At 42.6% G+C, this 143,776-nt stretch overlaps 3 protein-coding genes across 7 annotated transcripts; 1 reads left to right on the top strand and 2 right to left on the bottom strand.

Annotated features, from left to right (window-relative positions):
* Positions 1 to 34,589: 34,589 nt before the first annotated feature.
* On the bottom strand, positions 34,590 to 39,777 carry LOC150058419 (neudesin). Its single transcript, XM_090339920.1, has 4 exons — positions 39,477 to 39,777; positions 37,830 to 37,890; positions 36,735 to 36,838; positions 34,590 to 34,895 (listed from the first exon to the last, which is right to left on the bottom strand). Exons 1-4 carry the CDS (start codon positions 39,651 to 39,653, stop codon positions 34,719 to 34,721), a joined length of 519 nt encoding a protein of 172 aa, XP_090196046.1. The 5' UTR covers positions 39,654 to 39,777; the 3' UTR covers positions 34,590 to 34,718.
* A 4,304-nt stretch (positions 39,778 to 44,081) lies between these two features.
* Positions 44,082 to 65,838, top strand: LOC150058420 (proton-activated chloride channel). Of its 4 annotated transcripts, none has more exons than XM_090341230.1 (8): positions 44,082 to 44,182; positions 47,238 to 47,325; positions 56,128 to 56,337; positions 57,526 to 57,677; positions 58,397 to 58,539; positions 59,543 to 59,687; positions 62,773 to 62,880; positions 64,658 to 65,565. In XM_090341230.1, the coding sequence occupies exons 3-8, from the start codon at positions 56,226 to 56,228 to the stop codon at positions 64,817 to 64,819; spliced, it is 822 nt and encodes a 273-aa protein (XP_090197356.1). In that variant the 5' UTR covers positions 44,082 to 44,182; positions 47,238 to 47,325; positions 56,128 to 56,225; the 3' UTR covers positions 64,820 to 65,565. The 4 variants fall into 4 exon arrangements, with proteins under 4 accessions (XP_090197356.1, XP_090197354.1, XP_090197355.1 ...); XM_090341228.1 differs by having other exon boundaries at positions 44,097 to 44,227; positions 64,658 to 65,838; XM_090341229.1 differs by lacking the exon at positions 56,128 to 56,337 and having other exon boundaries at positions 44,097 to 44,227.
* A 1,934-nt stretch (positions 65,839 to 67,772) lies between these two features.
* LOC150058421 (serine/threonine-protein phosphatase 2A 56 kDa regulatory subunit alpha isoform) lies at positions 67,773 to 119,059 on the bottom strand. 2 transcript variants are annotated; one of them, XM_090341226.1, is made up of 13 exons: positions 118,783 to 119,059; positions 93,362 to 93,558; positions 91,002 to 91,103; positions 87,986 to 88,078; positions 83,003 to 83,133; positions 81,642 to 81,701; positions 80,335 to 80,443; positions 79,196 to 79,249; positions 72,998 to 73,048; positions 72,409 to 72,528; positions 72,200 to 72,327; positions 71,206 to 71,307; positions 67,773 to 68,957 (listed from the first exon to the last, which is right to left on the bottom strand). In XM_090341226.1, exons 1-13 carry the CDS (start codon positions 118,979 to 118,981, stop codon positions 68,825 to 68,827), a joined length of 1,479 nt encoding a protein of 492 aa, XP_090197352.1. In that variant the 5' UTR covers positions 118,982 to 119,059; the 3' UTR covers positions 67,773 to 68,824. The 2 variants fall into 2 exon arrangements, with proteins under 2 accessions (XP_090197352.1, XP_090197353.1); XM_090341227.1 differs by lacking the exon at positions 118,783 to 119,059 and adding an exon at positions 106,193 to 106,284.
* Between the last annotated feature and the right edge of the window lie 24,717 nt (positions 119,060 to 143,776).

Below are 143,776 nucleotides of genomic sequence, written 5' to 3' on the forward strand. Positions count from 1 at the left end.
AAGAGCTAGAGCTCTGCCATTTCAAGCCACAGCTCCGCTTCTGCTTTTCTGGTAGTTAATTGTAGTTATGAGTCACATGGACTTTGCTGCCCTACCTGGCTTTGCATCGCAATCCTCAGATCTCAGCCTCCTGATTAGCTAGGATTATAGGTGTGAACCACCAGTACCCTGTTGTACCCTCACTTTTTAGACCACAATTTACCCACTTGCTACAGGGCAGGAAGTTAGTCCCATTCCCCCAGTCATAGAATGTTGCTTGGGGCTAGCTGGACTTGTGAAAGGGCACATTTCTTCACTGGTTAGAGAGTATGAGACTGTGTTTTCACAAGCAACTGAAGTGCTTGTGAAAGCACAGATCACTGCTCCCTGCTGAATCCCCAAGGTGTCCAATTCAGTGAGTGGGAGGTGGAACCAGAAGAGTTACCTGTCTATCAAGTTCTGAGGTGATATGCATAGATCCCACTGAAGACTGCTGCTCGAATCAAACAGCTCCTGAACACAGACCTTAAGTCACCCAAGTGAGGTGAAAAGTAGTATCGATGGAGCCTTCTTGCTTGTGATCCTGGGGGTTAGTAGGTTAAGTGTCCCGCTGCAGGGATATTTACCCATCAGAAATGAGCAGGTGTTACAAACTAGGGCTCCCAAATCTAAAGGCTGAAATGTTAAACAAACCAACAACAACACACACACACACACACACATATATACACACAAAACTTGTGAAACCAGCATATAACAATAAGAGAATTGTGTTTTCTCTGTTCTCTGCCTCTGTTTTAAGATGGATGTTACATCCAGAAAAGATCAATCGGAATTCTCTGTGCCTTCATTGCTGTTATTAAAAGCATTTTTAGGGCTGGGAGCATGGCCTATTGGTACAGTTCTTGCCTAGCATGCATGAAGCCCTGAGTTGGATGCCTCAGTACCACACACACAGAAAAATCCAGAAGTGATGCTGTGGCTCAGGTGGTAGATGCCAGCCTTAAGAAAGCCCAAGGACAGGCCCCATGCCTTGAGTTCAGTCCCCAGGACTGGCAAAAGAAAAAAAAAAGTAGGCACCAGGGGCTCATGACTATAATCCTAGCTACTCAAGAAACTGAGATCTGAGGCTCCTGGTTCAAAGCCAGACCAGGCAGGATAGTCTGGAGATTCTTATCTCCAATTAACCAGCAAAATGCTGGAAGTGGAGCTGTGGCTCAAGTGGTAGCACACCAACCAGACTTGAGTAAAAAAAACTCAGGGACAGTACCTAGGGCCTGGAGTTCGAGTCCCAGTACTGGCACAAACAAACAAACATCCTCTCTCTCTCTCTCTCTCTCTCTCTCTCTCTCTCTCTCTCTCTCTCTCTCTCTCTCTCTCTCTCTCTCTCTCTCTCTCTCTCTCTCTCTCTCCCTCTCTGTGGGTCATGGAGCTTGAACTTAGCTGGAGTGCTGTCCCTGAGCCCTTTAGCTCAAGGCTACCACACTACCCTGGAACCAAGCCCCACTTCCCATTTTCTAAGAGTTAATTGGAGATAAGAGTCTCAGGTTCAAAGCCTCGCCTGGCTTTGAACTTTGATCCTCAGATCTCAGCCTTCTGAGTAGCTAGGATTCTCTTTTTAAAATTTGGAGGCCATTAAATTTAGATGGCTCCATGTTTTGGGTTCCTACTTAATCAAATGAAAGCCCAATATGGACAATAAAACAGTAAAACTAGAGGCTTAATCAATCAAAACCCATCACTAACCTCTAACTGGTGACTTACTACCAGATTATACTCAATAAGGCGAATGCTTATCTGTGGCCAATCAAGGAATCTCTTTACTTGGCTTCTCTATTCAGCAACTAAAACTGAGCTTTCTGAACTTCTAGTTCTGAGTGCTGCCTAATTTATGAGGTGTTCTTTGCTCAAATAAATGTGGGTACAGGGCCGGGAGTTTGGCCTAGTGGTTAAAGTGCTTGCCTAGCATGCATGAAGACCCGGGTTCGATTCCTCGGTACCACATATAGAAAAAAAAGCTGGAAGTGGTGCTGAGGCTCCAGTGGTAGAGCTCTAGCCTTGAGAAAAGTCCAAGGACAGTGCTCAGGCCCTGAGCTCAAGCCCAGGACTGGCAAAAAAATAAATAAATAAATAAATAAATAAATAAATAAATAAATGTGGGTAAATGTCTTTCGCTAAGCATGTTTTTATTTTGTTAACATTTTATCTGTAAATTGAAAACAATTTCATCTATTTGCACAGGATACAAGAATCAAATGAAAAACTGCATGTGAATCATCTGGACACAAAGTACTCAAAATCATTAGCCATTGTTATTAAAATTGTTTGAGTTGTAGACCTCTGTTTGTTTGTTCCCTCCTTCAAGGTACTACAGTTCTATGTAATGGTAAGGGGGGGGTCAGGGAGTGGAGACCATAAATGTCTAAGAAACTTTAGAAGTGCCTGTCTATCATATAGTTCTTATTTGATGACTACAGCCCTTTGTGTATAAGAAAACCCTGGCCTTAGTATCTTGTACTAAGTACTCTGGGGCCCCGAGTCTGTCTCTCCTGGAACTTAAAACTGGAGACATGGGGACCGGGAGTGTGGCCTAGTGGTAGAGTGCTGGTCTTGCATGCCCGAAAGCCTCGGTTCGATTCCTAGCTACCACATAAACAGAAAAGGCTGGAAGTGGTGCTGTGGCTCCATTGGCCGTATGCTGATCTTGAGCGCAATGTGCCTAAGGACAGTGTAGAGTCCCTGAGTTCAAGCCCCAGGACTGGCAAAAAAACAAAACCACAAAAACTGGAGATATTCCGGAGCCACGTTATAACTTACCAGCAGGCAGAGTAAACAGGGTAAGCAGGTTCTGTCAGCAGTCAGAAAGAGACCAAAGAAGACTGACATACCAAGAAAGGGGGGAGAGGGGGAGTAGAGGAAGGCAGAAGAGGGGAGACATTTTGAGGTTGCCCCTGACATCTGATCAGAGTCCTAAAGATTCTCTCCGTGCTGTCTCCTTGGCCTGTGTTCCTCACAACCAATGTCCCCTTAGGCTTAAGTAATATCAAGTTGCTGTCAGTTGAAACCTTTGAGGCCCAACTCGTCCACTCCTTTCTTTGATCATGACGCACAGTGCCCTAGCACAGGCCCCCACTGCAGGTGGGGGATGACACGCTCCACCCTTGCTTCCTGGGGGACTTGAGCAGGGCTCTAGAACTTGCTTCTTCGGGCTAATTGTTGGATGTGAATTTGGTCAGGTGACAAGTATCCTTCAGAAGTTTTCCCATCACACCAGTAGAAAAGAGCAGCTCCAACATTAGCCACTCCAGGTCTGAACATCATTTTCTGGTGAAAACCCTTTAAAAGTCCCCTCTGGGTGTTAGGATTAAGCCCAGCTCCTTCTTGGCCTGGCGGACTACAGGAAACCCTTTCCCTCTCCTGCCTCATCCATCATCCCTCATCACCACGCCACTAATCTGTGTGCTTCCCCAAAGCCTTCTGTTCTTTCTGGCTTCTCTCTACATAGAATAGTATTTCTCAAGCCTCTAGCCCAGTACTGACTTCTTCCAGCCTCCCCTGGAACGTTGGGGTCCCTGGGATGCCTTCACAGACATCTAGCCCAGGATATCCTCTTTTGTGCCTACAACACTGTACTTTTCCCTGTTGTTGTACCATTTGTCATCATTATTGTTGTGTTTTGCCAGTATTGGGGCTTGAAGTCTGAGACTCTAGCTCACTTTTTCTCTGTCTGACACTCTGTTGGCACTTGAGTCACACCTCTACTTCTGGTTTTTCATGGTTAATTGGAGAAAAGATTCTCACCGACTTTCCTACCCAGCCTGGCTGCCAGTCATGCTTCTCATATCTCAGCCTCCTGAGTAGCTAGAATTACAGATGTATCAAAGCCCAGAATGCCCATGTGTGTGCACGCACGAGTGTGTGTGTGTGTGTGTGTGTGTGTGTGTGTGTGTGTAGCATACTTACATGCCCACATCCTCTGCTGCACCACAAGTTCCCTAATGTCAGGCACATGTGCTGTCCCTCCCGTGTTTCCAGAGGAAGTTGTAAGCTAAGGGATGGTTAGATAAATTGATGGCCTGAGGAACATGGACTCGAGGGCACCCAACATTCATCAGCTCCATTATTATTATCCAGAGTGACCTCTGGGAAATCTAATTTTCCAGCCAGATTAAGGGAAGAAAGCAGCCTGAGATGATGCAGATAGAGGATTCTAGTGAGCTTGCACCTTGTAATTAAGAAGTTTGATGAAGGAGAAGGTACAGATCAGAGGAATGGGGTGGGGGGATAGGGAGTGTGGCAGGAAGGAGATAGCAGGAGCTGTAGGGCATAAAGAGCAGAACCCAGAAAGGAAGTGAGGAGATAAAAGAGGAAAAGGAGCCCTAGGCATTGAGAAAGACTAACAGGAACCGCTTTCCTACACCCTGAACTCATAGTGTACTGCCCGCCCCCAGCCCCAGAGGCACGGGGCCCAGCCTGCTCATGCATATGCCTGTGGATTGTCCAAATGATGGGCACCAGTTTCTGACCCGAAGCTTGACCTAAGGAAATGGCTTTGCCACTTAGATCCTCCAGACGCCCCTGCCCTAACCAGTTTACTGAAACCCTCATTCCAAAGCTGTCACGTGTTCAGGTACCAGGGCTTTCCAGACCCTACAGGAATGGACTCAGAACCCAGTGTCCAGTGAATATTATCCCCTGCTATAGACAGCTGCTGTGTAGCCAGAGGAAGATGTGTTCCTCCTTTCAAGGGAATGATGACCGCCTTGCTCAGGTCATGGAAACTGACACTCACCTACCCTTAAGATGTTTATAACTCAGGAGGGGAAAGAAAATACATCGATACTTTTTTTTTTTTGGTGCCAGTCCTGGAGCTTGAATTCAGGACCTGGGAACTACCGCTGAGCTTCTTTTGCTCAAAGGGAGCTCTCTACCACTTGAGCTATAGTTCCACTTCTGACTGAAGATAAGAGTCCACAGATTTTCCTGCCCGGGTTGGGTTTGAACTGCAATCCCTGGATCTCAGCCTCCTGAGCAGTTGGAATTACAGGCATGATCCATCAGCACCCAGCTATACAAATTTTTTCATATATATATTTTTATTGTAATTAATAGAGGGGTTACATTAGCCAGATAGAAGGTGCATTACTTCACACACATTGATACACCTTCTCATGTTTTTGTCCCCTACATACACATTTTTTTCATATATTTTTATTGTAATTAATAGAAGGGTTACATGACATTTGCCAGATAGAAGGTGCATTAATTCACATACATTGATACCCTTTCACATGTCTTGGTCCCCATTTCCCTTCCCCCCCCACCCCTCATCTTGTTTTCCCCGTTCCCTATCCAACTTCAAATAACCAAATACAAATATAACCGATATATCAGGTAACAAAGTGAGATAGTGTAACAATATGAGATAACCAAGGGACAGCAAAAGTGATGAGAGATAACATAGTACCTTAAGAACAACAATCATTCATTATATGGCTTTTGTTTACATCATATTTTACATACACATTTTTTAAGGCATAGAATCAGTAAATCCTGAATGATGCAGTGCTTTCCGATTGCAACAGAACTGTGATGTGGCTCAGAGTTGTGTCTGTGTCATAGAATCCATAGAGCTGAGGCACAGAACCATCCCTGCGGGGTGGAAGGATTTGGCTCAGTGGAAAAAAGAAGGGGAAGGATTCCAGGACATGGGAATTGCATGAGTAAAGTCATAAAGCCTGCAGTGTGCCTGGAGAAGGTGTTGGACCAGAGGGATGGCTAGCCAGAGGCTATGTGGTAAATGCTGAGAGACTGCAATGAGAAGGACTGGTGAGGAGGCCTGGGGGATTGTGTGTGCGTGTGGGTAGTTGGGGTGGGAGGGATGGTGTTAGGAAAGGATAAGGGGCAGAATGAGGCTCTTCACCCTCATCTCCAGGAAGGTGGATGATAAAATGATAACGTGAGTTGGAGAAACGAGAGGACCAAAGATATTTCCAGCCATGTCTGGGTCCCAGAGCCAAGGGAATACCACTAATCAGAGAACCAAGCCGAGACAACCCTCCACTCAAAAAGTTCCCAAGATGCCTGGTGGCTCCTGTCACAGGAGTTACTTGTAGAGAAAAGCACCATTTAGTTCACAGTACATACTTTCAGAGATAGCTAAAACATCAAATGATGGAAATAAATGTGTCAGACTCCCCTAGCCCCAGGAAACAGCATAGGTTAACAGCACTGACTGATGGCGATGCATCATTGGTGTTCACAGGAGAAGGCTACAGAAAGGTACAGCAGACCCACTGTGACTCAGTGCATCTGGGAAGTACCTAGAGGCCACCATGGGAGGTACTTACTACCTCAGAGAATGGAGATGAATCTGCAAGTCGAACAGATGGGCAAGAGACTGCATCTGGGAGGGAGAAAAGCCTGGTGATCTCGGTATGAGCACAGGCCTACAGAGCTTGCAGTCTGTCCCCAGAAAGGACTGGAGACTCTTGTGAGAGGCACTGGGTGGTTCTTTTACATGAGAGGGGTTGGGGGAAGCTGAGGCAGATGCTGAATGCCAGTTAAGAAGAGGTGTGATGTAAGAAGGGCTTGGAGGGTGGATCCAGGGTTCAAAGAGTACTGGCAGAGCCCTTCCTTAGGGCTAGACATTAGACACAAAGAGGAATGAGTCAAGTCAGCACTTGCAGGCCAACGGCGATGTGGGAAACAGGAAACTGTGCTTGAGTAGAAAATGCTAGAATCATGTAGGAATGTAGAAGGGGGGAGTGATGGGCTCTATATGACCTGGAAAGGGGAAGACATCCTTTGTGTGTTGGAGCCCCTGTGAGAAAGGGAAAAATGCCAGAATAAGGTAGGGCCTGGTCAGAAAATAGCAAACTGATATACCCTGAGCCATATGGTGTGTGTGTGTGTGTGTGTGTGTGTGTGTGTGTGTGTGTGTGTGTGTGTGTGTGTGTGTGAGAGAGAGAGAGAGAGAGAGAGACAGACAGACAGACAGACAGACAGACAGACAGAGATCACACAAGAGTAAGCACTAGAAAAGACTACTGGGATCCAGAATTAGAAGCTTTGTTCTGCTCTCAAGTGAAGAAGTTCAGCAGGAAGGAGGGTGAGTTTCTGAGGAGCACGGTAACCAGATCTGTGTCTTAGGAAGTGAATTCTAACCAGGAGTAGAGGAGGCTGGGAGGAAGCAGAGCCAAAAACAGACCAGTGGGGAGATTGAAATTGGTTTCCCACAGCCCTGGGGCAGTGACAGGGAAGAGTAGATAGATGCCTGTAGAAGACATTCTTGGGTCACAGTAACTCACTGCAGTCATAACATTGAGAATGAGGGAAACAATTTCCTCAGGTCACCAAAGCTTGGAAAGTAGGTTAAAATACTTGGGGAAAAATTGTGAAAGAAACTAAAAGAATATTCGGGAGGCAGCCACACTTGTCTACTACAAGCTGGCCAGGGAAGGGAAATGAGGCTGGCCTCGTGTCAAAAATTGTTACCTGAGCTTCCTCAGACATCAGCAACAGTCTGGCCACTGAGAATGCTTTAAGACTGGAATAATGTCATCTTTTAGAGAAGAGGGGATATTTGTGGCAGGGAGAGGGAGGAGATAAGTTTGAATGTGGATCTGTCTAATCTTAGGAGAGGTTGGACACTGATGCCAACCTTGTCTGTTGTTGACCATTCCACTATGTTTCTTGCACTGGATTATTACATTGCATCCTGAAAATATACAATTATTGTTTGTTAATCAATAACAAAAGCCAACTGCCTTACCAAGAGGTATGAGAAAGTATCAACAAAGACGAGAATCAAGCTGGCCACTGGTGACTCGGGCCTATTAATCCTAGCTACTCTATCTGAGGATCACTATTCAAAGCCAGCCCCAGCAGAAAAGTTTGTGAGACTCTTAAATCTAGTGAATGTCTAAAAAGTCAGAAGTGGAGCAGTAACTCAAACAATAGAGTGCTAAGCTTGGGAAAAACATAGCTCAGAGCTAGTGTCCAGGCCCTGAGTTCAAGCCCCAGGATTGGCACACACACACACACACACACACACACACACACACACACACGCACAACTATAACTTAAAGGCATCAGACAGAAAAGACCAAGGTTTCTGCACCCATGAAAAGAACCTTGCCTATGGTCTAGCTGTCACCCAACTAGTCTGCAACTTGTCCACATGCACAAATAAGCAAGGTACCACACTGCGGGATGGTTGAGAACAGAGAATTCTGATTTGTTACATACAGCTCACATCCCTTCCTAAGTTCTCTCATGTACACAAAGATCAGGACTTGACAGGAGTTTTCTTATGTGACCTTCCCCCAGCAGACCAGAAGCTCTCTAAACCTGGAAGTGTTGCTCTCTTCCTTCTTATTCTCCATAGTGCTTAGGACAAACCCTAATGGGTTACAAATGAGAACAACATGAGATAGATAGGTTTGTTAAACTCCTGTATCTTGCAAGAAATACCATTCCTTCTCAGCAGCACTTTAGGCTAGATGCCACTAGAATAGGCCTGTGATTGACCCAGACTTCCTGGCTTGGAAAAGATCATTCAATTCTGATGGTAGCATGGTTCCCGGTGACTATTTACCTAACCTTCTCCAAACAGCTGAGATGCCCAGGATTCTGGGTGAAGAAGCAGAAAAGGGTTGTTTTGATCCAGATCTGCTCAAGCCCACCTGTCTAGAGGCTCCAAGTTATCAAATGTTTTCTAGTCCCCATGGCAACAGAATTACAGAGCCAGGATTTGTTATTGTTCTAGGGAAAAAGGGAAGGGCCACATTGTGAGTGCTGACGTCTATCTGACAGTGGGCAGCTGAGTCATCCTGCCACAGTCTGCTGCCTCTATGGAATCACTTCCCTGTGGCCTGAAACTCCCACTGGTTACCCCTCTTTGTGGGTCCTCTACATCTGTCAGTGAGTGAATGTATTGGGGCACCTGTGGTGTGTGTGGCTATTGGGCTGGAGAAGTAACTGATGAGCGCAGATGGGCAGGCGAAGTTCTAGTCCTTGAGGAGTACATGTATGTATTCACAACTAGTTTCTGGAACCACCTAATATGATCTTGGCTAAGCCTCTCAAGCCTGTCTCCTTATGCACATTAAAGGGGCAAAAATAGTACTTATCTCATCAGATCATTCCAGGAATTAAATGAGATAGTGCCAATGACATGCTTAGCACCATACCTAGCACTGTGCACAGATTGGCTATGGTCCTGACCATACATCACTGGGCCACCTGGAAGGTGAAAGGAAGTTCTTGTTACTGTCTAAACATGAGTAAGTACCCTATCTACGAAACACTAATGAGAGGCTATGATAACCCAGCCCTTATCTTGGTCTGTTTTTAGTAACAAAATATCCAAGACAGAGTGCTTTATGAAGAAGAAAAAAATGTCTTTGGCTCACAGATCTGGAAGCTGAAAAGAGCATGCACCAGCGTCTTCAGGGTATCTGATGAGGGCCCTATTGCTGCATCATAACAAGGTGAAGTCATGCAGTGAGGCAGAGCAACCTTGTTAATTCAATTTCTTCTTTTTCTTCCAGTCCTCCTGACAGCATCTCCTCCTTATTACCTCCCCAGGCCTCACCTCTAGATACTGTTAACATGGGAATTTAAGAATTAGGTCTCCAGCATGTGAACTTTTAGGGAACACATTCAAACCACAGTAACCATTATTCTACAAGAACTGGAACCAAGAGGCTTCAACCACTCAGACATAGAAAGAAACAGAGCAAGCCGTTTTCCGGGTCAGCCCACAGGTTCAACGTAGTGGGGACAAGGAGACACAGCAGGTCTTGGTGATGTGCTTGGGCCACCCAGACATGTAGCAGATCCATCCCAGCTCTCATTATTCTCTTCCAGGGGTGCACTGGCCAAGCACCCTCTGACAACAGCCAGGCTTTCTGGGTAAAATCCTATACCAGGGAAAGGGTGCTGAAGAGTGAGTATAATAACTCCCTCCATTAGCTAAGGAGGTTAGATCAGCTTCCTGGTATTTGCATTACATGAGGCATGATACCTCAGAAGTGTCTATCCAGTACAGGTTTTTAAATCCATAAAGTAGAAAACCATCCTCCAAAATGTGATGACCGTAGAAGGAAAAGCCTTGACATGAGTCCAGGCTTCACCAAGGGAAACCATATCATGCACCCAGGCTATAGAGCCATCAGATCAGGGCCCATTTTCTATACTGACCTTTGTTCCATGGATGGAATGAGCATTCTATTTTTCTTTCTTTTTTCTTTTTTTTTCTTTTTTATGGGTTCTGGAGCTTGATCTTGGGGCATGAGCACTGTCCCTGAGCTTCTTTTGCTTAAGGCTACCACTTGAGCCACTGCACCACTTCTGGCTCTTTCTGAGTGGTTTATTAGAAGTAAGACTCTCATGGGCCTTCCCTCCCAGGATGACCTCTAACTACAATCCTCAGATCTCAGACTCTTGTGTAGCTTGGATTGCAAGCATGAGCCACCAGCACCTAGCAGAATGAGCATTTTTTTTTTTGCCAGTCCTGGGCTTGAGCTCAGGACCTGAGCATTGTCCTTGGACTTTCTCAAGGCTAGAGCTCTACCACTTGAGCCTCAGCACCATTTCCAGCTTTTTTCTATGTATGTGGTACCGAGGAATCGAACCCAGGACTATGTGCATGCTGGGCAAGCACTCTACCACTAGGCTAAACTCCCAGCCCAGAATGAGCATTCTTTAAACACTAGATGGAATGAAGACAGGTTTGAGAGTACCTCACAGGAAATGAAGATCAGTACTGTTCACCAGTCTTTGGAAGTACTGGGGGGCTCAAGCCCTTCATCAAATGCCACTGCCCTCAGTCTGCATGGGATTTGGGCTGAGGGTCAGAGGCACAAGGAAGGAGGGGGAAGAGTATGTGGGAGAGAGGAACAAAGGGGCCTGTGGTCACTGACACCAACATGGAGCAATTGCCTCAGCTCCTCAAGGACAAAGGGCAGACTTCTATTTCTGGCTCCCAGTAGGAGCAGGAGAAAATAATGTTCTTGTTTTCTGCACGCCTGTGGTTGGCTCACTAATCCATGGGCTACAGACATTTGTTGGGCTACCTCATGTCCACAGCCCCCATGGCTGCTGAGTCCCTAAAGGTCTGGTCACATGATAGAGACTTCCTAAGTCAGTGTGACCAAGCTCAAAGGCTGAACTGATGTCAATGGCTGGGCCCCACCATGCATCTGAAGAGCCTTTGATTCTCATCTGTAGCTCCCTCTCCACCTGCAGGTGACCCAGTCCACAGTGGGTGTGGCAGGACCACAGTTCTCCCTCAAAACCACGCCCAGTTCTCAGAAGAGAGACTCTTCTGGAAAGGAAATCATTTCCTTTAATGATGTTTTAAACAGTGGGAAAGGGAGAGTCCGAGAAATCTCATTTTGCACTCGTTGTTTCCTTGGGCATTAGAACATGACCTGCCCTTCCTAACCTGGGCTTCCTCCTAGTTATTCATCTCTCCTTGGAGCTAAGTTGTTTATTTGGCAGTTAATAAAGTTGAGAACGTCTTGCCCTTTGAACATTCCTCCTCCTTCAGATTCTCTTGACTTCTCTCTGCCATGCTCCTGTCACCAGTCCCAGAAGGAGCCTGGAGCACACTATCAAATCTGCTACACAGTGCCCACTCCTCTAACCCAAGCCAGGTATCTGGGGCTGGATCCTTAAGTAACATCTTGAAGAAGCCATACAGACATAGATCATCTAGATCATATTTTCAAGTCAACCCAACAGGGAGCAGTTACTCTAGTACTTACTTTTATTATTGAACTTCTACGGAAAGGAAGTAGGAGAGAACCAGTGTCTTTCAGTTGCCTTGCTCTGCTCAGCATTGGCCCAAGGGTCTGGTCAGTGTCGATTGCTGATTAGGCTCACTTGCTCTAACCATTCTTCACTGTGCTGCCATTATCTATGTAGTGTCAACTCCATCCTTACCCTTCATGCTGCCCCACGCGTGTGGACGTGGTGATGGCCCATCTTCCTCAGCAAACAGAAGGACCTCCTCAGAGAGTAGAAGAGTCAACTTTTTCACGTCCTTTTGTTCCCATTGTCTGCAGCAGTGCCTACTGAGGTCACCACAGGGACTCTCTAAAATATAAGAAGAATTAAATAAACATGCATTGCACCTTAGATTTTTTTAATGTGAAGAGAAAAAAAATCAAGAGTGAACCATAACTTTCAAAACCCGAATCCAGGGCCTGGATCATGGCCTAGTGGTAGAGTGCTTGCCTAGTATGCACAAAGCCCTGGGTTTGATTCCTCAGTACCACATACACAGGAAAAAGCCAAAACTGGCGCTGTGGCTAAAGTGGTAGAGTGTTAGCCTTGAGAAAGCCCAAGGGCAGTGCCCAGGCCCTGAGTTTAAGCCCTAGGACTGGCCAAAAAGAAAAGAAAAGAAAAAAAACCCTGATTTTTTTTTTTTTTCAGCTCCAGCTACCGCCCTACCCTTAAGCCAAGCCCCACTTCCCATTTTCTAGAGGTTAATTGGAGATAAGAGTCTCAGGTTCTTTTGTGCCCAGGCTGGCTTTGAACCTTGATCCTCAAATCTCAGCCTCCTGAGTAGCCAGGATTATAGGCATGAGCCACCATGCCCTGAATCTATTTGACAGTGAAAACTTTCATTGGAGGTAAATTTCATCTAAGCCCCATAATAAATAAAAGTAGCATTGTAGCATTGTCAAGTCAGGTTGCCAGGTTTTACAAATAAATACACAGGATAGAGAAGGGGGAAATGCCTCCTCAACTTACAGAACACTAATACCAATTGGTGGGAGGAATACTAATACCATTTTTATGCCACACAATTCTCCAGTTTTCTGGGTACACCAATAGTGTTATACAATTTAGCCAATTTTGACACTAGCTAGAGTTAGTATAGTCCCTCCCAGGTTAAAGGGCCAAACATACAACTTACAACTACAGATTCCTTCACCCATCTTCCATGAGATCCTCGTTTCTCCTGACAGACTGTACAGATAGACTACCAGGCTGCAGTTGCTTATCTTCTCCTTTCTGCTCCCCAGCCCATTACTTTCTGGAGTTGTGCACTCATCTATTCTTTTCCACTGTTTGAATTGAGAGGATGCACAGCTAGAACATGATGCCAAGATTCACATGAATGTCCTAATCCTGAGGGAGTGGCTCTGAGTCCTCAGCTGTCTAGACTACCTTTGCTTGCCAGGAATTCAATTCTGTGGACCATACCAATACCCTTTCCCATTAGATTGTTCTGAGTGTGAGTAAATCAGCGTGAGCAGATGCTGTAAGAGCACTCACATACAAAATCTGCAGGTTGTCAAAGCTCATCCCTCAAACTCACTGCAACAATCTGTGTTGCTGTTAGGAGGTCACTGTTTTGAACTGATCTACACTAGGCCCCAAAAGACCAAACCAAAAGGGACTCACATTGTTAAGTGCTACATAGTTAAAAGGAAACTTTCTGCAAACAGACCAGTTTTTCATAACAACTGGAGATTCACAGTTGCCAACCAGAAAGAGCCTAGCTGGCCAGATGCCCAGTGGCTCATGCCTGGAATTCTAGCTACTCCAGAGGATCTGAGGATCTCAGTTCAAAAACAGCAAGGCAGACAAATCTAAGAGATTCTTTTCTTCTTCTTCTTTTTTTTAATGTTTTTATTTCATTTTATTTATTTATTTTTTTGGCCGATTCATTTTTTTTATTGTAATTAGTAAAAGGGTTACATGATATTTGCCAGATAGAAGGTGCATTAATTCACATACATTGATACCCTTTCACATGTCTTGGTACCCATTTCCCTCCCCCCCCACACCCCCCATCTAAGAGATTCTTACCTCCAATTAACTACCAGAAAGCTGGAAGTACAGCTATGCCTCAAAGTGTTAGGCAAAAAAAAAGAAAAGAAAAGAAAAACTAAGCAAGAGCATGAGGTCCAAACTTTAGTAGTGATATGAAAACAAAAAGAAACAGAAAGGATCCAGCTGAACTGGTATAAGAAGTCCCTTCTGCTTTGACACTTACAAGAAAGTTAACTGGATATTTAGCAATTTCTTTGTTTTTATTTGATTTCTTTGTTCCTGTTCATGTGTCTTGAAAAGAAAACCCTGATCTGCCATACCTTTCTGTTTGGAGAAGTTTTCTGCCCCGTTCACAAATCACTAATAAAAGTCAATTCAACTTTTAAACTACATTTGTTGAAATTTTATTTCTTTCCTTTTTTTTTTTGGCCAGTTGTGGGGCTTGAGCTCAGGGCCTGAGCACTTCCCTTGGACTTTCTCAAGGCTAGAGCTCTACCTCTTGAGCCACAGCACCACTTCCGGCTTTTTTGTATGTATGTGGTACTGAGGAATCAAACCTGGATCTGTGCATGGTAGGCAAGCACTCTACGACTAGGCCAAACTCCTGGCCCTCCTTTGTGTGTGTGTGTGTGTGTGTGTGTGTGTGTGTGTGTGTGTGTGTGATGGGGCTTGAACTCTGGGCCTTGAGCTCTGCAGCTCAAGGCTACTGCCCTACCCCTGAGCCAAAGCCCCACTTCCCGTTTTTTAGTGATTAATCGGAGATAAGAGTATCACGTTCTTTAGTGCCTGAGCTGGCTTTGAACATTGATCCTCAGATCTCAGCCTCCTGAGTAGCTAGGATTACAGGTGTAAGCCACTGTGCCCAGCTAAAATTTTATTTCTTAACAGTTCTTGATTAGTGAGGAGACTCAAGCCAAAGATGAGATGACTCTGCAAAATGACACCATTAGAATCTTCCTCCAGAGCTGTCTGCTTATATGTACCCCAAACGTGTCACTTTCTGAAAAAAAAAAAATGGAGCTACAAGCACACAGCATTGGATTGTATTTCCCTTCATGCAATGTGTCATAGAAGTTAGCAGATGTGATGTGTGTCACTGAACTGGAATCAAAGGCTAGCTGGGAACTCAACTCGTTGTTTTCCTCTTTGCCATAGAGGCCAGAAGGGGGATGCTTGATCACCCAGGTCCTGGAATGAGGACAACTCAGAGTAAATTCCCAAGCCAAGGTGACCATAACTTGTGCTCTGTCAACACTTGAGGCCACTGAGCTGTTTGTTCCCAAAGTAGAACCCTTCACTCCTCATTAACAGCCAGCCCTGACTCAGACCTCCTCACCTACATTGCCACTGGGGCCCAAGCTAAGATATTTTCCAGGTCCTATTCTCACAGTTGTGATTTTGATGATCTGGGAGACTTAAGAAGCCCTACTTGATTCTGTAAAGGTCCTGGGGTTGCCGAGGATGGATCCGAGGGTCTTAGAAGCCTCATGAGGGAAACTAGTGGGTTGAATGGAAGCTCACATGAGTCCATGTCACCAACACTCAGAATCTGTGACTGTTCCATTATTTCACAGGGGAAAATCTTTATAGATGTAATTGAGTTACGAATCCTAATATAAGGAACTTAACCTTGATTAGCTAACTGGGCCCCAAGCCCAATAATAAATATACTTACAAGAGTGACGCAAACGGCCAGGAGTTTGGCCTAGTGGTAGAGTGCTTGCCTAGCATGCACGAGGACCCGGGTTCGATTCCTCGGTACCACATACATAGAAAAAAGCCAGAAATGGTGGTGCTGAGGGACAAGTGGTAGAGTTCTAACCTTGAGAAAGTCCAAGGACAGTGCTCAGACCCTGAGCTCAAGCCCATGACTGGCAAAAAAAAAAAGAAATCTACAAAAAAGAGTGACGCAAAGGCGTTGGGATTTAGCTCAGTGGCCAAGGACCTGACCAGAAAGCATGGAACTCCAAGTTTCCAAGCACAAAAGAAAAGAAAAGAAATGTGAATGAGAAAGAGATTTAATTACACAGACACTTTGAAGGTCCTGTGAAGCCAGAATGACATGGAGAGAGTGCATAGAATACTAACAGCCATGAGAAAGAGAAAGAGAGCAGGAGCCAGGCTTCCCTTTCTGTAGCTTTAAGCCATTCCATTTGTAATTACTTGTTACAAGCAGGAAATTTCATGTCTTCTGAAAGAGCTTCTGGCCTCTGAGGGCAATGAGAGCCACATCAGAGAGAGCGAGGTAGGCAATGGGGAAGGCCTCTTGGAGCAGGATCAAAGGTGGAAGTAGGCCAGGGATGTGGTAGAGTGCTAGTCTAGCATGCACGAAGCCTGGGTTCAATTCCTTGGTACCACATACACAGAAAAAGCCGGAAGTGTGCTGTGGCTCAAGTGGTAGAGTGCTAGCCTTGAATACAAAGAGGCTCAGGGATAGTAACCAAACTTTGAGTCCAAGCCTGAGGACTGGCAAAAAAAAAAAAAAAAAAAAAAAGAAGTGGTGGTGGTGGGATGAGTGAGGAAAGGCAAAGTGAAATCTCTTCATAGTACTGTCAGAATGGAGACTGGAAAAAATAAATGCTCCTCATCTCAAAACAGGCCAAACCAGAACAATTTCAATTTTATATCTATGTCCTGATCACAATCACAAAACATATGCATGCATGTGTGCTTGCTAATATGCATACACATGCATACAGAGACCAAAGCAAAAATTACAGCATGGTGTACAACAATGCTATTTTATGAAGAAAGACGGATATGGAACCTTCTCTCATACATGGAAGCTACAACAGTTGTTGTGAATATAGAGGAGGCAAGTGATAGAGTTTGAGAAGGGCTGTGAGACATGAAAAAGAAAAGAAAGCTGAATTGGGTTTGTTCATATGTGTGTGAAACTATCACTCTGAGCCCCTCTAATATGCATAACTAAGCCAAGTTAATAACGATAATGAAACACAAGCAAAAAATTCCTATTGAAGTAGCAACACTGGTGAAGGAAGAGACTCAAAATGGGAAATGTGGGGTTAATATGCAAATAATAAGAAGCCATGGAATGGTTTTTTTTGGTGGGGGGGAAAGTAGAGTAGGCTGGAGAAGAAGAAAGGTGATTGATTAATGGTTAAGAAAGATAGTTGGAGCCAGGAGCCAGTGGCGCATGCTTATAAATCTAGATGCTTAGGAGGCTGAGATATGAGGATAGAGGTTCAAAGCCAACCCAGGCAGGAAAGTACATGGAGACTCTTATCTCCAATTAATCACCAAAAATCTGGAAGTGGAGCTGTGAGCAAAAGAAAAAGGAAACCCTCAGGGACAGCACGCAGATCCTGAGTTCAAGGCCCAGGAACCACTCAGAAACAAGATAGTTGGACTGTCTCTGTGAGTAGAGAATGAAGAAAAAGTGGCAGAGGCCAAAAGGCTCACAAGGGGCTATGCAACATTCCAGGACAAAGGGGTGAAGGTGTCTGTAAAGAAGGCTGTCCACACACCACCTAAATCAAACCCTTTGCTACACTCTAGTGTCCTCTAGTGGCCAAACTCAGGATAGCCATCAAATCTTTCACTCAGAGCTCTGCACAAAGGGGCAGAGTCTCCATGAAGCTCGCAGCTCCTCACAACGGGCCAGGCTGGGCAAAGGGAGCAGCACTAACAAAAAGCAGAGAGGTTTAAGGACTTCAGCTTTCCTGGAAAGGAATGTGAAATGCATTTTACACAGGGGTGACAAACAGGAGGTATGTAGCTTGTATGTTAGAGAAATCATTGTACGAACATTTTTCAGAGCACTATGGAAAAGATTAACCTGACAGTAGAGAACCAATTAGGCTAGGCCGGAGAAACCCAGTCTTTGCTTAGGCAATAGGAGCCAGGAAGGAGAGGAGAACGTAGCTGCTCCCTTCTTCACTCATCCATTCACACGTGCCTTGCCTGAGGACGGGAATGCTACTGCGGCTGGGCTTCCCTCTGTGGACAGCCTTTGGAAGGAAGCTTCTGACTTGCCTAAATATGACAGACCCAGAATCTTGACTGTCATTCAGAGAGATCTACGACACTGGGCCTTGCAGCTCTTGGGGAAGAGCTGAATGCAGACTCTGGATGGGCAGCTCGGCCTCAGACCTAGTCATCCATTGACCCAATCATGGTGCTGTCACCTCAGCTACCTGTGAGGACTCAGACAGCAGTCAATGGTCTTCACCAGTGGAAAACATGGTGAAAAGTAGTGAGCTGGGGCCGGGAGTGTGGCCTAGTGGTAGAGTGCTTACTTAGCATTCACAAAGCCCTGAGTTCTATTCCTCAGTAGCCACATAAACAGAAATAGCTGAAAGTAGTACTAAGGTTCAAGGGTAGAGTGTTGGCTTAAGAAAGCTCCAAGACAGGGGCCAGGAGTTTGGTCTAGTGGTTCCTTGGTACCACATACATAGAAAAAAGCCGGAAGTGGTGCTGAGGCTCAAGTGGTAGAGCTCTGGCCTTGAGAAAGTCCAAGGACAGTGCTCAGGCCCTGAGCTCAAACCCAGGACTGGCAAAAATAAAGGAAGGAAGGAAGGAAGGAAGGAAGGAAGGAAGGAAGGAAGGAAGAAAGGAAGGAAGGAAGAAAGGAAGAAAGAAAGAAAGAAAGAAAGAAAGAAAGAAAGAAAGAAAGAAGGAAAGAAAGAAACTCCAAGACATTGCCCAGGCCCTGAGTTCAAGCCCCAGGACTGGCAAAAAAAATTGTTAGCTCATTGCATGAAGATGGGCTGCAAAAGCCTGTGCCTTGGGAAAGCATGATGTGGATGAAGATGGTTTTTAATATTAAACTTCCAGAGCCAGGCACTGGTAGTTCACATTTGTAATCCTAGACACTCAAGAGGCTGAGATCTGAGGATTGAGATTTGAAGCCAGCCCAGGAAGGAAAGTCTGTGAGACTCTAACCAGAAGTGGTGAAGTTGTGGCTCAGGTGGTAGAGTGCTAGCCTTGAGCACCAAGAGACTCAGAGCGTCCGGTTGAGTTCAAGCCCCAGGACCCAACAGAAACAAAAAACAAACAAAACAACTTACTGAATGCTCTTTATCCTGAGGGCTCCTTTCCACTTTGATTCCTTTGGCTTGAATTCCAGCTTTGATGTCTGTGTGATGCTTTGGTGCGTGTGTGAGCGCCCATGCATGCATGTGTGTGAAAGTGTGTATATGTTGGGGGGGGCAGGGAGGTATCTTTGTTGCCATGTGACCAACAGCTCTGGAGTTTTAAAACTCATCACCCCAAAATACTGCTTAAAAGAAGTTGCTCTGTGCTTTATATCCATTATCACTCATCAGTTGGGGCAGGTAAGTTGATAACATTTTTGTGTCTGTCTCCCTGTCTCTCCCTCTCTGTTTCCCTTTCCCTCTCCCTCTCTCTCTCTCTCTCTCTCTCTCTCTCTCTCTCTCTCTCTCTCTCTCTCTCTCTCTCTCTCTCTCTCTCTCTCCATCTCTTATCTCTGATTCTCTCTGTCTCTAGGCTTAAGTTTGAACCCAGGGCCTGGTGCATATTCTGACAAACTTCTTGAGCACAACAGCTGGCATGCTGATAAGCTAAATTGAGACCTAGAAAGCAGATCCCACCTGAAGCTATTTCACCTATTTGTGCTGCTCAGACAGAATATTTGTTATTTAACTGGCACTCCTCCAATCTGAAACTTCCATTTTAGTTTAGTTGTATGTGACTGTCATATACATTAGCATACATTTCTCACTGTGGGTCCAGTTCAAAAGAGAGAAAGAGCCATCTAGCCAAACACTTTATCTCTCTGGTTTCACAATCCTTATTTTATGGTAGCTTCACAGATGATATGTTGCTCAAGGAAATGTGCATGAGACTTCCTACTGACCAGGCCACACTGCCTGTGATGGGGCAGAGGAGGAAGGCTGCACACTGAGGAAGCTGCTGGCTGTACGCCTTGTTATGGGGCCACAGTTGGCCACCTGGACCTGGAGGCCCAGGAATGACCCATCTTCCCATGGCCTGGAGCCCATGTTTTAGGCCTAGGGGAGCAGTAGGACCAGACCAAGACAGTGACCACATCGTGGAAGATACCAGGAAAATGTCTCCAGGATTAAAATGATGTTTGGTGGTGGCACATAAGAGCTATATCCTTTTTAGTATGATGTCTTACATTGACCAGAAGTTTTGTATAAAAATGCTTTACATTTGTAACTAGATAACATAATCACCCAATTTTTCTAAGGGGTGGAAATTCCTTTCCACTCCCCTCTAGCCATGCTCCACCCAGCTTCTTTCACAGGTCAGTCTTGAGACTAGAGCCCCAGATGTTTTTCCCCTGGTGTTTTCAGGAGTCCTCTCAGCTCAGCCTTTCTGGCAATCACAGCTGCTGCCCTCCCCATCCTTCGAGGGTTTTCAAGCAAAATCCTTCGCAAAGTCCTTTGGCAGAAGATGTGGGGAATCACATGACTGACTAACTGCTGTTTTCTGACTCATGGAATGGAAAGAAACACTATTCACAAAAGCAGCACACAAGGTCTTCTGTTGCCAGCTAGAAAACCACAGGGTATGGGAGGTGATTCATCTAAGCTGGCCTGGCTCGTGCAAGTGCTCCCAGAGTGAGGGCAGCCCAGAGCTCATCTTCCTAGAGTGACTAATGGGGCTTCTTAGACAAGAGGGCAAACCCAGTCCTCTCCCAGGATGACCACAGAGCCACCAACCCTGTCCCAAGGGGCTGCCTTGAGCTGAAAAAGAGGTAGTGGGCACAATTTAATTCCTGCTATGTCCTCTTTTACTTTTTCTTCCTCCAGCGGCCCCATGGAAATGTCAGGAAAAAAAAAGTTGTGGATGAGAAAATTCTACCTGGAAATAACAAGCATGACTTGCCCAAGGTCCCACAGCCACTAAAGAGCTTGTTTGGTTCCAGTGTCTGTGCTTGAACTGCTAGAAAACCCTTAATGCTCACGATCTGACACACTCAGAGCAATCATTCAAAGAAGGTACTAGTTTCCTCGCTAGAAATGAAGTTGTGGCCCTGAGAGGCCTGTTACTTACATATGTTGTCCAAAGTCACACAGCTAGGAAGTGGTGACGGGACCCCAATCTGTCCAGTCCCCAAGTCCTCTTTTCTGGCACCAGCCCCCACCCCACCTCAGCTAGAGCTTGGCTTAGGAGTTATGACCTCCTGATTGGCTTCCAGGACCTGACGGTCTATATCTGTAGGAGAGGGCCGCCCACAGGGTCAGGGAGAGACCAGCCCCTGCCACACCTCAGCCCACACTGCCAGGCTACAGCCTGGGATACACTGTTCACCAACCCTGGGGTCCTCAATAAGAGGCTGACAGATCCTCTTAGGTAGACAGGTGAAGGCTTGGTGTGACAGGCAGAGGAATAGCCTAGGAAGGAACTCTGTGTCTGAGGTTCCATTCTGGGATCTGCAAACATGTTCTTTTGCATTCCTCCAGTACCTAAATGCCACCTTTAGTTCCTGACCTGCCACCTGCTTCTTTTCCATCTCTTGGGTTATTCTCCAGCCCACTAGGAATGTGAGCTTCTGTGGTTTGGAAGGTTGTCCTTCCTCAAGCTCAGCTCACTGTCCTGGGCCTGAGCCATACTTGTTCAGTTTCCTCTTCCACTCTACCAAGGAAGAGGGCTAGATCATATACCTGTCCTAGGCCAGAGCAGATAGATTAGCCTGCATTAACAGGGTAGAAATAAAAGAACTCATGGGCCAGGAGTTTGGCCTTGTGGTAGAATGCTTGTCTAGCATGTACAAAGACCAGGATTTGATTGCTTGGTACTACATACATAGAAAAGCTGGAAGTAGGGTTATGACTCCAGTGGTGTGTGCTAGCCTTGAGGAAAGTCCAAGGACAGTGCTCAGGCCCTGAGTTCAAGCCCCAGGACTAGAAGAAAGAAAGAAAGAAAGAAAGAAAGAAAGAAAGAAAGAAAGAAAGAAAGAAAGAAAGAAAGAAAAAAAGAAAGGAAGGAAGAAAAAAAGAAATAAAAGGACTTACGTAGCAGGCTGAATAGTTCAACGTTATGTTCACCCAAAAGCCCAGCTTTTTCCCATGAGCCATCCAGGTTTCCAGGGCACACATTCCATTACTGAAAAGTCTCTAGAAGCTCTGAGCACTAGAGAGAGAAGAGAAGGGAGGAGGGGAGGAGGGAAGAGGGGAAGGAAGAGGAGGAGGAGGAGGAGGAGGAGGAGGAAGAAGAAGAAGAAGAAGAAGAAGAAGAAGAAGAAGAAGAAGAAGAAGAAGAAGAAGAAGAAGAAGAAGAAGTGGTGGTGGTGGAGGAGGAGGAGGAGCAGCCAGTCCAAAAGATAAATCTCATATAGCAATTGCAGATTCTCCACTCTGCCCAGCAGCAGTCTGATGAATGGCCTACTGGCCTGAAGGTAGAATCAAGCTAGGTGAAGCCAATTAACAAGCAAAATGCTGGACTGAAGGCAAGGTTCATGTCACAGAGCACCAGCTGTAAGCAAGCAAGCCGAATGACAGTGCAAGGCCCTGAGTTCAAGCTCTAACAGCAGCAATAAATAAATACCCACCCTAAACCAAGAAGGACGGAGATGTGGCTCAAATGGTAGAGAACTTCCTTAACAGTTTTAAGGCCCTGAGTTCAAACTCTAGTGCTACAGAAAAGAAAAGAAAGGAAGGTGGGAGAAAGAGACACAAAACATTCAAATCATAATACCTCACTTCCTACTTCCTGTTCTGTTCTCCTGTCCTGATTCTGCCTTGGAGATTCCTGAGTATCCACAGTCTCAGTACCTCACAGCCTGGTGCCCTGAGGCCTAAGGAAAGTCTTGTTAGTGTGGGGGTGCTTGGCAGAGTGGTTTAACTCTGGGTCCCCCATTCCTCACTGCCCCCCTTGAATATGTGGGTAAGGCATGGAGCTTGTGACACAGGATGAGGACAAACTTTCCCTTCACAATACAGTCAGAAGTGATTTGAGTGATGAGGAAAAAGAAAATGTTCCAGCCCCAAACCCACAGCAATGCCTCAGCTCTCCTGACCCTATGGGCTGCTCCCCTTTGCATGCTCAGGACCTCTTCTGCACTGTCCCCTGAGCCCTCTAACCAATACGGACAGTTGTCCTGATACCAAGCACATCCTCGGGGAAACAGAACTCCTATAATGTCCAGTATTTGTGGAATGTCCAGCCATGCCCAGTATTTGTGGAATCCATACTTACAAGTTCATCTACTTGTTTAGCCTCCAAATCAATACTTGCTGCTCTTTCGGGTTGTGTCCAGAGGCTGGCAGGAGCCTAACCTCTATTTCCTTTTAGGAGCAATGCTTTAGTAGTTAGCAATTCTGTAATCACAGCGTGTCACACTCTGGGGGAGGGGAGATGTAGCCTGTGAAGTAGCTTTTTCACATCCTTCACAGCCCCCAAGGACAATGGCTCAAATGTCCTCTGGCACAATGCTCAGCTGTTAGGATGCTGTTAGGATGCTTTCCCAAAGGAAAGACTGCAGAACTTCTTCATGTGGCTATAATGTACTGTACCTAGGATCTACAATGTACTGTACCTAGGATCTACCTGGCTGGGTGACATACAGGCTCCCAATTCTTGAGAATCAGCTGAGTGGATGGAAGAGTTTTGAAACGGTACCGAAATAGTCAGACAAACACAGAGAGAGTTTATAGTGGTCCTTTCAGACTGTCACTCGTGGAACAGCATCAGCTATGGAGGACACTGGTGGGGTCTGCGGGGCAGATCTCTGAGCTGATATATACCCCTTTTGCAAGGAGAGGTATGCAGAGTGTGCTTCCCTCAGAAGCCTGGTGTGTATACAACTCCTGCCAGTGTTGATTCTCTCCCCTCCCTTTTCTGTCAACAGATATTTTACACAATGTTTCCTTGTTTGCTTTGGATTGAGAAACTGTATTTTTTTTCCTTATTCACAGCAGTCAAGATATGGAAACAACCCAAATGTTCATCAACTGATGAATGGATAAAGAAAATGTAGTATATGCATACAATGGAATATTATTCAATCTTTTTTTCTAAAAAAAAGAAGGAAATCTTGCCAATAGAAACAACATGCTGAGGATTTTATGTTAAAGTGGAATAAGCCAGACACACAAAGATAAACATTACACGATGCTACTTGTGTGAATATGAAGCAATTGAACATGTAGAAGCTAAGAACAGAATGTTGGCTGCCAGGGACTGGGGAGAGGGAGAAATGGAGAAATTGGCTCAGTGGGTAGAAAGGTTTTGTAATGCAAAATAAATAAGTTGTAGTGATCTGCTGTTCTGCACAGTGCCTATGGTCAGCAGTAGAGTGACTCACCCTTTAAAACAACAGCTAACTCTCACTATATAAAAAAGCACAAAACAGGGCTGGGAGTTTGGCCTAGTGGTAGAGTGTTTGCCTAGCATGCACGAAGACCCGGGTTTGATTTCTCAGTACCACATACATAGAAAAAAAAAAAGCCAGAAGTGGTGCTGTAGCTCAAGTGGTAGAGCTCTAGCTTTAAGAAAGTCCAAGGACAGTGCTCAGGCCCCGAGCCCAAGCCCAGGCAAGACTGGCAAAAAAAAAAAAAAAAAAAAAAAAAAAAAAAAAAAGCACAGAACAATACAGGGAAATTTTTAGTTCCTTGATGGTGAAGTGTATGACAGATATATGCATATGCCCAAATTCATCAAACGACAGTTGTATAAATGTATACACGTTTCCATAGCAACTATTCTTCTCTAAAGCTTTGTTTATTTTTGTATTATTTTTAGTGCCAGTGCTTGGCCTTGAACTCTGGACTTTGTGCCCTTGTTTAGCTCTTTCACTTATGGCTAATGCTTTGCCACTTGAACCACGGATCCACTTCCTTTTTAAAATGTAAAGATGATCAAAACAAGCAAATAAAACCCAGAATGAAGCTGGATGCCAGTGGCTCACATCTGAAAGGCTAGCTACTCAGGAAGCTGAGATCAGAGGATCAGAGTTCAAAGCTAGCCACAGAAGGGAAGACAAATGTCTCCAATGAACTGCCAGAAAACCAGAAGTGGATCTGTAGCTCAAAGTGGTAGAGTACTAGCTCAAAGTGGTAGAGTACTAACTTTGAGCAAAAAGATCTCAGGGATAATGCCCAGGCTCTGAGTTTAAGTTCCACAACTGACAAAACAAAAAAGAAATGGAATTTTCACCTAGAATAAAACCAGAAAAGCTAGACAAAAAGAGAATACAGAAGTGGGGTGAGTGGTTAGGATCCTGCACAATGGCCCACCTGCTTCTTCTGTCTCTCCCCTTGTCATTTCAAGAAAGATGAGAAACTAGTGAATGTGAGGAGAAAGGAATATGGCAGAGAAAGATTTTGTGGCCTGATGCTAAGGAAATACAGCACTTTAGATCATCTACAGCCATCTTCCAGGTACAGACATGAGGACAAACCCTTCAATTCCATCCCATCCCTAGACAGACACTGGCTGTAAACTTCTTTTGAAAAGGAAGCTCAGGATCCTCTGTCTCCAGAGAGACATCGAACATTAAGAAAGAAAATGCCATTCCCTAGCTAATTGAAAGGACCTCCAGGATAGTGAAACAAAAGCCATATAATGAATGATTGTTGTCCTTAATGTACTATGTTGTCTCTCATCTCCTTTGCTGTCCCTTGGTTATCTCATATTGGTATAGTATCTCACTTTGTTATCTGATATATTGAACTTATTTGTATTTGGATATTTGAAATTTGATAGGGAAGGGGGGAAAACCAAGACGGGTGGGGGGTGTGGGGGGAGAGGGAAACGGGTACCAAGACATGTGAAAGGGTATCAATGTATGTGAATTAATGCACCTTCTATCTGGCAAATATCATGTAACCCTTTTACTAATTACAATAAAAAAATTATCAAAAAAAAAGAAATTGCCTAAAACTGCTAAAAAAAAAAAAAAAAGAAAAGAAAAAAAAGAAAATGCCATTCCCTGACCTGCAGGGGACACCAGCAGAGACTCGGAACACGGAACACACTTGGGAGCCATTTACTAATAGGAGGTACAAGTGAAAATATCCTCTGATTAACTCCAGCCCACTGTATGAGCAGGCCCCTACTGTTCTCCATTACTGTTGTCTTTTAGAGAATGTGCTACAGTTGGGTCTTGTGGTTTGTGGATTGCCTGTCTCCTCTTTAGAGACAGCAGGCTCAGGTCCAGCACACAGGAGGTCTCTGGTATCTGTCATATTAATCTTTAAAAACATAGACTAGAAGCAGAAAGGGGCCCCTAGCTCAGTGGTAGAATGTGTTGATCCCTAGCATTATGGGAAAAATGCATAAAATGGTTTTAGAGAAGTTGGGAAAAATCAGCAGATGCTAGAGCTATGAAGTTGGGGTGTATGCGGCATAAGAAACTCGGGAGCATAGAATGGACGGCAATTGCTCTCCTTTCCTACAAACCATGTCAACACTGAGGCAGGAGAGTGGTCTGAGTTCAGTTCTTTCTGGTGTGTAGCCCTTGTACCTATGGGGACCAGGATCCTAATCCAGGCTTCTCCCCTCCTTGTAGTTGGTGGGGAGCAAGTGGAACCCCATATTCCCAAGGTGATTTCACAATATCACAATCACTCAAAGAATAGCACACACACACACACACACATACATACACACACACACACACACACACACACACACACACACACACACACACACACACTTCTGGACACATTGGCTCCTACAGTTCAGTATACTCTAGTGCAATCCCCCAGAACATGAGCTCAAGTTCTGCCTCTGCCACACATTTAACTTAGTAAAGATAATTCTCTGTGCTTTGATTTCTCCGTCCATAAAATGGGAGTGGGGGAAGAGGGGATTATGGTAAGGATCAAAATCAACAATGATATGTAAAGCTCTTGAGCAAATGTCCAGCATGGAGTAAATACTGAATCAATGTAGCTATTATTGTAAGTATTATCTCATTGCTACTTAGCTGCTGATGTAGGGGAACATCCAAGATCCCATGTTCTTTCCAACACGTCACTCTGTGTGAACATAACCTTCCCTCTGAGGCCACAGTCTACTCAGCAAAGCCAGTATCCAGTCGCTGGCCCTGGAATCCTTTAGTAAAACTGTATGGAAGGATGGTAGCCTTGAGCTGAGCTCAGGGACAGCACCCAGGCTGAATTCAAGGCTCATGACACCTCCCCCCCCAAAAAAACACCCTGTATGGAGCAGAAGCCTATGTTAGAGAACAATTAGCAGGTCTGACCCTGTGGGAACAGAGAGATGGAGAACAAGGGGCTCAGCAGTTCTGCTTTTATGTTCTTTAGGGAACCACCTGGCCACTCCTATTAGCATTTCACTGTGGAAATAACTGAGAACCAAAAATAGAAGTTCTTGAGAGGAGCATAATCCTCTGGGCTTTACGAAACAGCTGCAGCCACCCAACATCAGCCACCAGAGGGTGCAGTTGTCCCAGGTAACCAGTGTGGGGGTGCGAGGTGAGGGGAAGGCATGGGGCACTCAGGAAATCATAACAGTATTCAGCAGCCTCCCTCCCCAGCTTGCCCAGCTGCGTACACCTTGACAAGGGTCCCCACATGTCACCAGCTCCTGATCTCCCTGCTCTCCTTTCTGGGGGCCTTTTTTTTCCCTGGGGGCCTTTAAGAGCAAGACTGGTCTCTACTTTTACTGCCCTTGTTTTTAACCCAGCCCCAGTGCTGGATGAGTATATAAGCTGGGGTGTCATTAGTGCATTATGAAAAGCAAAGAATACAATGTCAACAAACTTGACATCATCCATCTTGTAAACTGCACAATTTTGTGAATACAGCACAATAAATATTGGTTGCATATCAATTAAACTATGTAGTTTTTTAAATAGCAGAAGAAAAAAAGCCTTTCTTCAAAAGATCTAAAGAAGCCAGGCCCTAGAAGCTTACTCCTGTAATCCTTAGCTACTCAGGAGACTGAGATCTGAGGATTACTCTTCTCTCCAGTTAACCAGCTAAAAGTTGGAAGTAGGGATGTGGCTCAAGTGGTACAGTGTTAGACCTGAACAAAAAAAGCTAAGGAACAGTCCCCAAACCCTAAGTTCAAGCCTCAATTCCAGCACACACACATGCACGCACACACACGCACGCACACACACACACACACACGCATGCATGCACGCACACATACACGCACATGCACACACACAAAGAGGAAGAAGAGACGGAGGAAGAGGAGGAGGAAGAGGAGGAAAATGAGGAGGAGGAAGATGAGGAGGAAGATGTGGAAGAGGAAGAGGAGGAAGTAGAAGAGGAAGAGGATGTCATTTTTTTCCCAAAGGACCTAAAGAATCTTTGCTTAAGAACTTAGAATTCATTATTGGTCAATAGCTACATCTTTTTTCCAAGGGTCTTAGAATGTGGCTCCCCACAACTTTATAATCTTAAGAAATAATGAGACTAAATGGAAAAGGCACAGGATGAAGGAAGACTTTCACTGGAATCCCTGCTCGAGTACCTTCCAATTACCAGAAGTGTGTCTCCCCTGGCAAGTCATTTATTCTCCATGAGACACACATGGTCCTCCACAAACTGTTGGTGCTGCCTTGAAATTGCCAAAAACCAGCCCGTGACCCATGCCACTCTTGTGCTCATCATCACCAAAGCAGCTGTGGGAACTGGGTGAGTGGGAAGCTGAGGCTAGGGGCAGGGTCCAGATGGCACAAGAGTGAGCTCCTAGGTGGAGGCAACCACAGCTGAGAAGATGCTGCTCAGCATGCTAGGAGATGTGGGTGAGAGGGGGCAGAATAGAAAGAGAAAGACAGATCAGCTCCAAAAGAACCACACCCACCATGTATCCATCTGGGGCTGAGCTTCCTGATACCTCAGGGGCCCAATCTGTCTCCAAATCCTTGGATTTCTGCTGCCTTTTCTCTTCCTCCATTGGTACTTGAGCCTGGCTTCCTTCCCATAGTCTTTAATCCACTCTGCTTCACCCTTGAGTTACACCTCTTGCCCCCAACTTACAGCTCATTATCCATGGACTTTCACACCCCTAAATCATCCTAGAGGGAGCTGCACTGGTGATGGCATAAGCAGCGCGTAGGGAAACTGAGGGAGGCTGTCAAGACCTAGGTCTTGTGTTCTGCTGAGGAGCAAGGAGGGCCCAGAACCAGGGAACTGCAGACCTGCACAGAGACCCAAACTATCATGGGATGTGGGCAAGCTCAGCACAGTGGCACATGGGGCATCCCCGATATTAGACCCTTGGCTGCAAGGATTCATGTCCTGTTGGCATCTCTTGGAGTCCTTCCGATCACTCAGGGAAGACACTGGACAGATTGAGGCAGTCAGAAAGGACTCAGTGACCCCAAAGGAAGGAGATAAGAGTGACAACCCAGGCTAGCAGGGTTAAGTGGTTTAGACTGACAAGATAGATATTTCATCCTGGTCCCCTGCCACCTTTGGGATTTAGGGAAGGTTGTCTCCAGGGAGCAGTGAGGCCAAGGAGACGCAGCTCAGATGGTGCCTGAGCAGCCAAGATCAGGGAGTGACCAGTGAGGGTGATGTTTGTTTGCTCCCTGCTCAAGGCACCCCCAGGCCGCTCATGCTGGTTTCCATTTGCTGTGGTGGTTGCCAGGGGAACCACTTGCTATTTTTATACACTCTCCAGATGATGAGGCTATGGAAACGCTGAGGTGAAAGTTGGTCCAGGAAAGATCCTGGAAGCAATGTCCACACAGGCGCTGCCAGAGAACAGGGGCAGGAGAGAAAAGGGAGGGGGTGTCCAAGGCGAGGGAGCAGTGAATGACCTATTCAGAATTCACTCATTCATTCACTCATGGAGGGTTCATGTTTCCTTTCATTCATGTGGTCAAACATCAAAGATGCTGGGCATTGTGCTAGGTGGTTGGCATACAGCTGAGAACAGGTGTCACATCCCAGCCCAGTGAAGAGGTAGGCAAAGTAAAACACAGCTGCAGCAAGCAGGGTCTGTGCTTCCACAGGGGTGGACCACATATTGTGTGCCCCTTTGGACAGGAAGGGGGTTTGAGAGCCTCCTTGGTGAGGTACTGTATAATCCCAGAGAAGAATTGCAGGCAATGTGAGTAAGACATTCTAAGCATAGGCAACAATGTGCATGGACCAAAGGAAGATGCTAAGGATGGTACCTTCTAGAACAGTCACTTTACCTATGGAGCATAGGCCCAACTCTGGGAGAAATGAGAACAGGAGAGAACTAAGGATTAGCAAGCTATGGCACCAGACCCAGCTGCTATTAGGCTATTGGGCTGCAAGATTTCAGCCCACACCATTTCTGGGAGAGAAGAGGGACAGGTTTTTCCACTGTCCTCTGGGGGAATCCAAAGAGCAACAGGGAAGCCTAAGACCCTGAGGCTGCCAGAGGATACCTCCCTTCCATCAGGAGAGCTGAGCTAGGGCCCTCAGGTCCAAGTCTGCCTCAGGTGTCCAGGCAAGAGGGTGGATGGGAAACAAACAGCTGGATTGCTCTATAGCCCAGCTTATTCATTTGTAGTCACAACTACTCTGCTTTACCCTTGAGTTACTCCCTCTGCCCTCCTCCCAGCCTATGCCTTCTTCTTTCCATATTCCCAGAACTCACTGCACCTCAGCTTGCAGAAATCCTGTATCCCCAATCAACCTAGAGGTGAACTGTACTGGTAGAAGCATAAGCAGGGCCTAGGGGGGCCGAGGAAAGCTGGCAAAAACTAGGTCTTGTACCCTGTTAGGGGGTAGGGAGGACCCAGAAGGAAGCCTGAGATGCCCATCAGCCAAGAATGTAGGGCTAGAACGGAGGCAGAATGGGAAGGAATTAAGCACCCACCAGGAAACAGGAATCTTTTCAGCACAGGTTGTGCCTAACCCTGGCACCAGCCCAGTGGAATGGGTAAATTTGCTCTCACAGGTCAGTCTGAGTCTAAAAACCTGTCTCTGTGCCCAAGGCAATTTGATTGCCACATATATACCTACTACAAGCCAGCAATCAGCCTGAACACCGCAGATTTGAAAATAACAAGGTACAGTCTCTTGTGAGATAATAGAGGAGAGGATCAGGCATTTTTACCAAGTAGTTCCATGTCCCTTACCCCTGACTACTTTTGGTTCCTGTGCTGCTTGGCTTCAGAGTCTGGATTATAAGAAGAGGAACAGCTCAGATACCATGATGCAAGAAGTTGCTCCTGGAGGGAAATAACACTTCCAGCCAGCAGCCAGATCACCTGTCAGCAATGTGAATAAGCAAGTGAGAGAGCCTTCATCATTCCAGCTGAGACCCCAGACATCAGGGACAAACACATCATCCCTTGCATCCTCTAAGTTACTGGGACATAGAATCTCTGAGCTCAATGAATGACTGATGTACACTGTTAACTCCTGGAGGCAATTGGATGCATAGTCAGTGTACATGGAATTAGAAATTTGTGAAGTGCTCTAAACAGATCAAATGCTATCACTGATTTGAGTTTGACATAGTAAGATCATGTGGGTATCAGGGGAAATAAACTTTGTGTCTTCACCTGGGTTCTCCTTCAAAGTAGAAAGTAGGATGGGGGCTTCTGTGCAGGTACCTTCATTGTGATCTGATTCAGGACACCAGGACTGAGAAACATGAGACCCGGCAGGATAACCAGCCAATCCCAGGCCATGTAATCTGGTTGATGCCATGTGAGCAATTGAGCTTGCTGTAGTTTGAATGTCCCCTGAAAGCCCATGTGTTAAAGTCTTGGTCTCCAGGATGAGAAGTGGTGGAGCCTTTGAGGGGTGGGGCAAAGCGGAAGGAAGTTAGGTCATTGGGAGCATGCGCTGTAGACCCCACATCCTTCTTGTGTCTCTTTGCTTTCTGGAGGCCTTGAAGTAAACAGCTTTACTCTCCACACATTTTCTACCATGATGCTCTGCTTTACCACAAGCTCAAAGGTAATAGAACCAACCAGTCAGGATTGGAGATCTCTGAAACCAGGAACAAAACAAATCTTTCATCCTTTCAAGTTGGTCATTACAGGTATTTTATCATAGTGACAGAAAGCTGATGAACACAAGGCTCAAGATCACCTAAGCCTCGCTAAGAATAACCCCTGAAATATAAGAAGGATTTGTCTTTCCAGGTCCCATTAGCCAAAGGTTTGCCTCCAAGGAGGCTAATTCACTTCACCTGTCAGTTTGTAAATATTTCAGAATGGTTTGAGCAGTTCTGCTTGGCTGAAGAGACCAGGAAGAAAGCAGAATCAGGTACTGAGAAATTGACTGGGTTCTTAGGCTGTGAAATGGATCATAAAAGATGACTGATACAACATGGTATTAAATAATGCTGCAGGGAAGAATTGTATTTGATGTTCTGGACAGAGCTCACAGGGCCAACCTCTACCAGTCAGCACTTTCTCCACCAGCATTGGGCCAGCCTGCACTCGTCTTTGCAGTAAAGCAGTGTGCTTCCAGGCCTGAGTGAGCCTGTACATTTAAAGCCACCATCCTTCAGAGAGCCCTGCACGGGCTCTAGTCCTCACAGTCTGCAGCCAGGACACACACTGCCTCTCAGGGCATATGGACTCTGAGCATAGGTATCTAGTTTTGATCCCTTATGAGACTATCCAGCAGGATAGGCTTTTTATGACCGAGCTTTAAAAGCCATCACAGGAGGTCACTGTAAACCCTTGAGTTTGCCTCCTGAAAGCAGTGGAAGGGTTCAGAAAACCCAAGGAAAGGGTTTATGAAGGAGATGTAAGATACGGTTAGTCTAGGCCCAATGAGTTCTGCATAATTCTTGCCTTTAGAGACCTAGATTGGTGAGCAGATCCACTACTTTGCTCTTTTACAGGCCAATCAGTTGCATTGCTCACCTCCACCAGACATTCAATAGTTGCTGGCCCTGTTTAAAAGGGTTTTCAAGGGTGTCAGGTCCCAGGGCCTTGTTTTCTCCCTTTCCCTGTCAGGACAGGGGGTCTAGGTCCAGATCATCTGCTCAGGATGAGAATCTGTGCTGCAGCAGATCTCCAGAGCACAAAGAGGAGTAGGAAATGACTGGCATTGTGGGGTGCAGAGAAACATGCTTTCCCTAAGGAAGGGCGTGTTAAAGGGGGGCTGTAACTCAGGAGAGAGTTGGAGGGTTTAGATCTGGGGCAGAAGTTAACCATTATCAACACCACCACAACACACGGAGCACCTGTTGTAAACCAGCCACTAAGCTTCTGGTCAGATTCTGAAGCTGAACTTGTATAGAGACTGATAAAAGAACCAATTCCCTCTGCTCGCCTATAGGCTTCCAGTCAGCCTTTTCTCCTGCATAAGTAATCACAGCACCTTCTTTCATCCCAGGCCAGCCTAGGTGCCCACAGCCATTCAGCTGGGAGGGTGCTTGGATTCAGCTGCTTTTGTTGTTTAATTCTTTGGGTGGTTCAGGGACAATGTGCTCCCTGGGATGGAGGACTTTAGCACCAACACTAGCAAGTCCTAAGCCACCTGGGAAGTTTGGTAGCCTTTAGTAAGACTGTTAGTTATATTCACCCACTTCGGGTCCTCAGCCTCCCCCCACTGCATTTCCCAGAACTCCACCCTGCCCTGGAGCAGGTGGGCCTACCAGGTCTCCTTCCACCTGGCTTCCCGCCACTACCTCCTACATACCTAGGTGCATACAGATGCCATTCCCCCCCCTCTCTCTCGGGCAAGATGGCTCCCTTCCTAATAAATGTTATAATTCTCTGGCCTGCAATGGTTTGCTTACAAAGGCATTCGTGTCTGGAAGGAAGAAGTGACATGGTCCAAATAGAAATGTATTCTTTGCCTGACTGTGACCCCTCCATATACCACTTTTATAAAAACATTTAAGAACAACTACAACAATACGTAGGTACATAAAGGCTATAGGGAATCACAGAAGGGAGGAAGTTGTCCTGGCAGAGGTATGCCTAGGTTGGGTATTAAAAAAACAGGGGCCAGGAGGTTGGCCTTATGCTAGGGTGCTTGCCTGGCATGCACAAAGACCTGGGGTCGATTTTTTTGGTACCACAAACATAGAAAAAGACAGAAGTGAAACTGTGGCTCAAAGTGGTAGAGTCCTAGTCTTGAGTAAAAGAGCTTAGGGATAGTGCCCAGACCCTGAGTTCAAGCCCCATGACTGACATAAAAAAAAAGGGGTATGAGACTTGATAGCAACAGAAACATAAACAAATGTGGTAGTCAGGGTACCTAAGCAGCAGGCTTTGGCTCTTTAGGAGACTGTACCAGTGGTACCAGTCCCAGATCAGCCTGGGAACCACTTGTATGATGAGATACTTAGCAACGTCTCTGGCCTCTGAGTGTAGTAGCACCACCAAAACTTTTTACTGCCTAGAAGAAAATGCCCCCCTTTCCTGCCAAAAGGACTTTCCTTTTAGAATTGGACCTCAGTCTGGCAGAAGCTTGTGTTGCCATCCTTGGAATGCCTGGGCCAGGCTCTGTCATGCTGGACTCCAGCCTCCTTATTGCTTCCTGCTGCCCACAGGCTGCAGCCACTTCCTGGCTGTCACTCAGCGACTTTTCCATCATCTACCCTTACAGCTGGTCCCACGCCATTCCTGCAAGGTTGGTTGCCTGGCCCCTACTGCTCTGCTTCTTCACAGGCAAGGGGACAAGGAAACACAAGTGGTGTGACCAGTCCCCAAGGAGTGGCATATAGGGACAAATTCTCCCTTGGTAACAATAGGAAGTTTGTTTTTGTCTTTTATTATAAAGTACATGTGGACAGGGCAGAAAATCTGGCAAGTAGAGAAGAATATAAATAAATGAAGGTCACTCCCTATTCTATTGCCTAGCTCGCAATGGTGACACGCAGGAGGCTTTCCACAGGAGCTTCTGTGATTGCCTTTGTTGTTGGGTGGGTAGAGACACACTGGCAGTCAGCACCCTGGGCCCAGGAAAATAAAAAGCAGTCACTCTTCCAGATTTAATGTCTGCTTTATTCAGATCTGGGTGACTGAGAGGCTTCTAAAAGCCTATTTGGCAGGAGAATTAGTGTCTGTGCCCCTACCTCACCCTTTCAAGAGTCTCTCATTGTAGATAGACCATCAGAACTCGTCCTTTATATCAAAATGGGGCTGGTCTTCAGGCTTGAAGTCCAGGTTGGGACTGCCATCCTCATTGAGAATTCTCCGGGCCGTGTAGCCAACGATGGGGTATTTGGCTTTGTATACATTGGTAAAGATGTCATCCAGGGATTCCAGCTCCTTGGCTGAGAGCCCTGTCTGGAGAAGAAAGGCCCCAGAAACAAGAGGTAAAGATGAATGAACATATTTGGCACTGATCTTTCCCCATCCCGCCTTACCCTCTCCACATTGAATGCAGGAGAAGAAAAAAAAATATCGTCACCAGCCAAGTCATGGACCATACACTTTAAAGAGAGTACTGGTGGAGGGGATGACATGGCAGAGCAGTGGTTTCATTTGTTGCTGATGCAGGAATTGAAGACCCCATCCTGGGATGGAGTTGGGGTACCCTCTGCTGCAGTCTGTACCTCCTGCTTGATTCCTGCCACTCTCTGACTCCTATTATAGATGTATGTACACTTCCTGATATTGAGGGCTTGAATTTAAGGCCTAGGTGCTATCCCTGAGCTTTTGTGTTCAAGGCTGGAGCTCTACCACTTGAGCCCACAGCTCTTTTTTTGGCTTTTTGGTAGTTCATTGGAGGTAAGCGTCTCAGGAACTTTCCTGCCTGGGCTGGCCTTGAACCTTGATCCTCGATTCTGAGCTCTCAGACTCCTGGGTAGTTAGGATTACAGGTGTGAGTCCCCTGAACCCAGATGAGAATGTCCCTTTTCTAAAGGCTTGTACGTTAAAACGTAGCTGGAGATCTTTAGTGTAGCACTATTGGGAGTTGGTGGAACGTTTAAGAGGCAGAGCTGAGAGGAAGGTCCTTAGATCCTGGCTGTTAGGGTCACACACTCAAAAACAGCTGGGGGACACTAGACCCCTTTTTCCTTTTACTTCCTGCACATGACAGTCTTTCTCAGCCAAATACTCCCATCATTGTCTCTCCCCTCTCCCCACAAAAAAATCATGGGGTCAATCATGAAACCTCCAAAATAATTATCTCAGGGACATTATTATTTTCTTACTTCTATAATTTTGTGCCTTAAGGTTTATTTATCTTGTTGCCAATGTGATGAGGAGCACAAACTGCAAATGCTAGCCCTTACTGTGGAGATTACTTTTTTTTTTTTTGTGGGTCATGAGGCTTGAACTCATCCTGGGTGCTGTCCCTGAGCTCTTCAGCTCAAGGCTACCACCCTACTCTCAAGCCAAGCCCCACTTCCCATTTTCTAGAGGTAAATTGGAGATATAAAGAATCTCAGGTTCTTTGGTGCGTGGGCTGGCTTTGAACTTTGATCCTCAGATCTCAGCCTCCTGTGTAGCTAGGATTACAGGCATGAGCCACCGTGCCCAGCGGGATTACTTTTTAAGTAATATTTCCTTCATAGGAGGATAAGCCAGGCGCGGTGGCTTGCTCACACCTGTAATTCTAGTTACACAAGAGGCTGAGATCTGAGGATTACGTTTCAAAGCCAGACCAGGCACCAAAATCCATGAGACTCTAATCTCAAACCGGAAGTGGTGCTGTGGCTCAAGGGGTAAGGCAGTAGCCTTGAGCTGAAGAACTCAGGGTCAACGCCCAGGACCAGAGTTCAGGCCAACAACAACAACAAAAAAACCCAACCAACCAACCAAATAAATAAATAAATAAATAAACAAGAGGATAGAGGGAGAGGAAGGTGTTATACTGATCTGTTTGTCTGAGCTACCAATAGTGGCCTGGGTAGTGGTAAGGGTAGACCATAAAATGCTTAGGACCAAACTGAAGAACAGAGTTGGATCCTAAGTCCACAGGAATTTGAATGTGACCCTGAGGCACTGAGGAAGGTTTCTGAGTAGGCATGATACAGATGGACCATCTATTGGACTCGAGGGCACATAAGTCAACTAAGAAGCTTTGTTATTGTCTAGAAGTTAAAAAACAAGCCAAGAAACAAGAAGCCACAGCTGAGGGCATGGAGCATTTTGACCAAAGGTCATCATTTGGCTCACAGTATCATGGGTTAGGTCTGCAGGATCCAGGGACATTTTGGCCACTCCTCTGGTGGAGTCCTTCCCGGTCAACGCATTGTAGGGGGCTCCTCGCCCATAAAACTCTGCAGTGAAGGTGAAGGAAGAGTGTGAGTGTACACACAGAGAATACACACAGGCCCCCTAGGTCCGACTCAATTCTGAGAAAGACCCCAAGCCCCTGTAGATGAGTGCATGCATATGCGAGCACGCGTGCGCACGCACACACACGCACACACACACACACACACACACACACACACACACACACACGAAATGACAACATTGCCAGCCTGAGGTCCTCCAATTCAAATATAGAATAAGTCACAGGGTAGCTGAGATATATTTTTTAGAGAATACAAAATAAAAACAGTCCCTTTAAAAATTAAATGCAAACAAGAAAAACATCTATTTTCACTCACTAATGTTTTTGAATCAAACAAAAGGTGAACCATTAAAAACTGCCAGCACAAGGCTAGAAGTTGGTGACTCATGTCTGTAATCCTAGCTAAGATCTGAGATCTGAAGATCACAGTTCAAAACCAGTCCAGGCATGAAAGTCTCTGAGACTCTTACCTCCAATTAACCAGCAGAAAATTGCAAGTAGCACTATGGCTCAAAGTGGTAGAGTACTATCTTTGAGAAAAGACCTTAGGAACAGTGCCCAGGCCCTGAGTCCAAGCCCTACTACTGGAAAAAAACAAAACCAAAACCAAAAAACCTACCTGTACATATTACGTGTACTTAAATCAGAGAAATTATTTAATTTAAAATATTCTATAATGCTCTATGATGCCAGCTCATTGCTAAGGAACACTGTTTGATTGCTCAATGAGAGGAATCATCGGGTTCAAGTTTAATTCTAAAGCCATGGAAGGCCTTTGAGTAGAAGGGAAGCAGTAATAGAAAAAAATAATCTGTTGAAATAGAATATTAACAAAAATGAAGTTAATTTGGTCATTTAAAATGGAAAAAAGGCATTTCTTTAACATTCCCTCCCTTTCCTCACACTTCCAGGGACCTTCTCTGGCTCCAGAGTTTGGCCGAAATGATGATTCAAAATGTCAAGCTACTTACCTCTTCCGGAAGTGACATCAAACACCACTCCCTTTACTGCCAAGTAGATGGGCTGATCTTCCTAGAAAGCAGGAGAAAAGCTGTGAAGAAGAGGTGAAAGGCACATTCCCCCCAGTTTGAGTTAGTGATACTTTCCCATTATGGGCTATGCAACAGCGGAGGATAAAGGCCTGGTCTCAGCTTGTCATGCCCACTGGTAAAGCTTAAAAAAATCATGAAATGTCAGAACATGAATACAGCAATCCTTTACATTTATTTATTTGCTTATTTATTTAGTGCTGAAATCACTTTATGCAGATAAAGATTCAAGTTAATCCAGATTTCCTCGTTGTCAGTGGAGATATATACTATGTAGGCAGGGTAAGTGATCTCTGGCTTATTTCTCAAATAGTCATATAGGACCCATCTTATGAGTAATACTGTACATCTTCTGTGTACTATGTTGAATAGTTGGGTGCTTCCCATCTTTGGAACTATAAATGGCAGCATTACATCTCCTGAAAATTGTTTTTTTAATTGGATGAAGTATTTCCCTGCGGCCTATTTCAATACATGGAATTTCTGGGCTGAAGTATATAAACAACTTAATCACATTTAACGGTTTCTCAGTTTGACCTTCAAAAAAAAAAACTATTAAACTCTGTCCGGTACCAGAAAAATGCAAGCAATACTGTGCCCAGTTTGACTAGCAGTTATGATCCACTTTGGCTACATTAGTGGGTGTACAATGTTACTTTAGAAACACCACCACACCACAAAACAGATGATAGGGATTCTACTAACGTCCATCCAGACGGGTTTAGGCTAGGACAACCTGGCACAGTTCTGGGACATCTGAGATGGGCATCTCATGGAGGGGAGGTTCATGAGCAGTATGTGTGTGGTGTGTGTGTGTGTGTGTGATCAGCCAGGAGGCTTGCAGACCAGGTGGAGTTGGGAGTCAGCCAGTGCTCAACCTTCTTCCTGTGCTGCTCTTGTGAGTCTTCCTTTTGGAGAACTTAAGGCCAAATGTTTTCATGATGAGAGACTCCCCTAAGAAAATACGTCACCGCCGCATGACTTCTCAGGCCTCAGTTTCTCTGAGATGTCACCTCTCTTTCCAGAGGCATGATGCGGGTGGCGGTGGGGGTGGAAGTTTGTGAACAGCCCGGGCCACCCAGACCAGGAGCTTGAAAGTGGTTCGCGAGTTTGGATCCAAAAGATGCTTCCTGGAACCTGTGCTAACTTGGCGGGCCCTCATCCGCACTCCCCTGACAAGGTCACGTCTAGTTTCCCGACCGTGCGCACTGCACGGATTTGAGGAGGGGGCTGCGGAAGAGGCCTGGGGTGCGGGGGAAACAAAGGAAAGGCAGAGAGCGCGGATCCTCCGGCCCGGCCCGCCGTCCCCCGCCCAGGCCGTGGGGAGGGGGGGTTCCCAGGCGGGCGCCCCGTCTCGAGAACTCCCCTGCGCGCCCGGACACCGGCCTCGGCCTGCGGAGAAGGCCCAGTCCGGACGGCCCGGGCGGGCGCTGAGCCAGGGCTCCGGAAGGGCGGCCGGCGGCGAGGCGCGCGGGCCCCGGCCCCAGGCCCGGCTCGCCCGGGCACTCCCGGAGGCCCCCCCTCCGCGGGCCGGATCCCCCGGCCCAGGCCCGCGCCGCGCCCGCCTACCTCCTCCCCGCCGTAGCGAGCCAGCTCCTCCTCCGTGAAGAGCCGCACTGGGGGTCCCCGCTCGGCGGGACGCGGCGCCTGCCCGGCCCCGGCTGCGAGCAGCCCCGGAACCAGAGCCGCAACCAGGCCCAGCGCGGCCAGCGGCCACAGCGGCCACCCCGGCGCGGGGCCCGCCATGGAGAGCGCTCGGGGCCCGCGACGCAGAGCCACCCGGGCCGCCCCGAGGGCGGGACGCCGTCCCCGCCTCCTCCCCACCCCAGCGGTGCCCCCACACGCCCGGCCTCCGGCGCCCACTGGCTGGAATGTCGGAAGCAGGACACTAAGCCTGGCTCACTCCTTCAACCCACCAACCGAAAGTTGGCAAAGAATGACAGGCGTCATGGTAGGTAAGGCAAAGGACAGAGTGCCTTGAAAGAATAATAATAGTTAACATTTGTGCAAAAGCTAAGGTCACTGACTTATTCAGAAAAAAACATTTTGGAGAAATTCCATGTACCAAGGTCTCTCTGGAGACAAAGCTGAGCAAGATAGGCCCAGGTCCATGCTCGAGTCTACATTCTATGGGGTTCTATGGGGAGACAGATTCAAAGAAAGATATGTAAATAGTATGTTAGATAGGGATGAAGACTAAGGTGAAAAGTAAAGGCAGGGTGAAAAATAAAGGGAGTATGGAGATTGCCATTTTAATCGGGTGCACTGGGAAAGACTTTATTGAAAAGGTAATATTTGTATACAAGTCTGTATACAAATGTGAGGGAGGGAGGTTGGAGGGAAGAGCCGTAAGAGATGAGGTCAGGCAGATCAGGAGGTAAGAGGGTAAGGGGACAGGGAGAGGGTAGTTCTTCTGTTGCCCCACAGTTTATTTTATTCTCTTGAGACTTTGACTTTGACTGGAAGCGAATGAAACGGAATTGAAATGTTAAACCAAGTATCTCTGGAAGCAGGAAAGGTATTGTAATAATCCACACAGGAGAGGATGGGGGCTGGGACCGGGCTCGTAGACACAGTAGTGAGAAGTAGGTAGATTGTAGATATGTGTTGAAGATGTAACCAACTGGATCTATTGACCAAGGAGACAAATGGATATGAAGGACAGAGAGGAGTCATGGATGACCCCAAGATTTTTAGCCTGAGCAATTAGAAGGTGTTGCCATTTGTTGAGCCAAGAGAGAGAGAGTTAGGCGGCACAGGTTTTGGAGGGAGAGATCAAGGACAGTTGGGGGCTGGCTTAGCTTTATATACATACTAGACATCTAACTGAAGTTGAAGGAAGGTTCCAATCCGTATGTATAAATTTTAGACTCACGGATGCATATGTTGTACTTAAAATCACAGGCGCGGCAAGTTGTGAGGGAAAGGCATGCAGGCAGGGAGGAGGTAAGGACCAAGGACAGAGTTCTTTGAGCCCTCTGACATGGAGTGGTTGGGAGAACTAGCAAAGGAGACCCCACAAGAACTTGCAATGCCTGGCTCTGTTTTCAGCTCCTTTATGTGAATTAAATAACAGTCCTTGTGTCTCTGTGATATTAAAAAACCAAACCAAAACTGGAAATGGAGATATGGCTCAAGAGGTAGAGTGCAAGCCTTGAGCAAAAAAGGCCATTCAAGAGTGTAAATCACCATGAGAAGGGGTATCAATGTGTGAGAAGTAATGCACCTACTATCAGGCTATAACCCCTCTATACATTACCCTGATAAAAACAGAAACAAAGAGTGCAAGCTACTGAGGCCCTGAGCTCAAGTCCAGGTGCTTTCACACACACACACACACACACACACACACACACACACACACACACACTCTATTTCATTCTCTCCATTCTCTCTCTCTCTCTCTCTCTCTCTCTCTCTCTCTCTCTCTCTCTCTCTCTCTCTCTCTCTCTGCAGTAGTCTTCCCTTGATGTTCGTCAGATGACTAAGTACTGTCAGAGGCACTGGGCTACTGCAGAAAATAAATAATGCAGCTCCATTTCAGTGGAGGGACTGAAAATCAATGACTTGATCAGAAAGTGGTATGTGCTAGGGAGGAAATAAGGTAGAAAAGGGAGAAAAGCAATGGAAGTCTCTGCTTTAACAGGGTATGGGGAGGACCTGAAGGAGGTGAGAAAGGAGTGAGTCACATGGATGTCTAGAGGGAGAGCATTCAAGGCACAGGGAGCTGCCTGGAAAGCGTTCAACATCTTGGAGCTAAACGAGTGAGTGGTATGAGTGCTAGGAGCCCAGCATGGTGGCTCACACCTGTAATCCTAGCTACTCAGGAGGCTGAGCTCTGAGGATCTCGGTTCAAAGCCAGCCTGGGCGCTAAAAGTCCATGAGACTCTTAACTCCAATTAATCACCAGAAAACTGGAAGTGGCACTATGGCTCAAGGGGTAGGGCAGTAGCCTTGAGTTGAAGAGCTCAGGGACAGCACCCAGGCCCAGAGTTCAAATCCCACAACTGACCAAAAAAAAAAAAAAGTAAAGGTGCTAGAAGTGGGGACTGGGGGAGAGGCCCTATAAAATCTTGGGAATTTGGGCTTTAGAAGAGTTTGAGGAGTGATGTGATCTGACTTTCACAAGTTTCAGGTTTCCTGTGAAAGAGGAAAGTGACTAGGACACTAAGGTTAGAGTAGAGTGCAGCTGAGAAAATAATGAATGAGAAATGCCAGTGGTTTGGGCAGGGAGTTTGGCCTAGTGGTAGAGAGCTTGCCTAGCATGCGCGAAGACCCAGGTTTCATTCTTCAGTACCACATACATAGAAAAAAGCCAGGAGTGGTCCGGTGGCTAAAGCAGTAAAGCCCTAGCCTTGAGAAAACCCAAGTGCTCAGGCCCTGAGCCCAAGCCCAGGACTGGCAAAAAAAAAAAAAAAAAAAGAAAGAAAGAAATGCTAGTGTTTTATCACAAAGGTGGTGAGAGAGATGGTAAAACCATCTCTGAATTACATTTTGAATGCAATTTTAAAAGTACAGTCAACAGGATTTGCTGATTTGAATGTGTGAAAGGCAGGGGGGATTTAAGAGGATTCTGAGTATGATCCAGAGCAAAAGGGAGACTGGAGTTCCATTTAATGAAAGGAACTTCAGTGGAGCAGACTTGAGTAAGAAGATGGCCTCATTGATCTTTGAATCTAACAACAACAACAGCTACTAACACTAGCTCACTACTCTCATATATCAGATGGAGCCTGTGTGTGTGTGTGTGTGTGTGTGTGTGTGTGTGTGTGTGTGTGTTTGTGTGTGCTGGTCATGGGGCTTGAATTCAGGGTCTGGGCTTTTTGGTGGTTAACTGAGGATGAAAATCTCATGGACTTTCTGTGCAGGCTGTCTTTGAACCTCAATCCTCAGATGTCAGTCTCCTGACATCCTAGCTAGGATTACAAGTGTGAGCCACTGGTGCCCAGCAATACTTCACATGTAATAACTCAATCCTCCAGAGCTCTACCAGTAACTGATAATGTTCCTGTGATACAAATGAGGTAACTAAGACCCAGGAAGACTGAATAAATCTCCCAAGATAACAAAGTGGCGGAGTCAAGACTGGGAACGAGCCACTTGGCCTCAGGTTTCACGTTTTCAGTACCTGTGCTTTGCTGATGTCAGATGAACTAACATCCAGCAGAGAACTAACAGGCAAGTAGACATGGGTACCTGGGTCTCCAGGGAGAGCTAGAGGCTGGTCACATACACTTGGGAGATTGTATTGATCTCCCAGGGCCACTGTGTAGAAGGAATGGGAGGCTTGAAACCGAAGAAATGGATTCTGTCCAGATTCTGTAGGCTAGAAGTTCGAAATGAAGAAGTCCTAGGGCTACTTTGAAACTATCTGCCCTATCTCCAAGCGGCCAATAGTGGCCACCTGGAACAGTGCGAGGAGGAGGATACCATCCTAAGGTCCACCACTCTGCCACATGCAGGGACAGAGGTCTCTTCTGTGGATGCACAGGCCAGGTGTATTCTCTTGTCCAATACCTTTTGGCTCTTATAGGCTCCATGAGGCAAGGCAGGGTTTAACAGTTGGTCCCAGGCAAAGAGAAGAAGGCTCCGAGTGCTGTAAGGTGTACAGATGAGAGGCAGAGCCGGGTTAAGAATTTAGGCTTCCTGATTCCAAGTGTCTGTCTTAGAAATAAAGGAAAGAATATAGACCCTAGAAGTCTATTACTGGATGAAATCATCTTCCCTTGATCACCGCTGTTCTCCTATCCCTCTGGAAACAAGGCATCTCAGTTTCTTGTAAAATAGGGGAAAAGATGTTCCTGTTGCATGATTGAGGACATCACGTGCATGTCAGTACTTTTTTTTATATATAAATAAAGTGCTTTCTAGACATTTATCTCTGTATTTCTATTATTCACAGTAAGGCTAAACTTCCTCTTGTAGTTATGGATTAAAGCTCTGCTATCCAGCTGACTCGGCCCCCTTTTTCCACTTTGCGTTCGTTTTGTCCGTTCTTTTCGCTTCAACAGAGGGAGGAAGTGAGAGACTTAGAGACATGCAAGAAGAAATAAGAGCAGCAGTGGCTCGGCCCCGGAAGGCCAGAACTACATTTCCCAACGTGCCTTTGGCGGCCCCGGCGGTGGCGGCAGACGCGGTGCATGCGCAGAGCGCCGCCACGCCTGGTCTCCCCGACGCCGCTCGAAGCCAGTCTCGCTCAGTGGAGCCGGCAAATCCCCGCGGGGCGCCTGAGGCGCTTCCGGGGCCGTAGAGGGCTCAGGTGCGGCTTAGCTCTGGTCAGTACCATGATCCGGCAGGAACTCTCCACATCCTACCAGGAGGTAGGAGGGAGTGGGAAAGTCTGGGGACAGACCTGTGAGGTGCAGGGCCGGGGTCCCGGGCGGGGTGGGCGGGTGATGGTGAGTGCGTCCGTGGAGGGTCTCGGGTGCGGATGGAAGTCAGCGGGGGCTGGGGCGGGGGGCGTCGGCGAGGGTTGATTGAGGGATGGAGCCCGGGAGGCGTGGCCGGCAGGTGAATGATTGACGGCGCCCGGCCGGGTGGGCGGCGCGGGGCGGGCGCGGCGCTTAGCAACGGGTGGCAGCGCGGGCCGCACCCCCGCCAGCCCGGGCCGCGCGGCTTCCGCGGGCCGCTTCCAGACAGGGACCCCCCCCCCCCGTGTTTCTCTTTCCCTCCTTCCCTCCTTCCTCCCTTTATTGCCTCTTGCCTTGGTGGCCTGTTAACTTTGAAAAAAAAAAAAAGTGCTCTGACCGGCGTAGTGGCGCCTCGTGCTTCTCGGTCCCTTTCCCTGCGAGTCTGTAACCATCGCTTTCCAGTTGGTTCTTTGTCTTGTCTGTGGGCCTCCCGCCGTTCACTTCAGAGTAGTCTCCCCCTGGCTCCTCTGGTTAGTAAAACTGCACCTCCCTTCCCCCCCACTTCCCCTCCCTCTGCTACACCTCCCCCTCCCTAAGCACGGGTAATTTTCCTCTTCAGTCCTCCTCCACCGCCGCCCCCTTCCATTTGTCTTCATCAGGCAGTTCCCCATCCTCACACTTGCGGTCTGTGTCCCTGAGTCAGCTCCAAGCCACCCGAGGGTGATACTATGTTTCCACATCTCCCTGGGATGCTTGGGATCCTGAGTTCTCCTGCTTTGCAGACTTGTTGTCCTGTCTGTCCAGAGTGGCCCAAACTTCCCAACAGGCCTTCCGAGTTCTGCACTGCTCTGCATCTTGCCTTTCATTATCATGGTTAGCTCCCCACTCACGTAGGCTCTTGTCACCCTGGAAATTCACCCGTAAGTAACTGGTAGGGTCTGATAAAGAGTGAGTGCTTGCCTAGCAAGTGTGAGATCCTGAGTTCGGCATCCACAGAAAGTGCCTAGCTCAGAACTGGGGTGAGCTTGTGACTGTTTAGGGTATAACAGGATAGTGGCAATCCTGCATCTTAGGGAGCTTTGAGGGCCCTAGCTTAATAGGGCTATGTCTTTCTCACACATAGCTTGCAGCATCTCCTTATCTAGTAGAGATCATGAAATATTTATTAAAATATTGCAGGGTTAAAGTGACAGGCAGTATCAGTTGCTCCTAGGAGTCATTCTCATAGTAGAAGGCACTGGAAGGACCCCTCTTTTGCTTTCTTCAGAAACTTGTTCTGCAGTGCCAGGAATACTGCTTAGGGATCGCCTTGTATCTTTCTGGCCTGGATCATTTCTAGAGTGGAGGTTGCTCTGTGTTTGGTGTCTGCTGAGGGGAGATTTGAGCATATTGATAATCTGGCCAGGGCAGGTAAGGAGATGGCCTCGACGCTGCTAGTAGGAAAAGAACTGGCTGTGACAGTGTTACCACCTGGGTCAGGGGGTTGACTCAAAGAACTTTGGTCTCTTCAGGATAACATCCTTTTCTCTCCTTGGCCAGGAAGACCTTGGAGGCCCTCTTTGTGTGTTTCCCACCAGTGGCCTGTCTCTTATGATGCCTTCTCCAGCCTCCCAGCCCTCTTCCATTTGAATGTCTTCTCTTTTGTACTAAAGAGTCAGGTTTTGTCTGGCTATAGTATTAGTATTACTATTTGTTTAAAAGACAATACTGGGATTTGAACTGAAGGCTTTGCACTTGCCAGGTGGCTTGATAGCACTGAGCCATACCCACAGCTCTACAAGAGATGTTTGTACACTCTACCAGTTGAGCCACAGCTCTACCTCTGGCTTTTTGGTGGTTAATTGGAGGTAAGATTCTTATGGATTTTCCTGCCAGGGCTGGCTTTGAACTGATTTTCAGAACTCAGCCTCCTGTGTAGCTAGGATTACAGGTGTGAGCCACCAGGCCTAGCTTCTCCCCCTGCCCCCCAACTGTCTTTAGCTCAAGTTTTCTGGGAGTGAGCTTTAGTTCAAATGCTTTGAAACTGTAAGCAATGACACTTGAGCCTAAATAAACACTTGAGAATCTTCCCTCTCTTCCTTCCCTTTCAGTTCATGGACAGCTCATCCTTCAAACTGTGACCTCCTCTGCCCTCCTTCCTAGTCCTGTGGAGATTATTGATTATCATTCTGTTCTCTCTGCATTTTTCAGTGGCACGACTTCCCCAGTAGACAGTTGAGAGTATGGATGTAGTGATGTTGAGGTTGCCTGGATACCCTTCCCGCTTCATTTGGCCATTCCTAGAACAAGTGGGAACAAGTAAATAGACTTTGGCCAGAGTCCCTAGCAGTGCCGATGTGGGCTTCGCTCTTCCCTTTTCTCTCTCAGCAGATTAAGCCATTTTCTCTTCCTTTAGGAAGTGGTTAAGACCATAGGCTTTGAAACTAGACCAACTTGGAGTTGACTCAGCTTTGTCTTTTGTTGGCTCTGGTCGTGGGAGGTATAATGGGTTGGATTGTGTGTCCTAAAATGACACATTGAAGTGTAATTCTCATACTAAGAAATAGGATTACTTCAAGTGTACTAAGTTTGACAACGTTGTCCTGAGTATGATAGCCCCCTCTCCAGCACAACTCATACCCCTAAAAAGATGACTGTGCAATGAACATAGACACAGGAAGAATGCCTTGTGAAGATAAAGGCAGAGATCTGAAATCAGATGCATCCACAAGACAAGGAACTGCAAGGACTGCTGTCTACCAGAAGCTAGCTGAGAGACACTTTGTTATAAGCAGGCCTATCTAAGGAAGGAAGTTCTTTGAATTTCAAGGCTCTGTTGTCTTGATCTATATACTACATCATATACTACATCATATATATATGTGTGTATATAATATGTAATTTTTTAATGACAGTTGAGTATCAGCTTCTGCTTTTTTTATTTTAGCCTAGAAAAGCAAACTTGGTGTAGCTGATCTACCTGCTTTGCTTCTCCTTTTAGCTGAGTGAGGAGTTGGAACAAGTGATTGAGAATTCAGAGCAGGCAGACAAGGAGACAGACAAAGTCCAAGGTCCAAGTGCCTTACCAGGTAAGTGGATTTGGAGCTGGGGAGTTGGGAGCGCTATCATCCATGCCCAATGCTAGCTGTGGGAGTAGAAGGGCCTCTTTCACTTTGCATCCTGTATAGGATCTCGGGTACTGACCCAGTTCTAAAGCCATACATATTTAATCAGTCATGGGACAGAGGTCTTAGGGCTGAGGTTTGCCCCTACTTTTGACTGTCTTGGAGGTTGAACTCTGGGCCTGGGCACTGTCCCTGAACTTTTGTACTCAAGGCTAGTACTTTACCACTGGAGCTGTAGCTCTGCTTTTTGTGATTAATTAGAAATAAGAGACTATGGGCTTTTCTACCCAGGTTGGCTTTGAATTATGATCCTCAGCTCTCCATCTCCTGAGTAGTCAGGATTTCAGGTGTGAGCCACGGCTGCTCAGCTAAGGGTTTGCTTTTTTTGAGGCAAGTCCCTAAGGTAAGGCCTTAGGAAACAATGGCAAATGCTTTGGGTCTCTATTCTTCCTCCCTAAGAAAATGCTAGCAAGTAGGCCTCTGATCACCCAAGCAGTTACTACAGCCCTTTGAGAAAAGTCCTCATAGGCCACAGCTTCCTGATAATAGTCTTCTCCAGTACTGCTGCCTAGCTGAAAGAAGCAAGGGCCTGTCCTGTGTCATCTTATAGTCTCAGCCTTTCAGTTATGACCTGTGGCTATGTTTCACACAGTTGACTACTTCCTCTAGATACACACGCTTCCTTAGTTTCCATGAAGTACCACTTCTCAAGCCGCTGTTTTTAGACTCCTTTGCAGTTACCCTCTTGGATATAAAATATCTGCTGTAGGTTCTCTCTGTCTCTCTCGCTCTGTCTGTCTTTCTCTCTGTCTCTCTCTCAGTTATGGGGCTTGAACTGTGGGCCTCAGTGCTGTCCTTGAGCTCTTCAGCTCAAGGCTACCACCCTACCCCTTGAGCTGCAATGCCACTTCTGGTTTTCTAGTGGTTAATTGAAGAGTCTCATGGTCTTTAGTGCCTGGGCTGGCTTTGAACTCTGATCCTCAGATCTCAGCCTCCTGAGTAGCTAGGATTACAGACGTGAGCAGCCGCACCTGGCTGGTTTCTTCTCTCTTTAGTAGGTGATCTCACCTAGGTCTGTCTCCCTGCCTAAGTCAGCTTTACATCACTTGCGATCACATCTCTATCCCCAAGATTTCCTGTGAACTCAGATGTAGGTATCCTAGTTGCCTAGATGATTAGCTCTGCATTCTAGGTAGCTGAGTGGCTAGGATTACAGGTATGAACCACTGGCTCTGAGCCACATTTTGTTTTATTCTTTGCTTGGAATGCTCTTTATTCATCTTGTTAATCATAGAAGTTCTTCAGCTGTCAGCTGATCATTTTTTTTTGTATAAAACCTTCTCTGACTGTCTACCTTCTAACAATGTCTGTAGTTAGGCAGCACATTCCTTTACAGCTGTTGTTGACGGAAAGGTACTGTGCCTTCCTGTCTTGTTACTTCACTATGGTGAAGCCCCATGGGATCAAACCTAGTTGTTCATCCTACCTGTGCATTCAGTAAATAGGGAATTATTAGGTGAATGAGTTAGGTGAAGCCTCAGTCTTCTTTTTTTTTTTTTGGCTGGTCATGGAGATTGAACTCTGGGCTTGGGCACTTTCTCTGAACTCTACCACTTGAGCCACAACACCACTTCTAGTTTTCTAGTGGTTAATTAAAGAGTCTCATGGACTTTTATGCCCTGACTGGCTTTGAACTGCTATCCTCAGATCTCAGCCTCCTGAGTAACTAGGATTACAGATATGAGCCACCAGGGCCTGGCTCCCTGAGCTTCTTTTACTCAAAGATAGTGTGTTACTACTGGAACCACAGTGTCACTTGGCTGTGTCTGTATGTGACACTGAGGAATTGAACCTAGGGCTTCTTGCATGTAAGTCAAGCACTCTACCACTAAGCCACCTTCCCAGTCCTCTATTTTTAATTTTTAATCTTTTTGCCAGTCCTGGGGCTTGAACTCAGGGCTTGGGCACTGTCCTTGGATACTTTTTACTCAAGGATAATGCTCTGCCACTTGAGCCCCAGCACCACATCCAGCTTTTTCCAAGTATGTGGTACTGTGGAATTGAACCCATGGCTTTGTGCATGCTAAGTGAGCACTCTACCAGTAGGCTACGCTCCTGGGCCCTGATTTTCTTTCTTTCTTTTTTTTTTGCCTATCCTCGGGCTTGAGCTCAGGGCCTGAGCACTAGGGCTTTCTCAAGACTAGAGCTCCACCACTTGAGCCACAGTACCATTTCCAGATTTTTTCTGTGTATGTGTTACCATGGAATTGAACCTGGGTCTTCCTGCATGCTAGGCAAGCATTCCAACACTAGGCCAAACTCCCAGCAGCCCCTGTTTTTAGTTTTTTAAGCGACCACCTTTTGCTTCTTTGTAATGGTTGTACTAATTTACATTCCTACCAACAGTGTATGCATGAGTTTCATTTTCTTCACATCTTGCTATGATTATTTCTTGTCTTTTTGACTGTAATCATTCTAACTGGGTGAGCCATGCATCATGGTTCTGATTTGCATTTCTCTGGAGGCTGGTACTGAGTTCCTTTTCATATGTCTGGTAGCCATTTGTAGGTTTTCCTTTTGAGAAATTCTGTTTGAATCTTTATAATCTGATTTTTTTTGCTATTGAGTTGTTATAATCAGATTTTTTTTACTATTGAAATCTTTGTCTTGTATGTATAGCTTGCAAATACTTTTTCAGCCCTTCTGTAGGTTGTCTCTCCATTGTGATTACTTGCTTATGTTGTGCAGAAACTTTCAACCCTTTAGATAAGTTGTCTCCTTCTAGGCTACCTAAAACCCAAGTCTCAAAATATTGTTGTCTAGTCTCAGTGGTGACTTGGCCCACATATAATACAGTTTTTGATGGTTATTTATTGCCTCTGAGACTTCAAATAAGAAAAAAATGATAATGATGATAGCAGCCACCATTTTGGAAGATGTCTTTTTTTATTATTATTAAGTAGTTGTACAAAGGGTTTATAATTTCATAAGTCAGGTTATGAGTACAGTGCTTCTTGGTCATTGTCATCCCTTCCTTTGTTTTCCCCTATTTTCCCCATCCTGTCCTTACCTACAGGTTACATAGTTCTTTTTTACTTAATGTACATTCAATATCACGACTGCATTTGCTCACCCTTCTTCTTCCACTCCTGTGCTTTCCCCCTAGATGTGTTTCTACATCCTGCTATTCTTTTTGATAAACAGTACTTCAGTTGTTTAGTCATGTCTTTGGGTTCTCCCCGTAGTATACCATCCTTTAGTCAGTTGGTTTGTGTATAAATGCATTGAACCCTCTATATGTTATACATTGTTGTATTTTAAATCTTATTTCCACATATGAAAGAAAACATGTGCTGTTTGTCTCTCTGCTCCTGCTTACTTCACTTAGCATGGTTTGTTCTAGGTATATCCATTTCCCTCCAAAAGACATAATATTCTTTCTGATAAATGAGTAAAATGCCAGTTCTGAGGCTTGAACTCAGGGTCTGGATACTGTCCTCTTTAGCTTTTTCTGCTCAAAGTTACTACTCTACCACTTGAGACACAGCTCCATTTCAGGCTTTTTGGTAGTTAGAGATAAGAGTCTCACAGATTTTCCTTCCTGGGTCGACTTCCAACTATGATCCTCAGATCTTACCCTCTTAAATAGCTAGGATTCCAGGCCTGAGCCACTGACAAGCACCTGGCTTGAGGATGCTGTTATATATACATTTTGTCCCATCACCTTCACAGCCACTCTGGGAGGGAGATGGTTAATCCTGGTTCAGCGGGAGAACCTGAAGCACCTGTGACATCTTAGTGCTAATGAGTTGCAGGGCTGGAACTTGTTTCCATTGCTGCCTCTCAGTGTTCAGGGGTCTGTACTGACTGTTGCTCCTGGATGAGAGTCTGCCTCTCCTGAGCCTCCTTGCTCTCGAACGTACACTTAGAGTCCTTTATCTGTTATTCCATGTGCTAAGTCCAAGAGGTAAGTGAGTCACGGTCTACTTACAGTAAGTAAGGACATGCTGAGAGAGAGGACAGAGTGCCCAAAGAACCTATTCTTTCTTCTGAGCTCCTGGATCTCATGTTTTCTTTGGTCGCCTGGAGCACAGTTGAGAGGTTGCAGTACTGAGTATGATTCATTTATTCATGTATTTGTGCTGGTATTGGATCTTGAGCTCAGGGCCTGGGTGCTATCTCCTAGCTTTTTCTCACAGGGCTGGTTGAGCCCTTTCTTGGCTTTTTGCTGGGTACTTGGAGAAAAGTGTCTCATGTTTTCTTTTTGGGCTGGCTTCAAACTGCAGTCTTCAGATTTCAGCATCCTGAGTAGCTAGGCTTATCAGTGTGAGCCAGTAGCATTTGGCCACTGAGTATAATTCTTTAATTGCTGTCAACCCTTCACCTGTTCCTCAATTCTAGAGGGACTGGGTTGCCTTTTTTTCCCCCTCCATGTTCTATCTCCAGTGCCCAGTGTAGGTCCCCCAGGCATGTTGTACCTGAGAGAGGGAAGCTGGAGTATGGAGTAGGGAGATAGCTGAGCCAACTAGGGTGGATGAAGGACAAACGTGGTTGAACCAGACATTTCAGAAATGAGGGAAGAGGCTGGTGAAGATTGATGTGAAAGGATGGTGGCATATAGATGATAAAGAAGAGGCTAGCCAGACACTGGTGGCTCATAGCTACTCAGGAGGCTGAGATCACAGTTTAAAACCAGCCCTGGAAGGAAAGTCTGTGAGGCTTGGATCTCCAATTAACCGTCAGAAAACTGGAATTGGTGCTGTGGATCAAAGTGGTAGAGTGATAGCTTTAAGCAAAAGAGCTCAGGGACAGTGCCCAGGCCCTGAGTTCAAGCCCCACAACGGACAAAGAAAAGAAAAGGGATTGATGAGGAGGAAAGATGGCCTCCCCCAGTGACTGTCTAGAGGTGGGAATAAAAACAGGACCCTTGAGAGACAGTGGGTGGTACCATGGAACCATTAACAAGCAGAGACAGACTTGGGTCAGTTTAGAGAGGGTATGAGAGTTGGGGAGCAGAAAAGGAGGCAGGTAAGAATTTTAGGAAGATGGATATGGCTGCTCTTTTGATGTGGGAGAAGGGAGAAGGCAGAAGGAAGCACCTTCCATTTAGAGGCTATGTCAGCGGAAAGGCGGCTGAGGGGAGACTACAGAGCAGGTGGAGCTTATGTGTTGTTTTACTGATGACATACTTATGTGGAGGGACCCAGAGACTGGCAGAGCCGCAAGACTGAAGAGCAGTGGGGATAGATTGAGCAAATGGGAGTGATCCTGGGGCAGACCATACAGACAGGTGGAGGGAGAGCAGGTAGGGTGGCAAGCTGGGGGAGAGGGGGAAGAGATAAAAAGCCTGGGAGCTGAAGGAATTGAGTGGAGGATCTAGAGGTGGTAGGACAGGACAGAGATACCTGTGCTGAGCATTCTGCAGCAGAGAGTCAAGGTAAGTAAGTACTCAGACAAGTTAAGGATTGATAACCCAGCTTGATTTTTCTGAGGTAAATAATACCATATCACAATGTGCTAAATGCTTCTGGCTGTTATTTTCATCTCTGTCAAAAGGTGCACAACCAGTTTGTCTTCTTTTCAAGGAGAAATGATACCAGACATGCTAGTTGATAAGCAGTTTACTATATTGAAACTGTTAATTAAATTGAGGGAAAAGCTTGGCTAATAAGGTTTTTACCAACAATCTCCATGGGAACAACTATATATAACAGTCAAAATAGACTAAGATAAGCAAACCAAAAAAGAAAAGTAATAAATTTCATGTTTTAATAGTTAAAATCTTGGAGCCAGGAGTTTGGCCTACTGATAGAGTGCTTGCCTGGCATGCATGAAGACCCGGGTTCAATTCCTCATTACCACATACACAGAAAAAAGCTGGAAGTGGTGCTGAAGCTCAAGTGGTAGAGCTCTGGCCTTGAGAAAGTCCCAGGACAGTGCTCAGGCCTTGAGCTCAAGCCCAGACTGGCCAAAAAAATTTTTTTTTAAATCTTTGTACATTAAAGGACACTGTCAAGGAAATGAAAAAGACAGCCTTCAGGAAAGGAGAAACTATTTGTAAACCATGTATGTGTTAAGGGATTTGTGTTTAGAAAATATAAGGAACTCTTACAATTCAGTAAAAATTAAACATAGCCAAGCATCTGAATAAACACTGCTCTTAAAGGAGATATAAAAGTAACCAGAAGATACTCAAGGCCATTAGTCATCAAGGAAATGGAAGTGTAAGCTTCAGAAAGATAGTAGCAGTTCAACATGCACTAAGAAAACTGTAATAAAAAAGATGGACAGTGATGAGTTGGGGAGGATGTAGATATCTGAACTCCCAGATAGGGTTGGTGGGACTTCAGAATGGTGCAGCAGCTGTGGAAAATGATCTGGCAGTCTCTGAGAAGAAACAGCTCATACAGAGAAAATGGTGAATTTGGCTGAATATTTTGGTGTACTTAATCCATAACCAGTTGTTCCAGTTGCTTTTGAGCCTGGGCTCAGGCCAGACCTTAAGGCAGGAACTGGTGGCAAAAGAAGCCTATTTATCTGATGATGAGGAAACAAAGAATGGGAGAAGGAAGGGCCTGGGGTCCTGTACTCTCTTTCATGTGTACACCTCCAAGGACCAGAAACTCTCCAACTATATCCACCTCCCAAGCTTCCCACCATCTTCAAATAGAGTCATGCTAGGGGGCAAGTCTTCAACCCATTTAGGATCCAAATAATTATAGCCAGAATTCCACTCTTGGATTGATATTCAAGAGAAATGACAACAAATATCCACATAAAAACATAACCATATCCAAACTTGTTTGTGAATGTTTTCAGTGGCTTCTTAAATGGCAAAACACGATGGTATCTAGTTTCAGAACTGGATATTCTCTGCAGGAAACGTGGTTTGTAAGTAATTTCACAGCTTTTATGTCTGTCTTATGTCTGCCTGAGGTCCCAGAAGAAACTTGGCTTCAGGAGTATAGCAGAGGCGTCACTTGGTCAGGGTCCAGACAAACCCGTGATGTTGTTATAAGGAAGCTTTTGATCACATCCTAAATTGTTGCTTCCAGAAATTCTAAGAATATGTGGGGTGCAATGTTACCTGTTTTCCTTCCAAAGTCATCACAAAGGCAGCACATTTCAGGACAGATTTACCTGACTGTCATAGATGTCATTCATTGTTCATGTTACAGTATTTTGTTTGGGTATAATATTTAGATTGCCTTTAAAAATGCCCCATACTTCTCTACTCGGTATAACTTACATTATGTCAATCCATATCCCCCCCATCTCTCTCTAGTCCTGGGGCTTGAACTCAGGTCCTGGGCACTGTCCTTGGATACTTTTTGCTCAAGGCTAGTGCTCTGCCACTTGAGTCACAGAGCCACTTCTGGCTTTTTCTGTGTATGTGGTACAGAGGAATCGAACCCAGGGCTTTGTGCATGCTAGGTGAGTGCTCTACTGCTAGTCCACGCTCTCGGCCCTCAGTTTTATTTTCAGTTTGAATTCAGGGTATCACACTTGGTAGGTAGCTACTCTGTCTTTTGAGCCATATCTCCAGTCTCCCCCCTCTACCCCCTTAACTGAGATAGGGACTGGCTTTTATTTCAAGCCAGTCAGACCCGTGTTCTCATATTTATACTTCCTGTAGTAGCCAGGATGGCAGGAATTTGACTGTGATCAAACCCAACTTTTTCTGTTGAGATGGAATCTTGCACACTTTTTATCTGGATCGACCTTGACTTGCAGTCTTCTGAGCTCTGCCTCCCAAGTAGTTAAGATTACAGGTATGAATTACTAGTACACAGCTCAGATCTTTTTTATCATTAAATTATTAACAACTAGAATTTTAATATTTAGGTGGAGGGCCACTGTCTCATTGTCTCATATGGCCTTTTCTCTATGTACATACATTCTGGTGTCTTTTTCTTCTTCTGATGACACTAGTCCTCTTGGGTCAGAGCCTCATTTCATGAACTCACATTAGCTTCTCTAAGGCCTAGTCTCTACTACAATCACATTGTAGGTTATTGGGCTTCAACATAGGAACTTGAGATGGAATGACATTGTATAGACCATAAAAGCATCCTAGCTTTGGGGTAGTTTGTGAGATGGGGGCAACCTGTTGTAAGAATGACATTAAATGTGTTTAATCAGATACCATGTAAGTACACAAACCTGCTATGTTCAGGCACAGTGAAGCCTAAAGTTCAGTTATAAATGAGACTGGCCTTGCCCTTACCCTCATGGAACTTGTAATCTAGAGGGATGATAAAGTAATACCCCTGGAGGACTGCCATGGGATGAAGTATAGGGACCAGGAGGAAAGATACTCTGAGAAAGTTCTCATTGGAGAAGGCTCTCTTGGGAACTTGTCTCTTTAAGTGAAACCTGAAGGATGAGTTGGGCATTAGCTGTGGGGATAGTGTCCAGAACGGGCATCTGTCTCTAAGCCTTGCTAGAACACATAAGAATAAGAAGCTCTGCTCCTTGGCGAGGGTTGGGGAAGGGAGGATGCAGGTTGGGGTCAACTCACATGTTGGGTTATAACTGCCTATCTCTGTAGAGGGGAAACACCATAGACACTCTTCAGCCCAGCACCTGGACAGTGGGTGGGTGGGCAGTGAATGTCTCCAGGTTCTTTGCGCTGTGATTCGGATGTGGTGGAAGGCCTGGTGCATGGAGGTCTGATAAGACAGGTGAGGACCTGGAGGCTGCTGGCTGTCTTTGGCTACTCCCTGCCTCTGAGCTCAAGGTCACAGTCTGGTATCTTGTTGCCAGGTCTGGACAGTGAGTCTGCCTCTAGCAGCATCCGCTTCAGCAAGGCCTGCCTGAAGAACGTCTTCTCTGTCCTGCTCATCTTCATCTACCTGCTGCTCATGGCTGTAGCAGTCTTCCTGGTCTACCAGACCATCACAGACTTTCGTGAAAAGCTCAAGCACCCTGTCATGTCCGTGTCTTACAAGGAGGTGGATCGCTATGATGCACCAGGTAGAGCCTGCTGGACCAGGTGTCGGGCTCACAGTTGGGGCCTCAGCTGGCATGTCTGCCCCAAGCTGCCAGCACCATGCTGGGTGCTCATACCTACACTTGGGGCCATCATCAGTCCCCATAAAACGTGTGTGGAGTTTAGGGGGTTCTGGTAGCATTGGGTTGGGTAGGAGGGCCAGGAAGAAAGATGCATTGAAACTAGGCTTTGAAAAGCATGAGGTAGGCAGTATTTGTATGAGGAGGGGAAGGAGCAGTAAGCAGCAAGAGCAGGAACAGGGATGAGAGTGAGGGAGATACTTCTGGAGAAAGGAGAGTAGCCTAGATGAAGCCAGAGACCAAAGAGGAAAAGTGTGAATCAAGAAGAGCCATTCAAAGGAATTAGCAGCTCTGCAGGACACTTTTGGCTCTTTCTTGCCCCATTTGTGTGTCCAGACACCTGAGTGGGAGGTTGCCTCTGCCATAGTGGACCCCCTGGCTGTGGCCCAAGCTCTGCCCCATGGCCCAGGCCCTGCCTGTATGGTAAGAGTCACCTGCTCTGTTCACAGGCTGCTCTAGTGACCCTCAGGATGGCCTGCTCATAAATTAGAGTTTGAGTCCGGACTCCCTCTGCCTGAGCCTCCCTGACAGCGTAGCACAGTGTGATGGTCCCAGCTTGTCCACTGGTCTTTCTCTCCCATTTGTCCTTTCTGTATGTCTGCTCTGTCTCTCTGTGGGTGCCTCATACCCTGAACTCTGCTGGTCTGATGCTGGTGCTGCTCAAGCACTTTGGCCTATGAGGTCAGAATGAATCCTCATCTCAGGTGGTTGGGTTGACAGAGGCCAGGACCCTCAGGTTATGACCCATATACTTGGAGCTCCCGGCAGAATGGGTACAGGAGACAGAATGAGTTCTAGTATTTCCACAGCTCAGAGACAATCTCTCCATACCCCCCACCAGCAAGTCCACACTGGACTCAGTGCTGTAAGAGGTGGCAGAGTGCTTCTCTGTGGGTACAGGAGTCTGTGTTCCAGGCCAGGTGGGGCTTGCTGAGGGGTACTGATGTCAATAAAAGTGCCCTCCAAGTCATTTTTCCTCCCTTCTTGGCAATCAGTAAGAGTGTCTGGAATCTAGATTATTAGGAGGTGTGTGGTAGTTTCAGGTGTGGCAAAGATTGATTTCTGACATTTGCTTTTCTGTTTGCATCTCAGGTATTGCCCTGTACCCTGGTCAGGCCCAACTGATCAGCTGTAAGCACCATTACGAAGTCATTCCCCCACTGACCAGTCCTGGCCAGCCCAGCGACATCAACTGCACTACTCAGAGGATCAATTACACGCACCCCTTCTCCAACCAGACCATGGTAATGCCCATCTTCTTCAGCTGGGTCTGGGCCCATGTGTCCCTATTCTCTTCTGCTTACTGTTGTCATGAGTACTCAGTCACTGGGCAGATGTCCACTGTGCCATGGCTGGCTCAGAAAGGTCAGTGAGGTCTTGTCCTCAGCTGACTGATGTCAGGGCTTGTTGAAGGTGGCATGAGACCCTTTGGTGCAAAGTGGCACCGCAGAGGGGTGGGGCTTTGTGATATAATGACTTGAGTCCCTTCCTTGACTGCGTTAGAGTCAGGAGCAGGTGTATATAGTGGCTTTGTGCCTGAATTTAGCTTCAGATAAAGGAGAACCAGAGAGGGCTTTAAGTATTTAAGTGTAAAAGATGTGAAAAGTGAAGTGACTACATACAGGAAAACTCAGGAAGTAGAGATAGGAAGATCTTGGCTGTACGCTATCCTGGGCAAAATTAGCAAGGCCCTTCTCAAAACTAAGCTTCCATCAGTTATAGAGTGGCGGAGGATGCATCACACCCAGCTTGGCTTTAAGCACTGTGCCGAGATTTACCAAGGGCTGAGCAAGTTGGCTCACCTGCATCCTTGGGCAGGAGGGTCTGGCAGTAGTCACTGGAGACTGCTGTAGGCACTAGTCTGTGCTTGTGCTTTTAGAGCCTGAAGCCTCTGTGTCCTTGGCAAGGGTTGAGGAACCACTAGATTTCTGGGACTGAGACTCTGGCCTTTGTGTCCCTACAGAAATCTGCCCTGATTGTCCGGGGCCCCCGGGAAGTAAAGAAGCGGGAGCTAGTCTTCCTCCAGTTCCGTCTGAATCAGAGCAATGAGGACTTCAGTGCTATCGATTACCTCCTCTTCTCCTCTTTCCAGGAGTTCCTGCAGAGGTGGCCTTCCAGAGCTCACAGTGATTCTGCTGTGTTGTATTTTGACATTTTTCCAGCCTTGCTTATCTCCACGCTAATGACTTAGGCCCGGGGGCTGGGAAGCAGTGGGGCTGATGGCTCACTGGCCTAGGGGAGGAAGGCTGGCATGAGCTGGGTCCATTAAAGTCACGGCAGTTAAGCACACCTGCTGTGGAGTGTGTTTGTGCTCCATGCCTGCGGCACTGCTCAGGACAGATCACTTGGTCTGGTCCACGGAGCCTTGTCTCCCCAGCCACTTGCACCTTACTGAGGGCTCAGGGTGTTTGTATATGACAGTGCAGGTCCCATCAGCTGCTTTGGTCTTTACTTATGGTGATGTCTGTCCCTGGCCATCATAAAGTTCCTGTCTGTTCCATACCCTGCTGTGGGTGATGCCATCACTGGAGCCCACAGTGCTTATTAGAAAGAGAGCATCGTCTTTTTTTGGTTGTGGGACTTGAAACTATGGGCATGGGCGTTGTCCCTGAGCTCTTCAGCTCAAGGCTACCGCCCTACCCCCTGAGTCACAGCGCCACTTTGAGTTTTCTGGTGGTAAATTGGGGATAAGCGTCTCATGGACTTTAGTGCCCTGGCTGGCTTTGAACTGCGTTCCTCAGATCTTAGCCTCTTGAGTAGCTAGGATTCCAGGTGTGAACCACTGTGCCAGGCTAGAAAGCATCCTAGCATCTTCTGTGTATCCCTACCAGGTTCCACTGAGCTCTGGGACTCCTCCACACAGGAAGCAAAGACCAGTCTCAGTGACAGGGGCAGGGAGACCAGACAGGGTGGGGTTTTGCTTTTGCTCTTGACTAATGATCAGCCCCACAAAGGCAACTGAATTTGGAGAGGATGCAGGGAATAGATGGCATTCTTGTTGTGCCAGCAAGAAAACTAGCTTGAGACAAGGGAATTTGCATTTAGTTGCTTTTGGCCCCTGCTGTCAGGCCTAGATTTACCTGGACCTTTCTTCTTCCTGCCCTCCAAGCCAAGACAGGGCAGGCTTCATGCAGGCCTGTGAGAGTGCCTACTCCAGCTGGAAGTTCTCTGGGGGCTTCCGCACCTGGGTCAAGATGTCACTGGTGGAGACCAAGGAGGAGGATGGACGGGAGGCAGTAGAATTTCGGCAAGAGGTGAGTGGCCCTGGGTTTGCTTTAGAACAACTGGTACTTTTCCTCAAGTTTGTGTGAAGTGGAGGGAAGTTTTGCAGTGAAGAGTCCTTCCATTAGGTCCTCGGTCCTCAAGGGCGAGTAATCCTTCAGGAGGGGAGAAGAACTTGGTGAGGGCTTCATATGTCTGGGAAGAGTGCTCTTCTGGTGGCATTTTCCTTCTAGGTGTCTAGTTCTCACAGACTGCGTGTGTGGAGTTCACAGTGACTTGACCTCATCACCCAGACCAGCAGTGCTGTGTGGCTTGTGGCTGTAGAGCCAATGTATTCGCAGGAGACCAGACAGTGGTATTGCAGTCCTGCGTGATGATTCACTGGCATGCAGCAGGAGGACACTAGTATTCTTTTGGTGTATACTTTTCTTTCATTCTCCTTTCCTTCCTGTCTCCTCTACTCCCTCTCTCCTCTCCCTCTCCTGTCTCTTTCCTGGTAGTACTAGGGTTTGAACACAGGACCTTCAGCTTGCTCAGCCTGTTTGTTAAGCTGGCATTATATCACTTGTCACTTTACTTTCCCTTTTAATATTCTGTTGACTATATGTTCTATCAGTCATAAAATTATAAATTTAAACTGGGTATTTTTTTATTATCAAAGTCTGATCCAAAAGCTTTCAGCCCACTATCCTAGAGTCAGCAGGTATGCTAGGGTCAACAGGATGTATGTTGGGGTCACTAAGAGGTATGCTGGGGTCCAGTCAGGAGGTATGTTAGGGCTGGAGCCAGGAGGTTGCTGACGATGGGACCAGGAGGTGTAGAAGGGACTTTCTGGCTGTGGTTCTCCCCAGGAGGGGACTGTGGCACAAGGCCTGCTGGTGGGGATAAAGGAGATTTGAGCAAGTGGTGGTTGTCAAAACAGGAGTAATGACCCTGGTTGCCTTAGGTTTCTACCTAGCTGTGGTTCTCTGCCCTCCTATCCACCCAGAGAGGCTGATTGTGTGTTACACCAAGGATCTTGGCCTCTGTTCCTCCTTGGAGGGTCCATGTGGGCTCCTCTGAGGGCCAGCTGTAGGATAGGTCTAGATTGGGATGGAAGGGTCTACTCCAGAAGTGAATGCACTGATGGGGTTGGAGACTGTTATGGGTCAGTCTTGAAACTCCTTTTGTCTCCTGGCTTATATACTATTGAAGGAAGAAGCTATTTCCCCTGACTTAAGTGAAAACTCCTGGCAGTAGGTCCTTAAAAAACATTGTTTATTTGATAAATTACCTGTCATTGGGACTTTCACTTTACACTCTACCTCAAGATCTCTTCTGGCCCCAGGGAGGTGTTTCTTCACCACACAATGAGGGATGGCCCCAGCTCTCCTGTTGGCACTGTCATCTAAAACTAGAGGTGAAAACCTCAGTGAGCCTATAAATGAGGATTGTTTCTTCTTCTTCTTTTCCTCTTCCTTCTCCTCCTTCTTCCCCTTCCCCTTCCTCTTCTTCATATTGGCCCTGGGGCTTGAATTCAAGGCCTGGGAGCTCTCTCTGACCTTTTGTGTTCAAGGCTATCACTTGAGCCCCAGGTCCACTTTGGCTTTTGGTGGTTAATTGGAGATAAGGGTCTCATGGACTTTCCTGTCCTACATGGCTTGGAGTCATGATTCCCAGATCTTAGTCTCCAGAGTGGCTTGGATTACAGGCTGAGCCACTGGCACCTGGCTGAATGAGAATTTTGGGGGGGGGAGGTGGTCAGTCTTGAGGCTTCTTTTGCTCAAGACTAACACTCTGCCACTTGAGCCACACTGGCACTTGCAGCCTTTTCTGTTTATGTGGTACTGAGGAACTGAACCCAGAGCTTCATGCATACTGGGCAGGTACTCTACTGCTAAGCCACATTCCCAGCCCATGAATGAATTTTTTTTTTTGCCAGTCTGGGCTTGAACTTAGGGCCTGAACACTGTCCTTGGTCTTTCTCAAGGCTAGAGCTCTACCACTTGAGCCACAGAACCACTTCCGGCTTTTTTTCTATGTATGTGATACCAAGGAATTGAACCCAGGTCTTTGTGCATGCTAGGCAAGCACTCTACCACTAGGCCAAACTCCTGGCCCATGAATAAGAATTTTTTTTAATGCCTTTTATTATCTAAATTGAAAGTCTTTTGGCAGCATCCCTAAACTCTTGTGAACAATGTCTTGACACCATGCTCTCGCAATAGGTTATTTCATTTGATCCTGACTATGTTGCAGTGAGGCAGACATTTTATGCCACTTGCCAGGTGGCAAGGTTGAGGCTAGGATCAGGTAGTGTGCCTACATGTCTGAGCTGGGCAAACCCAGCTGCCTCTGGACAATTTCTGCTTTCCATTATGCCACACAGTACTTGATATCCAGATATCACTCTGCAGGCCCACCAAATACTTAAAGGAATGTCTTGCTGTGTGGATTTGAGGCTGTGCTTTATCCCAGTAGATCTGAAAGATTGGAACTCTTAGCTCTAACTTTGAAATTTGGGATATCTTATTGCGTTTGTGAGTCTGACATGGCAGTTTACTTCGACTTGTGAGTACAAATAATGTGAGCACCAGATGATAGATTTTGGTGACAATCTGAAACCACCAATTCTGATTCCTCAAAGAACTAGGGAAACCATGGTAAAGCCTTGGCTCCCTATTTAAGATTTTGTGTAGAAGAATTTTACCTTAGCCGGGTGCATGGCTCATACCTGTAATCCTAGCTACTCAGGAGGTGGAGATCTGAGGATCGCAGTACAAAGCCAGCCCAGCGCGGGTACCAAAGTCCAAAAGTCCGTGAGACACTTATCTCCAATTAAACACTAAAAACTGGGAGGTAGGGCTGTGGCTCAAGAGATAGGGCAGTAGTCTTGAGCTGAAGAGCTTAGGGACAATGCCCAGGCCTAAGGATAGGGCAGTAGCCTTGAGCTGAAAAGCTCAGGTACAGTGCCTAGACCCAGAGTTCAAGCCCCATGATCCACAAAAAAAGTTTTGCCTTTTTTCTGAAAGACTGGATCCAGAGAGCTGAGGTCTAAGATCTTTTCTTGTTGTCTCCTTTCTGGGCCCCAGTCAAGGGAGGATCCAGAGGTGGTAACTTTCTCTCCTCTGCCTCCAGACCAGTGTGGTTAACTACAATGACCAGAGGCCAGCTGCTGAGAAAAGCATTCAGCTGTTCTTTGTGGTCTTCGAGTGGAAAGATCCTTTCATACAGAAAGTCCAAGATGTGAGTATGATTTAAGAGTTGTAGAGCAAATTCCCTATTGTGATGCCTTTTGACCAATCCTTGCAGGATAAGTTTTAACTGGCTCTCCTCATCCTCTCTTAAAGCATAAAACACTTGGCATTTATGGCATTGCATGTTACATGTAATTTGTGTTTATTTCTCCCCACTAGAGTGATCTTCATCATTAGAGTACTGTTTTGGGAAGGCAAAGATATCACTGGGTTTATCCTTTATCTGGGATCTAGTAGTGCTTAGCACAGAGTAGTTATTTAGAAGTAGAAAGCATTTATATAGATTTAGTTATATAGATTTTCAGTAAAAGTCATTCTTCAGTGGTTCTCGGTGGGTGGTAAACAGGAACAGAAAAGTACAAATACTTGTCATCAAGTAATGCTACCTTCTGAGACTGGAAGGAGAAATAGAGCAGCTTTGCTCAAGGAACATTATTGGCACACTATCCCCCCAAGCCTGTTTCAGATCTAACAACTGGCATTTACATGATCATGAAAGGTCTTTACATGTTCAGGACTTCCAGCCAGAAGTTTCAAAGCTCAAACCTTTACGCTTCAACTCCGAGGAAGGAGTTTGTGAAATGGATGTAACAATGCTGTTATGATGATAAGTCTGTGCTGAGGGATACGTGTAGTGGAAGGATTGTAGTTGAAGTGTGTCAAGTGTGGTAAGATACTGAATTTAGTCTATTATGGCCATGTAGACAGAGCCCCTTCTTCTAGGTGTGTTCTGAGTGATCCTGAGTGATAGGGGGTGGTAACAGCCATTTTTCATATGTGAACACAGAGGCTCATACTACTCAGGTCACCCCACTAGAACAGGGCTTTACAGATATCCTCACTTTTACCTTGGGAATCCAGAAATCTAGTAGAATTCTTCTGCCTTAACACATGCTCCTCCTTTGAGGAGCAGTCTAATGTTGAAATGACTAATACCAAGACGGTTTCTGTCTGAGTGGTCAGGGGAACACTGAGCTTCGAGGATTAGGACATCCACACAGGAGGACAGTACCCCAGGCAGGGCAGTGAGCAGATGCCTGGAGGAGCTCATGGGGTGAGTTTGTGAGGAGACAAAGTGAGATGGGAGAAAAGAGGAACCAACCTTCATGTGGACTGGGTATAGTTTGGGGAAAGTTTACTTAAATCAGAGTTACTTATCATTGGATTAGGTCACAAATATTTAAGTTCAATATTGGATTTGTGTGTGCTGTGTGCAGGTATTGGAGCTTACACACTGAGGTTGTACTCTCACTTGGCTTTTTTTTTGTCAACTCTACCAGTTGAATGATGCCTCCAGCCTAGCTTTTGGTTGTTTTTTTTTTTTTGGAGACAGAGTCTCAGTTTTCTGCTTGGGCTACTTTTGAACCTTGGTCCTAGGATTATAGCTGTGAGTCTTATTTTTACAGATTTTTTGAAAAAAAATTTTTTTCATTAGTCACTTTATTATATAGGGGTTAGTTTTTTTTCCTCTGACGAGCTGTGAACATTAAATGTGGTTTGAAGTATGAGTTTTAGAACCCTGGTGTTTTTTGTTTAGTCCCTTAGTCTAGGAAGGACAGTAATAATAGTGTGTGATTTAAGAATTAAGATTAAGCTATGTGTGGGTGGCTATGCCTGTGCTCCTAGTTACTCAAGGGGCTGAGGTCTTAGTATTGTGGTTTGAAGCCAAGCAGGAAAGTCCATGAGACTTCTAGTTAACCAGCAAAAAGCTAGAAAAGAATTAAGATTAAAGCAACCCAGTAACCCTGTTTGCTTCTGTTTCACAGATAATCACAGCTAATCCTTGGAACACAATTGCACTTCTCTGTGGAGCCTTCCTGGCATTATTTAAAGCAGCAGAGTTTGCCAAACTGAGTGTGAAGTGGATGATCAAAATTAGAAAGCGATACCTTAAAAGAAGAGGCCAACCTACGAATCACATAAGCTGAAGTCACGTGGATCCCTACAGACTGCTACTGTAATACAAGTCCTCCTCATGCCTGTGTGGATCATGGAGCCACCAGCAACCCTGTACTCACTTGAAGGGAGGGGCCTTATGGAAGGAACAGCCTATCAGACTGGAACTTCTAGCAGGAAGGGACTGTTTCAAGCCTAATGGAAAAGATCCAATGGATAACCTGGAAGCTATTTAAGTATTTAAATTATGAATGAATGTTTTACAGAGCTGTCTGATGTCTTGAGCAGGGTTTGTGGAAGACAGGCCTTTCTTCCTTATTTGGTTCACTGTATAGTTAGGCTCCAGTGGGGGACAGTTAGGACTCCACTTCTGCTTTCGGCTTTTCCTTGAAGTTTTTAAAGTGGAGAGATGGAAGTGTAGTTCTTACTAAAAATCCTAACTGTTGAGATGTGTGGGTGGACACTACACCATATACAACAAAGAAAGGCAAAACCCTTAAAAACTTGGGCACAATCTCTCAGTGCTGCCCAGGCTCTGACAAGCTCTCTAACTTGTTAAATAGTAAATGAGACTTTAACAGTTATTTGAAACTGGTGATTGCATTTCTTGTGGACTAAGTAGCTACCTAGTTCTCTGGCTAGGATCTCTGTTCAGTGTCCGTAAGTTTAGTGATTATAACACCCAAAATCACGAATACAGATGTATGTATATAGTAGGTGCCTATTCAGTGTATTTTGATTTCATTAACAGGTAAATAAAAGTTGAGTTGATAGAAAAGGAATGGGTATGCCAGTATGAATATCTGCTAAGCCAATGGGCATCAATATTATCATGTCGTGATCTCCATAAACAAATGGTGGTCAGAGTTCAACACAGATGGACATGACACTTGTCATCCTTGCCTCCAGGGAAGGTAAGCTGGGTGTGTCAGTTCACACCAGGATGATGAACATACCATCCCCAGAGAAGAATCTGGTTAACATAATGTCCCAGCGCACCCACCTAGAGAGCTGAAGGTTGGTAATAAAAATTATTTCCTGTTTTAAATTATTCACATGCTTGTTGCATCCAAAAAGGGCATCTTAGTGTTTCTGGGATTCACGATCAACTTTTAAGATCTTCCAAATACAGCAACTCAGTTGGACATTTTTTAAATCTCCTATTGAACTTATCAGCAAGAAATAGTTACTAAGTGAACTTGCATAAAGATATGTTCCCTGCTATCTTTCTGTTCCTAAAAAAGTGTGGGAATTCCAATTTTAGCCTAGGTTGCTCTGCAGTCTCAAATTCAAAGCCAACTCTAAAAACTGACATTAAGGGGCCAGGAGTTTGGCCTAGTGGTAGAATGCTTGCTTAGCATGCACAAAGATCCGGGTTCAATTCCTCCATACCATATATAGAGAGAAAAAGCTGGAAGTGGTGCTGTGATTCAAGTGGTAGAGCTCTAGCCTTGAGAAAGTCCAAGGACAGTGTTCAGACCCTGAGTATAAGCCCCAGGACTGGCAAAATAAAAAATAAAACCACAGTGTTGATTTTTTTTTTTTTTTTTTTTGCCAGTCCTGGGCTTGAGCTCAGGGCCTGAGCGCTATCCTTGGACTTTCTCAAGGCTAGAGCTCTACCACTTGAGCCTCAGCACCACTTCCGGCTTTTATGTATGTATGTGGTACCAAGGAATTGAACCCGGGTTTTCGTGCATGCTAAACAAGCACTTTAACCACTAGGCCAAACTCCCGGCCCTGTGTGATTTTTTTTTTTAAAGTATTTCCAGTTTGTTAAACATGTCATTTGAAATATGATGTAAAAAGCAATGTTAATAAATTCTTTAATAAAAAAAAAAGTATTTCCAGGGACTAGGGATGTAGTTCAATGATTAAAACAAAAGTGTAGGGCCGGGAATTTGGCCTAGTGGTAGAGTGCTTGCCTAGCATGCACAAAGGAAGGCCCAGGTTTAATTTCTCCATACCACATACATAGAAAAAAGCTGGAAGTGGTGCTGTGGCTCAAGTGGTAGAGCACTAGAGCCTTGAAAAAGGTCCCAGGACAGTGCTTAGGCCCTAAGTTCAAGCCCCATGACTGGCAAATAAAAAAAAGAAAGAAAAAGTGCAAGCTTAGCATGCATGAGTCTGGGTTTGATTCCCTCTGGAAAAAAAAAATCACTAAATAGCTTCAGTGAACATACAAAAACAATATTTCCTAAATTGTGGCAAGGTCTCTTAGAGAGACCTTCTAAGTACTAAGTTGAGTAATACTGTTTATTCTAAGAAAAACAAATTTACTCACAGCTCTAAGTTGTCAAAATTCATTCTGGCTGCTCAGTAAAATAAATCTCCCCAAACCTTCTACAAATAGACTTTTAAGACCTTGCTTTCAGTCTCCTATGTAGTAGGGTCACTCTTGTAACTGTGCGCTGGTCCCAGACATCAGCAGTGCTGACTAGTCTGGGATTAGTGTAGACGACTTTGACAGGTTGGCTCTGTGGGGCCTGCTGCTTGGGAATGGTAAAATCAGTACTGAACAGTTCAGGGCCATAGAGAAGAGCAAAGTGACCCAGGGGTACCTTGCAGAGCATGTGCTAATTTTAAATAAACATCTGCAGCCAGAAACATGATGGCCACATCTGCTACATTCTCCCTGTTCTTCATAAAAAAATGCTTTTACTTATTGTAGTTTATAAATGTTTATGTTCCTGGCCAGTTTAATTTAAAATTAGCTTTCAAGTTAAACCTGCCCTCCGAATATAGAGGAACATGAAGGAAAAAGGAAGTATATCCTAGAACTTAGAATTTTGTGAAAACATTCTCACAACATTGTGTTAAAAACAGATACAGTTCAATAAATGCTACAACTCTAATTCCTATTTTTAATTATACTCTATCCCATAATGTCTTCATTTTCTATAAATATGCTTATGTACATATGTTAAAGGGGAGCAGGTTTCTGGGTGCTTAAGCTTAAGAGCTGAAAAAAACAAAAATGACATAAGGCAAAATACAAACATAGACTTTATTAAATGCTGCTCAATTCCCCCGGTGAAGATCTTTCATTATAAAACAGTTTCCACACAACTGCATGGTAAGAGATTGGAATGGTACTCTGATAACAAAAGATGTGAGAAATACTTGACTAGGTAAAAACATACAAGGCCTCTATGTAGTCAGCTTTTTCAGAACTCTACAGAAGTCTGCATTTCCTTTAAATAAAGCTGGCAGTGACAACTAGCATTCGGCATCACCACATTGTGGGACTCAAAGCCTCCACCCTGGGTCAAGAGGCCTGGGGAAGGCAGATTGGGAGGACTGGAAAGGCCCTGCCTCCAGCCTCAGGGAGGAAGAGGAGGAATGAATTGAGAAGCGAACCCAGCATTCAGCTGGGCAGCCACTAGTTCCTAACCTGTGTGCACTCTGGGGCACTGCTGCTGCTGAGGGGGATATTCATGAGGGACAGCCTGAGGAATTTTGGTTTACTTTCCCAACTTTTATTTATGGTTTGTGCTTTAAAAGCCTGGAGATTTAAGAGTGAGCTCAAATTCCAGAGTACAGTTAAGATCTTTAGTGAGGGGGGCCGAGGCAGGGAGAAACCCATCATTATGTTCCTGGGGAGACAAAGGGAAAGGATGGCACCTTAGCTTTCTTTTAGGAAGTATTCTTTTTTTCCTAGGATGTAACTAAGGTCTGCAGCAATGTGAAAAGCGCATTATAAAAGGGGAAAAATATACAAAGCAGACTACTGATCTATGTGCAACACAATCAAAAAAGAATTCAAGTCATAATTCTTACCACTCCCGTAATTATCTCACTCATATCATAGATGATACTATTCATTTGTGGAACTTCACAAGTGACACAATAAATCAATGATTAGACAGAGGTTACAATATACTGTGGCCATGATATAGTATAGGGCTGCTTAGTCCATCACTTACAGTTGCCAGAAAAAAAACGAGTTGGCCTTTTAGTTACTGATGTTTGTTTTGCAATTTTTACATGTTTCAAAAAAGTGTACAAAACTGTGCCTACCCAGCAGAGGCAGGAGGCTGTTAGTTGGCACTTGTATTGCTGAGAATACTGTGCATGTTGTAGGCACTGTTCTGTTTTTCTAAAGCTTTCTTTAGCTTTAGCTCTTCTAATTTTTTCCATAATTCTTCACGTTCCAATTCCTTCTTTTTTTCTCTGTAGATAAACCAAGATTGTTGTCATCAGAACTTATTTCAGAAGCTGAGGAAAGACACTACTTGGCAGTTTACTGGAGATTACCCACTCACATTTCACTTATCCCGTCTCTAAAGTGCTGTCCAGTTGTCTGGAGCATCTCATTTCTTCCTGTCACTAAGTGTAACTATGTGCATCTCTGCACTACACTGTGAATGCAGTACCCTGTGAGTGCTGGCTTTCCCTTGGCCACTGCATGGCAGATACTCAAACATGAGTATCTGCGTTACATTCATGCAGGAGCTGTGGTTGTTTGGATCACTGCCATAGACAGACTATGGAGCTCACCTGTAGATGCGGTCTTTACCCCGAGTCTAACTAGGTTGTTTCTTACTAACTCCTGCTTTTAATATGTTAAATGAAAACTTCAGTATTAACTCAAACACAATGAAAGCCAAAATGTTTATTCATTGCTTTTTGGTTTACAGTTCCAACTTCAATTCTAAGGAAAACATTTTTAAGTAATCTGAACTAGATTATTCTCAACACATTTCTGAACACTTCAGATAGGCTTCTATTTTGGGGACTACATATAATTTAAAAGGACAAATCTTTTCAAGACTTGCTAATTTATACAGAAACATTCTTACTTATGTAAAATAAATAGAAATATTTTACAAGTGTAAGTTTCACCCAGGCATTGTGGCTCATACTGTAATCCTAATCACTAGCAAAGATCAGGAGACCTGTGAGTCAAGACCAGCCTAGGCCAATAGTTAGCAAGACCCCAACAGGGATAGGGGAATGGCTCAAGTGGCAAGAGCTGCTGTTACCACATAAAAGTGTGTGTGTGTGTGTATATTTCATATGATTTTAGACATCTTTTCTTCTCATTGCTTCCCAGAGCTCATCATGTCCTTATTTGCTTCCTGAGTGAATGTTGCTTCTTAAAGAGAAACAATGAGGCTGGGAGTTTGACCTAGTGGTAGAGTGCTTGCCTAGCATGCACGAAGACCCGGTTCAATTCTTTGGTACCACATACATAGAAAAAGCTGGAAGTGGTACTGTGGCTCAAGTGGTAGAGCTCTATCCTTAAGAAAGCCCAAGGACTGTGCTCAGGCCCTGGGTTCAAGCCCCAGGATTGGCAAAAAAATAAATAAAAATAAAAAAAGAATTCTTTGAATTAGTTATTGGTAACCTAGCATGGCTTTGAAGAAGGGCCAGCTCATTTTTTCTAACATAAATAAATCATGATTAGGAATGAAGTAAAAATAACATCAGCTTTTATAAATTAGATGGTAACACAAGAAAATGGTAGCTATTATTCTCAAATGCTAGGTAGACTCAAGTGTAGCCATTATTGCTCACCTTAAACCTGAAAGAAATATGTTAAATCAACAATTAAAAAATACTAATTTATGGCCAGGCACAGTGGCTCATGCCTGTAATCCTAGCTACTCAGAAGGCTGAGATCTGAGGATTGTGGTTCAAAGCCAGCCCGGACATCAAAGTCGGTGAGACTCTTATCTCCAATTAAAACTCCAGAAAACTGAAGTGGCACTGTGGCTCAAGGGTGGTATCCTTGAGCTAAAGAGCTCAGAGATAGTGCCCAGGCCCAGAGTTCAAGCCCTACAACCAAATAAATCAATAAAAATAAAAAGTAATCCATGAAATTCTCAAGAAATTTGCCAATCAATTTGTCATCTACAATATGCCAATATGCATCAGGCAAGAAACAACATGCTGCTAGCATGCTGTCCCAGTCTTCCTTATGTGAGCCCTTATCCCATGGAAGAACTATGGGACTCTACTTGATAATCCACAGCGATGGAGCTGTCGAGCTCTTAGGCAGGAGCCAGTGAACAGTAAAACTCTAGAAGTCCATGTGTATGAAAGTTTTCATAAATATGAAAAATTAACTCATACAAAATAATCTTTAGAATTTAGCATGAATTGTATTTCACAGTGCAGATGCTATGGGACTGATGAAATCTAGGCTCAGAATGAAATTAACAGGATTTATGATCCACATTAAAATCATTAACTAATAGTAGAACCAACTATGCTAGAACCTTACTTTTATTGCTTAACAAATTTATAAAATTACTGGGGCTACTTCATTTACAAATGACCAATGTTTACAGTCTAATCACAGGGTGATGCTTAAGGTATATTATAAACATTATAACTTAAAGAGACTATTCCTTTTGAACAGATACATGTTTAACTTAATATGTTCATTTTATGTATAACTTAGAATATCAAATACCTCTGTCGTTCAGCTTTGTATGAACTAGTAAGGTCATCAAACAGCTTGCCATTCATCTCCATTAGCGTTTTCAACACGTTATACACCAGTGCTACAATGGTTCTGAAATGAAAATGAGCCAATCCTGGGTCACTGATACCAAAAAAGAGGTGCCAATGGCTTCTGTTCTAGAATGGGTTAAATGTTGTTTGACTTTATCATACATAAAGTTGAGCTAAAAAATATTCTGGTTAGCTTCATTTCTGTTATAATCTAAGATCTGAAATCCTAGGTAATATTAAAACAAGGTGAAAAACACGCTAGTATACTGGAAAGGAGAAACAGGATCGAGATAAAGATGTGACTGCAGGAAGAATATGTTTCACGTATGCTGTGCCCTTAAGTCCTCTAGCCTCTCCTGCAATTGTTACCTACAGACTAGACTGGAAATAGATCTGTCAGCACAATTTTGTATTACAGTAGTTTGTGCATTCTCTACAGATGGCCAAACCCTCAACAGGGTTTGACCACACAGCTGGTACAGAATGTTAACCTTTGGAAGATCTGCTACTTTCAGTTGAAATTTAAGCCATATACTAAAATAGTACATATACATACATACATTTCTAACACATAAAAATGTGAGTATGGGAGTAAGGACTTTGGCCTAGTAGTAGAGTGCTTGCCTAGCATGCACGAAGACCCAGGTTCGATTCCTCAGTACCACATACATAGAAAAAAAGCTGGAAGTGGTATTGTGGCTCAAGTGGTAGAGCTCTATCCTTGAGAAAGCCCAAGGCCAGTGCTCAGGCCCTGAGTTCAAGACCCAGTACTGGCAAAAAAAAAAAATTGGGGTGTGCATGTACATATTCTGTGTGTAGAATAAAACTAGAATGATGTTAACTTTCGGTTTAAGTTCCAAATCTATAAAGATATTATGTATGAGATAGAAAATGAAATATCACAAAGGTTAGAAAAACAACAAGAAAAATGCAACCAACATAAAAATACTTACGGATTCCAGTGTTCTTTGGAAATTTTGTACAAACTGGCAAACATAATTGGCAGAATTTTATCAATGTTTTCTTCAATCAAACTAAGAATATATTCATTATTCCAAAAGTACAATGCTCTTTCTGCAACCTAAAAAAGACAATTAGACATGTCAAAATTCAAAGAGAAAAATATGGTATAAAATGAGGAAAGTGTCACTGAAAAACATACCTGAAAATGAGAGCTGGAGACACACTTGGATATCTGCTTAAAAAGTGGCTCTTCAATTTTTTTGAACTGTGTTGGTTCAATAACATCTAAGATTTCTTCAATTTCTCCTAAAAACATCACCTAGGTTAAAAAATTCAAAAGACAATATGACAAATTATGATGCTAATTTATAAACTATACAAGTAAGGTTTATCTACAAAATATAAACTGAGGAGACAGATGCCAGTGGCTTATACTGGTAACTGTAGCTACTCAAGAGTCTGAGATCTGAGACTTAGGTTCAAACCCAGCAATGGCAGGAAAGTCTTTGAGACTCATCTCTAGTAAATCGTCAAAAAGCCAGAAATGAAGATGTGGCTCAAGTAAGAGTATTAGCCTTGAGCACCAAACGTCAGGGACAGTGAGTATCTAGGTCCTGAATTAAACCTCTAGCACTCACACACACCAAATATGAACTGAGACAAAAAAAGCTCTCTAGGTGGTAGTTTCCTAGCGTGCAGCTGTGATATAGCCAGCCTCAAGCAGTGGGCATTCCAGCCTTGTGATTGAAAGGTTCTACTGAAACACTACTTTTGTGAACAAAACCTACCTCTTTCTGACTGCATGTTTTGGGCCAAAATTTCAGCAATCCTCTGATTACCTGCAAAAAAATTTTTTTAGTATTTTAACTGTCAGTTACAATCAGATGAAAATGGAAAAATATGCTTTTCACAGTGAATGGTTACACAGACATTTCTCTTGTGTCTAATCCATAAGTTTAATATAATTTCAATCAAATACCTCCTGAGTTAGCTGGATGCCTGCCAGTAGCTCACACTTGTAATTCTAACTACTCAGGAAGCTGAGATCTGAGGACCATGCTTTGAAGCCAGCTCTGGCAGGAAAGATCATGAGACTTGCATCTCTTCCTCCCCTCTCCCCCTGCCAAAAAAGGGGAAAAACTACAAGTGGAGGTGTGGCTCAAGTAGTAGAGAGCTAGCCTTGGGCTTTTTAAAAAGCTCAAGGATAGTGCCCAGGCTCTCCCAGTACCAGGATTCAAAATACAAAAGTTATCTTTGGAACTAGAAACATTCTAAAATTTATTCTTTTTTTTTTTTTTTTTTTGACAGTCCTGGGCTTGAGCTCAGGGCCTGAGCACTGTCCTTGGACTTTCTCAAGGTTAGAGCTCTACCACTTGAGCCTCAGCACCACTTCCGGCTTTTTTTTCTATGTATGTGGTACCAAGTAATCGAACCCGGGCCTTTGTGCATGCTAGGCAAGCACTTTAACCACTAGGCCAAACTCCCAGCCCTAAAATTTATTCTTGCTAATAGCCAAGAACTAGTTTTTGTTTTACTTTGGTTTTGGCAGGGGTTGGGAGATGGTGGCTGAAGGACCAATTATCAGCTATTCAAACATGATGGTACCATAAATGTGAAAGACTCACATATATACCCACACACCCGCACACTCAGGATTTACACTTTTGGTAGTGCCCAGGTTTCAATTTACAACTTGCACTTGTCCAAGTCTACCACTTGGAGCAGTAACTCCAAGTCTGTTTTGCTTTAGCTTTTTTCAGATGGGGTCTGCTCTTTCCCCAGATAGCCTTAGACTCTGATATTTTTACCTATGCCTCTGCCTATCTAGGATTACAGGCATGGGTTATCACACCTGACTTTACATACACAAATTTGAGTAGTTGTTAATATGAATACTATTTTGCCAATAAATAAGTCAAAAGTTCATGTAAGCCAAGTGCTGGTAGCTCAGGCCTGTAATCCTAGATACTCAGGAGGCTAAGATCTGAGAACCATGGTTCGAAACCAGCCTGGGCAGAAAAGTACATGAGACTTTTACCTCCAATTAGCCACCAGAAAACTGGAAGTGGCACTGTGTGGCTCAAAGTGGTAGAGCACTTGCTTTGAGCAAAAGAGCTTAGAGACAGCACCTAGGCTTGCAGTTCAAGCTCCATGACTGACAAAAAGTGCATGTTATCCACCTAACCATTGTAGCTAAGAAACTGAATTGTAGAGTATATGTCTACCCTGTGATCACATGGCTGCCTGCGGCCCAGTACGATGACACAGTATTGTTTTGCATATGGCTAGTCTAGGGAAAGATCAAATAGTGAATGATGTTTTCTACTGAATGCATGTGGCTTTCACACAATTGTAACACTGAAAATTAATACGTCAGGAGATAATTACAGATTAAAACCAAACAGTGAGGTCATAATTACGGTATTGGAACAGCCTATGATAGAAATGATAAAAGCCTGCATAAGTAGTAATCTTTATGAATTGAAAAATATTTTGATTTGTTAACTTGGACCCTTTGTCATATGTCTGTCCTCATCCTATTCCTATTTACCCAGCTCATTTAGGCCAGACCTCTGGTATCATCCCTCTCAGTAAGAAACAAATTTATCTACCTCAAGTTTACTTAAGTGAAGTCCTATTTGTTTTCTATCCATGAGGCATGAACTATGTTACATGTTTTTCTTAACATTTTTTGGAGAATTGTCTTGGATTTGTACTGTTAATCTATTCTATAGGGTTTATGGTTTCCTAAGTACTAAGCTTCTAATTATCTCTCAAAACTTTAAAAATCGGGCCCGGGAGTTTGGCCTAGCGGTTAAAGTGCTTGACTAGCATGCACAAAGACCCGGGTTCGATTCCTCGGTATCCCACATACACAACCAAGCCGGAAAAGTGGCAGAGACGAGACACAACCAAACCGGAAAAGTGGCAGAGACAAGACTGCGACGGCGACAGAGAGCGAAAGAAGCGAGCTGAGCTGAAGTGAACAGAGCCCAACCGAGTGGTGGCCGGAGCGAGCGGGGCCGGAGCGAGCGGGGCCTGAGCTAGAAAGAGGGCCTAGCCGGACCGGAGCGAGCGGGGCCTGAGCGAGCGGGGCCGGAGCGAGCGGGGCCGGAGCGAGCGGGGCCGGAGCGAGCGGGGCCGGAGCGAGCGGGGCCGGAGCTAGAAAGAGGGCCTAGCCGGGCCGGAGCGAGCGGGGCCGGAGCGAGCGGGGCCGGAGCGAGCGGGGCCGGAGCGAGCGGGGCCTGAGGGCCGGAGCGAGCGGGGCCAAGGGGGCCTAGCCGGGCCGGAGCGAGCGGGGCCGGAGCGAGCGGGGGCCTCAGCTAGAAAGGGGGCCTAGCCGGGCCGGAGCAAGCGGGGCCAGAAAGAGAAAGGGGCCAAAAAAAAAACTTTAAAAATCAGGTAGTGGAGGGCTGGGAGTTTGGCCTAGTGGTAGAGTGCTTGCCTAGCATGCACGAAGACCTGGGTTCAATCCCTTGGTACCACATACATAGAAAAAAGCTGAAGTAGTGCTGTGGCTCAAGTGGTAGAGCCCCTGAGAAAAGCCCCTGAGTTTAGGCCCCACAACTGGCAAAAAAAATCAGGTGGTGGAAAAATAACTTCTGCTCCTTTACAAAAGTTCAAGCAAAAGAGGAAATGCTACCATCTGATTTTTTCCCCCAAGTATTCCCAGGGATACAGCAAAATATTTTGAAATTTTGTTATAATCTTTTCGGGTTTGTTGCTAATTTTCAAGAACTATCTTCTTTTAATATTCAGATTAAAAATACCTTGGGGCTGGGAGTTTGGCCTAGTGGTAGAGTGCTTGCCTAGCATGCACGAAGACCCAGGTTCGATTCCCTGGTACTACATACATAGAAAAAGCCAGAAGTGGTGCGGTGGCTCAGGGTAGAACACTAGCCTTGAGGAAAGTCCAAGGACAGTGCTCAGGCCCTGAACTCAAGCCCAGGACTGGCAAAACAACAACAACAACAACAACAACAACAACAACAAAACCTATAGGCCAGGAGTTTTGTAGAGTACTTACCTAGCATGCATGAAACCCTAGGTTTGATTCGTCTGTACCACATACATAGAAAAAACTGGAAATGGTGTTGAGGCTCAAGTGGTAGAGTGCTAACCTTGAGAAAGCCCAAGGACAGTGCTCAGGCCCTGAGTTCAAGCCCTAGTACTGGCAACAAACAAAAATACTTCTAAAATATTCTCTTGGGCCAGGAGCGTAGATTTGTGGTAAAGTACTCATCTAGCATGCACAAAGCCCTAGGTTCGATTCCTTGGTACCATATACACAGAAAAATCCAGAAGTGGTACTGTGACTCAAGTGGTAGAGGGTCACCTCAAGGCTAGCTCAGGGACAGTGCTCAAGCCCTGAGTTCAAGCCCTAGAATTGGCAAAAATAAAACAAACCTTTACCAAGGTTCAGATTTTTAGTGTCCATTCTATTCTATTTATCCCATTTCCTCATTTCTTGAAACTCTAGTTAGTCATCTTTTTACTTTCCTGAACCTTTCCTTTCCTTTTCTTTTGCCAGTCCTGAGGTTTGAACTCTGTCCCTAAGCTTCTTTTATTCAAGGCTAGTACTCTACCACTTGAACCACACTGCAACTTCCAGCTTTTTCTCAGTTGTTTATTAGAGAAAAGTCTCAAGAACTTTGCTGGCTGGGCTGGCTTTGAACCATAATCCTCAGATCTCAATAGCTCAGCAGATCTGAATAGCTAGGGTTATAGTGTGAGTAACTGGCTGTGAACCTTTGTTTTTTTTCATGTATTTTTTATTGTAATTAATAGAAGGGTTACATTATATTCACCAGATAGAAAGTGCATTACTTCACACACATTGATACCCTTTCTCATGTCTTGGTCCCCATTTCCCTCCCCCCCACCCCCTATCTGATTTCAAATAACCAAATATGTATATATCCAATATATCAGATATCAGGTGAAATACTATAAGAATATGAGATAACCAAGGGACAGCAAAAGAGATGAGAGATAACAGTACATTAAGGACAATAATCACTCATTATGTGGCTTTTGATTCTATATCCTGGGGATCCTTTCATTTAGTGTCATACTATATGGCCTTATGTATCTAGGTTTTGTTCTATTGTAAATCTCTGCTAGGAGAGCCCAAGGCTTCTACTGATTATGACAAATGAGGGAAACCATTGAGCCTGTGTTCTTTTGAGTCTGGCTTATTTCACTTAATATGATTTTTTTTCTAAGTCTTTCCATTTCCTTTCAAATGAGGTGATGTCATTCTTTCTAACAGCAGCATAGAATTCTATTGTGTATAAATACATCTTGTTGATCCACTTATCAACTGAGGGGCATCTGGGTTGGTTCCATATCTTTGCTATGGCAAATAGTGCTGCAATGAACATCATTGTGCTAATGTATTTAGTATGTCCTTGTTTTTGGACGAGTGGTAAATGCCAAGTAGTGGAATTGCTGGGTCGGTCATAGGGGAGCTCTATGTTTAGTATTTTGAGGAACCGCCATACTGCTTTCCACAGTGGTTGAACCAGTTTGCACTCCCACCAACAGTGTAGTAGTGACCAACAGTGTAGTAGTGACCCCGCCTGGCCACATCCCCGCCAGCATCTGTTGTCATTAGATTTCTTGATTATGGCCATTCTAACTGAAGTGAGGTAGAATCTGGACGATTGGGTAAATAAATGCCAAGTAGTGGAATTGCTGGGTCATAGGGGAGCTCTATGTTTAGTCTTTTGAGGAACTGCCATACTGCTTTCCATCGCGGTTGAATGAGTTTGCACTCCCACCATCAGTGTAGTAGTGATCCCTCCTGGCCACATCCCCTCCAGCATCTGTTGTTAATAGTTTTCTCGATCCTGGCCATTCTACCTGGAGTGAGGTGGAATATTAGAGTTGTTTTGATTTGCATTTCTTTTATGGCCAGAGATGTTGAGCATTTCTTCATGTGTCTGTAGGCCATTCTTATTTCTTCTTCAGAGATGACTCTCTTTAAGTCTTTGTCCCATCTCTTAATGGGATGGTTATTTCTTTGGAGATTATTAGTTTTGGAGAGATTCAATTTTTTGAGCTGTTGATATATTTTAGATATGAGGGCTTTGTCTGTTGTATGGTTAGTGAAGATCTTCTCCCACTCTATAGGCTTTCTAGTTAGTTTGCTAGCTAAGTCTTTTGCCATACAGAAGCTCTGCAGTTTAATGCAGTCCCACTTATCCCGACTTTCTCTGATTTTGAACCTTCATTTTTGTGGTCAAAATGGGCACTTGTGGTGCATGCCTGTAAACTGGCTATTACTCAGAAGACTGAGATCTGAGGATTATGGTTCAAAGCCAGCATGGTATGGCAGGAAAGTCCATGATATTTATCTTCAACTAACCAGGAAAAAGAAGTGAAGATGTGTCTCAAGTGGTAGAGTATAAAAAGCTCAGGGATAGTGCCCTAGGCATTAAGTTCAAGGTCCAGTACTAGCACACACACACAAAAAGAAATAGACTCGAACAATGAAACTGCTAGGATTCATAGAGTAAACATTTTAATTCTAAGATACCACAAATGCAAGGAAATGTTTTCAATCCTGTTAATAAGACATCACTAAGAACAGGCAAGAAATTCAATTTTTAAAAATAAAAAATTCAAACAAGTAGTTTTGGGGTTCACATTGGAAATAGTTTTGTTTTGTTTTGTGCCAGTACTGGGGCTTTGGAACTCAGGGCCTGGGTGCTGTCCCTTAGCTTTTTCACTCAAAGCCAGCACTTTACCCCTTCAGCTACAGCTCTATTTCAAGTTTTTTGGTGGCTGATTGTCACAGCTCAGAGACAGTGCCCCAGCCCTGAGTTCAAGCCCAGGACCAGCACCCCACCCTACCCCTGTCCCCCACGAAAGAAAAGTTACATTATTGTTATACTCTGGTAAAAGCCAACAGAATGCTATAATGAAATGCTAGCTATTAATTCAGACCAAATAAAAATACAGAACATCAATAGAGCACTTACTGGTTCTGTCAGTGTTGTATCTTTCTCCAGGAACTGTACAACACAGTATGCCAGCTGGAAGGTAAGGAAAAGTTCATAAATACTGTTGGGCAAAGTAACATTTTGGGATGCACTCAAAATATTTAGCTAACAAATCTTAACCCTAGTTTATTTTGATATGTAAAAGATGAATATATTCACAATTATGTGAGTATATTCAACTTTTTAATTCTGAAAGTTACTTCTGGTTCAAAAAAGTTATTTTTAGTAGCAATTTCTCACTGTAAAGTTAACTATATCGAGTTAATGATTAGTTCTCAGTAGAGGTTTCTACAGGTATGCTATGCGGAGTGTTATCTTCTAAATACTAAGAGACCAAAATCTTTCTACCTAGGTTATATTGGTTAGAAGTAACATTCTCTAGGTGTATAATTTATTCAAATAATGTATTCTCATAGCTAATTATGTCACTGACATAATTAAGATTAATATAAGTCAGAATATAAGTAAGATTAATTATTTTTTCTGTATTTTATCTTATGTGTGTGCCAGTCCTAGAGCTTGAACTCAAGGCCTAGATTCTGTCCCTGACCTTTTGTTGCTCAAGGTTAGCACTTGTATTACTAGAGTCACAGCTCCACTGGCTTTCTGATATTGGTTGGAGATAAGAGTCTCAGATTTTCCTGTCCTGGCTGGCTTCAAACTTTGATCATCAGATCTCTTGAGTAGTTAAGATTACAGGTGTTAGCCACTAGTACCCACCTTTATATTAGCTTTTCTAACCTTAGAGTACAGTGTTCTTATATAACTAAATACTATAATACTTTACAATACTTAAAATAATTTATATAACACTTTATTACCCAATAATTATAATGAAATTTTGCTTTGCGCAAAACTTAATTGCTTAATTATATTTAAAACTGTCTTGATTCTCTCTACTTTCATGGATTCTCACAGTTTTACATGGAAAATTCTGGACTAGTAGTATTTGCAGTATACTGTTGCTAAAACATTGAGTTTCAATTTATTAGCACATACATGGTCTAGAAATGGTTGGTACATTTTTTGGGGAGAGTAGTTAGTAAAAACTATTTTAAATACTCTAAAATCTATTGTAGAAATAGTATTATGTTATCTGAAATGTTTCCAAAACTTACCTGAGCATGAAACAAAGCTAATCCTTTTGCAGTATGCATAGGAATAAGAACCTTCATTAGAAATTGTTTATGTTCTGCTTTCAGTGGCAATGCAAAGCCATTGATAATACTGGAGGGAAAGAAAGGTAGGGGAAGGTTAAGCAGTTGACTTTGTTTCTATGAGATGTCATGTCTGTCAATACAGACTGCTGTGTGACAGTTCACCTTTAGACTCCTTTAGATAGACTTAGCCTGTGAATTCTACTCCTCTAAGTCATGCAGTGATCCCCAAAGCCAACCGCTGCCACAATGCAATGTCTGCTTCCAGATCTATAGACTGTCTATGCACTGCAGCCTTATTTTTCTTCCCTAAAGCCACTGGAGAGTCAATGTCACAGTATGTTAAAATTTTCAAATGGGTAATTTTTCTTTGTGGGATAATCTAAAATTAAAAAGTAGTTTTCTCTGTAGTTATTTCCTAAATATTTAAAGGAGACTGAATTTTTTTTTTTTTTTTTTTTTTTTTGCCAGTCCTGGGCTTGAGCTCAGGGCCTGAGCACTATCCTTGGACTTTCTCAAGGTTAGAACTCTACCACTTGAGCCTCAGTACCATTTCCGGCTTTTTTCTATGTATGTGGTACCGAGGAATTGAACCCGGGTATTCATGCATGCTAGGCAAGCACTCTACCACTAGGCCAAACTCCCAGGCCGAGACTGAATTTTTTAAGCAGCAGTCAAGGTTTCCATTCACTCAAGCTAAAGGTGTTATGTAGTGAATAAGAAAGGCAAAATGAAAAAAAAAAAAAAAAAAGAAAGGCAAAATGATTTTTTCTTTAAAAAGACAATTTTTTTTTTACAAAGTAATTAGCGATTCTTGAAAAAAAAAAACACTGATGGGTCAGGAATCTGTATGCATACAAGTATTTATATAACTTAATCAAATACTCACTAGTTTATTTTGTCTCTTCTCAATGACAGACCAGAAATTCATGTGCAATTTAATAAGATCAGCGTATCAGAGCTTCATAGCAGGAAGGCTGCTCTGACAAATCTTGTAAAGAAAGGTTTTAATATGCTGACCCCTTTAAACTCATAACTTAAAAACTATGCCTGACTTCTATATCTATCTATCTATCTATCTATCTATCTATCTATCTATCTATCTATGATATTTATCTATCCATCTCTGACTCTCTGTCTATGGTGCTAGAGATTGAACCCGAGGCTTTGTGTTGTGCTCTAAGTTTAAGTTCTAAAACACTAACTAAAATGTTAGAACACAGAATGTTCCAAGTTCCCTAATTAAAAAAAAATTCAATCTGACCTACCTTCCTAGTATTTCAAGAAGTTCAGCAACACCATTGAAATGTTCCGTTTCATATATAAACCTGAGTTTAAAACAGAGAGGTGGAATGAAAACCAAATGTCAGAAAACAGCATCAAACAGACAAGCAAAATCAACCCAAAGGGCAGCATTAAGAAACACCCAAGCTTTAGGTTGGTTTTCTTTATAAGCTATTTGCTCAAAATCAGTTAATTCATAGTGATCTAAAAACAGTTATTTCCTATTAAGTCATGTATACCTTTGCTAGAACTTGCTTTTGTAAGATAACAGAATGTAATCTCACCTGAAATACTGCATTTAATTTAGTAACGTATATGTAAAAGAAAGATAGGTTAGCTCAAAGAAACCTGTACTCACAGGAAAATACAAGAGAAAATTCAATTGTTTAGAATTTCTCTAGACCTCACATGATATTTGCTGCCTCACTCTCCAAGCTTAGGATCTCCTTTAAAGCAGGGAACCACAAACTCAAATGATAAAGCAAGACAAAGCGGCTGTCACACATGGCTGAAGGCTGGAGGAGGACACTTCCTGGAGAAGCCTGCCAGCACTCATCTCACTGTTGTAGAATGGGAGCACTAGCCTAATTTCCTAGGTCTTCAATTAACCTGAAATGTGAAATTGCATATGTGAAGTAAATATTTTAACAGATTAGCATATATAACGTAGCAAATGATATGAATTCAACTAGTCCAAAGTAAGGTTATGAGGGTGATCTGGCTGGGACAGCTGTCATCTGACTGTGCCAGGGTTGATCTGGCTGGGCTGGCTGGCCAGGGTGTCCCTCCCTCCCTCACTGCTCTGGGTGCAGTTTCCTGTAAAGTACTTCCATAAGCTGTTGGGTTTAAGTAACACGTACACAAGAAAATCTTTTAGCCAAAAAGCCAAGACAAAAAGAAACAGAAAACCATTTCTCTAAAAAATTTTCTCAGGCCTGGAGTTTGGCCTAGTGGTAGAGTGCTTGCCTAGCATGCATGAAGACCCACATTCAATTCCTCAGTACCACATACACAGAGAAAAGCCAGAAGTGGTGCTGTGGCTCAAGTGGTAGAGTGCTAGCCTCGAGAAGGCCAAAGGACAGTCCTCAGGGCCTGAGTTCAAGCCCCAAAACAGGCAAAATGAATTTTTTTCCTCAATAATTCTTAATTGGAATTCTATCAAAAATGGTCCTCACTACTATTAGTAAAGAAGCAATTAACAATTTTATAAAAGCTAGGGTGCAGCAAATGATATCCATAATATAGGTAAAATTTTTAGTTAAAATATTCCGTTTAATTTTCAGATTCAGATATTAAAAAGTAGGTGTATGTGTATATATAGGGGTTAACTGTATATAATATTTACCTGAGGAAAATGTTGTTAATCTGTTTTCTGATGAATGCTCTTAATCCAAGAAATTTCCCATAAATTCGATGCAGCACAGTCTTCAGAAAGTCACGTTCTCTGGGATCTTCACTATCAAAAAGCTCCAGGAGCTTTAAGAAAAATCTGAGAAATTACTTCTAAAAAATAATCGAGCTAAAATGCCTTTTTTTCTAATGCTGATTTCAAGATTATCCATGAAATCTTTAAAAATGTTCTTAAAAGATTCTGCCATACCAGATTGAAGTTATTGTAGTAAATAAATGGGGTAAAGTTTAGGGATTATTTTCACTGATTCTATCTATCTATCTATCTATCTATCTATTACCTACCTACCTACCTACCTACCTGTTGTAGGGCTTGAACTCAGGGCCTGGGAGCTGTCCCTAAGTTCTTCAGCTCAAGACTAGTGCTCTGCCACTTTGAACCACAGTACGACCTGAAGTTTTCTGGTGGTTAATTGGAGATAAGATCTCATGGACCATGCTTAGGATGACTTTGAATCTCAATTCTCAGATCTTAGCCTCCTGAGTAGCTAGGATTACAGGCATGAGCCACTGGCATGTGGCTCTATTTTATTTTTCTTAAATGACAAACTACGTGTGGTGGCTCATACCTATGATCCCAGCTATCCTGGAGGCAGAAATCAGGAGGATAGCAATTCAAGGCTCAGCCTCAGCAAAAAGTCCATCAGTCTCCATCTCAATCAATAAAGCTGTGTGTAGTAGTACATGCTTGTCATCTTAAGCCACATGGGAAGCATATAAGAAGATTATAGCCTAGGCCAGCTGGGGCAAAACTATGAAACACTACACCCCACCAAAAAACAAAAATTACTGGGGGCATGGCTTAAGTGAAAAAAAAAAAAAAAACACCTGCCTAGCAAGTGCCAGGCCCCAATATCCTGTTGGTAGAGACACACAGCACAGATATAAAACATAGATACTTCAAAACTAGGATGATCTGACATACCACAGATTTTTAAATTCCATTAAACACAGCTTAATGGAATTAAGATTTCAGTATTAATTTAGACAGGGCTTTTGTTCTGTTGCCTAGATTGACCTCAAATTCTCCATCCTCTTAGACTCCAGAATGTTGAGATTTAAAATCTTAAGCTTTTAGATTGTATCATCAAATAATGATTTTTAAATATACCTATGTAAATATATTTAGTTAAAATTGTTTTAGGATTTTACATTCTCAACTTTGGTACTGATAAACTAGGGGCAAGATCCAAACCTCATCACATGTACCTGGAAACCAAATGGATGAAACAAGGATAATGACAACTTGAAGTCATATTTATACACCCCCAACATAAGTGCCATGCTTATAACTGGCTAGGTTAAGACATAGGGCTCTGGCAAAAAATAGCTATACAATATGAATATTTACCATAATATAGCTGATATATTTTGTTCAAATTATTCTAACTAGAAAGGGCTAAACTCACCTTACACTCAAATTCATGTTCTGACACTGAGTTTATTTAAGAGATACTTCCACATTAATAAAAAGGGATTCTTAATTGTTAAAGTCATGTTTAATTCAAGGACAAATATTCAATACATCTTTTTTGTTGTTTTTCTAGCCTTGGGACTTGAACCCAGGGCTAGAGCACTGTTCCTGGGCTATTGCTCAATTCACTCAAGGCTAGCACTCTACCACTGGAACCGTAGTTCTGGAACCCAGTTCTGGCTTTTTCGGTGATTAATTGGAGAGAAGAGTCTCATCAACTTTCCTGCCCAGTTTTGAACTGAGATCCTCAGATCCGGGCCTCATGAGCAGTTAGGATTATAGGCATGAGCTACCAGCACCTGGCTGCAAATGGATCTTTAAGGGAACTATTTTTTGACATTGTAATTAAATAAGTAATCTAGGTACATAATACTTATTTGGTAAAACACGCAATACTAGTGGCCAAGGAACCTGTTTCTTATTTTGGCTATGATATTAATATCAAACTGCTTTTAAGGGTAGTTTATTATGTATGTCTTCAATAAAAGAGAAAAGGCTAAAATCCATCCACTCTGCCTCTTGCCTCCTGCCTTTCTTTTTTGGTGCTGAGCCTGGGTCTTGAACTCAGGGTCTGGGTACTATACCTAAATGTTTTTCCTTAAGATTAGTGTCCCACCACACAAGTCACAGCTCCCTCCTTTTTTTTTGTTTTGTTTTTTGTTTTGTGCCAAACTGAAAATACTCTCATGGACGTTCCTGCCTAGCTTAGCTTTAACCCTCCTCAGCTTCCTGAATGGCTAGGGTTACAAGCATGAGCCATGGGTGCCTAGATAAAATAGATTTTTAAAAGAGAAGGTGAGTGTGTCCACGTCCTTTCCTGACTGTGCCAAAAGCTAGCTGTGGAAGTGAAGGCAGTCTGGTTCTATTCAAAAGCATACACTTAGTGTAGCTAGTGGTAGGGTGCTCGCCTAGCATGCACGAAGCCCTGGGTTCGATTCCTTGGTACTATGTATACGGGAAAAAGCCAGAGGTGGTGCTGTGGCTCAAGTGGCAGAGGGCTAGCCTTGAGCAAAAAGTGTCCAAGGACAATGCCCAGGCCCTGAGTTCAAGCCCCAGGACTGGCAAAAATAAACAAACAAATGAATAAATAAATAAACAAACCTTAGCTCCTTTCTTCTGAAATTCTCCCATCTGAATAAAAGTTGAAATCATGCAGTTGGTTTCCAAATTTAACTAATTTTCTTATGCTTTTGCAAGTCTTAAAACTACCAAATCATTTCAAAATACAAAATCTAAGAATTCTCTTACATAAATTTATGACAGCAAAACAGGTATACCTCAGAGAAGTATCTGCAAAAGCAATCACACAAACTGCTAAAATCTAAAGATGAGGCTATAACTATTCAGATAATGCCAGCATTTGAAGCCGAAGATGACAGAAGCCACTTTTCTTCTTGTTCACATTAAACCCTCAGAAAAATCTAGCAGCCTAAATACCTCATACTGAAGACTGAGAAAACACAAAAGCAAGGTTCCTTTCTATATGATATCCTTTGAAATACCTTCAGCGTGGCATCACTACAACTCCTTAGTTATCACATACGATGGCTCAGGAGGAAATAAGCATGCACTGGTTTGCAATGACTAATCTCATGACTGTTTACCCTGATCACACTCCGGATTATTGTATCTATTTCACTGTCCCTCATGCCCAGTGTTTCTGTACAGTTTCTGAAGAATTACTTCAATGATTCGCTGACAATGTTCGTCATCAGGATTCTACAATATCTCAGAATAAATGAGTCCAGGATAGTGATAAATATGAGAAAAGCATAGTTGGTTTCCTTTCTGTTAACTCTTATAAGAACTGTTTTCTGAAAAGTTCCTTCTTTGGCCAGGTGACTTGTCCCTTGTCAATCATATTTTAGTTACACTCTTTTTCCTGCTGCATTTTAATTAAGATAGTGTGTTAGAAGCTCCTTGAATTTTAGTTACATCCAGTTAAGTCATATCCTTCTGCAGATTGTGAACCCAAGCTTAGCCAATGCAAAAGGAAGGGCAGGGCCTCCTGAGTTAGGGATAAAAAGAGGGCAGACTGCCTGCTCTGTGTGTTTGCTTGCTAGGTTTTTGGCTGGTGGCAACCCTTCTGCAGAGGTAAACTTGGCCTTGCTGAGTTCCTTTTAGAGTTGCTGTCCTTATTCTTCTGTGACATCCCACCATCCCAAGCCATTCCTAACACAAGTAACCAAAAATGGGCTTTAAATATGTAAAGCTCATATCTGTAAACACTGTTATAGGGGACACACATAGGGTTTAGAAATGTAGGAAAGTTCTTGTGACTTTAATCCTAGCCCCAGCATCAAGCCTAATCAATCACACCTATTGATAAAGTATTTCAAAAGACCAAATGGCTTGCCAGGTGGGGTGGCTCATGCCTGTAATCCTAAAACTTAGGAGTCTGAGATTGAGGATCCAGGTTCAAAGCCAGCCCAGGCACTAAAGACCATAAGACTCTTAACTCCAATTAACCTCTAGAAAATGAGAAATGGGGCTGTGGCTCCAGGGGTAAGTGGTAGCTTTGAACTGAAGAGCGCCAGGACCAGAGTTCAAGCCCCATGACCCATAAAAAAAAAAGAGCAAATGGTTTATCTGCCTCACAACAGTGTTCAGAGCTAGCCAATTATAAATTATTAAAATGAGGATGCTAAATTTTGAAAAAATTGAAAATAGAAATGACACATTAAAATTTGATATAGGTTCTAAAAGGAGCAGGTGGTAAGCAGTTTACAAAAAGAAGTGCTGCATATGTTTACTAGACCTCCCTTTCTGAATGATTTTGTTATCTGTGGTTTAGGATACCAAAGGTGGTAAGAGGAAAGGAAAGGGAACAGTACTTGATGCATGATGGCTAGAAGACTCAAAGGCCCTCACTCCCTAACAGTGGGTTACTGTTTTTTCCCCTGGTCTATCAGTTCTAAGTCTGAAGTTAAAATATGTGCAAGTTCACAGACATAAAAATGTAAAACCAAAGTAATATCCTTATATTACATAGGTATACCAATTTTTTTCTCAGTTGGATAGTGTGGAAGGCTAGTTTTTTTTTTAAACCTTTATAAAATAACTATGAGAATTAGGACTGGCTAGGATGAATTGATTATTTACAAATTCTCAAGCCTAATTCACTTTTTTCCCTAACTGGCAAGAATATTACATGCTTTCAAAGTAATGTTTAAAATTTGAAAGTCAGCCAGGCAAGGTAGCCCACGCCTGTAACCCTAGGTATTCATGAGTCTGAGATCTGAGGATCGCAGTTCACAGCCAGCCCGGGCACGAGACTCTTAATTTCCAATTAACCACTTAATCACTAGAAAACTGGAAGTGGGGCTGTGGCTCAAGAAGCCCCATGACTGGTGACAAAAAAAAAAATTGTAAGTCAGGCCTACTTTAATCCCAAGTTAACAGATTATTATTAAGATGAATTAAAGGAAAACAAGAATTCCTTACCTGTTGTACAAATTTCTGATCAATGTATCGTTTTGCAACGCTAGGCTGGAAATCAGGGCTCTCCAAAAATCTCAAGAAGAATTCATACACCAACTATGAGAGAAAGTCAAATAAAAGCTGAGATAGTGCTTTTAAAACACTTGCTATTAAAAAAAATAATAATACAAGCTGGGCATGGTGGCTCATGCCTGTTATCCTAGCTACTCAGTGCCAGAGCCAGCCGGCAGCGAATGGGGGTTCCTGACTTAGGGGGTAGGGAAAGAAGAAGACAAGAAAAAGATGGGGTCGGGGGGACTACAGCTCAAGTCAGCAGCCCAAGACTGCAGCCTAAGGTGAGCCTAAGACTATAGCCTAAGGCTGTGAGCTTAAGCCTGTAGCCCTGTTTATTTCTTTCTTCCAATCTTAAAATACTTTTCTTAAAACCAGGAAACTGCCAGGGGTTACATTTGTACAAAACAGCAATCAAGTCTCAAATAAGTTAAATGACAAGCGACTGACATAGTCCAAAGTCATCATAACAGCTTACTTCCTCGTGTACTCAGTTGTGCAGGTCCAAGGTCACTCTGACCCCACACTGGGTCCCCAACAACTCAGGAGACTGAGATCTGAGGATCTTTGAACTGATGGCGGTTCAAAGTCAGCAACCCCCTCCCATCCCCCACACACCAAAGACCATAAAAGACTCTTATCTCCAATTAACCACTAGAAAACTGGGAGTGGTGCTGTGACTCAAGAATAGGGCAGTAGCCCCGAGCTGACAAGCTCAGGGACAGAGCCCATGCCCAGAGTTCAAGGCCCATCACCAAAAAAAAAAAAAAAAAAAAGTCAAATCAGCTAATGAGAATTTCATGCTTTAAAAACTTCTACATGGTTAAGTATAGTATCTCTAATTTTATAACAACTATGGCACAAAATTGCAGCCAAACTTGTGTATAGTTCTATAAAAATAATTTACTATTTCAGATTTTCTAATTCTGTAAATTCTAATGTGCTAGTAAGTCTTAATATTACTTTCAGCATACACTAATCCAACACCACTCTTCTATTTTGTGTAGGTGCTAGACAGAATGAATAAATTAAAAAACAATGTGGCAGACTATTGCCTAAAGTATCCTAAATTGTATAGAATATAGATTTCTTTCTCTTGTTTTCATTTTTACAAAATTAAAACCCAACAAGCAAGAAGACGTGTTCTACAGATGGAGTGGTAGAGTAAGCACTTCAGTGAAATTGCTCTCCTATAAAACAAAGGAGTCTGGGTGCTGGTGGCTCACATCTGTAATCCTAGCTACTTAGTAGCTGAGATCTGAGAATCATAGTTCAAAGCCAGCCCGGGCAGGAAAATCCATGAAACTTTATCTCCAATTAACCACCAGAGAACCATAAGTAGACCTGTGGCTTAAAGTGGTATAGTGCTAGCCTTGAGTAGAAAAGCTCAGGGACAGTGCCCAGGTCCTGAGTTCAAGCCCCACAATAAACAAAAGAAAAAAAGGGGCCGGGAGTTTGGCCTAGTGGTTAAAGTGCTTGCCTAGCATGCATGAAGACCCGGGTTCGATTCCTCGGTACCACATACATAGAAAAAAGCCAGAAGTGGTGCTGAGGCTCAAGTGGTAGAGCTCTAGCCTTGAGAAAGTCCAAGGACAGTGTTCAGGCCCTGCGCTCAAGCCCAGGACTGGCAAAAAAAAAAAAAAAACAATTGAGGTTTGGCAAAAGAAAGATTAAGTAGATGTAAAGATAGGTCAACTGAAATGATCCAACTTGAAGTACAGAAAGAAACAAGAACAATGAAAATGAGTAGAGATCATCTAGAGACCTATAGGAGAGCATCAGTCATAGTCATTTCCATATAAACAGAAGTCCCAGAAAAGAGGAAAATAGGACAGAGAGAATATTTAAATAATGACCTAAACAACTTAAAGTTGACAAAAACTATTAATTTACACAATTAAAGGTAGAAATAAGTCAAATGTTGAATAACAAATAAATGAATAAAAACTGCAGAATGTCTATTAAATATAAGAGTATTCACTCATAAAAAGAAAAGGAATTAAACTGGGTACGGTGGCTCACGGCTGTAACCCTAGCTACTCAGGGGGCTGAGATCTGAAGATCAAAGCCAGCCTGGGCACTAAAGAACTAGAGACTCTTATCTCTAATTAACCACCAGAAAACTAGAAGTGGGGCTGTGTGGCTCAAGGGATAGGGCAGTAGCCTTGAGCTGAAGAGTTCAAGGACAATGCCCAGGCCAAGGGGTAAGGGTGGTAACCTTGAGCTGAAGAACTCAGGGACAGCGCCCAGGCTCAGAGTTCAAGTTCCACAAGTGATACACACACACACACACACACACACACACACACACACACATAAAAAGAAAAAGAAAAGGAATTACTGACTCATGCTACAACATGGATCAACTTGAAAAAATGAAGATATGTAAAGGAACTCAGACATGAAAGATCACAAATTGCAACTTATCTGAAATACCCTGAATAGAAAAGTAAATCTAGAGAGGCAGAAAGCAAATTAGTTCCTGTCATAGACCTAGAAGAATTACAAAGGTATTTTCATTTGGAGTGATAAAGAGTCCTAGAACCAAACAGTGATGATGGTTGCATAGCACTGTGAATGTACTTAAAGTCACTGAATTATACACTTTAAAATGGTTTAAGTATCCAATTAATAAGTGTATTTTGTCATAATAAAATAATAACAATTTAGGGAAAATAAAATATTAAGAAAATACATTAAAAGGGCTGGGAATTTGGCCTAGTGGTAGAGTGCTTGCCTAGCATGCACGAAGACCCTGGTTCAATACCTCAGTACCACATACATAGAAAAAGCCAGGAGTGGTGCTGTGGCTCCAAGTGGGAGAGCCCTAGCTTTAAGAAAGGCTTGGGACTAGCAAAAAAAAAAAAAAAAAAAAAAAAGAAAGAAAAAGAAAATACATTAAAAGTCAAATACATAAAAACTCATAATGAAGAGACTGCTGCAGTGTGAACATGCTTAAGTTCCATACTTGTATGTGAGGCCAAGAGGCCTCAAGCGTGGGTTCGTCCTCTTCTGGGTCAAAATCTGGGTTATCACTTGGAGGAAGAGTACGGAAGATGTTAGCACTGATCTGTAAAGAAAAGTAAATTTAGATTCGTGTTCTCTGTTGAGTAAATGAATTTAACAATGGAAAAGAAAATGTCTAAGGTTTTACTTAAGAAAAAAAGTTAAATTGTGGTTACAAATGTAGCTCAAACACTTATCAATTTCATTAAGATATGACAGTGGCAGGCATTTGTTTCTCTCTTCTCTATCCAGTAATTCTCACTTCTTTAGCCTTCAAACTACTGAATATCACAGATTACCTCCAGATCCTTCTTCCTTAATTCATCAGTTTTTCTTTCCAAGTTTTAATATGACAGAGGGAAGGGGAAAAGAGGGAGAATTTGGGAAGAAAAAGGGCAAAATTTTTATTTTATTTTTGCCAGTCCTCCGGCTTGAACTCAGGGCCTGGGAGCACTGTCCTTGGGCTTTCCCAAGGCTAGTGCTCTACCACTTGAGCCACAATGCCACTTTCGGCTTTTTCTATGTATGTGGAACTGAGGAATTGAATCTGGGTCTTCGTGCATGCTAAACAAGCATTCTACCACTAGGCCAAACTCCCCACCCAAAGGGCAAAAATTTTAATATTACCTATTTCTAACTTGATTCTTTGTATCTTTCCACACCTCCTCTATCACATTCTCTATCTATAAACAAACAAAAAAAACCCAAAAGTATCTCTATTCTACATACATAGTTGCACTATGGAAGACAAGGAGGTAGAATGCCTTCACTACTTTTACATATACAGACTCTTCATCTTAGATTCAATGAAATGTCATTTATAATGTCATCCTTGCTCCACTTGCCTCAGCACTAAGGTGACATACATCCTCTCTTTCCAGCAAAGATAGATTGTAGTCCCAATCCACCTCTGTGTGTGTGTGTGTGTGTGTGTGCGTGTGTGTGCATGCGCGCAGGTCTTGGGCCTGTCCCTGAGCTTTTTTGCTCAAGGCTACCACTCTACCACTCCAGTGATAGCTCTACTTTTGGCTTTTTGGTAGTTAATTGGAGATAACCACCAAGTGAAGACTGGAGTCCCACAGACTTTCCTGCCCCAGCTGGCTCTAAGTAGTGATACTTAGATTGTATCCTCCTGATTCTGAGTAGCTAGGATTACAGGTGTGAACCATGACTCATAGCTCCAAGACACAATTCCTTTAAAAATGAACAGACTGACCAATCAAGTCCTTTAGTCTGAGAGATGAAGAACTGAGAGTAAGACAAGAAATGTTTGATAGTACAAACAAGCTTCCAACTATTCTTATGGAATGTTACCTGGGGTAGGCAAGTAATTGCTAATACTATTACTATGGTCCTAACTCGTACAAAGTAATGAACCTAGAATTATATTAGTTAGAACTCAAAGCCAGTATTAAGGTAAAATTGATCAGCAATTTGGACATCAACTTCTCAATTTCACAAAGTGAAGCAGAAGGCCATAAACAGAATTTGAAAAGAGAAAAACACCTCCTGATTGTTATCAATAAAAGTTAACTTTATAGGCAACAACAAAGTTACCTGTGTGTAACAAGTTTCATTCAACATATAGGATTCCTTTCAAAGCTGACTCCTTTACCCACCACACAAATGTGGAGCTCTCCAGAGCTTTAGCAGTCTTCTCTTCCTCCTTCACAGGTTCTCTCTTAGTGACTACTTACCCTTACCATCTATCTGTCATTCTGAAAAATATTGAGCCTATACATTTCTCAACATCTAACTTTATGATTTGCATTACCCAATATGGCAGTCATGGAAGTAGAGGAGTGGCTCAAGCGGCAGAGCACTAATCTTGAGCAAAAAAAAAAAAAAAATGCTCAGGAATAGCACCTAGGTTCTAAGTTCAGGTCCCAGGACTGGCACACAAGGGAAAATAAAGTTGCTTTAAAAAAATATGGCAAGACACTATATTGAAAATGAACTTTACAATGTGGTGGGAGGAGTTGGGGAGAAAGGAAAGTGGGAGCAGATGAGAGAGAGGGTAACACTGTTCAACAAACATTTCCTCATTACCTTATTTATGTAACTGAAACCCCGCTGTACATAACCTTTACAATAAAATAAAATTTTAAAAATGTTAGTGAATTAAAAAAATATGATAGCCCCCTACCTATATGGCTACTGAATGTCTTCTAAGAAAGAACAGTGTCAGTGAAATGGGTAATTCTTTTTGTTGTTGTTGTTAATTACTATATGTTTATTTTAAATCAGTGTCAATTCATAATTACACCTCAGATCGTACTTTAAATTTATATAAATCTGAGGACTACATGTCCAGAGGCTTACCATTTTTACTATATCAGAATACGCTGATTCAACAATTACACCACGATTAGTTGAAACATACTCAACCAGTTCATTCAATGTTGCTCTTTTAATTTCTTTGCTCTTCAAGTCTGAAACAGAGTCCATGAAATCAAAAAGTACACAACACTGCTGCAACTTCTGACAGAAAAGCTCTTGTTGTTCATTTGAAGTGGCATCTGTAAAAAATAAAAAGTAAAAAACTTAGAAATAGCCAACAGAATTTACCTTTATATATTTATTAATTTTGCAAAAGAAAATCACATATATAAATCTCTCAATAACCTACAATAAAGTCATCCATCAAATCCTATCAGCTAGGGATTTTTTTATTGGATTATTCTCATTGCTCACACAATTTTAAATTACTGATCTCTTATTCCTTTCTTGTCATTTCCACCATCACTTCAGCCCCTTGCATTGACTAGTGCAATGATATCCTCACTGCGTCTTCCTCCTCACTCTCATAACCACTGCTACTACTGACTTATCTTCCATATTACTTAAAAAGCTAAAATCCTGTTAAAATTAAAAGTCAATATGATCTTACTTAGTATGTACTTATTGATTATCCTCAATAATTAAAGAGGATCAAATGCAAACCCCTCTGTATACAAATGCAGCAGCCTACTCTCACCCTTTTGGCATGCCTCTTTACTCTGTGGAAACTACACCCTCCACGTGGTTCCCTGAACAGTGCATGGTGCTTCTGGTTTGAAATGCCCATCTTCCCACATTCTTGGGAACTTTACCCGCTTTTGTTGTTTTTGTTTGTTTCAGTGTCCCTTCCAGTGTAAGTTTTCCTAGGGCACTAAAGATGATAACTAGTGTTAATCTATTTTTACCTAAAGGGATTTTTTAGGTACATGTTTCTGTGGTAGTATTGTGTGAAAGATGATTTTCCACTTTCAAGTTAAGATATAAAACACCTAAGATGTTGTCAAAATACAAAAGGTACTGCTACCTACTGTGTATGTATGTACATGTACATGCACACACACACAGATTAGAAGATATGTGACTGCTTCATCTAAGAATAGTCTTTGCACTAAGTTTTTTGGTAGATCAGATAAAGCAGGTATGAACTGTGGACCAGACTGCAAAAGTTTAAGAGAAAGCTACAACATTTTCTACTTACTGACTGGCTTACATAAAGATTAAGACATGGAAGCTAGCTGCTGGTGGCTCATGACTGGAATTCTAGCTACTCAGGAGGCTGAGAACTGAGGATCATGGTTCAAAGCCAGCGGGGGCACTAAAGTTGGTGAAAATCTTATCTCCAATTAACCATCAGAAAACCAGAAGTGGTGCTATGGCTCAAGTCATACAGTGATAGCCTTCATCCTGAGCTGAAAAACTCAGGGACAACACCCAGGTCCAGAGTTCAAGCCCAACAACTGACCAAAACAAAAGAAAAAAAAGAGACATGGAACATGTTTTATATCGGTCAGAAACATTTGTATAGTAGTTATCCTAGAATGAAAAAACTTTCATCAAAAATATGGAATATTTTACATTTATAAACTCTTAGGTACCTTTTTGAAACAGTACCACAGATTTTCTCATGAGAAGGCAGAAAATATTCTTAAGTCATTTGAAAAAGTTTCAGTCTAAACTTGGTGCCATGGCTCATGCCCGTAATCCTAGGTACTCAGGAATCTGAGATCTGAGGTTTATAGTACAAAGCCAGTCTGGGCAGAAAAGACCATGAAACTTTTATCTCCAATTAACACAAAAGCTGGGAGTGAATCTGTGGGGCTCAAGTGTAGAGTACTAGCCTTGAGCAAAAAAAGCTCAGAAATAGTGTTCCAGCTCCAGGACAGGCATGAAAGAAAACAACAAGAAAATAATAATAGTGGTTATATTTTATAGACACAACTAACAATGTGAGAGGAAAAGAACATCCAAAAACTATTTGTGAAGTACATGGAACACTGACAATATCTACATTCATCACTTCATTCATCAGCATTTCCATTCTAAGAATTATTGCAAATGAAGTCTGACAGATTCAAAGTTTCTGTCTGGCAATGTCTTGCACTAAAGCCATACACCTTTTTTAGGTAAGCATTTTCACTAAATCAGTGTTGATTATCTACTTGCCATCTCCAATGCAATTATGATGTTCATTTTTATTCATATAATCATAGCTTTTTCACCTGGAATTCTCCCTGCAAAATTAACTATCTCAGTCATAAGAATTTTACTTAAAAGTTTGAAAATAAAAGCATCTTTTGAGATATACAAGTGCACAGGAAAAAAAACTCCATATATTACACAACAACTAGGGTTGGGGCTGTTGACAGAGTAACTGTTTAACAACATTCCCTGAGTATTGCATACAATAAGAAAGCAGTGAAAAAAACAGTATGCATTCCCTAGAAACTACTTCGAATGCTGACTTTTCTTGGCCTAAAATACAGAGCACACACCCTCTCAAGGAGGCTGGGTAATAGCGGCAAAATGTCAAAGTTCCCAGTCAGCTTTGTGATCACAAAGCTGAACAACTAATACCCATGGTGTTTGTGTTGCCAGCCAATGATGTCTGTATTAGGTATATCAAATGTATTTTTTATTTACAGGTATTTCAGACTTAAGATGCGTTTGTTGGAATATAACCCAATCATATAAGTTGCAAATTTAAATGATAGGCATCTACTTTTAATGGACACTAATTTTGTCTAAAATATTTAAGTGACATGCATACATGATATGAATATTAAAGACACAGTGAATTCCATTTAACTCAAGGAAAAAACCCTCATGCCGACACACAAACCTGTGAGTATATTTTGATCTCACCACCAAAAGAACAGTTCAAACCACTGAATGTATCACATTCAACAATTTTAAATTTCTTATTTTTATGTTGCCTTAGGAAACATGATCACAAGCTTACGACTATTACAAAATGACCTGCAATATCAATTCATTTCTTCAATAACACCCTTAGAGCTGAGGACTTATTATTAAAAGCACTCTTCTACAAAATCCCAGTAAGAAAGCTACATGAAAGGTACAATTAAAGAATAATCTCAAAAGAAAAACATATGTTCTTGGCTTTTACAAAATAATTAATTTTAAACCTAGCTGGAAGATGTTTTTTAATTACATTTAGCTACTTACCATTTTATTATGACTATTGTTTGATCTCACTAAAGAGGTTATGCTACCATAAAAAAAAAAAAACCCTACAAAGTGTTTAATAGAGGGAAAGTCAGACAACTCTGGGGAAATGAGGGATTTCAACTTTGGAGGATTAACACATCTTTTAAAACTCACCAAGTACCTGTTAGGTCTCCTAAATTCTTTAGTTTTTAATATCTGTCCCTCCACCCCTCATAATTGAGGAAAAGATACACCTTCAAGCTATATGTGGCTTATATTCTAAGATCCTACTAGTGGTTCACAACTAGTATAAAAAAAGAAAAGAAAAGAAAAGAAAAGAAAAGAAAAGAAAAGAAAAACAGTATGCCTATGGTCATAAAACATGTATAAAGAAGCTTGGATTCCAACAACCTAGAATATAAGGAGAACAGCAATACTCCCTATATAGTAAAAGTTCTTTTTTTTTTTTTTTTTTTTTTGCCAGTCATAGGCTTGAGCTCAGGGCCTGAGCACTGTCCTTGGACTTTCTCAAGGTTAGAGCTCTACCACTTGAGCCTCAGCACCATTTCTGACTTTTTTCTATGTATGTGGTACTGAGGAATTGAACCCAGGTCTTCGTGCATGCTAGGCAAGCACTCTACCACTAGGCCAAACTCTTGGCCCCAGTAAAAGTTCTTTACAAGCTGCATTCTAACTAGTCACCACAAGTTCATACCTATAATGATAGCTACTCAAGAGACTCAGATACAAGGACTGTGGTTCAAAACCAGAGTGGGACTGCGTAAAAAAGTCCACAAGACTCTTATATCCAGGTAACCACCAAAAAAAGCCAGAAGTGGAGCTGTGGCACAAATAGTAGAGTATATGAGCCTTGAGCAAAAAAGCTCAGGAATAGCACTCAGGCACTGAGTTCACGTCTCAAGCCATCAACTCCCCCCTCCCCACCCCCCAAAAAAGTGGCATTCTAGGCCAGACTGCTTTCTCCTCCCCACACCCACCTGGTTTGGGGCCTACGCATTGTCCCTAAGCTCTTTTGCTCAGGGCTAGCACTCTAACACTTTGAGCCATAGTTCCACTTCTGGTTTTTGAGTGGTTAATTGGAGATTTAAGAGTCTCACAGGAACTATTCTGCCTGGGCTGGCTTCAAATTTTGATCCTCAGATCTGGATTATAGGCATTCTCCATTGAGGCCCAGCCCAGGCTGCATTCTAAATGCAGTATTCTAAATTCATCCCACTTAAGGGATTCACAGTGCATATTAATTAATAATGGCCATTTTATTTCTTCTCAATCCCTCTAGAATGACAGTAGACAAGAAAAAAGAAAGATAAAAACAGGCCCTTATGGGGCCGGGAGTTCTGCCAAGTGGTAGAGTGCTTGCCTAGCATGCACAAAGACCCAGGTTCAATTCCTCAGTCCCACATACATAGAAAAAAGCCAGAAGTGGTGCTGTGGCTCAAGTGGTAGAGCTCTGACTTTGAGAAAGCCCAAGGACAGTGCTCATGCCCTGAGCTGAAGCCCAGGACTGGCAAAACAAAAAACAAACAAACAAAAAAAAAAAACCAGGCCCTTAGGTAAGACATTTCTAACCATTTTCTGGAAAAGTCAATTTTCTGGAAAAGACAAACCTTAGAAGTCACAAAGTAGAATAAACAAAAAGGAAATTACAAAGGTCTCAGAACTCCAATTAGTTCAAGATTAAGAACTATCTAGCTGAGCACAGTGGCTTATAACTGTAATCCTAACTACTAAGGAGGCTGAGCTCTGAGGATCGAAGTTCAAAGCCAGCCCAGGTACTAAAGTCCGTGAGACTCTTATCCCCAATTAATCACCAGAAAGCCAGAAGTGGGGCTGTGGCTCAAGGGGTAGGGCAGTAGCCTTGAGCTGAAGAGCTCAGGGTCAAGTGCCCAGGCCCAGAGTTCAAGTCCCACAACTGATAAAAAAAAAAAAAAAAAAAAAAGAATGATTTAGTGAACAAAGGACATGATTAAGGCATGCTAAAACAGTGGAATTAAATAGTCTCCTATGCCTCATAGTCTACCAGCCCATTCCAGGAGGGAGTCATGCATTCATGCTTCATGCCAAAAAAAAGGGGGGGGGGCGGGGTTTAAAGAAATTGAACAGTCCCAGAGAAAGATTCATGCATTGCAATTTTTAACTAGTTCCAAACACAATTATTCTAAGTAAAACCAAATAGTCAATAGTCCCATCCAATTTCTAAAACGTTTCTTTTGTTCATTCATACATGTTAATGAAAAGGACCAACAAATATTCAAAGAATGCCTGTAACAAGAAAACCAAATAAACAGGAAAAAATGACTCTAATAATTTAGTACATCATTGTGGAAATTTAGATGTCCATTTGAAAAGATTAAAAGCTTTTCAGATAAAAAAAAATCACCTACAAAAGGTCCAAAGGTAGATAGTCATCAGACATAAACTAACAAGTATAAACTAGTATATAAACTAAACTAGTGTATAAACTAAAATAAAGCAGTATATCCTGATTAAGTGGTTTCTATAGGTAGCTCTTCTTAGAAGCCTAATCATAAGCAGATTGGTGCTGGTATATATGCTTTCTGTGGCTTAGTAAATTACTCTAAAGATTCAGTGGCATGAAAGAATAAACGTTTGGGTTTAGTGGATTCAGGACACAGCAAGAACAATGTATCTGTTCTTGAGGAAAAGGCCAAAGACAGTGTTCAGGCCCTGAGTTCAAGCTCTAGGACTGGCAAAAAAAAAAAGAGCAAACAGTATATCTTTGCTACATAATGTCTAAGCCTAGCTACTGGTTCCTCCCATGAATCCTACCTAAATCACTTTGTGTGTTCAGTAGTTGACTACCAAACTTCCGCATGTGACCTCTGCATGTAGCCTAATATTCCTCATAAATATTATGACTAAATTTCAAGGATAAGCAATCCAAGAGGTCATGAAGAAAACTGTAAATCTTTACTGAAATAAAGGCATAAAAACAAAAATTTTTCATATTTATGGATAATAAGAACCAATATGAGAAACAATGAGTCTATGTGAGGAATGCAATTTGGATCAAATTCTTTAGTACATGGGCTGGGAGTTTGGCCTAGTGGTAGAGTGCTTGCCTAGCATGCACTAAGATCCGGGTTCGATTCCACATACCTAGAAAAAAGCCAGACATGTTGATGTGGTTCAAGCGGTAAAGTGCTGGCCTTGAGAAAGCTCAAGAACAGTAGTACTCAAGCCCTGAGTTCAAGTCCCTGGACTGGCAAAAAAAAAATCTTAATACAATGTTTTGATGAAATCAGAACAGTTATTCTTTAAAATTCAACTGGATGGCCAGATGTGTGGCTGAGTGGTAAAGTGCTCGCCTAGCATGCATGAGGCCCTGAGTTCGATTCCCCAATACCACATACACAGAAAAAGCTGAACGTGGTGTTATGGCTCAAGTGGTAGAAAGCTACCCTTGAGATAAATAAAGAGCTCAGGGACAGTGCCCAGGCCCAGAGTTCAAGCTTCACGGTCCACAAAAATAGACAAATAATAAAAAAAAAATTCAACTGGAAAATAAAAAGCCAAGAACAGTGTAGATATTTTTTAAGATGTAGAAGGAAAAAGTCATTTTACATGTTAAGTAATTAAAACTACATGGAATGGTACAGGAATAGAAAAAGACCAGTGGGGGTAAGGGGAATAAGGCATGCAGAAGCATGCTGACGTGCACTTGTACAACATTAATATATGAGAGTTATATACTAAATGCAGAGCTGGTATTTGAAAAAGTAAGTAAGGAATTTTTAAATTCAATACTCTGGCTATAGAATTATATCCTTCTGTCACATGTAAAAATTAATTGCAAGAGAAATAAAAAGGTAAATGTGAACAATAAACCTATAAAACATTTAGTTTTAAAATCAACAAAGAGTTGGTAACTAGAATGCCTAAAAGAACATCTAAAAATAATAAAAATCAATCTACAGGGGGAAAAAAGGTAAAAATACAAAAATGATCAATAGGGCCGGGAGTTTGGCCTAGTAGTAGAGTGCTTGCCTAGCATGCACGAAGACTGGGGTTCAATTCCTCGGTATCACATATATAGGAAAAAAGCCAGAAGAGGTGCTGAGACTCAAGTGGTAGAGCTCTAGCCTTGAGAAAGTCCAAGGACAGTGCTCAGGCCCTGGGCTCAAGCCCAGGACTGGTTAAAAAAAAAAGGGGGGCCTGGAGTTTGGCCTAGTGGTAGCGTGCTTGCCTAGCATGCACGAAGACCCGGGTTCAATTCCTCAATACCACATACAGAGAAAAAAAAGCCAGAAGTGGTGCTGAGGCTCAAGTGGTAGAGCTCTAGCCTTGAGAAAGTCCAAGGACAGTGCTCAGGCCCTGAGCTCAAGCCCAGGACTGGCAAAAAAAAAAAAAAAAAAAAAGTTCAAAGGACACTAATAAGACAAAGTAAATGGGCATAAACTGTATATATGAGTTTGTCCATCAAATATCATACATTATTGAATAGAAACTGGCTAAAGATGACAAAAATATACACAAGACTTTTTCCAGCACAATGAACCTCCCACTGTAAACGACTAAAAAGTGAATACAATACATAAAACAGCTATTTTTGATGCTGGAAATCCAGATTATGATGCAGAAGAGAAACAGAAACAATCACACTAGCTCTCTATATAGCAGCACGTTTCAGACAGACAAAGCACAGGAGGGAGACATTCCAAAAGAACAAGCAACCCAGGTGGGCACTGGTGGCTCATGCATGTAATCCTAGTTACTCATCAGCTTCAGATCTGAGCACTGTGGTTCAAAGCCAGCTCAGGTGGGAAAGTCCGTGAGATTCTTCTCTAATTAACCAAAAATGTGTAAGTGGTGCTGTGGCTCAAAGTGGTGGAGTGCTAGGCTTGAGGAAAAAAGCGCAGGGACAGTGCCTAGGCCCTGAGTTCAAGCCCCAAAACAGAAAAACAAAACAAAACAAACAAGTAGTCTTACTAAACTACTAAAACAGCTGGATTTCCTAAGTACTAAAGATAAAAGAAGTATACACGCAGAATGAAACTTTCTATTTGCCTATATTAAGGTGATACTTTTTTCTTTTTTGCCAGTCCTGGGGCTTGAACTCAAGGCCTGGACACTGTCCTTGAGCGTTCTCAAGGCTAGCACTCTACCACTTGAACCACATGAGCACTTCTGGCTTTTCCTGTGAATGTGGAACCAAGGCTTCATGCATGCTAGCCAAGCACTCTACCACTAGTCTACACTCTCGCCCTTAACATATAGTTTGCAGTGCTGAGGATCAAATCCATGGCATCATGCAAGTGGTCTACCACTGAGTTGTACATCCACAGTCTACAAATATAAATAAAAACCATTTAAAGTCTCTAGAAATAATCCTAAAGATTATGGGAACATCTAATCAGGAATGTCTGAAAATTCAGTACCAATGGTATTTGAACCAAGATAGATCCTTCTGCCTTGGCTAAAGTCAGGAAGGGACGCCACTCAAAAGCGTTGGACTAAGAACACAGCAATCCTTCCACCTTAAACTCAGTAACAGTAAGAAACAGGACACTGGCATTTCTTACTATCTACAGCCACCTGCTAATGAGACAAAGCTCTGCCCAAGGGCAGTAGAGAAATAATGGGTCAACTCAACCTATCTACCCATAGGCAGAGATACCACTCTGGAAAGTACCCTGAAATGCTGGGACCTTGGTCACCCTGGCAAACCAAAAAGACTTCAGGTTACTGCCCCTTACCCTTACATTAAAGTTAGTCCACATCTTTTCCCAGAGAAAATATTCATCTGCACAGTACAAAAGCATTCTAGTCCAAGTGTACTCTTAAGGACTGCAAGGGTCCTTAAGTTTATGGTGAAACAGAATGGGAGCATTTCTATGCTCCATGAATACCAGACTAAACCAAAATCAACTTGTTTTCAGGGGAGATCGAGTAACAGGAACAGATTGGAGGAGCTCTACTAGTGACAGAACAAGGATCAAATAATAACCCTGAAAACTACCTTCAAAGCCTCAATTTAACTGGATTATTAGCCAGTGGAGGAACAATCTGTGCTCCAAAGTACTGTTGGAAACAAGAGTCTTCTGGAAAACAGTGGAACTTAATAGCTGGGATGGTCAGGAAAAGACAAATGATTATATACACTGTCACCAGGGTGACTGGAGATAGTTGTGTCTCTCTGAAGAGCATCAGTGGTGGGGGGGGAACTTCATGTAAATAACAACAAAAACAAACAACAATAATAAGCCCCCCAAAGAGTGAAATTCAATACCCTTTCTTCTCTTACTTTCTCTTTCCCCTCCTTCCCTTCTTTAACATATAGCCTATACACTAGGGGAAAAAGAAAAACCAAACACAAACGGAAGAAACAACTTCAAAGAGAAACCAGATATGGATTTAACAGAATGTAACTTCAATCCAGCAAGGTGGCACACACCTGTAATTCTATCTAGTCAGGAAACAAAGGTAGGAGAATCAACAGAGGATGAACATGAGTTCAAGGTCAGCCTAGGCAAGGTAGTAAGACCCTATTTAAGAAACAAAATAAAAAAAAAAAAAAGAGCTGGGCTGGGAGGTGGGGTGCATAGTTCAAGTGGAAGAGTACTTGCCTAGTACATATGGGACCCTTGGTTTAATTCCCAGGACCACAGAAAATAAAAAAGAAATGAAGAACAGAAAGAAGGAGAGGAGATAAGATGAGAGGGAGGGAAGGGAAGAGGGAAACAGGAAAGGAGGGAAGAACAGACGTGAGAGAAGGGAAAAGAAGGAAGGGAGGGAGGGAGGGAAAGAGAAAGGGAGGAAGGACAGATCAGTATGCATTGCATTTAAAGAACTAGAAGAAACCATGATTGAAGAAGTGAAGAAAGGTATGGTGACAATGTCACATTAAATAAAGGACACTGCTGGGGTGGTGACCTATACTGGCAATCCGAGCTACATAAGAAACAGACCAGAAGGATCATACTTCAACACCAACTCAGGTAAAAAGTTCATAAAAAAGCCCCACAGCAGCTTGTGCTATCCTAGCTATGGAGGAAACATAAGTAGAAGGGTCAAGATTCAAGATTCAACATCAAAATCAAGGATCAGGATTTGGCCTACGCAAAAACAGACCCTATGACAAAAATAACTAGAGAAAGCAGGGCACTGGTAGCTCACCCTGGTAATGCTAGCTTAGCTACTCAGAAGGCTGAGGTCTGAGGACCAATGTTTGAAGCCAGTCAGAGCAGAATAATCCAAGATTCTTATCTCCAATTAGCCAGCAAAAAGCTGAAAGTAAGAGGTGTGGCTTAAGTGGAAAATGCCAAACTTGAGTGAAAAAGCCAAGTGAGAGGGAGAAGTCTTGAGTTCAAGCCTCAGTACCAGCACAAAAATAAATAACCAGGACAATAGGGATAGGGGTGGGGTGCCTGCCTAGCAAGCATGAGCTCCCAAATTCAAACTCTAGAATGCCTCCTCCCCATAGAAAACACCAGGATTTACAATAGAAAGAGTTGAAAACTATAATTTTTTTAAAACTCACTAAAGGGACTTCATCAGGAGATGTGAATGGCATTAGAAAGCATTAAGAAATTTGAGGATACATCAACAGAGATTATACAATCTAAAGAATGGAAAATAAGGGCTGGGGGCATAGCCTCATGGTACAGTGCTTGCCTTGCATGCACAAAGCCCTGGGCTCAATTCCTCGGTACCACATACACAGAAAAAGCTGGAAGTGGCAATGTAGCTCAAGTGGCAGAGCATTAGCCTTGAGCAAAAAGTGTCCGAGGACAGTGCCCAGGCCCTGAGTTCAAACCCAACTGGCAAAACAACAACAATAACAAAGAATGGAAAATAAAAAGCATAAAGAAAAATAGTATAAGTACTGGGAGAAATGAGAGAAGAGGGATAAAAAAAAAAAACCTATATCTTAATAAGACTATTTATAAAATGTAGTCCAGTCCTGGTCTCTAGTTTCTAAACCTTCTTCAAATCAAATAACTAAGGTATTACTGAAGGACAGTAGAAGTTTAAAGATCAATTATGGTAATGATACTGATCAACAGTCACATAAACTTCAGACCATCACAAATGTGATCAGAAGACAAACTTATAGCCCTCAAGATAAACTTACAGTCCTCTTGTTTTATCTTTAGAGTTGCACTTCATTTATACTAAACTAGACTGATAAAGTCATTGAAACAACTGTAAAAGAGAACTTCAAAACCAACACATAAAATGAAGAAAGTAACATTATATATGGTTGTTCGTAAGAAAAGTTCACTGATTTTTAAAATTTAGTATAGTAACATATTTTGGAATTTTTTCCTATATGGCTTTGTTGGTACTATCTTAAATGTGTCTTACCATAAAATATAGCCTATAGCTGGCTGTTGGTGGTGGCTTAAGCCTATAATCCTAACTACTCAGAACACTGAGATCTGTGTGGTTCAAAATCAGCCTGAGCAAGAAAGTCTGTGAAACTTTTATCTCCAATTAACCACAAGAAAATCTGAAATGGAGCTGTGTGGCTCAAATGGTAGAGCACTAGGCTTGAGGAAAAAAGCTCAGGGGTAATACCCAGTTCTTGAGTTCAAGCCCCAGGACCAGCACCAAAAAATAAATTAAAATGAATATAAATATATATACACACTCATGTTTACATATACATGTATATGTATATATGTATATATGTATATGTATGCATGTGTATGTATATATGTATACACAAGTATACAGCCCATAATGTCATTCAGTAAGTAGAAATACGATTAAATATTAATATACTATTACAAACTTTTTTCTTCTTGTCATCTTCAATAAGATCAATGTGATAAATTTCTGAGGAACAATCAAGTCTTTGTTACTTCTCTACATTTAAAGACAAATATCTAAAGAAGCAAGTGTAATCATTTGTAACAGCAATAGTCTTATAGATCATATATCCAATTACTTCTGCTCACATTTGAAACTTAAAGTAAGATCTCATGTAGGAAAGATTCATGCTACAAATTATAGAACAAGCACTGTATCATAGCAACCTAGCAATACCACTACCACTACAGTGACACGCTAAGGATACAATCCAAGATTCTAATTTAAGAAACTGGCACAGAATATAGGACATGTAGCTTTTTTTGGCAATGCCCCTAGAACATTAATAACTAAGACTCTAAAATCAGCCTTTATTTGAAACTTTAGAGACAGGGCTGTTGTAAAGTAACAATGGAAATATTTATTAGCAAGTGACTCACAGCATTTTGACTAAATATGACATATTACGGTTCTGTGGTCTCATTATGAATAAAATGGTGAGAAAAAAATTGTAGAGATCACATTTTTGGAAAGTCCAACACAATGCATACTATCAGTTTGATATTTTAATATATATCTTACCCAGAGCCAGGGGCCAGTGGCTCATACCTGTAATCTTAGCTATCTAGGAGGCTGAGCTCTAGAGGGTCATAGTTTAATTCCATTCCTAGCAGAGAAGTTTGTGAGACCCTATCTTCAATTAACCAGAAAAAAGTCTAGCTGAAGAAATGGCTCAAGTAGTACAACACTAGCTATGAGTTCAAAATCCTCAGTTAATGCCCTAGTACAAAGAAAAACCCAAGATTACTATCTAAAGCTTTCAAGGCATAAATACTTCCATGCTTTACTGTCCAAATATAAATATATCCAAAGAGTTAATTTTTATTTTAAAAATTAATTGTATGTTACCTTTTGTATGAACAAACTTTTTGATTAAACAGCAAGAACAAGGAATGAAGATGAGCGGATAGGGCATGTTATAGAGATTCCTGGGATGTGGAACTTAGTAGGCCAAATGCTGAAACCAGTCTCCTGCCTAAGAGAATAAATGGAAGACTTGTATCATTTCCTTAGTTCCATTTAAATGTAAAAACTACTATTCATTAAGAAAACAAGAGTTTAGAAACAACTTTATTCTCATTTGGGACTTTTCAGGAAAAAGTAAACATAACAATGATTATTTTCAGTTTTATCGTTGTGAAATTTTCTTCACACTGATTCCTGCTATAACTTTTAAGAAGCACCATCTAATCTAGAGAATAAAAGTATTACCTTCCTTAACAAGGCGTTCAATCCTACAGCAGGCCCTATGCTGCAAGGATAACTTGATTCTCTCCATTATAGTTAGGCTTCGGAGCAGTGAGGCATAAGGAATCAAAAAATTCTGAATTTAATGAAAACTATTGTATCAATTTTGAAAAGATAGTAAATTATTTTAATTGGATTTTCTAAAAGATTTATGAATAACCACCATAAAATTAAATACTCAGAAAAATATTTTCTCGTGATTCAATCCTCAACATGGCAAAAAGAAAAAAAGAAAAAACCCATTATTTTAATATAAGGAATGTATAACTAAGGTTTCAAATTAGTCAATTCAGTATTTCCAGAAATAAAAATTATACTCAGGAGAAATTCTATATTTTCAAGTGCCATTTATGATATTCTGTCATGTGGAAGCAATAGATTACAGGCTAACATACAGTGTACTGCATGATTTCTCCAATGAGAGGATGCTTAAAAGTTTGAGAATTTTCCTGTAGACAGGGAGATTCATTTTCTACCTTTGTACAATCTTTTGAGCTATTTTTAACAGTCATAAGTTTTTATAAAATTAAAGTCATTATAAAAGAACAGGGTATTTAAGAATATGACATTTCTCACTACACGTTCTTTAAATAAGTTTATTTTAGAAAATTATGAACACTTAAGACCTACTTATGACTCACGCAACTATTGTACTCTAAATAGTCATTCCATTTTTTTATTTTCTTTCTTGTCCGAGACTGGGATGTGAACTCAGTATCCAATGTTTTCGGTCATTGGCTTGCACACGATCACCTGATTCATGCCTCCAACCTCAAAACATTCGTAACCCTGGGGAAAGCTCATCTCTAGCTCTTAAAAAAAAGGGTGGGGGGGTGTCCATGCTTCACAACTGCAGTCCTAGGATCAAGGTTTGAAGCCAATCTGGGCAGAAAAGTCCCTGTGAGACCTTCATCTCCAATTAACCATTCAAAAACTGGAAGTACAGCTGTGGCTCAAGTAGGAAAGCACAAGCCTTGAGCAAAAGAGCTCAGGGACAGACGCCAGACCGAGTTCAAGCACCACAACTGATCAAAAAGAAGTGTGGGAAGTTGTTTGGAGGTGTGGCTTACTTGGTAGAGCACTAACTAATGAGTGAAAGCATTGGGAACTGAGTCCAAGTACCATCAACTTAGACCTTAAAAAAAGAAAAATCACAGTTCTCAAATGTGTAGGATCAACTAAGTAATATCAAAATAAATTGATACATCAAAAGCAATTCTTATTTATCTGGTAGTTAGGAGAATGATGCGTTATTTTTATCTTTCCTACATGGATGACAAAATTTCTTACAAAGGAAATACGCCTATGGGAAATAAATGTACCAGAGATGTATTTCATTGTTATATCTGCCACTTTAGTTCCATTTTGGATTCTAAGTTAAATCTAGTTCATTAACTGGAAACACAAATACATCTGAAAAGCTACTTACGGTGATGATAGAATTGTCTAATTTCAACTTGTCTGGAGTTTTTAAGATGAATAAAAATCAGTACTATAAAGTGATAGACTAATTAGCCCAATTGACTTTTGTATACAAGTCTCAGATATCTTGCCCCAATTTATTTCCCTCTCTCAAACTAGGAAAAATTGATCAAATAAAGACTGTTACCCAAAAAAAAAAAAAAAAAAAAAGACATTAAGGCAAGTGTTCTCAAATTTTCTTGAGAAAAACTTTTAGGTACTTTTAAGAGAGGCAAGATAGGGGCCGGGAGTTTGGCCTAGTGGTAGAGTGCTTGCCTCGCATGCACGAAGACCCGGGTTCGATTCCTCGGTACCACATACATAGAAAAAAGCTGGAAGTGGTGCTGAGGCTCAAGTGGTAGAGCTCTAGCCTTGAGAAAGTCCAAGGACAGTGCTCAGGCCCTGAGCTCAAGCCCAGGACTGGCAAAAAAAAAAAAAAAAAAAAAAAAAAATTTAAAAAAAAAAAAAAAAAGAGAGGCAAGATAATACTAAAGGAAGATGACTAAGATCGTGAAGCTTTGTAGTAGCAGAAGAATTTAAGGAACAAAGATTTTCTGCTTTAAAAAGTTTTAGAGGGGCGGGGAGTTTGGCTTAGTGGTAGAGTGCTGAACAAAGACCTGGGTTCCCAGTACCACATATATAGAAAAAGCTGGAAGTGGTGCTGAGGCTTAAGTGAGAGGTCTATCCTTGAGAAATCCAAGGATAGTGGTCAGCCCTGAGTTCAAGCACTAGGATTAGCAAAATAAATAAATAACTTACGTTGGTTTTAGTTTCTTCGTCTATGAAATACTATGGTGTTATAAGCAATCATGGATCAGTTATAAATCATTATAAATTTGTTAACTAGTACATAGTATAAAATTCTATTTTGAGTTAAATCATTATTTCATTCAACAAATATTAAAATAAAAGAACTTTCTAACTGCTATGTAAGAAGAAATGAGTATTAGATTTCAAAATACTTAAAATATGTATCTGTGTACGTGTATGTACACACACACATCGTTGCTTTGCCAGCACATTCCCCAAGCATACTGTGCTCACTATGGGTCTGTACATACCACCCTTTATGTGGACTTTGGACTCCATCTATCTTGGCCTTTTACGCCTCAGTTTACCTATCTGAATACTAGTCTATCAATCTTTTGAAATGTTTCTGCCAGTAAGCTTTCTTACCTTCATTTCTCCCTTTCATACTAAAATTAGGTTGTCTTTCACACACTAACCGAATACCACATACTCATCATACTAAGTGAAACTGCCTGTGCAGAAGTTTATATTCCCCACTAACTATAAATATTTAATACATTTAGTTACAAAAGAAGAAGTACTCACTGTTTTATTCACTTTAATGAGTAACGTTTTAATCTCTTCAATGGTTCACCTAAGTTTAGGCATCTAATTTTTAGCACTTAGTTAAGCATTTGATTTTAGCCCTATTTTTTTGGGTGGGGGAGAGGGGGTACTCCTGGGGCTTGCTCTGGGCCTGGGTGCCATCCCTGAGGTCCTTTTCACTCAAGGCTAGCACTTTAGCAATTAAGCCAGGAGGCCATTTCCAGCTTTATTTTATGATTAACTGGAGATAAGAGTTTCATGGACTGAGTCTCCTGTCCCCGCTAGTTTTGAACAGACTCGTCACATCTCAGACTCCTGATTATAGGCATGAGCCCCTGGGGAGGGGAACACTAAATTTTTGGAACAAAGCAAGTACCTAACTTCACAGCAGACAAACTTTTTCCTTTGGTCAATTAACAGGAAAATGGCAGTTGTGTTTTGCTTTTTTAAAAAAAGTTATATATTTCTCCAGGAGTTATATCTTCCTATAACATTAACAGATATTTATCTTTAGAAAAGTTTTAAAAACCCAGTTGGTTTGGTTTATCAAACTCAGAGGTTTTATACAATATATATATATAGCTTACTTATTTCATCCTGTTCACGTTTACCAGTTTAGAGGTACAGAGCTAACAATGAGTTCAAATAATCTTTGACTTCTGATAATAACTGCAAGTCTAGAATTCTTTACTAGTGTGAAACAAAAGCAAAACTAACAAAATATATAAAATATAAAATATATGATTTTTGAAGCTATATTTAAGATTTTATATTCTTTTTTTTCCCTTTTATTGTCAGGGTAATGTATAGAGGGGTTACAGTTACATTCATCAGGTAGTAGGTGCATTACTTCTCACACATTGATATCCTTTCTCATGTTTTGGTCCCCGTTTCCTTCCTCCCACTCCCTCCCAATCATCTTGTTTCCCCCCCTTCCCTTCCCTAGAGATTTTATATTCTTGCCCAAGCATTAAAAATTATTGATTCAGGCAATAACCTGCTTAGTCACTGTCTATGTTTTTCAACTGAGCGAGTATCTGAAGGCTAAAACCTCTCATTTTCCTCCCTACTTTACAGGTTGCTTGATTAAATGACTATAACGCTGATTTTCTTAGAATAAGAATAGATCAGTTCCCACAGAGTCTGAAGAGACTGACTCCTAAGGTCCCAGTTAGCGCTGGAAGGCTCAACTGGATGACCTGGTAAGTGTAACTTGCACTGCCATTCCAGTAGGAGGAGTATGTTCCCCAGAAATCTCTGGCCTTCAGCACCCAAATCAGAAATAGGTTCTCTGAACTTCACCATGTGGAACCTACTGTAGCAAACAAAGTAGCTTCTTTTTTCTCTGAATCAAAATTACAAAATCTAAAATTCTTTATTCACTCAAAAAGCCCACAAAAACAAATCCCTTTAAGAATGAGTTCAGAAAGATAGAAATAAGAAAACAGTCTTAAAACTGCTTATTAGTCAATTATCCTGCTAGAACAAGTAGTCTGCCTTGCATAAACCCAGCCTGACATGTAAGTCTTTCAGCAATTAGGTTCCTTATTACATAATAATGCACCAAAAGTAATTATATGTTTTAAATCTGTTCCTTTCATCTCCTTCAAGGATATCCTTAAAAATAGACTGTACCTCAAATTTTAAGAAGTAGTATTAGCTAATTATTTCAATTTATTTGATTTTAAGTATGCACAAGTCAATGTCTAGAGACAAACCTGGTTTCTTTTCCACACAAGTCATTTTCCTACCAACAAATCAGTGTTTCATACCACTCATTATAGTTATTGGCAAAATACAATAGCAAACTCCTTTGTTTTAAATCTATATTTACACTTATCCAAGTATTAAGACCCCAGAAATTGAATCCACTTCAAACATGATTAAAAGAAAAAGAAAATATAACAGAAGAGAATCAAGAATCACTTTTTTTTTTTTTTTTGTGGAGACCATCAAACACTAATGGAAAAAAATGCAATGAATAGGAAGGGGGAAACGGGAGACTAGAAAACAACAATACCTAATTTCTTCATCACAACAGGGATTTTTGTTTACAGGACCACAGTTATTATGCACAGAACAGTCTATTTGGTATGATAATGAAGTTGAGAAAACAAATCATGACACCTGCTTTCACATGAAAAAAATTTACCATCTCATTTCTGGAGAGAGAACATCTTATATAACAATTGAACATTCATCCCAAACAAATACATATATTGCTCAAAGTGGTGAGCGGAAAGGCAAAAGACAAAAATAGGAACACGGAATAACAGTGGTCCTGGCACATCACTGTCCTACCTTCAATAAAGAGCTGTGGGCCAGGTATAATAGTCATACAATCCTAGCTACTCAGGAAGTAGAAACTAGGAGATTTGTTTAAGGCCACCCTGAACAAAAAATTAATGAGAACTTCTGTCTCAATCAAAAGCTCAATATGCGAATATGGATCTGTCATCTAATTTATTTAGGAAGCACAGTAGGTTACACTGTGGTCTAAGACAGCAAAAATGCAAGGCTTTATTTTTATTTTTGGTAGTTCTAGGGTTTGAACTTAGGGCTTCAGTTTGCTAGGCTGGTATGGAATTGCTGAGCCACACCTGAAAGACTACTCCCCCCACACACTCTGGTTAATTTTATTACAGAATCTTGTTCCTGCCTAGATGTACACCTCCTTTAGGCTTGCCATGGTTACTGGAATCAGGCTCTACCACCTGTGTCCAGCTTCCCTTCTATGGGGACAGTCTTGAAGATTTTCTTCTCTGGCTAGCCTGGCATGTGCCATTGCACCAGTTATGAGCTAAGAAAGGATCTGCCAACCTTTTTCTGCTCTGGATGATCCTCTCCTTCTCACCCTCCCAAGTAACTAGGATTATAGGTTTGAGCTGTGAGTGTCCTAGCTGCAAGACCCTATTTAAAAAAAAAAAAGAGCTAGAAGAATGACAAGTGGTAGAACATCTTCCTAAAAAGGACAAGGCTACCCTGGGAGTTGGGCCTAGTGGTAGAGTGCTTGCCTAGCATGCACGAAGACCTGGGTTCAATTCCTTGATAACACATACATAGAAAAAAAGCTGGAAGTGATGCTGAGGCTCAAGTGGTAGAACTCTAGCCTTGAGAAAATCCAAGGACAGTGCTCAGGCCCTGAGCTCAAGTTAAGGACTGGCCAAAAAAAAGGACAAGGCCCCGAGTTCAAACCCCAATACTATCAAAACACTCTCCCCCCGACCTCTGTCTCCCTCTCTCTCCCTCCAGAAAAACTCTGTGCTCAAAATGAAGGTACAGGTGGCTCCTGTAAGCTTAGCTACTCAGGAGGCTGAGATCTGAGAGTCTCTGTTCAAAGCTAGCCCAGGCAGGAAAGTCCATAAAACTTTTGTTTTAATTAAATATTTTATTAACATTGATTTTTACACCACCATAAAACTTTTATCTCCAATTAACCATCAGAAGCTGGAAGTGGAGCTGTGACACAAATAGTAGAGCATTATCCCTGAACAAATAAAGCTAAGGGACAGTGCCCAGGCCCTGAGTTCAAGTCCCAGTACCAGCATGTGCACTCATACATGCGTGCACGTGCACGCATGCACGTGCACGTGCACACACACACACACACACATACACAGTAAAATGACAGACATGAAAACATTCTAGAGAAAAATACTTCTTGATACAAAATAATTATAAGGCAGGACCATACACAGTTAAGTTCATTTGTTTAATACCTTTTATTCAAAACATTCAGTAGTAATATTAAGTCTAGATCTTCAAGAAGCAGAATAAAATGTCCAAAAGAAATCAATTTTACATTTTGAAGTGGAGTCATCACCTGTTATTCAGAATGATTCAGAATAACAGGATTCAAACCAGACAAACCTCTACCATACATCTCAATTTTACCTGCCTGGCCTGCTCAGTTTCAGCTCTAAAATTTTACTATAGAAAACTGGCTACTTGGGCATAAGGGTAATAGCTAGGCTTCAATTCTGATAATTCATCAAAATCTACTGCATGGAATCATCACACCTAAAAGTCCAGAATCTAATGTATTCTGCCCTAAAGGAAAGCAGCTGATTAGCTATAGGGAGCAGCAAAGTGAGTGAAATGTAAATATCAGGTGAAGTGAGGGCAGGAAATGTTAATGGGCTGGGTAATGAGCCATGAGTATCGGAGAGAAAAGGACACAGTCTCAATTAATGAAATAAATCAATAGACAGATGATGCTAAACCAGTGATTCTCAACCCTGACTTCACAATAGCTTCACCCAAGGGTAGCTTTTAAAAACAAGGGATTCTACCTTACACCAATTAATTTAGAACGTCCTGGGACTGGGACCCAGGTATCAATATTTTTTTAAAGCTTGAGAAGTACATAGTAAGGGCTGAGAGCTAGAGTGCTAAAGAGATAAAAATACACATTAGTGTCTATCCCCAGCTCCTTATCATTGTAAAAGCTAGACTGAAAGAATAAAATGCACACTTACTATTTTTCAATTTTGTAGATAAACATGTCTTTGAAATTCAAGGGAGCAATAACTACAAAGACTTACTCATTTTTGTGATTTTTTTTTAATCGAGAAAAATGTTCTGGCAGGTGAAAATGATTAAACTGAAGTTCAAAGGGGTTAAACAACTAGTTCAAAGCAATTGTGAGTCATCACTGATGCAAAAAAGCAACTTAAATCTACTACTTAAGAGGATGGTACTCTACCCCAATAGTTGGACCAGCTTGTCATATACATTCTTCCTGACCTGTTACTTCATTCAGGTAGATACCTCAAAAAATAATCCAAGAATCAAAAAAAAAAAAAAGGCAATAAAATGTGAGAGAAGACAGGGATCCCGAACAGGAATTATAAGATTGTTAAACTTACATAGGAAAGCTTTTCCTTCATGTGAGGAGTACACTAAACACTATATTTAGCTATTTCTCTTATATATAAAAAAAGTAGGAAAAAAATAGGTCTCCAAGAAGGGATATAACAGTCCTAAAAGAAAATAATCCTGAAATGACTAAAATGTCATATCCCTTTAAAAACATTTCATGTATTTGGCTGGGAGTTTGGCCTAGTGGTATAGTGCCTGCCTAGCATGCACGAAGACCCAGGTTCGATTCCTCGGTACCACATATATAGAAAAAGCCAGAAGTGATGCAGTGGCTCAAGGTAGAACACTAGCCTTGAAGAAAGTCCAAGGACAGTGCTCAGGCCCTAAACTCAAGCCCAGGACTGGCAAAACAACAACAACAACAACAACAACAAAAACATTTCATGCATTCAGATTAATTTCAACTCTTCTATAATCTTGAGTTGTTAAAGTATAGTACTGTCCCCCTACAACAAGTGAAGATAGTTGTGAAACTTCACATCATGTCAGTGCTCTTGTTCCATAATTAACTTGGAAGACCACATACCTCAGGAAAACTGCTTTAGCCAAGCAAATAACTTCAGTTAGCAACACTGTTCAGGGCTCACTACTTTCACTGAGACCCAGTTTTCAAGAGTAGAGCAACAAAGTATCTCAATGATACTTGGAAAGTTCTTCACTTTATCCCAATCTCAAAACCAGTTTCATATTGTTCTCTGCTGCCTCTTGGCTGTACCCTATAACAAATGTGTATTTATACAATTCTGATTATTTGACAATTCTGATTATTCTTTGACTTTTAAAAAGAAAGAAAAATACTCTTACTACAGCTTTTAGTATCTTCAAATCTTTACCCTATTTTCATTTGATATACTCACAAAAAAGAATGCTACAGCTTTACCTCACTTCACTTAAATCACATATGAGAATTGGTTATAAAATCATGCTTTAAATGCATTAGGAAAATTTACTACTTACATAATCCTATTAATAATCCTTCATTTAAAATATTTTAATCTAGATTTTTTTCAAATATCAAAGAGAATGGAAACTAACATTCTTTGCCTATTTTTAGGCACTTAAATTATTTCACCTAATCCTCTCAATCCAGGGGATAGAAGGTATTATCCCCATTTCACAGATAAGGAAAATGACTCCAAAAGCCTTCAATTTACCTTTGACCCAAGAATAACCTTAGTAACCCATTTTTTTCTACCACACTGCTTTCACATTTACATAAAACAAAAATACTGAAATCTTCTGAACTGAGTCCTAATATCAGTTGCAACACCATCCTGATAAACTGTCACAAGACTGAAACTAAATCTGTTTATGCCTCAAATTTCTCATCAATAAAATGAGTTAGGATGACCCAATAAAATATATTTGTATAACTACACTGAGCCAGCAACAGTCAAAAAACAGGTAACAAAGGAGTAAAAGTTCCACTGGTTATGAGCAATACTGTTTGATAATTAAACATAAGGAAAAAGTAAAATAATTTCAAAATCCTCAAACACTATGTAAGTGTAAGACAGCAGGCTACTTTAACAAACCAATTCTTCCCCAAATTTAAAAAACACATTGAACGGAGTTAAAAAAAAAAAAAACACTTCTATTATAAATAGGCAGAGATTTTCTTAAGTTAAATTTCCAAATTAATAAGTACCAAATGAAAAGTTTAAGGTGTAAAATTAATTCTATGTTAATGTAAAATTCCAATGAAAACTGCTAAATATTCCCCCATTTTATTTTCTAGCATCTAGCTCTCAGTGGGGTTTACATAATTATAACAAAGGATAGTATTGACAAATATTACACTTCACAATAAGTCAGTTTGGAAGCTTTGGAATTTACATAACAGTATTTCTCTCAACAACAACAACAAAAAAACTTTTTAAGAGGTTTGTTAAATATTTTCCATAACAATTTATTTTGAACATTTTCACCGTCAAACTTTTGTAACTAAACAATTTTGCAAAAAGAAACTTCCCATAGATGAAAAAGTTAGACTGTTTTGTTAATCTTTACTTATAGTATACTTTAAGGAAAAGTATTTGGCACCTTTTCAATTACAACCCAAGTAGACAAAATGTAACTTAAGCATGCTGGTATAAACACTTGAAAGCTCTTAGATGCCCATGGATATCTGAATCACTGTACAGTATGATTATACTGCTGAGCAGGAAGAAAAATTCTTCTGTACACATATTTAAAGGCTTTCCACTGTTTTCTGTTAAAGCCACAAATGGAAAAAACTACTACTGACAGAAAAAACACACAACACTGTGGTATCAAGAACAGTGCCAAGCCCAGTAGTGGCTGTGGCTCCTGCCTGTCAACTTTGGGTACTTTGGGAGGGAGGCTCAGATTGTGGGGGTGGAGGTTCAAGGTCAATGCTGGCCATTTTCCTCTACAAAAAGCTGCACTTAGTGCCTGTTATTGTTATTGGGAAACCTAACATAGGTGGTTCTCCTATGCCAAGACAGAAAAGAGAAACCTAGTATAAAATAAAGGAAAAACCAGGGCTGGAGGTTAAGGCTAAATGTTAAGAGTATCTGCTTAGCAAATACAAGGCCTGTAACCACCAAAAACAGACAAAAAAAAATCACAATAACCAAAAAAACCACTGCCAACTACCAAACAAAGCAAGTGAATTTCTAAAGGTCACTTGTCAAGTACTTTGGCACATGGAGTAAAAGTACCCATTAGTAGGTAATCCAAGAAAAGGCTTGAATAATTCCTCATGTGGTATTCTATGCTTTGATGAAAATACCTAGAAATCAATCTAAAGTTTTAATTTTATTTTTTCTTGACTAAGGACCAAATACATTGTCAAGTGGTTGAACCAAGCACCATATACTTAGATGCATGGGGAGGGGGGTGGTCAGGCTTTTATAATGTATTAAAGTTGCATCACCTGCTTGAGATTAATAACGTTTGATATTCAAATATTTTATTAAATAAAAGTGAAAATGAATATAAGAAAGCAGATATATTACTAAAAGCAAATTACATATGGAAAAAGTGCTACTACCACACTTTCAAATGGCAAAATTAATTTGACAATTTAAAAAATCAAAAGCAATAAAAGTAATTATGTCTCTAATAAGGGCAAAAACTTAAATCTATTAATAGCAATTCGATATCCTAATAGCTAAGATAATATGCTTTATTTGCTATTACATCACTCTAGAATTATATGAAGTCTTAGCAATGGTATTGCCATGCACTAGGCTGGGGAAATGTTAAAACTGTAGCATGCTAAGAAACAATCAAATAATAAGGGCACTAGCAGAGACTAAACGTATCTTCAAACCTCTTCTTAAAAACCAATTTGATTCTGGCTCTGAGATGCCCTTGATTTAGAAGCACTCCAAGAGGCAGGGCAGTGTAGGGTCTGAATAGGGTTTCAAAGCTATTGTAGGTCAAGTGTGATTTGATCCGGGGTTTTCTTTAGAGTCCCTGCCAAAATAAGGCTGAATTTGTAGGCCCAAAGGCAAATCAGAACCAGATTAGCCTTGGAGGGGATGCTGGATCCTTTTCAAATGAAATGGAAAATCTGCTGAACATTTATCTAGTTTAATATGAACCTTTCATTTCCTGGCCTTGTAAAACAGATGATGTAGATTTCTATCAGGCTTCTTCTGTGGCTAGAAATTTTAATGTCTAGGAACATAATCGTCTTGTTCCGTAGCGACTTCTATGTCACAAAAGGCAAAGACTGAAAATTGTTAAGCTGAAAAGCCACCAATTCTCAAACAGGCAAGAACCAACTTACTAAAAAGCCTCTAGACCTAGTGGGAAAAGTAAGAAAACGCCAAAAGGAGTGCCAAGCACTCCTGCTAGGCATTAGGCACGGATACCAATCTGAATTACTGTACAAACCTTACAAAGTCCCTGGTAATCGCTGCCCTGGGAACGAAGTCCCCTTTTCACTGCGACGCAACCACTACCTATCTATTCCTTTATACCTCTCCACATGGACAGTGTGCCTCCTTCTGAGAGAGAATTTCGAAGACGATCGTTAAGACCCAGGAGTAAATAAGGTACCACAACCGGTTCTATTTCCAGGCGGCCCCTAAAGGTCAGCTAACTTTTGCCCGCTGTTGGCGGGAGGATTCCCGATCCGCTCACTTAGGAGCGATCGACGGAAGCGGAGGGAAGAGTGGGTGAAGACCAGCTTGATCACGGGGAAAGTAAAGGGCGAGAGCAAGGAGTGGCCAAAACCAGTCCCAGAGACTCGGTGAAGCGGGGGAGGAGGGTGGAAGAAGTGGACGGGGACGCGAGAGTGTCCACGGAAGCGCAGGTCCCCCGGCCAGCGCGCAGGTGGGCAAGGGGTGGAGGCCACGGGCACGCGAAGAGCTCAGGTGAGCGGGGGAGAAGGAAGGAGCGAGCCTCCGTGCAGCCGAGGGGTTTGAACGGAGGGGTGGGAGGGAGATCGGGACACGGAGGGGGGGCGCGCTTCACACCCCGCGGCATCCCCAGCTGAGCAGCAGCCCCGAGCCCCGGACGCGCCCCGGCGGGGAACCTACCTTTGAGCTGGGGCAAGGGGTGCAGCTCCGCCTGGCTGCCCTGGCTGCGGAACTGCGAGGAGCCCTGCGAGCGCTTCTGTCTCTGCGCCTTGCGCACCGATTTCCGGGTGAAGCCGTCCACTTTCTCCGAAGCCGAGATGGCGGCGGCGGCGCTGGCGGCCCCCACCGCCGGCGGCGGCGGCAACGACGACGACGACATCTCCGCGGCGCTGGCGCTCGGCAGCTCCGGCGGCGGCTTGCACGGCGGCTCGGACAGCGGCGGCGGAGACGGCGGCGGTGACGGCGGGAGGAGGAGGCGGAGGAGCGGCGGCCACCACAGCCCGCGCCCCCGGCCGCGCCGTCCTCCCGCTTCCCGGAGCCACCGAGCTTCTCCTCGCCGCCCGTCAACGCCTCACGGCCGCATCTCCACACCGGAGCCGCCCGGTCCCCGCCGCGCGGCGCACTCCCGGGGCTGGCGGAGGGAAGGGCGGGGGCGGAGGGGGTGAAGAAGTTGTTGACTCCGGGCGCGGAGCGCGGGTGGAAGGGAGCCCGAAGTTGGGGACGAACGGAGGTGGCGAGCGCGCAGGGGGCGTCCAGTCCCCTCAGCTCCCGTCAGCCGCCGGCCCGGTCCGCACCTCAGCGGCTGCTGCCAGCGCCGCCTGCCCAGTCTGAAGCCTTCTTCCCGGGCGCTGCCATCGCGGGTCCCACGGAGCCCCCGCCGCGATGCCCCCTCTCTCTGCCCTGTCAGCGCGGGCTCCTCCTCATCGCGGGACCACCGCCCCGACCTTGGGCGCGCACGCACTCGCCCCGGGCCGCGCGGCGCGGGCCGAACCTCCTCCCCCAGGCGCCCGCCGGCCGCCCACGGAGAACCCCCGGCGAGCGACCGCTACTACTAGGGAAGGTGGTTGGTCCGGGCGGGGAGGGGGGGTGAAATGTGTGTGCGTGTGCGCGCGCGCAAAGGCGCGCGGCCCGGGGGAAGGGCCTCGCGGGGGGTGGGAGGAGGAGTTTGACTGACAACTTCCGCGGGGTCCCGCCAGCCTCTCGAGACTCCGGAGGGACGGGAAAGCATGCCAGTTCTCCGAGCCAATCGTAGGGCGAAGCGGCAGAAATGAAGTGAGGCGGGGCCTCCTAGGCAGTCAATCAAGTATCTGGGGCTGGAGGGGGGGTGAGGCCGACGAGAGGGCGTGGCTCTATGACGGACCTCGGTCACGGCCAATCACAAGTGAAGCTGGCGAGCCGGAGGGGGGGGAGTGCCATCTGCGTCACAGGAGTGTCATGAAATCTTTCGGGCAGGAGGGAGAGCGCCCCTCCACTGGAGAGCCCCTTTTGCACGCCTGCGCGCAGCTTCAGGGTATAAATGCCCTCCTGACAGCCTGTGAGAAGAGTGGAAAAGTAGAGGGGGTTAGGTCAGCCATCCAAACAGAGCGTCCTTTCCTTTTTCCTGTTCTGCCAGTGAGGAAATGAAGCGACGGGCGGGGACCTTGGGGGCCGGAGCGCGAAAGAACGTCAAAGTCTTGCGTCACTGGAAAGAGGAGGAGCAAAGGTCGAGTGGGCCCAGGAGCTGTGTGATTGACAGGCTTGACAGTCCAAGGAGTTCCCGAGTGGGCGAGGAAGTGAGCTCGTCCAATCAGTGCAGCGTGCTGGCCTTCTGGGCGGGTCTTAGAACCGAGCCGGCTCTAAACCACATAATTGGTGGTTGGGGAATGAATTTGTAGCTAGGGTGGTTTTGGCGCAGTAGTTCGCAAGCTGCAGCGCTGCTCTTGCGTAGGATTTAGGTAATCTAGCATCTACTTCAAAGGGTTCTGCGAATCCTGAAAGAGTTTTCTTTTCCCCATTTTAGCCCAGTAATTTTCAACCTCAAGCGCAGTCAGCGTCTTCAGCACTACTGTAAGTGCTTGGGGACTTAGGGTCTTGCCATTTTCTCTTAGGATCTCTTTCTTGGAGATCCCACAGATCCTTGGGAAAACATTTTAAAGAACAAGACAGACACTGGTGGCTCTAATCCTCACTACTCAGGGGGCTGAGATCTGAACACTGCGGTTCAAGGTTAACCGGAGCAAAAGAGTCCATGAAAATGTTACCTCCTATTAACCATGAAAGAACAAGGACTGTTAATCTTAGTTTCATTTTTCTTCAGAGCTTTTTCATATAATGATACTCAAATAATCTGTCTCTTTTTCCCCCAGTGGTGACCCAGATCTACAGTACTCTGCAAACTCCCAACCTCTTTTCAACAGAATGAAAATAACTGCCAAAATGTTTAAGCAAAGTGACCTGATATGTATGAGCAGACGATGAAAGACACTTGGCTATAAAGCTGAATTCCAGACTTATACTCAAATGCATTTCCATATTCAGATTCACCCCGTGATAAAATGGTACACAATCTTCCCAATCAAGGAATTGAAACCTCAGCTGCATATCATGTAGGACACCTTTCCTTTTCTCATTCCCTGATTCCGAGCTCCAGGTAGAGTTGAATCCACCTTCACAAACGTTCAAACCCAAACCTTCCATACAGTTGGCACAACCAATAACCAAACATAATTCATGGCTCTTTCAAAATCACTATCAGATGGATTTTTTTTTTTTTTTGGCCAGTCCTGGGCTTGAGCTCAGGGCCTGAGCACTGTTCTTGGACTTTCTCAAGGCTAGAGCTCTACCACTTGAACTTCAGCACCACTTCCAGCTTTTTTCTATGTATGTGGTACAGAGGAATCAAACCTGGGTCTTCGTGCAAGCTAGGCAAGCACTCTACCACTAAGCCAAACTCCCAGCCCCCAAGATGGATTTTTTTAAATATCACTCTTAAGTCTTCTGTCCAAAGAACCATCTAGAAGATTCCAAGCTCAAGGCTCTCTGTCTTCCAGATATAAATCTTACCATGTGTATTCTTTTTGTTTCTTTTCCAGCTTTGGCATAGTACTGCTATTGCACATCCTAATCCCCAAAATAATTATGTTTCCTTGGCATTTAATCTTTGGAGTTCCGTTTTGGAGTAATTCACTTCTTCCTTCCCCCAGCTATGGAAGTCTATCTTCTCTTGAAAACTCAAGATCTTCCTCCATTTTGTGCTGATACTAGAACTTGAACTCAGGGTCTTGCACTCTTGCTTAGCTTTTGCTCAAGGCTGGCATTCTACTTCTTGAGTCACACCTCCAGTTCTGGCTTTCTGCTAGTTAAATGGAGATAAGTAATCTCTCAGATTTTGTCTGCTCAGGTTGACTTTGAGGTATGATCCTCAGATCTCAGCTTCCTGACTAGCTACTATTAATACGATTGAGCCTCTGGTGCTCTTCAACTGTTTTATATGAACCTTGGAGGGGATAATGTGGCCATAAGTGGTGCTTCCCTTCTTTGTATTCTTATTGTATTCATTATCTACATCACTCACAGGACCTGTCATCATGTACTATCTATCTGAGATGGTACTGTGCCTTTTCTGCTCCAGAAGTTTGTAAACACTAAGAGAGTAGGAACTTGATTATTTTAAACCTCTGAATCTCCCTCCTCTGCACAGAGTAGATACTCATTATAGGACAATTTAATATTTAGGTTTCAATGTCAGTTTCTGAAAATAGGGCTATTGGATCCATTGTATAGGAATTCATTGGGGGTGGAGACATGCAATATCAGAACCTATGGTAAAAATCATCTACAAGTCTCTTTAATCAGCTCCTCATATTACTTTGCTTATGAAAGCTTACATACAATTCTCTAGCCTGAATATTATTTAAAAATAGGATCTCTCATCTTTTTTGCTGTCCCTTGGTTATTTCATATTGTTACAGTATTTCTCCTGGTTATCTGATACATTGTGTATATGTGTATTTGGTTATTTGAAATAGGATAGGGAAAGGAGGGAAAACAAGATGAGGGGCGGGGGTGGGGGAAGGGAAATGGGGACCAAGACATGAGAAAGGGTATCAATGTTTGTGATGTTTGTGAAGTAATGCACCTTCTATCTGGTGAATATAATGTAACCCTTCTATTAATTACAATAATAATATATGAAAAAAAAGAAAAAATGGGTAGTTGGGGAGTGCTGGGGATGTAGTTTACTGGTAGCACTTCCTGAACATGCACAGGGCCCAAGATTCTATCCCTGATCTGTCCATAAAACAAAAGATAGTGTCTCTAAGCCAGCAGTAGTAGTATTTATAAAAATAAGAAATAGGGTGTGAGGGGGGGAGGGAAATGGGTACCAAGACATGTGAAAGGGTATCAATGTATGTGAATTAATGCACCTTCTATCTGGCAAATATCATGTAACCCTTTTACTAATTACAATAAAAAAAGAAAAAAATAAGAAATAATTAACAGTAAACCAATATAATAAAAATCAAATTGATACTGCAACATGATAGCTGGTAGATACTGTTAAGTAGATACCAGATATAATCAATAGGAAGTAGATGTTGGAAATAAGTTGTTGTCGGACTTGGAACCAGCAAAACTGGGCTTTGCTTGAAATAGTCTCCTGTGGAAGAAGTTTGAACAAAAGAGCTTTTAAAAAGAGGGTTTTTTTGTTTGTTTTTTGTGGGTTTTTTTTTGCCAGTCCTGGGCTTGGGCTCAGGGCCTGAGCACTGTCTTTGGACTTTCTCAAGGCTTAGCACTCTACCACTTGAGCCTCAGCACCACTTCCAGCTTTTTTCAATGTATGTGGTACCGAGGAATCGAACCCAGGTCTTCGTGCATGCTAGGCAAGCACTCTACCACTAGGCCAAACTCCCCGGCCCCTGGTTTTTATTGTTTTGTTTTAAAGAGTGAGACAAAACTTAAAGTCACGAAATACTTGGAATCTAAGGGGGAGAACAAATCAAAAAACCAAAAAGCCTAACTTTAAATAACTTACTAGTAGTAGGTCCTGTGATATAATGCACCCTGTCAGAGCCTTAATATTCTTCACAGATTTGGTATGGGTTTTTAAATATGATGCCAGATAGAAAAATTTAAGAAAATGAAAACCACATAGATACCCAGGGCCAGTGGCTCATGTCTATAATCCTAGCCTCTCAGGAGGCTGAAATCTGAGGATCTCAGTTCGAAGCCAGCCTAGGCAGGAAAAATCCACAAGACTTTCCTGGGAGATATGGCTCAATTGATTGAGCACCAGCCTGAACAAAAAGCTAAAAGACAGCATCCAGGCCCTGAGTTCATGTTTCACTATCAGCACACATGTGTAGAAGCACACACATGGGGGAAAAATGATAATTATATAACATGTGTATTCATCAAACATTTACTTTTCATTCTCCACTTTGACTAGTTTATCTGGATCCTAAGCAGTGAACAGAGCCATCTACAGAAAACTCCATATAAAAACTAATCTGTGTGTGTCCCAGAAATGGGACCAGCGTCTACTCCAATGTCATAGAACTCCTGCTCCTTCCCATGATAAAACTCTTTGGTAAATAGTTTAGAGGCAAAAATTTCAGCACTAGCAAAGCATTTGGTTTGAACTCACGTGACTTGATTCCCATAAGTCCATAAAGTCATATGTGTTTTCTTGCTCATCTTGTTTTTTTGTTTTGTTTTGTTTTTCTTTTCTTTTTTTTTTTTTTGCTCATGATGCCTAATTTGCTGGGGAAAATGACTGATGAAATAATGTTGATTTTTTAATGTTTTGCTTTGTTTTACAGTGCAGGAGATCAAATTGTGCTAGGCAAGTACTCTGTGACTGAGCCACAGCCCTAGACTCTTTTAATAGTTTCAAAGGGTGCATCAGAGAGAATGCTCCCAAATCACTTTGCAATTCTCTAAAAGTTTCCAGAATAAAATTTTGACAACACTCTCCTTCCTTAAGAGCTGTCATCCCCTAATTATGCTCCAATAGAACACCAAGCTAATGTGTTTGTTTTATCTGCAGCATTTTTCCAAGTTCATATTAAAAAATAAGATCTCGCTGAAATCTTTCCTTCTTACTGTTTCACTATATTAGAATTTAAATCAAGTATCTGACTTGTCCTAAGATATGTTCATTTTAGTGTCTCATTTCTTTTTGTTTAAATGCATTTGTATTACTTAAAGTTTTAAATGAGTAAAGGTAAAAAGGAAAATTATACTACTATTCCTGTTTCCCAACATCTAGTTCTAACAGACTCCCTTGGTGGCAACCAATTGCATAATTTCTTTTCCCTCCCTCCCTCCCTCCCTCCCTCCCTCCCTTCCTTCCTTCCTTCACTCCCTCCCTCCTTTCTTTGTCTTCCTCCCCCCCCTCTTCTCTCTCTATTTCTTTCTCTTTTTTTCTTTCCTTTCTCTCACCAGTCCTGAGGCTTGAACTCTGGGCCTGCCTGGGTGCTGTTCCTAAGTTCTTGTACTCACAGCGAGTGTTCTACCATTTGAACCACAACTCTTATTTTCAGCTTTTTGTGGTTAATTAGAGATAAGAGTCTCTTGGACTTTCCCCCAAGCTGGCTTTGAACCTTCCATTCTTAGATTGCAGTCTCTTGAGTAGCTAGAATTACAGGTGTGAGCCACAGGCACCTGGCATGTATCACTTCTTATATACCAATTAGATCAGTTTATATGTGTCCAGAGATATATTTTCCATCATTAAACTTTATATTTATGAATTCATATTTATGAATTCATTTATTCTATGAATGGTAGGTACTTAACTGAAGAAATTTGAAACTGCTGCTCTGAGTTGTGTCTTTCCAGAGCAAATAGAGGCTTATTCATATTCCCTCATTGATCACTAATTTTATTAATTCATTTACTCAAGTAATATGTTTATAAATGTATGCAGCACAGCAATAGAATATGAACATTGGAAAGAATCATAAAGGCTGATCAGTACAGGGTAGTCACATTGAAATCCAACTTCAGGTAAACCAAGAAGGTTTTTCTCGTGGAACAACTGATCCAAATCAGAAAGTCTCTCTTTTTTAGCATTAAAAAAATATCTTCCCGGAAACTTTCATTTCTGTGTACGAATCTTATTAAGAGCAAAGCCCATAGGTAAACATTGTGGTGCAGCCAGTTTTTATCCTGGGCAGAGTGTGGGAAATGAGAGGGAAAGTCATTGGGAAAACCACTGGTAGGAAAGGGGGAACAAATTTGTGGAAGTAGCAGAGAACAAGGTGGCATCAGATTAGGATCTGTCAACAATCTGGACCTAATCATGAGGTTCGTGGTTAGCTACTAAGGAATATTTGAATAGAAGATGTCAGGTTGAAAGTAATATTTTAAGAATATTGAGCGAAGGCTGAGCCCAGTAGTACATGTCTATAATCTCAGCTACATGGGAAGTATAGATACGAGAATCATAGTCAAACGCTGGCCCTGAGCAAAAACAGAAGAGACTATCCAAAATGTAACTAAAAAAAAAAAAAAGGCTGGGGAGCATGGCTCAAGTAGTAGACATGTCTATTGGGCCCTGTGTTCAAACCTCAGTACTACCCCCAAAAAATTTTTAAGAAGGGGAAACCAAGGTATGAGGGTATATATCCTTAATTCCAGCTCTGGGAAAGAGGAGGTAGAAGAATGAGACACAAGCATGGGCTACACAGCAAAACCTCGTTTTAAAGCAGAGACAAAAGGATAAAAGAACTTTGGGTGAGTGAAGAAGAAGCCAAAGGGATTGATTGGTTATTATTCCAGGTACTCAAGTGGCAAGGTGTTGAATGAGTGGTGCTTAGCTGTGTATGCCCAACCATGGAGCTATTTCAAGAAGTACATTCAAAGCTACTCAGGGGAATTTAGCATTTTAAGGTAGAAGATTTGAAAAATAAAATCTTGGGGTGGGGGAGGGAAATGGGAACATGAGAAGTGGTATCAATGTGTGAGAAGTAATGCATCTACTTCTGGCAAATATAACTGTAACTCCTCTATACATTACAATAATAGAATAAAAATAAAATCTTTTAGCTGTAGCTTTTTTCCCTTTTTAAAAGATGAATGGATTAAGCTAAAATTGGTCTTGGGAATAGAAGTCAAGAGATGTTATAGAGAAACTGGAGAATTGTTTGTTGATATGTTTTAGAGTACCATTTTCCTATTCATTTCTTCCCTTCCTTCCTTTCTTCCTTCCTTTCTTTCTTCCTCCTTTCCTTCCTTCCTCGCTTGCTTGCTTGCTTCCTTCCTTCCTTCCTTCCTTTCTTTTTTCTTTCTTTTTGTTTGAGACAGAAACTTGAACTGGGTACCTGACACATTTACTCTTTGGCTAGTGCTCTACCAATTCAGCCATGTCTCCAACCCCAACACTTGGGCATGCCTTGCCAGGCAGGTGCTCTCTCATATAAACCATGTTCCCAGCCCACCTCTGCTTTTTTTTTAAACCTTTCTTATTTTTCAGATGGATCACGCTGGCTTCAGACTGCCATCCTCCTACCTATTCCTCCTCTATTCCTCCTGAGTAGCTGGGAGCACAGGCACACCACCATGACTACCTTTATTAATTGAGATAGGGTGTCATCAACATTTTAACCGGACCTAGCCTCTAACTGCCATCTCCTGATCTCTGCCTCCTGAGTAGCTGGGATTACAGATGTGAGCAACTACACAGCCAAGAATTCTAATGAAAGTTAAGGTTGGATGTGGGAGGGCTGGAAATGTAATTCACTAATAGAGCACTTACTTGGCACATATAATGCCCTAGATTTGCTCCTCAGCACTGCAAGGTTGGGGAGATGGCAAATCAAGGAGAAGAGTTACAAATGAAGCCAAGGTTTTGAGTTGGATGATCAAGTGAGTTGAGAAACTTAAACAAGAAGGGTGGAAGTTGAGCCAGTTTGATTTTATGTTAGGGAATGGGGAAGGAAGAAGGGAAACAGAGATAAAGTCGGGGCTGGATGTGCTGAATAGAGGGTTTTGTTTTTGTTTTTTGTTGTTTACGTCATGTAAGCTACAGAGCTGGATAGTTATTTTTAAAAAGAGGTGATGACATATTGTATATTAATTTGGAGAAAGAAGAAGACTAGATTGGGCTAACGGTCTGGAGTAGGCCAGAGCAAAGAAGGAAATTTTACAAACAACACATGCTTCTTTTCCTCGTTAAGGAAAACGGCATAAATGAATGTGCAGAAATCATGTAGCCCAACATGGGCCTCCAGGTTCTGTGGTGCCATGTGATCAGCTGCACTGTACAGGAAAGACCTCACACTGCAGAATGGCCACCGTGTGAGCTGTGGTTGTGGGTCAGTGACCACTGAGAGGCCACTATGGATACACACACACCCTAGCACACTCACATCTCATTTATACTGCTACTCCATTCATTCACTCACTCATGTACCTTATCTTCTTAATTCCTAACCATCTCGCCACTAAAACTATCACAAGCCAAGCACTGCTGGCTCGTGCCTGAAATCTAGTTCCTCAGGAAGCCAAGATACGAGGATAGTTCAAAGTCAGCTAAGGCAGGAAAATCTATTGGACTCTTATCTCCCATTAACCAGCAAAAAGCTGGGAAAAGATGAGTAAGAACACAAGATCCCGATTTCAAGCCCCCCTACTAGTAAATTAGTTAATTAATTAAAACTACAAAAATATTTAATGATGCCATTATAGCAAAATCAAAAATCTACTAATCGACTGAGGACTTGCTCACTGTTTCAGGTAGGGTTTATGTAAGTTTCCAGTTTCTTAATTTGTAAAGACTGCCTCTCACCCTCCATCAACTTAAATCCCACTTCAACACCCTCAAGTATATTGATTGCCTTTTCCTGGTTCCCTGATCAAGAAAATTGAATTTAGAGTGGAGAGTGACCTCAACCTTGTATAAAATGCATTTGCAGGGCTGGAAGTTTGGCTGGGTTTCAATCCCTTGGTACCACATACATAGAAAAAACCAGAAGCGGTGCTGTGGCTCAAGTGGTAGAACTCTAGCCTTGAGAAAGCCCAAGGACAGTGCTCAAGCCCTGCATTCATGCCCCAGTACTGGCAAAAAAAACCCACTGCATTTCCATTCCTTGCACATGCTGGACATCATATTTCAACATGAATTATTTGGCTAATATATGTGTGTGTGTTGGTATTGGGGGCTTGAACTCAGGGCCTAGGTGCTATCTCTTCACTTTTTCCCTCCAGACTAGCACTCAAAGATACCACTGGAGCCGTAATTCCACTTTTGGGTTTTGGTGGCTAATCAGAAATAAGAGTCTCATGAAACTGTCCTTTCCTGGCTGTATTTGAACCTTGATCCTCAGATCTCAACCTCCTGAATAGCTAGGATTACATGTATGAGCCACCAGCACCCAGAAAGCACCAGTCTTAAGACAGACGTTCTACATTGGATTCAGTGATTTAATATAGCATTGTTTCCTTCTGGTGTTAGGAGGAGCTGGTGAAACAAAGATGAGGAGACCCCTTACAATCTCTTGGAGTTTATGGTTTCATGGGGGAAAAGGTTAAGAGCACAGAATCACCTAATAACTCAAGAAGACAAGGGTGTAGAAAAATGCAATTAGGTTAAATGAGGAAAGTAATTTTGGTTCGGGGAATGAAGAATGAAGGGCAGGAAAGATCTAGAATATTTTTGCTAGTCATGGGGCCTGAGCACTGTCCTTGGACTTTTTCAAGGTTAGAGCTCTACAACTTGAGCCTCAGCACCCCTTCCAGCTTTTTTCTATGTATGTGATACTGAGGAATCGAACCTGGGTCTCCGTGCATGCTAGGCAAGCACTCTACCACTAGGCCAAACTCCTGGCCAAGCTAGACATTTTTATTAACTTTGAAGAGAGCATAGAATTTCAGCAGGTAGAAATGTGGGAGAAAAAGGAGAAATAGTCACCAGCCATCATAAGCCAGAACTGAGATGGGAATGTGTGTAGCTATTTGAAGAACACCAACTAGGTTAATTTGGCTGGGCAAAGGGAGAATCATAGCAGTTAAAACCAGGAGCATAGGTTAGGTGCTTATAATAAAAGACTTTGAATACCAGGGTGAGGCCTGTAAACTTTAATTTTTCAGACAGTGGGGAGATTGTGAAGACTTTGGAACAAGCTGGTGATTGACCAGAGCTGACTCTGAAGTGTAATGCTGCAACTGGGAGCAATCAAGAGGGGAGAGACGATAAGCAAAGAGAAGGTTTGCTGGGAATAACGTGTCTATGGACTCTTTAGATGAAAGTGCTCAGGAGGAAGAAGTGGCTAAGGTCTTTGTAGTCTTAGCTTCTTCATCTGTTTAACAGAGGCAGGAATGCTTACTTTGAAGATTGTTTTGGGAATCCGAGCTAATGTGTTAGAAAAATACTTAACCACAGTGCCTGACTCATGATGGACATGTGAGACAGATTTGGTGATGGTAGTTGTGGCTAGCAACATCAGAGGTAGTTGTACAGTTAGTTCTTCCCTGTAGCCATTTTGTTCTCCCCAGCATTCTGTAGCTCAGTAAACAGAAACATATGCCAGACCATTACTGTAGCCAGAATTGCCTTTCCTCTGAGAGGACCAAGGCTGACTATTCAGACAAGTAGTTACCCTGGCCCCTGCTTCCCTCAGGAAACTACGGCCCTAGGAGAACCCTTGACCCCTGGTAGATAGAGTTCTGGTGAACGTCTCTGTTTTGTTTTCTGTGTCCAGACACAGAAGTTCAGAAAAACTATTATCCTGAATGGAAGGATAAATGGAATTAAGAGCATATGTTATTATCATTGAGGGGTTTGTGGAAAACATCAGTGTATATGAAAACAAACACAAACATGTGTAGACATAGTTAATAGAAATTAAAAACACTGAATTCAAAAAGCTATGTATTCCTATAGATTAAGAAGGCGAATACAAATGGAAAAAGACACATGGAAAGCTTCAGTGGAATCTGCAATGCCTTATTTGTTTTGTTTTGTTTTTGTTTTATATATTTAACTGAATGTTCCTTGGTTGGATATATATTATGTTGGTCCTCTGTAGTTGAACTTATTTCCTTTTAATTATATGTAGAGGAATAATATGCTAGCAAACATACACAGATATATTTTAAACTTTAAAGTGAAGAAAGTGGAATATTTTAGAAATGATGAGCTTGAGCTGAAACAAGCCCTATGTATGGTTAAGCTTTTTGTACTCAGGCTAGTTCTCTATCACTGGAACCATAGCTCCACATCTGGCTTTTTATAGTTAATTGGAGATGAAAGTCTTGTGGACTTTCCTGCCCAGGTTGGCTACAAAGTAGGACCCTCAGACCTCAGCCTGAGTAGCTAAGATTAAGGCATGAGCCATGAGTGCCTAGCTTAATATATAGGCTCTTATAAAAAAGGGAAATCTGATATGGAAAGAATCCTTTGCCACCTGCATTTGATCCAAGTAGCAGACAGCCAATTTCATGTGCCAGAACAGGACTCTCCTCCTACCTCCCCCTAAATAAACAGGATAGCAGAAGAGAAGGAGCCTCAAGCAATTTACTGGAAGAAACCCACCACAGGAAAAAGTGACACTGAAGTAGCATTTGCAGAGAAATACCCCCAGAACAGATAGGTTGCTAAACAAAAATAAGGAAGTACAATCCCTTCAATTCCTGGGGGAAAAGAAATGTAGAGAAGAAAATAGGCTGTGAATAGTAGCAGGGGGGAAAAAGTTAGAGAAGACAGTTGGCTTTGTCCAGAAAAAATATTTTTATTAACTTTAGGAAGAACAAATTTAGTAGTACAAAAAGCAAGGCCCATGAAGAAACTTCCACTTCCAGACATGAACATTAGCTGGCACTGGATTTGCCCTCTCACCAGTAAACAACTAGAAAATTGGGCAAAATGTACAAAACAATTGTTTTCATTGGACAACAACACAACACAGGATCGTGATCTCGGAAAGAAGAGGAATACATGTAGCGATCTCTACAATATTCCTGGCTCTCTGCCTGGAGGAACTTTCCAGACTATAAGGCAGGGAATCTAAGTTGGCATGACAGTCTTGCTGACATGAAAAGGAAAATATCAGAGGCTGAGGAGGCTGAAATAGCTAGAATTGTGGAGCAGAGTACAAGAGAAGAAGGAGGTATGCAGAAAGAGAGCCCCAGAAATCTTGAGCCTGCTGTATCTTCAGGCTGAATACTAAGCTACATAAGGGGAAAATTCATCAGACCAAGACAAGAAAAAAAAAAACCAACTTCTAGGAAGATGTAAGCTAAGCAAGATCCCAAGCTCCCTAAGGCTGGAAAATCATGTTCCAATCAGGCAGAATGCAGAGACCTTATTGTACACTTGTGGCATTCATAACTAAATCTAAAAGGTCTGGGCATGGATGCTGTCCTTGACCATTCTCCCTCAAGGCTGATGCTCTACCACTTGAGCCAAAGTCTGTTTCTAAGTTTTTGGTGGTTTCTTGGAAATAAGAGTCTCATGGAACAGGTAGCCAGTGGCTCATGCCTATAATCCTAACTACTTAGGAGGCTGAGATCTGAAGATCTCTGTTCAAAGTCAGCCTGTGCTGAGACTCTGACCTCCAATGAACCATTAAAAAATAAACAAAACAAAAGAAAAGAAAACAAAAACTCTGGAAGTGGAGTTGTGGCTCAAACGATAGAGAGCTAGCCTTGAGCACAAAAGCTTGGGGATAGCACTCAGGCCCAGAGTTCAAGTCCCTGGGCCAGCACACACACACATACACATACACAAAAGTCTCATGGACTTTTTGCCCAGGCTGGCTTCAAACTGTGATCCTCACGTCTCTAACTCCTAGGCAGCTGGCATTACAGGCCTGAGCCACTGGTGCCCAGTGAAAAAATCTTGAAAGCAGTCCTTGAAAAAGATCAAACTGGGGGCAACTGTTTAAAAGGAAATATACTCATTCCCTTATTTATGTAACCGTAACCTTCCTGTTCATCACCTTTACAATAAAGATTTAGAAAGAAGAGAAGAAAGAGAGAAAGGAAAAAAAGAAAGAAAAAAAAGAGGGACCTGGGAGCTGGGAGTTTAGCCTAGTGGTAGAGTGTTTGCCTAGCATACACGAAGACCTGGGTTCAATTCCTAGGTACCACATACATAGAAAAAAGCTGGAAATGGTGCTGTGGTTCAAGTGGTAGAGCTCTACCCTTGAGAAAGCCCAACAACAGTGCTCAGACACTGAGTTCAAGGCCCAGGACTGGCAAAAAAAAATAATAATAATTAAAAAAAAAAAAAAAAGAGGAGCCTGGAGCATGGCCTAGTGGTAGATTGCTTGCTTAGCATGTACAAAGCCATGGGGGAAGGGGGCAGAGAAAGTGCATTCTGAATGGCTTTTTGTTGTTTTAGTAATGAATAATTTTATGAATGAACTGGTACCTAAAGGTGCTTGTTCAGGAAGGAGAGGGAAAGTTCTGTAGGTGGGAGGGAACTGTACAACTTGTGATGCGGAAAGTAGAAAACAGCCTCAGAGGCACAAACAGGAAGAGAACAAAGGAGAAGAGGTGGGCATTGGGGCAAAATGCAGACAAATTACAGAGTAAGGAAAGAAGCTCATGGAACTAAAAGATGGAATAGCATTGCCTGTTTTACCCCTTTTCTGCTCCCCACAACTTGTCTCACATCATTTTGGATAACAGACATCTCAGAACCAAACTAGAAATCACATTCTTTGTCCTATACAGTCTGTCCCGAAGTTTACTGCTGACAGTGGCCTTAAGTAAAATCATATCACTCCTTTGCTAGAAGTCTTTTGGAAACTTGGTCTCCTAGAAGCTCCATGTAAGATTTTCATGGAGGCAGACCATGCCTTTTTAGTATGAAACAGGTATGAATTTAGTTCCCAGCTTCTCAAAGCTTCCTGTTTAGAGGGCCTCATGTTATTCCCTACTCTATCTTTCTTTTTATTGAGCCTGGATCTCTATGTACCTCTAGACCATGACAGTTAAAAGTGTTTTATGGTTCATTTGCTTCCTTTGTCTGTCCTCCCAGCTTCCTACTTATCTGGAACCCTGGTTATTAAACACGGGAATTGGCAGTCTTCATCTCAGATCATAGACCTTGAATGTGGTAGGCCATGAAAACATCTCCTAGTTTGAGGACCAATGAGACCTTGAGAAGGCATTCTGGACTTAGAATTAGACAGGATTTGAATGATAGTTCTGACATGGACATTCTACAGCAATTTGGTCCAATACACTAACCATTAACCAAATGTGGTTATTGAGTATGTGGACTTGTTACTGGTATAACTGAAGGGCTGAAATTTGATTTCATTTTAAACAAACTTAATTTATTTAATTGGACACTCAAAACACTGTAAATAACATTTCCATTGAATATAGTGTAGAAAAGATGTTTTTGTTGTATTACAACTCATATGCTGAGTGTATGCATAATTTATAGTATGCAGACATGTTCCTGATCTAGTTGGCATTAATGAATTGCTTGACTTGTTTTTACACACCAATGTAAACTACATTGTGCTTCTGTGGATGCTTAATGTGCAAGTCACAGTGATACCTATGTAAGTCAAAGTTAGTGATAAAATTAAAATACTTTATTTGAAATACTTGGGCACTATCCTTGGGCTTTTTTTTTTTTTTGTCAGTCCTGGGCTTGAGCTCAGGGCCTGAGCACTGTCCTTGGACTTTCTCAAGGCTAGAGCTCTACCACTTGAGCCACAGCACCACTTCCAGCTTTTTTCTATGTATGCGGTACTGAGGAATCGAACCCGGGTCTTCGTGCATGCTAGGCAAGCACTTTAACCACTAGGCCAAACTCCCGGCCCCTCCTTGGGTTTTCTTAAGGCTAGAACTCTACCACTTGAGCAACAGCACCACTTCCGACTTTTTCTATCAGAGGAATCGAACCCAAGGCTCCATGCATGCTAGGAAAGTACTCTATCACTAGGCCAAACTCCCAAGCTCCTCTTTTTCTTCTTCTTCTCCTTCTCCTTCTCCTTCTTCTCCTCCTTCTTCCTCCTCCTCCTCCTCCTCCTCCTTCTCCTCCTTCCTCCTCCTCCTCCTCTTCTTCTCCTCCTCCTCCTCCTCTTCTCCTCCTCCTCCTCCTCCTCCTCCTCCTCCTCCTCCTCCTCCTTCTTTTTGTTCAGTTGTGGGACTTGAACTCTGCGCCTGGGTGCAGTCCCTGAGCTTTTGAGCCACAGCCCCACTTCTAGCTTTCTGGTGGGTAATTGGAGATAATAGTCTTACAGACATTAGTGTCCAGGCTGGCTTTGAACCGCACATCTCAGATCTCAGCCTCCTGAGTCACCAGGGTTACAGACGTGAGCCACTGGGCCCCTTATGAGACTCTAACTTCAATTAACCACTTGAAAACCAGAAGTGATGTTGTGGCTCAAAGCAGTAGAATGCTATCCTTGAGCAAAAGAGCTCAGGGGCAGTGCCTGGACCCTGAGTTCAAGCCCCATGACCAAGAAGACAAAATGAAGATCTGCTACTACAGGCAGAGAATCGATAGAAATGTAGAAGAGTACTAGGCCTGGAAGAGTAGAGAAAAGACTGAAAGAGGACAAGTTTACACCGTGAAGCAAATGGTGCTGTGGGTACTGGTCTCTTGCTCTTAGATTTCCCAGCTTCCACAAGCGTGAAGAAATATCTTTAATTTATAAATTATATAGTCTATGACATTCTATTACAGTAGCAGAAAACAGACTAAGACAAATGGCAACTGCAATTTGCTGCAGCAGAGAAAAATAAAAAAGAACTGTTTTTAAAATTTTTTAAATTAAAGACAAACTGGATAACAGTAGGACACATTTTCAGCAAAAATATAGTGGGTTTGGCAAGAACTTTCCTCTCAAGAGTTAAGAGAAAATCAACATTAGTTGTCTGAAATTAGGTGTCTAACAAATATTTTAAAATCATTCTTAGCAGAATCTAAGCTTATCATGTTGACTATGAGATAACTTGGATTTTTATGCCAAGAAGTGAGAAACATTTTTAAATGAAGAGATAGTCCAAGAAATTACTATTTTAGTTATGGAAATTTTGTTGGAAAAGAGTAAGAAAAAAATTGAAAGATATTTTACAAATAGTGAAAGCTTGGTATAGCCATTAGGGAAAATGGTTTGGAAGTTCCTCAGAAAAAAAAAAATTAAAGTAGAACTACCATATGGTCCAGCAATCCCACTCTGGGTATGTAGCCAAAGGAAATGAAATCACTGTCTTGAAGAGCTATCTGGACTCCACTCATTGCAGCATTGTTGCCAAGATATGAAAACATTCTAGATACATGGTAGTAGATGAATGGATAAAGAAAATGTGATGCATAGAGAAATTTGATTCAGATTTAAAAACAAGGAAATCCTCCCATTTTCTTCAACCTGGATAAGTTTGGAGGACATTACACTCTGTGAAGCTAGACACACAAAGAATCTAATAAAAATTAAACTCATAAAAAAGAGCGAGAATGCAGAGACGTTAATTAAAGGCACAGATTTTCATTTATAATTTTTCCAGAATAAGTTCTGGAGATCATGGTGATTATACTTAATGATGTATAGTACGGCCGGGAGTTTGGCTTAGTGGTAGAGTGCTTGACTAGCATGCACAGAGATCTGGGTTCAATTCCTCGGTACCACATACACAGAAAAAAAGCCAGAAGTGGTGCTGAGGCTCAAGTGGTAGAGCTCTATCCTTGAGAAAGTCCAAGGACAGTGCTTAGGCCCTGAGCTCAAGCCCAGGACTGGAAAAAACATAAAAAAATAAAAAGAATACTTGCTAGATATTCAATAATCAAAGATAGAAATGGGATTTGTGTTTTCTCATGCATACAACACTGCATATGAATGAGCTATATTTGAGCATCCAAGGAAGGAAAGACTTGTCTGTATAACCTGGCTTAACAACCATAAGATTTTATGTGGAAATGGAGGGAAAATTATGACACAATTTGGCAACAATACGAGATTATCAATGAATCAAGAATGTTATGTAAATGTGCTATAAAGACTAAAAATTACCATGGACACATTATTAATATTGAAGTATTTGTACCTGCTATTCAGTTTTTGCACGACCTACCTTGAGTTCAACATTAATGCAGAATAGCATAAAAAGTAGTGAATTACTTAGAATTTTGAAACTGATAAAATTTTGCTCCAAAGTTAAATAAATTCCAAATTTGACAATATAAATGCAAATGTAAAAGAAGAGAATTATTTTTGGTACTCAACTCAGTTACTGGAAAACTTTTATTATGTTTAGAATAAATTTGGCATGTCAATCTTCTCCCAACTATAAATTATATGAAATTGAAATATGCTGTAAATTTAAAAATAAATGCTGAATTTAGAAGATGTCACACAAAAGGTAAAATAATTAACATTTTTTATGTTGATTACATATTGAATGAAAATATTTCAAAGGTATTGTGGCCTTTCCAGAATGTGGCCTTAAATTGAAGTTTGGCAATTCTTTTTACTTTTTTTTTCCAGTCCTGGGGCTTGAACTCATGGCCTGAGCACTGTCCTTGGGCTTTTTCTTCAAGGCTAAAGCTCTGTCACTTGAGCCACAGCACCACTTCTGACTTTTCTATGTATATGGTACCAAGGAATTGAACCCAGGTTTTCATGCATGCTAAGCAAGCACCCTACCACTAGGCCAAACTCCTGGCCCTCTTTTTACTTTTTAATGTGGCTACTAAAACGTTTAAAATTATGTATGTGGATTACATTCTGAATCCTTTGGCAGGGGTTTCAGCTTGCAAATCACTCAGCATAAAATTGGGTAGTCTGTGGCACTTCTTGGTTGCATACATTTGACAACATTTTTCACCAGGCACACACTCTGTGGAAGGCAGACATTAGGGGTCTTGGTTTGAAGCCAGCCTGGACAAAAAACAGTTTAGAAGATTCCATCTCCCAACCAATGGCCTGGTACATTGGTTGCATGCCTATGATATAGCAAAGCACAAAAGAAAGATCACTGTACAGGTTGGCCTAGGAAATAAAGTGAGACTCTATCTTAAAAATAATCAATGTAGCTGGATGCTGGTGGAATCCTAGCTGCTTAGAAGGCTGAAACCTGAGAATCATGATTTGAAGCCAGCCCTGGCAGGAAGAGAGACTCTTATTTCTGATTAAACACCAAAATGCCAGAAACAGAATTGTGGCTCAACAGGTAGACTGCTAGCCTTGAGCAAAAAAAGCTCGGGGACAGTACTCAGGCCCTTAATTTAAAAAACAAAAACAAAACAACAACGTGGTAGAGTACCTGCTTAGCAGCACAAAGCCCTGGATTAATCCTCAGTATTACCAAAGGGTGGGGGTGTGGGAATGTGGGGGGTGGATTATCTCCATACTTCATTTTTTTCCCCATCCAAAAGTGGGGATGATAATTATTCTTACCACATAGGAAGGGGCTAAGACATATTTTCATCCTTTAAAAACATATTTAATCTTTTTTTTTTTTTTTTAGATACCTGGGTTTGAATTCTCAGGGCTTCTTTTCACTAGGCAGATAATATACCACTTGATCTTAAATTCTGGCCCCTTAAATTTTTTTTATTTTAACTGTATTTTTTTCGTCTTTTGTTTTGTTTTTGGTACTGGGGATTGAACCTAGGACGTTGCACTTGCTAGGAAAGTGCTTTGCCCCTGAGCTACATCCCAGCTCATCCCTTAAATTTCTTTGAGGATGAGGATGATACTGGGTTTTCTGCTTGCTAGGCAAGTGTTCTACCACGTAAGCCCTGCTTTTAGAACCTCACAGGGTTGTTTTAAGAACATTGAGATGGGGCTGCGAGTTTGGCTTAGTGGTAGAGTGCTTGCCAAGCATGCACAAAGACCGGGGCTTGAGTCCTTGGTACCACATACATAGAAAAAACTGGAAGTGGTGCTGTGGCTCAAGTGGCAGAGTGCTAGCCCTGAGAAAAAGCCCAAGGACAGTGCTCAGGCCTTGAGTTCAAGCCCTACGACTAACAAAAAAAGGAACATTGAATATTGAAATGCATTTAAATGACACATTTATTATCATAATCTTCAAAGGTTCCTTAACCACTAATTCACTCATATGTAAAATGGAGATAACATCATTCTTGGCACAAGATTATATCTTGAATTAAATGAGGTAAGATGTGTGAAATTACCCACACTATACTAATAATTTCAGAATCTTCTAGATGATAAACAGGATCTGGAAGAGTCCATATGCTGGCTGTCAAAGAAAAGTTCTAACTATAGAAGTTCTTTATTGTTAAATATTATTTTTATTATTTTCTGTCACGATACTGCTATTTTGAGTTTCTTTTGGCTAAACTTGCCTCACTCTGAGTTTTCTTGGCTGTACTCTCTTAGCATTTAGACTAAAGATATGTTATCATATGAGACTGTATGGCCTGGAGTCCAATGTGAGCTCTCTCCCTGCTGATTTCTAAAACATTTCATGCCAATGTATATATAAGGCCTTTAGCTTTATGCTATCTTATAATGTTGTATAAAGGAATTGTGTGTATGTATTTTTCCAGTCAAGTAAGTGTGACTATTCTATGGTTTGTAACGTCCCTCAAACACGTGATAATTGCTCAAAAAAAATATTTAGCCCAGGGCCGGGAGTTTGGCCTCATGGTAGAGTGCTTGCCTAGCATGCACGAAGACCTGGGTTCGATTCCTCGGTACCACATACATTGTAAAAAGCCAGAAGTGGTGCTATGGCTCAAGTGGTAGAGCCCTAGCCTTGAGAAAATCCAGGGACAGTGCCCAGGCCCTGAGCTCAAGCCCAGGACTGGCAAAAAAAAAAAAAAAAAAAATTAGCCAAGTGGGAACATTTGGGAGGGAAAAAAAAGGGAATTCGACCTTCGAGATCTGGAACAAAGAACAAAAAGCATCTCTGGAAAGGAGAGAGAAATTTCATGTAAAAGTTGAGATAAGCAGGAAAGGACTGAACAGAGCTGATTGGGAAATGGATATGGTTAAGGTCTGCAGGGCTGTCCTAGAACTCAAGACAAAGATCTTTCTCATACTCACTTCCACAACTATCTCTGGTCACTTTCCATTTTAGAAAGTGACAACAGGCTTCATTCAGTCCTTTCAGTCCTTTTTCCATTGTCAGCTGATTTCCAGAATTTCTTTCCTCCTGCCCAGGGATTTTTCCCCACACTTAGACATTTAACACATTTAAAAATCATTTCTTCATCCTGAAGTCTGTGTTGATACCAGAATGTGGGTGAAATCCCAGATGCCTTCCTCTCCTGCCTCCTGGGATCAACAGATCACCCTAGAAACTCTGTTAGGAAAAGACACCTTTACCACCCCAAATCTATCTATCCAATGTCTATCTTCTCCAAGGTCGGATGCTGTTAGCTCAGGCTTCTAATCCTAAGTACTCAGGAGGATGAGATCTGAGGGTGGTGGTATGAAGCCATCCCAGACAAAGGAATCATGAGACTCTGATCTCCAATTAGCAAAAAGCTAGAAGTGGAGATGTGGCTCAAGGATAGAGCAGCAGCACTGAGGGGAAAAAGACAAGCAAGAATACAAGGCACCAAGTTCAAGCCTCAATACCAACACACACACACACACACACGCACACACACACACACACACACACACACACACACACACACAAATCTATCTTCTCCAACTCAAGTGTATACTCTGTTACAACATTCCATAACCCCTGAAAGTATAATGTCACAAAGTTAATTTTTGTTTGGGCAACAGGGAGGACAAACACAGCTAACATGGAAAGAAAGAAGCTGTTCAAGAAGCTGTGACTCATGGGCTTAATGCCCAATACAAGGTTCAGCTTTGTTGTGACTTTTTGTGGCTCCAAAGTTATGGCACACTGGCAAGGAGAAAGGGAGATGGAATGGGGGAGTCAAAAGAGGTGATTCCATTCTTGTTACCAACTGCTGTGTGAATTTGAGCTACATAGCAAAGTATTTGGGTTTGTAAAGCACAAAGGTGCCTTCCCAATCAAAATTCTGTTATTCTAAGGTTGGACCATTGCCATGTGGCATGGTGTATTAATGACAATCACATATGCAAGAGGGCTAGACAACATCTGAGGGGAAGCATCACTAATTACTGCACTTGGGGAAGTAGGAAATAATGGAGCTTGTTAAGTTGGCCACAAGGCTCAGCGACATAGGTTTGAACAAGACCAGCATGCATGAAGAGAAGTATCAGTTCCCCCAATGGCCTGACCTGTTCCCTATCATGCTCTTTTTCTTCCCAATCACATTTGATTGCTCGCTCTCTCTTTCTCTCTCTCTCTCTCTCTCTCTCTCTCTCTCTCTCTCTCTCTCTCTCTCTCTCTCTCTCTCTCTCTCTCTCTCTCTTCATCCTTTCTCCCCCTCTCCCTCTCTCTTTCTCTCCCTCCCTTTTCCCCCAGCTTTCAAATCACAATCTGGTTAGGCATTTAGTAAGTGATCCCTGATGCAGATTTTTAATCAACTTGGACAATGTTTCTTCTTGTTTGGAAAAAAAAAACTATTTTAAAATCTAGCCTGTGCCTAATAATAGCTCCATGGAAATCCAATCATTTTACAGGAAAAAAGAAGAAGCAGGTGAAAATAGGCTCAAGTTCTTAGAGAGGAGAATAACTATGGAAAGTTGAAATTTTGGTAGTAAGATGTGACTGTGAAACTGAAACTAATATTGACTTATATGTCTGTCTGCCTGTTTGTCAATTCATTCATCCTACCTATTCACAGATTGTTCAAGGTTATTATCAAAAAGGTTATGAATATATTGGCTCCTTGTTCCTATCTCTTCCCTACGATATTAGAATGACAGGTAAGAGATGTCTGTGAGACTTTGAGTTGGCATCTTTCCACAAAATCGTTTCTCAATCTCCTGGGTAACTGTGGCAAAATTCATCAGGAGGCCATTTAAGATCTTGACCAGGTATATTGTTGTTCCTTAACAGCAGTGGAAATGGACAGCCTTCTCTACATTCTTGGTTCAATTGAACAGTTGAACTGAATGGCTCAGAACAAGGAAATGTTGAAGGTAGTGAAAAGGTGAAGTGAGGGTAGACAGGGAGGTGAGGGTTTGGAACTCTTCTATCTTCCTACCAGACTACAGCTATAGGATTATACAATGACTATTATTTCTCTACCTGTAGCTTCTCACCCAGAGGGCATTCCAATTGTATCCTTGGGATTGATACTCACATTCAAAGTTGATCCTGCTTGTATCTTCAAATTCAAATTCATTTTTCAACATTCTCTGCCATAGCTAAATACCTATAGTTTCTAAACACGTACATGTTCTCTCCTTTTATTGCCTTTGTTCAAACTGAACCCTCTCTCAGAATGTCCTTTTCACCACATTTACCTTCCATTTTCTACTTGTTCTTTTGTTGTTGCTGTTGTGACTCTTCAAATTTTTGTATTCATTCATTTGTTCATTTTGTGCCCTTAAACTCAAGGCATAACCGTCTCCCTTAGTTTTTTTCACACAGTGCTGGCACTCTAGGCCACTTGAGCCACACCTCTACTTATTATGGCTTTTTGCTGGGAAATTGGAGGTAAGAGTCTCATGGATTATTTTTTACTCAGGCTAGCTTTGAACCAGAATCCTCAGATCTCAGTCTCAGAGTAGTTAAGATTATAGACATTAGCTATCAGCACCCATCTTATTTTTAGTTTTGGTGCTGTGGATTGAATTTATGGTCTTGCTCTTAACTAGTAAGCACTCTCTACCACTTGAACTGTACTTCCATTCTTTCCTATTTAATCTTTAACTCAGGTGCCCTCAATTACCATGGTCTCTGGTAATCTTCTGAACTTGGTCTCCCTCATACTCTGTTCTTATGGTATGACTTTTGAAATAATATATTTTTTGATTTATGTGGAATGTGAATGAAATGAAACTGGGGCTTGGCTCATGTTGGAAAATGCTCTTCCCCTGCCTTTTTGTTTTTATTTATTTGTTTTGATATAGGATCTTGCTTTGTTTGCCTTAGCTGCCTGCTCCTGTCTCCCAAATAGCTGGGATTACAGGTAGGTGTTCCCACACCTGGCTTTATCATAGTTTTCTTTATACTATCCTAGGGCCATCTCTTTGTATTTTCTGTCCTCTAGAGTAGATCAGACTGTAAGTTCTTTGAAGATGAAGCTATATCTTAACCATGGTTACATTTTGTGTATCTTGCAAAATGGCAATGCTTACCCTTGCAGAAATACAACCACTGTTGCTGAATTAAACACATACATTTGATTGAAAGTAAAATCAGCCCATACAAATGGCCTTGACATAGTGCCATAGAATATAGCTGACTGCATTCTAGGCCTGTCTTGGGCCTAGAACACTGGAATACTAATGGCATCTTAGAAGCTTGGTGCTCCTCAAGATTGTCTGTGCTACCTTTTTGGGTACATGTTTCTGTGTCCGTTTTCACATGCATGGGTGTGTGCTCTGTCTCTCCCCTGTCAGGTCAAGGTGTCACAGGTAGCCATGGCTCTCCATGGAGGCCACTGGAAGGCCATATGCCTACATGAGGGTTGCCAAGTCTGCTTGGGATAATCATATCCTCACAGTTCATAGACAAAGTCAACGATGCAAGTGAACCTGTACAGCACATGCTATTTTACTGTTTACTTCTCCTGTATTCAGAGCCCGATAGGCTGCTAGACTAAGAAAGATTTTACTTCTATCTCAGGGATGCCTAATAAGAAGGTGGTGTGTCTTCACCTCAGGAAGCTCAGAACAGTTAAAAGTACAAGATCTCACCAGGTATGTCTTGCGGGATATATTTGGGGTGAGGAGTAAATTCAGAGTTTGACTCTTCAAAACTCAGGCTCTGAGTGTGGCCTACTGGTAGAGTGTTTGCCTAGCATGCATGAAGCCCTGGGTTGGATTCCTGGGTAGCACATACACAGAAAAAAACTGAAGTGGTGCTGTGGCAGAGTGCTAGTTTTGAGAAAGCCCAAGGACGGTGCCCAGGCCTGAGTTCAAACCCCAGGACTGGCAAAAAAAAAAAAGGATCAGAATTATCTGAAACATTAGGTCTCTCCTATTGCAAACAGAAATATTTCTTATTTTGTTTCTGTGCTGGTTCTGGACTTGAACTCAGAGCCTAGATACTGTTTCCTAACATTTTCCTACTACTTGAGCCACACCTCTACTTCTCAGAAATGTATTTTTATATATGTTGATAACTCTTGACCACCTATCTGTATGGCATATGATTTTATGTAGCATTGTTCCATTTTTTTTTAATTAGAAGG

Source organism: Megascapheus bottae, chromosome 10 (genome assembly GCF_031878675.1).
Source record: "Megascapheus bottae isolate mThoBot1 chromosome 10, mThoBot2.hap1, whole genome shotgun sequence".
Taxonomy (NCBI): Eukaryota; Metazoa; Chordata; class Mammalia; order Rodentia; family Geomyidae; genus Megascapheus; species Megascapheus bottae.

What these genes read in the sequence shown, in the direction of transcription:
- LOC150058419 (XM_090339920.1), bottom strand. Translation starts at nt 39,653, where the DNA reads ATGGCGGGCCCCGCGCCGGGGTGGCCGCTGTGGCCGCTGGCCGCGCTG. An exon ending in CTCGCTACGGCGGGGAGGAG is followed by an intron (nt 37,891 to 39,476) that starts GTAGGCGGGCGC and finishes CCTGCTTTCTAG; the next exon opens with GAAGATCAGCCCATCTACTT. An exon ending in TGATGTCACTTCCGGAAGAG is followed by an intron (nt 36,839 to 37,829) that starts GTAAGTAGCTTG and finishes CCTTCACTGCAG; the next exon opens with AGTTTTATGGGCGAGGAGCC.
- LOC150058420 (XM_090341228.1), top strand. Translation starts at nt 44,192, where the DNA reads ATGATCCGGCAGGAACTCTCCACATCCTACCAGGAG. An exon ending in TCTCCACATCCTACCAGGAG is followed by an intron (nt 44,228 to 47,237) that starts GTAGGAGGGAGT and finishes TTCTCCTTTTAG; the next exon opens with CTGAGTGAGGAGTTGGAACA. An exon ending in TTCCAGGAGTTCCTGCAGAG is followed by an intron (nt 58,540 to 59,542) that starts GTGGCCTTCCAG and finishes CTGCCCTCCAAG; the next exon opens with CCAAGACAGGGCAGGCTTCA.
- LOC150058421 (XM_090341226.1), bottom strand. Translation starts at nt 118,981, where the DNA reads ATGTCGTCGTCGTCGTTGCCGCCGCCGCCGGCGGTGGGGGCCGCCAGC. An exon ending in ATTAACAACATTTTCCTCAG is followed by an intron (nt 81,702 to 83,002) that starts GTAAATATTATA and finishes TTTTAAACTCAG; the next exon opens with GTTTATATATGAAACGGAAC. An exon ending in ATACAACACTGACAGAACCA is followed by an intron (nt 73,049 to 79,195) that starts GTAAGTGCTCTA and finishes ATTTTTTTGCAG; the next exon opens with GTAATCAGAGGATTGCTGAA.